Source organism: Melanerpes formicivorus, unplaced genomic scaffold (genome assembly GCF_026170545.1).
Source record: "Melanerpes formicivorus ecotype bairdi unplaced genomic scaffold, bMelFor1.0.p_v2 SCAF_131, whole genome shotgun sequence".
In the NCBI taxonomy this organism is placed as follows: Eukaryota; Metazoa; Chordata; class Aves; order Piciformes; family Picidae; genus Melanerpes; species Melanerpes formicivorus.
The window spans coordinates 1066812-1210413 of NW_027142483.1; the positions used below are offsets into that span (position 1 = coordinate 1066812).

The 143602-nt window shown below is 43.4% G+C and overlaps 3 protein-coding genes across 5 annotated transcripts; 2 read left to right on the forward strand and 1 right to left on the reverse strand.

The window, feature by feature from the left end:
- The first annotated feature begins 8512 nt into the window (after positions 1-8512).
- Positions 8513-95714, forward strand: LAMA4 (laminin subunit alpha 4). Its single transcript, XM_068168093.1, has 38 exons — positions 8513-9155; positions 27590-27691; positions 37802-37926; positions 42170-42250; positions 48273-48487; positions 49929-50024; positions 51276-51427; positions 51562-51672; positions 53199-53310; positions 55710-55877; positions 56601-56794; positions 58696-58812; positions 58995-59143; positions 61914-62055; positions 63107-63203; positions 63990-64106; positions 65150-65335; positions 67329-67468; positions 68711-68884; positions 70103-70245; positions 70790-70952; positions 72369-72502; positions 73535-73706; positions 75873-76004; positions 77087-77229; positions 79828-79963; positions 81048-81185; positions 81977-82110; positions 83348-83512; positions 84199-84352; positions 84922-85115; positions 86372-86561; positions 87385-87540; positions 88365-88524; positions 90264-90394; positions 92167-92260; positions 93200-93319; positions 95244-95714. Exons 1-38 carry the CDS (start codon positions 8955-8957, stop codon positions 95387-95389), a joined length of 5484 nt encoding a protein of 1827 aa, XP_068024194.1. The 5' UTR covers positions 8513-8954; the 3' UTR covers positions 95390-95714.
- A 4434-nt stretch (positions 95715-100148) lies between these two features.
- On the forward strand, positions 100149-113755 carry TUBE1 (tubulin epsilon 1). 3 transcript variants are annotated; one of them, XM_068168089.1, is made up of 12 exons: positions 100149-100201; positions 100376-100449; positions 101976-102028; positions 103372-103429; positions 104620-104735; positions 106038-106159; positions 108099-108286; positions 109601-109776; positions 110482-110622; positions 111346-111486; positions 112359-112533; positions 112965-113755. In XM_068168089.1, the coding sequence occupies exons 5-12, from the start codon at positions 104635-104637 to the stop codon at positions 113121-113123; spliced, it is 1203 nt and encodes a 400-aa protein (XP_068024190.1). In that variant the 5' UTR covers positions 100149-100201; positions 100376-100449; positions 101976-102028; positions 103372-103429; positions 104620-104634; the 3' UTR covers positions 113124-113755. The 3 variants fall into 3 exon arrangements, with proteins under 3 accessions (XP_068024190.1, XP_068024188.1, XP_068024189.1); XM_068168087.1 differs by having other exon boundaries at positions 100174-100289; XM_068168088.1 differs by lacking the exons at positions 100149-100201; positions 100376-100449; positions 103372-103429 and having other exon boundaries at positions 101974-102028.
- A 342-nt stretch (positions 113756-114097) lies between these two features.
- CCN6 (cellular communication network factor 6) lies at positions 114098-121394 on the reverse strand. The gene is made up of 5 exons (XM_068168090.1): positions 121059-121394; positions 117414-117690; positions 116730-116972; positions 115638-115831; positions 114098-115003 (listed from the first exon to the last, which is right to left on the reverse strand). The coding sequence occupies exons 1-5, from the start codon at positions 121119-121121 to the stop codon at positions 114722-114724; spliced, it is 1059 nt and encodes a 352-aa protein (XP_068024191.1). The 5' UTR covers positions 121122-121394; the 3' UTR covers positions 114098-114721.
- Positions 121395-143602: the final 22208 nt, after the last annotated feature.

The window sequence follows — 143602 nt, forward strand, 5'->3', positions numbered from 1 at the left end:
GAAGCTCTCTGTGGCACAGGGTCTCTCTCCAAGCAGCTGATGTCCCAAAGCTGCTGTTCTCTTTCATTAGATCTGGACAGAGCTGGGTAGCACTTAGGCAATTCATTACCCATTAAGATTCACTATGGAGCCAGTTAGCAGCTGAAATGGTGGAGCTGTTGCTGTCAGCATTTCCGGGCAGTGGGACAGGGGCCAGCTGCTCAGGCAGCCCTGTTGCTCACAGACAAGCTGGGTTAGCTGGTATTGTGCCTCCTGTCAAAGGGAATTGCTTTGTTGTTCTACTGAACTCATCAGCTAGCCGGGGTGAGAATCACAGAAAAAAGAGAAAAAGAAAGAGAAAAAGAAAGTGAAAAAGAAAGTGAAAAAGAAGAAAAAGGAAAATAAGAAGAAAAAGAAAAGGGGGAAAAAAAAAAAAAAAGAAGAAGAAGAAGAAAAAGAAAAAAAAAGAAGAAAATGGAAAAAAAAAAAGAAGAAGAAAATGAGAAAAAAATAGAAGAAAAGAAAAAGAGAAAAGAAAAAGAGAAAAAGAAAAAGAAAAAGAAAAAGAAAAAGAAAAAGAAAAAGAAAAAGAAAAAGAAAAAGAAAAAGAAAAAGAAAAAGAAAAAGAAAAAGAAAAAGAAAAAGAAAAAGAAAAAGAAAAAGAAAAAAAAAAGAAGAAGAAAGAAAAAGAAGATGAAAAAGAAAAAGAGAAAAAGAAAAAGAAAAAGAAGAAGAAAAAGAAAGAAAAAGAGAAAAAGAAAAAGAAAGAAAAAGAAGAAGAAAAAGAAGAAGAAAAAAAGAAAAAGAAAAAGAAAGAAAAAGAAGAAGAAAAAGAAGAAGAAAAAAAGAAAAAGAAAAAGAAAGAAAAAGAAAAAGAGAAAAAGAAGAAGAAAAAGAAAAAGAGAAAAAGAAAAAGAGAAAAAGAGAAGAAGAAAAAGAAGAAAAAGAAAAAGAGAAAAAGAAAAAGAAAGAAGGAAAAAGAAAAAGATAGAAGAAGAAAAAGAAAAAGAGAAAAAGAAAAAGAGAAAAAGAGAAAAAGAAAAAGAAAGAAAGAAAAAGAAGAAGAAAAAGAAAAAGAGAAAAAGAGAAAAAGAAAAAGAAAGAAAAAGAAAAAGAAGAAGAAAAAGAAAAGGAGAAAAAGAGAAAAAGAAAAAGACGGAAAAAGGAAAAAGAAGAAGAAAAAGATAAGGAAAAAAATAAGATGAAAAATTAAAATATTAAACAAATAAAACTCAATCTAAAACCCAGTGTTGACTGTATGTGAAAGTGACTTTCAAACACCTTTGCACTTAAGACAGGGCAAGAAAATCCTGAAAATGTGAGAGTTTTTGGGTTGGGGGGGTGGGGTAGGGGTTTTTTTGGCCCTTTTACAGGTCTTAGTTTCATACAAATACTTTCAGCTTATTATGCAAATTACCACTCCCTTTGATTGATGTGAAATCAACAGCACAGTTATGTTCATTTGTGGTCAAGACTCAAATGTCAAAGACAAATGGGAAGTAGAATAGACATAACAATTATATATTTTTTTTTAAATCTAATTAACTGTCTTAGCTCAGTGCCCTTCTCATTTAGAGAGCTTCTATTATTCTGATGTCTTTGATTAAGCTCACTGGGAAAAAGCCACTGAGCTCCAGCTGTCCATCAGAATCGATGAGCTCAGCTAGCTGCATCATACCAGGCAGCGCCCTTCATCAGGTAGTCAAGACTTTCATGAGCATTCATTTAGTGCCTGCAGACTTGACATTAACAAATTAAGCTGTCAGGAATACAGGTGGCATAGTGCAATCAAAATTTATTCCTCCTACTTGCTTACTGGACCATTTAGAAGTAATTTCAACATCTAAAACCAATAGACTAAGACAGAGCTCCCTCCAGTTAAACAAACATAAATCAGTACCAGGGAAACCAAGGATTTGAGACATTCCCCATCAGATTATGCAGCAGTAGCTGTGGTACAAAAATCTTGACTTAAAAATGTTCTGAATCTGCCTTGCTAAACTCTTTGTGTTGCAGGGCAACATTTCTCCTTCCCCTCACAATAGGGAAGTTTTTTGTTGCATTGAGGCTTCCTCTGCAAGGCAGCTAGGGCTGTCTTCAAGCACTGCTGGCACAGAGCAATTTTAAAAGAGGTACAGTGCTTAGAAAGGGAGTGACTGAGCAGACAGAGCTAGTGTGGGGATACCCTCCTGTGGAACATGTAGGCTTGGAAAAAAATGTTCTTGTAAGTGCTAACATCTATCTCTCTGCTCAGTCTAGCGCAGGAGGACATGTCAGGGTAAGTCCAGAGGCTATAAAACTCACCTAACTTGCTGCACCCAGTGCTTTGCTGCCCTGGTTTGATTGCCACTGTTCTCAGTATTACTTCAGTTAGCTTTGCTGGTTACATTTTTGCTGTCAGCTGTAGGTGACATACTCCTTTCTGGACACCAGCAAGCCTTTGAAGAGCATGAGGGGATCTGAGACAATTTCTTCTTTGTGCTGACTGCACAGGATCTCTCTGAGTAGCATTTTGGCCTGGAATTGGAGTGTCTGTTTCTGAGAGACTTCACATCCAAGGCTAAGCTCAGCACTGCTGGATCTGGGAGAGGTGTCAGCTAATTTTTTCAGGGTTTGGGCTTTTGGGTGGGGTTTATTTTTTCACTTTTGGAAAGCTGTTTTATGGGGACTTCTGAAAGGGATGTAAAGTTCAGCCTGGATTTTTGTGCAGCCCGTTTTCTTCAGCCAACATTCCGCTATTATGATCAAACAACTACTAATGAGGAAGGGTGGGGAGGCTTCCCTGGAGGGAGAATGAAAATAAAATAAAAGAAAGAAAAGAAAGAAAGAAAGAAAGAAAAGAGATATGAAACATGAATTAGACAAACAAGTTAGGAGAGAAAGGGAAACATCTGAAAACCCCAGACAAAGAGCAAAGTGGTCAGTGCAGGTCAAAGCATAACTCAATGGGAAATGCTGCACTGTGTAGGAATGCAGCAATTCAATGTGCCAGTTTATCAAGATGTGAGTATCAAAAACAGGTTGAGGAGGAGTGATTAAAAATAAAGCAATGAAGGTTTGGGGGTTTGGTTTTGGTGTTTTGTTTTGGTTGTGCTTGGTGGTTGGGTTTTTCTTTGAGGGGGGGAGTTGTGGGGGCTTTGGGAGGTTTTTTGCTTTAATTTGTTTCATTGCTGTTGTTGTTCGAGGAAAATCTTCCTGACTTGACCAGGAAGAGCAGCTACCCCCTTGTAATCAGTGTTTCAGTGTAGGACTCAAGCTAAAATCAAGGACTAAGAGGACAGCCTCTTTGAGGATCCTCCAGTACAGGAATGCTCTGAGGCAGTAAGGACACAAGCGAAATCATGAAGGATTAAGAAGTATCTTTCTGGAGGTTTGGAGATCTGTAAGAGGAATGAAGGGGAAAAGCAATACGAGGAAATTTGAGTTTGGGACAGGCCTCCACTTTAAGAGAAGGGTTTATCTGAACTGGATTCTTTTCACCTATTATCTGGACTGGATTCTTGCTTGCCTATCATTAGTCTGAATGTGGTTAACATGTGCAAAATTCTCTCTCTGCCTGTGTAATCTTTTTCAGAAGTAAATAAGTATACAATTAGCAGCAGAAAAGAATGTACTATCCATATCCTATATTTCCTGCATTACCCTGCAGTGACCAGTGATGATTTCTGATTTCATGAACACTAAGTGCAACCAGATGATCTCCCTTCTAACCCCTACCATTCACTCATTACAGCAAGATTTCAGTTTCCCATCTGCCTATAACTAAAGTCAGAATATGTGTCTGCCTAATAATTAATCTCTACCCTACAAGTCTGACTTTGAAGCCCAGTTTGATTGATTTCAAAGGAAGTTGCTGACACTTTGTTAGTCAGAGCCATCCACTCTCTTCTGTCTGACACATTGCTATTACCACTAAGATCCATCAATAACCCCAAGAAGCACATGCTTGCTATGCTACAATGCTATGACTTCCTGAATCAATGGATCTACTGATATTAAGCACTGTCATCATCTGTGAGCAAAATACAGTTGGTTTTTTCCTTCCTAATTAAATTCCCTCCAGACCCACACAAACCTGCAAATACAAGTGCTGAAATCAGGGACATTTCTATTGTACAAATAACTCCTTTGTCTTTCTTTTTAATTTCTCACTGAACATTTCATTTTGTTGTGGCAGAAGGTATCACTTTCCTGCCCATAACAGACTGAATTGATTTGTTCTGGCTTATTCTGTCTTTAAAAATAAGCAGGCATGCCCACAACTTATATGGGAGACCATCTGGCCATATTAGGTGCTGGATGTGCAGGCCAAGGTATCAGAGCCAAACACTGGGTCACAAGAGGCTGAATGATTGGAATACTGTGGCAGTCCTCTTGCCACACAGCCAAGATGGCATGAGAATTGTACCAGGAAATTTAAAGATTCAGATGCTATTCACAGAAGACATACAGTTCCCAAGTACAGTTCTCTCAGCAAGAAAGAGAGTTAATAACTGTGCTACTAAAGAATAATGGCAGTTTCACCAGCCCTACAAGGTTTTGGCATGCCTAATGGATTTTGAAGAGTTTCACAGGGATTAAAAACATTGGGCAGTAACAAGCACAAAGGTAGAAGAGAAATACCACGAGGTTAATGCAAAGCAGTTTGTAATCATCCAGGTCCCAGTTTTGCCAGTAACTAGTGACATGAAAGCTGAGATTCCCTTGCTTTAAACTGTTGTCATGTGGCAAAGCCAGTAGATGATCTGTGTAACTGCTACAGCAAAGAGGCTTGTCCTCCCTTGACCAGATTTTCAAATTGAAGGTTTTGAAGATATGCTGCCCTTGAACTTTCAGCATCAATTCTGTCTTCTACCTGCAAACTGAAACTTCTCCTAGCATGACACAATCCAAAACACATGAAGTAAGTTGAGAAAAGTGCCATTTTGCTTGCCTAGCTAAGATTTTATTAGCATCTCCCTCTGGTATGCCCTGTGACATAAATTACTGCCTGTTGCCCTTAATTGACATAGGTTTCTAGTGTGGCTTGTAGATTGCTAATTCATCTGATGATGCATAGACACACTGCCAACATCTTCTAACCTTTACAAAAGTACTTCAAACATTGTCCAAAACATTTTGGATCACAAATATCAGTCATCTGTCAACGTTTCCATTGGACCATCATGCAACATTATCAAATGTTTAACTGGTAAGACTTGGCACTAGAGCACGACAGATTGCTAGTAGATCTCCCACTGGGACCTGACAAACCACCAGAAGCCCATACACAACAGCTTGAGACTGGTTAATTTGGAGCTTGTCATTTGTAATAAGCCTTCCACTGGATTCTTCCTTTTGTCTTTCACTAATCCTACTGTCTGCCACAGCGAATCGAAACCAAATGTTAAAGATGGGACAAAGAACTTGTGAAAAGTACAGATGATACTGTTAAAGCAGAAGGAGAAACTCCTGCTTCTGTAGCCTGCCATACTGAAGAAGTCCAGTTCCAAAACTGAGACTGCTCATGTAACACATCCACATCATCTCTGTCAAGGACAAAGAAACTGGAAGTCCATCGCAGCATAAATTTACCTTCAGAAGGCCTGTGGTTTTAGGAGCAACCTGTGCACAAATCTGCAGGTTTTTAAGAGGAATACAATACCTTAAAAGATTTACAATTAAATTATTTGTGAACAGCTGTTGTCTAGCAAGTTATTCAACTCTATAGCAAAATAGAGGGAATTAAAACATATATATATATATATATATATATTCTGCTCAAATATTTTTATTACCATTTTTCTGGTATGAGACTAACATATGTTTGTGGAGAGATTTAGATCTTGTAAGTCATAATGAACAGGTCACTGGAGGTGTTTAGGAAGAGACTGGATGGGGTGCTCAGTGCCATGGTATAGTTGATTAGATGGTGTTGGGTGATAGGTTGGACTCGATGATCTCAAAGGTCTCTTCCAACCTGGTCTGGTCTGGTCTATGCTATGCTATGCAATGCTATGCTATGCTATGCTATGCTATGCCATGCTACACTATGCTATTCATAAGAATAAATTATTTATTATTTAATAATTCTATCATTTGAATTTATCTGCATTTCCTTCCCTATAACATGAGATTTTTCCCAGATTTTTGGTGCCTGGGGCCAGTCTGAGAGTTTCTAAAGGATCTAATTTTCCAAAGACATTAAGCAGACGTCTTCCTCCTTTTAAGACTTTGATCTTGAGAATAATTTTGCTCTTGGCTCTCTCCAAATGCAGTCAATTAGCATTGTGAACTTTTTCACAAGGATGTGAATATCTTCAGGTTGGACTCGATGATCTTTGAGGTCTCTTCCAACCTTAGTGATACTGTGATCTTTGTTCTGATTTTACATGAAGAGCGTGGATAGGTAACGATGTTTTTTTACTTGCTAACTTTTGCCCACTTCAAGAATGTCTTTTTTCTCTTTTCTGTAAATGTGTTCCAGGGGTTTTGCATTATTGATGACCTATTAGGTGGGACGACTTCATCATACACCAAGATTCCATCTTAACGTAAGGACAAGCTTTTTCACTTTGGGGGTGGCAGAGCACTGGATCAGGCTGCCCAGACTGGTTGTGGAGTCTTCTCCGGAGAGATTCAAAACCCACCGGATCACAGTCCTTCCATTCTGAACTTTTATGTATTAAAATTGTCTCCAAATCTTCTGGACACAACCTTTTTTCCTTTTTTTTATTCATTGTTGCAATGCAGGTCAGAAAACAAATGAATGCAGGCGCAATCTATGGTAGAAAAACAGTGCTACACCGTGGTTTAATTTCACTCTAATTAGAAATGTTGCTCTCCAGAGCCTAAACCACCACAGCTAATGACTTCCTAGGAAAACTTTAGATCACAGAGCTAAGAAAAACCTCAAGAATCTCTTTAACACAGTCCTCCACCTTACACTAGTAGCTTTCTCAACTTTTCCTTTGATGACTTCTTCAAGGATTTCCTGTATCTTCCTCTCACACCTACTGTCTTTAAAACTACATCTCATTTTCTGCATTTACCTTGCAATGCAGTATTGTCTTCCTGTGCTAGTATGTAGCCTCAGTTTTCAATTCCCACATGTTTCTCTCATGAGCCTCAAACTTACCCATATAGCAGGAGACCTAAGGGGAATCTCACGGGGTTGCTGCTTAAGGCCTCACTGGCTTTCTGCTCCCTGAGTCTCCAGGCTGTTCCCAGCATTGCCATGAGCAGAAAGGAATAGAAAAGTGCTGGCAGCCCTCAGTAGTAATATCTCACTCTCAGGCTCTTAAGAGACAGAATGCTTGCCACCATATCAGGTACAGGTAACTGAGAGATGTTTCTATTGCTCTCAGGACAGAATTAACTTGTAATCACCATTGCCATCTTTTATTTCCTCCTACAGACTTTGATCTTGAACCTCATAGGCTCAGGTCACAGAGCCTTTTTTCCTCTGCTGGTTAATATTTTGTCTCACAAGCTTGAATGCCCTTGCCTTCTCAGTCACACCATTTCTAATCAGGCAGTTTCTTGGTGGCTAACCTCTTTATAGTCTCTGTATGACATCCGTACAGCATTTACAGCCCCATAGCTGTGTCACAGGTGTGTAAGAGTTAAGAGAATTCTCTACTGATTGTTTCCTTGTTTCATAATATCGTTGATCTCTTGGGAAAGGGGGAGGGGGGAAGGAGAGGGAGAAAGAAGGAAACCATTCCCAGAATAAAGCCTGATAAGCCAATTTCCTTTAAGGATGAAGCCTGAGAGGCCAATGGTCTGTCAAACCAACGCTCTGCTACAAAGTCCAGCACACAGGACAGCTGAGAGACAGGGTGTGACCCCTTAGCTGGAATGGGGCACATTAAGTATAATTATGCTTGACTTTGTCCCAAAATCTAGCGAGGGTTACTGCGTTGTCTTTCTGAGACTGTAGTCATAAAACTAAGTCAGCTGCGGGCAATATATTCAGCTTGCCGCCGTACACACACTGCAAGCCTTGTTACCAGGGCCTCACAAAGCATCTCTTGAAAAAGGAATACAAGATGCTCTTTGTAAATAAAAGTTCATGAGCCTGAGGAATGAAGTCATTTTTCCAAAATCTCAGTGAATGATGCTCTTTTTCACGAGCCAACGAGAAGCTGAGAGGTGGGCTTGAGGGAAAGGGTCTGAATGAAGCATGTTAGAGACACCACTTAGCCCTATTAGCCCATGGCACAGCCAGGCTGTTTCCCTCCTCCTCCTGCCCACAGCTTCCCTTCCCCCATTCCAAAAGAAAAGGTTGGTCTAGTGTTTTGTGGTGGGTTTTTTTTTTAATGAATTTGGCACCTTCCTACCTTGCTCTGAATAAACTGAAAATGTTAAAAACTAAAGAGTTAGGAGAGTCAAAGCTTCACGCGGAGCAGTCTGATGGAGTTGTGGAGGGGTGGCGTGGGGAGGGAGGAAAGGGTGACCTCACTTTCTGAACGGCAAAGTTTGAGTGGGAGGTTCTCGACACGAGGTAAAAAAAGGGAATGATGTGAACAAGTGAAGGAAGCCAGAGCCCTGAGCAGAGCGGCAGTCTGTATCCTGACAGGGGGAGATAAGGTGGCTGGGGAGCCAGCGGTGCTTTCCTGGAATACAATCTCTGTTTGACACTCGCTGCTTAAGCACTGCCCATCTGTATGTTATTGAGCTGGAGCCTCTGGGGAAAAAGAGGAGCCACAGGCACAGAGAGTGAACGAGGGAGGCAGCAAAAGCGCTTTTCTTCCCTTCTTTTCCTTTTTTTTTTTCCCTTCCTTTTTTTTTCCCCCCCTTTTTTTTTTTTCCCCTTCTATTTTTTTTTAAATCAGGATCTGGTTAGACTGCCTTGAAGTGCCACATCTGGAAACGGAATGCTGAAAGAAAGTTAAAATAACTGAGGCACCACTAAGCCAAGGGGGGCTGATTGCAGAAGAGGGTAAACAATTACTGAGACGCTAGAAGACCACTGCTGGATGTAAGGGGAGGAAATGGCTTTGATCTCCGCCTGGCCCCTGGTTTCTCCTCTATTATTCTTTTTGAGATGCTTCTCCTCCAGCACAGCCTCCAGTGAGGGAAGCGTTTTTCAGTTTGACATTGAAGGTAGCTCAGCGGTCAGCGAGCAAGAAGCCACTGTTATCAGAGGGCAGCAGCAGGCAGTAGCTACTGGAAGTTGGGTGCCTTTTGCTGAGGTACAGTAACTCACTTCTCTCTCTAGTGTCTACACTTTCCTGCTTTCATCTGTCTGTGTTGAAGCTCCCATCTGGCTAACGTTAGCTTAATCATTTGATCCTTAGAGCGATACCGGAGGATTTTATTTTGTTATGTCAGGGGGTGTGAGACATTGCATTTTGGGACTGGAGAGATACAGCTCAAACTTCCAAATGTACACATGCCCTGCCTGCTGTGAGCAGACAGCTGCTGTACTTTGCAGGGAGGCTGGCTTAGCGCGGCGCTGACTTTCTTGCCAACGTAACCAAACAGGCCTGTCCAAACAGAGCTATTTTACAAGGGTTAATTGTCAAAACACTTTTTCTGCTTGCCTTGTCGTGGTTCCTGCAATTGTAACTCATTTAAACTTCCAGAAAGTCTGTCTTTTGGTGGCAAATGCTGTACTGTGGAGGGTTTGTGCTTCTGTCTCTGAATGCCCCAAACCTGAAGCTCCCTTTTTGGCAATGAGGGTGGGGGATAACAAATCAAATGTGTGTAGGAAAGTGCAAAGAAAACACCTGCAGAGAATTTTAAGGCTTCCAAAAAGTAGGTGTTTGGGACTGGTGACAAAAGAAATCAGAGAGATCTGAGAAGCAATTTGATGATGGAGAATTTTCCTGTGATTTGGGATTGGTTGAGCCTCCTCATTTTAGCAGGGCTGTGTCAGGAATGGACTAGTCAAAAATATAGCTTGAGAAAATAAATTACTGAAGCATAGGCTGGGAGGGGAGGACACTAATGCCTCATGCGTGGGAGATGCAAAGTAGGAGGCAAATTGAGTTACATAAGGTCATGGGAAGGGAAAGAGCAGTTCTAATATAACATCCAAAAATGAAGTGAGATTAGCATGGCTGTGTCACTATGACAATATCAAGATTGTAATCTCTGATACCACCAGGCTCATTTTCTCCCTACACTCCAACTGCCAGAACTAACAGCTATGGAAATAAGTGCACAAGCCTTTCAGACAGCTGGGGATACCATGAGGCTGGGCAGAGCTTGTCCACCCATTGCAGCAGCTCTAAGCAGCTGGGCAGCCTCAGGAAACGCCTGCTCGCCCTGCCAGGCGCTCGGTGTGAAACATGACCTGTGTGAGAAAACTGAAGGCTAAACCCTGCTCTGCTCAGCACAGGGGCTCCCTGGAGCAGTCCCCAGGCTTGGATGAGTTCAGTGACGTGGGATGTACAGATCTTCTCCTCTGGCCTGGGATCAGCCCTGGGAAGCTGCATTGCCACCTGTTGCTTACAACATGGAAAGTCCCTTAATGAAATGCCTGATTTAAGAACTGGATGGGTTTTGTAGCTGCTATTTACAGGATAATGGGCATAAGTGATTGTTAGCCTTTCTCACCATGATTGGGTGCAATGGTTTTCCCAGTGACACAGTTCCCATTGCTTCAGTTTATTAGATTCTACCTTGGGAAAGTGCTGTGAGCTGTATTGGACACTGCAGCGGAATGACACTTTAGTCTCTTACGCCCATTTCAACCCTCACAAGAGTTTCATTTGTGCAGTCTGATGTAATAGACTCACCAACTGGTGTTTGCTCTAGCAGCTTACTTCAGCCCCTACAATGGCAGCATTTAGACTCTGGATTCCATGTTGCAAATGAATGATGCTGCCTGCTTTTTTATGTCAAGGGTCTTGGCTCCAGGGAGCCAAGATTTAAGGCCTCTTTGCTAGCTGCACATTCACCTTACTATTGCATATCAGAGCCTATCTCCATGGCAATTTCCAAGGAAGCCCAGTAGGATGATCTTCTGGGATTGTAACTGTGAGAACCTTCTCAGCCATTGATCCACCTGTGTAGTTGTAACAGGAGCTGGGGAACCAGCTTTAAACCCAAAGGCTGATGTAGGAGTAATGGTGTGGTAGTCCCTCACCTGAAGAGGGAACATTTCCTTCAGTCCTCTGAAGCACTCTGCCTTTCCTCCCTAGAGACAGGGTTAATCTGAGAAAACTTGAATTAACATTATTGGAAGCCCAGATTTTTAACTCAAAGCTCACAGTGAAGAACAGAGTCAACTCCCTTACACAGCATGGTTTGATTCTGTTCCATCATCTAAATACTGACTCAGGTGTACAGCTCTCAAGAGCAGATAGAGGCTGTTGGTCACGTTGAACAATGCCAAATTATACAAATGGAACAGACCTGCAAGACAGAGCTGTGGAGTCATGAGATGGAGCATCACCATGGGCTGTGGTACCAGTCAACTGCACCATGGATAGGCACAGAGTTAAAACTGAAAACCAGAAACTACTTCTGAGAACATTTAAATCCCACTGTCAAACATATGTCTGTGAAAGAAGAGGCAGGTCATACATTACTGAGCTGATCTGAAGCCTGCTACTGTCAACATTTGCACTTGCAAATTCCACTGACATAGTGGTTTCGATTATATAGGTGTGGATTATGTTCCCCGATAGGAAGAAAGCTCCTTACAGAGTCTAAGGTGAAAACAGACAATGGTAAAATTATTCCCTGTGATTCACATTGTGCAGTCACTCACTTTAACATAAAATGAATATAAAGTGACATCCAGAAAAATGCTCATTGCATTCTTATGTAAATGACTACATGAGGTCAAGAAAATTGCAGAGAGAGCCCAGTACAGGAGATGAGTGTGAGAAGGATAACTGGAAGGAAAGGCAGACATTCTGTGAAGACACTTGCCAAGCAAGAATGGATCATTTCAAATGCTCTTATTGAAAAGAAAAAGTGAAGCATATAGTAGGAGAGGAAAGAAACTAAAGCAGGAAGACAAAAGGAGAGGGGAAAAAATGGAACAAGAAGGAGATAAGCAAGAGCCTTAAAAGAAAAAATTAAGTAGTTGGGCTAAGGCAGGAAGCCAATTCCCAGAGTGAAGGAAGGCATGATATTGTTGGACAGATGGAAGACAAAAACTGTTTCCAACATCAGTGGTTTTGGCTCAGGCAAAAGGCAGAGAGGCAAAAGAAGCCCTTTAAAGGAAGCAGTTATCATAGTCAAGTCAAAATTAGCCATTTACTCTGAGAGAAAATAAGAGGCAGAAGGTATCTGATGGAGCTTGCATGTGAAAATGACATGTTTGGCAATCATGTTTTCCACTTGACTTGTACCAGCAGCTGCTGCTCGAAATTTTCAAATGCAAGAAAGAGTATCTGAGCTGCTTCCTTTCTGGTTCTCTAAAGCAATAAGCAATAATTAGTGTGGGACCTGTGGCAAATTCCCCTTCCTAAAATAGTTCACATTAGAGATGTAAAAAGACAGCTATCAGAAGTCCCAGCCACTTGCTAACAAAGCCTCAAACTATCACCCAGTTGCCTTCACCCTTTCTTTCCCCCATAAAGATTGGAACAGAAATCCTTGCAGACTGTTTAGAGAAACCACAATTTGATCCTTACTTGTGGCATTAATCTGTTCAAAACAAACCAGGGCTAAAAGAAACAGCAGAAGACTTAATCCTTAGGTGTGAGCCAAAAAGGGTTTTAGCTTGACAGGAACCTTTATATTCTTTTAAGCTAATGGGACCTGCACCTATCTTTAGAAAAGCAGATCTCTGAAGGAATTCATTTCAGACCCTTGAGGTTATGTTAGGTTAACTCCCATCATGGGCAATTTGGATTTCTAGCTGCTGGTTTTTTTCTGGTACAACAAGGTTATGTTCTGAGAAACATCTATTAGTGGAGAGGAAGTTTTACTGCAGATGTTTGTGATTCCAGCTTAAGTTTCTCATCAAAGTTTTAATGAAAATCAGCTGCTTGGAGTAGAGCTGCCAGACCCCAAACCTTTTAAATCATAGGAAGCTGAAGCAAATGGAAGCACAGGACAGAGCAGATGGATAGTGGGAAATGTTCTCCATTTCAAGGAGGTATATAAAGCACCTACCAGGACAATGCAGTTTAAACTCTGCTGTAGTGAGTTCCCACAAAGTTTTGGGCAAGTAGCAGCAAAATGCCCCAAAGCTTATTCAAAGCTGTGAAAACCAATAATAGGCATTTCATGCCCACTCTTATTCATGACATGGGAAGCAAGGAAGGAATTAAAACTCCAGTTTTTCCAGGGGGCATTTAAAGCAATAACAGAGTTGGTTGGTTTCTGAAGAAGACCTTGGCCTGATTAAACTGGTGTTCAAGAGAGGCGTAAAACATATAACCAGCTACTGATAATTTACAATTTGCTTGTGGACTTGGAATTCAAACACCAAAAGACAGACACTCTTGGGTTTTATATCTTAATTGGTCCTCTTGAATGCCTGGATCTGATCCCAGCTCATTTTCAGACATGACCACGAGCTGGAGATGTTTGGGTTACGCATCCTAATGCGGGATTCAGCAACCGCTGAACAGTGCAGTACACAAAGCTGTTAGAGCCCCGCAGTTTTTGAGATCTAAGTCTTTGTTGCTACATGATCTCAAAGAGATTTTCCTAGCTATCAGTCAGGATACATTGAATTTGGCAGTGCCAACAAAGGTTGACCAAAATGAGGTAAACATGACCTGACTTTATCAGTCCTGTTCAGTAGTATTGTACAATTGTTTAGATTGCTATTTTCTTAAATACTTCAGAAACAGTAGAAGTCCTTTGTGATTATTTGGTTTTCTCTAAAGACAAACCATCATGAAGCAGTATTAAAGCCTCAGCTGTACTAAAATACCTAATATGAGCCAAAGAATAATAGAGGCTTGTGAAAAAAATACTTTAGAAAATATTATTCCAAGTTTGCTAGACTGTAAGATCAACCAAAATGTTATTTCTTAAGCCATGCCATATGGAAGCCAGGGAGCATGGGAAGAATTGGCACACTTGAATGCTAATTTGAAACATAATTTAATAATTACTGAATGCAAATATTGTACCTGTAGGAACCACTTCCAATAGGCTCTCTAAAAATAGTCATTTGAGCTAAAACTGTAGGGCTCTGAATCATTGTTTCACTCTGGCTTCTCAAAGAAAGAAAGAAAGAAAGAAGGAAAGAAGGAAAGAAAGAATAAAAATGAATTCATTCAGCCTTTCAGAATTGGCATCAGGTGGAAGAAAAGGATGCATGGAACTAGAACCTTAAGTGGACCATTTCTGGGCTGTGTGGTACCCTGTTTCTACTGTACAATGCATCCTGTCACTGTCATTCAAAAGGAGCTTTGAGTGGCAAGAGATCAGCAGACTTCTTTCCTGCCAAAACTAATGCAAGGCCAGCATGTCCTAGGCTTTCTCACTGTGGTTTTCCACCTCTGAGGCTGGATGGTAGCCCACAGAGAGCCACAGAGAATCAGTCATTCATGACTTTCCTATGCTCTGTTCCCCACTCCTGGCTCCAGGAACCTTTCCTTGAAAGCACTTTGTTGATGCAAGCATTTGTCCAGAGAAAATCTGCTCCAGTACAAAATAACAAACCAAAGCAACCAAAACTAAGAGAGCTGGTAGGGCAAAACACAGCACAACCCTCCCAGCTACTAAAAACCTACATGCTCCAGCAAAGCTAGAACAGGGTTGAAAAGGTCTCCATAGTACCAATACCTGGCATAGATCCATTCAGAGTAGAGGTGAGCAGCTGTTGAGGTGTCTAGACACAGCGTGAGATTGGAAGGGATCTGTGTGCCCTACTCAGCTTTTTACAGGTTTGTGGTTTTCTATGTCTCCCTACTTCCCACAGGCACAGCCATACTGGCTTTAAGGGCTGTTTCTTCATCCCTTTCAAACTTTTGTCTCTATCTGGAAATCTGTCAGGGAGTGCTGTAGTTTGTCTGCCTCCCTTATCTGAGGAGAAAGTATGACTCAGAATGACCATTTCATGTGAGTGTTTTGTTGGGACTGGGTGGAGGGTGGTTAATGAGGAAACAGAGCAGAATTATTTATCCCTTCTCCTGTATGTTCTTCTCCTTGAATAAACTTGGCATTTTGTCTTAAAGAGGAAAATCCAACAGCCACCTTTCCAACTGCAGACTTTCTAACAGTCAGCATCTCTCAGAGTAAGTTTTTCACTTAATGGCTGTTGTAGCAAGTACATTAGAGCAGAGGCTGGGATGAATCATAGAATTATAGAATTGTTAGAGTTGGAAGGGACCCCAAGGATCATCCAGTCCCAAAGTCCCTGCCATGGGCAGGGACACCTCACACTACAGCAGGTTGCTCACAGCCACATCCAGCCTGGCTGCAAAAACCTCCAGGGGTGAGGCTTCCACTACCTCCCTGGGCAACCTGTTCCAGGGTCTCACCACCCTCATGGGGAAGAACTTCCTCCTAACATCCAATCTGAATCTACCCATTTCTAGTTTTCTTCCATTCCCCCTAGTCCTGTCATTACCTGACACCCTAAAAAGTCCCTCCCCAGCTTTCCTGTAGCCCCCTTTAGCTACTGGAAGGCCACAATTAGGTCTCCCTGGAGCCTTCTCTTCTGCAGACTGCATATCCCCAACTCCCTCAGTCTGATGAATCTCTTAGCCCTAGCCAGCTTGCACACAACTGAAATATTTTAGCCCTTCCTCCTTTTGGAGAAGAATGCCTTTTAAGCAGAGGCTTTGTCTTTCCCACTGCACATGGAAAAAATGACTGGGCACTTCTATAAAGAATGCCTCACTGAGAAATGTTTGTATTGGATCCAGCCCCATCTCTGCTGCTGAATGGCATTTTGTTTTCCACTTGGACTGGGGAAGGGGCAAGCGTCTGGAAACATTTTCAGCAGAGGATTTTCTTTTTTTCTTTAAGGGAATACAGTTACTTAGGCAAGGTACTAGATAATCATCTGCATAAAGCCATCTGGCTTTCAGCTGTGCCTTGTTTTCCAGGAGTCACTCTCTGTCACTACTACAGTGGAGGCGTACACAAGCCCACTCAAGGAACAAGAACATGGAGTGGCAATGGGCTGGGGGAGGATTCCTTGTCATTTTTCCTGTTGCCTGTGCTCTGCTTTGCTTATTGATTTGAGGATCATCCATGTGCAGTTAGCCATAGTCACTCTCTCTGGCTCTACTATGCAACAGGGAGAAATAGAGGTAACTTTTGCTCTGTGTCCCCCACCAGCAGAGTTTTACCTGGAATTAGAGCAACTAGTTATCAGTCTTACTAGTTTTAGTTTTAACACTTTCTAAGCTCTTTGCCTAAACCAGGAGTATGGTTTCCATTGGCATCATAATCTATTCTTTCTTGTCACTGAAAATATACTTCTGGAAGCTGATGATAACTCCTCAGGTGATACACAAATAATCCCAATTTTCAGGGATAGGTCAGCAAGTGGAGTTTTCAAATTAGGCTCTTATTAAAGGTCTTGTCCTGTCTCCCTTGAGGTAATCATGACATTTTCAGTAAATCCAGAGAAGAGTTTACCCCCTCTGTATTTATCAATGATGGAGATCTTATACCTGCTTAACACAGCAACAGCTAGAAAACTAGACTAAATTCAGTCATCAGATACAGTCCTTAGCAGCTGCAGACTGAACAGACACAGCATGTATGGCTCTAGACCAGCCAAATCCTGTGCTCTCAGGTGGGAGCACCACTGGTGTTGCAGATAAAATGGGACAATATTCAGATCCATACAGAACGAGTGACAGAAAGGACAGCAGGAGAAAATACATCTTAATTTGTTTCATCAATTATTGAATAGTTCATTTACTTTAAATGTGTGTATATATATATATATATATATATATATATATATATATATATATATATCCAAGAGCAGTGCCACTCATTATTTTATGTTTCAAAATTCAAATAACTGAGCTTCAGAAAAGCATAACCCTGCAGCTTTAACAAGCATTTCATATCACATTCATGGAGAAAACTCCATTACAATATTAACTTGCACAGACCTATGGCAAATGCACCCACTGGGGCTTTAATTGTTATTAAACCTACCTCTTTAAATTGCATTTCAAACATAAAAATAGGTAATAATATTGGGGGGGGGGGGGGGGGGTGCACTGAATGGCTGTTTCAGCAAGAAAAAATTTGCTTTTACATTTACAAGGTAAATAATAAGTTAGTCTGTAATGTATAGAACTGCTTGAGTTTGTAATCTCATTAAATGCAACCAGAACTGAGATACCTGTCAAGATAAGTGGATAAAAAGAGATTATCAGTGTTGGGCCCCAAACTCTTCACCAACTTCTGGTTAATCCCTCATTTGCAGTATCAGTGGAGCACTGGAAGCAATAAATATTTCACAGTCACCGGCGTCAGAAATTCAGGGGAACAATGCAGGAATTGAATGTACTACACCAGGGTGCTTATTATAAAACTATCATGAATATTGATTCAGAGACTAAGCTCCAAAACGTGCTCCTCTCAGAAATGTTTACCATTTGAAATTGCAAACGGCTGATTTGCATCAGGTTTATGCCCTTGAAATGGTAAGGACTGTAGAGAGGTTTTTTTTGCATGCAGACAGTCCTTTAACAGCTGTAGGTTGCTATTAAATGAAGTAATTAACTGTCTAGCTGTGATGTCACACACTGAATTAATTTCTCCAGCAATAATAGTTAGAATGTGACCTTTCTAGTTCAGAAGGATTTGATACTGGAGAGGAGAGGTAACGAAGGCACGTAGAAATTATAAATAGAGCTTGGAGGTCTAAGGGGGAGCTGGTGGGCTGGTTGTGGGCTGGGAGCTGGTTTGGTTGTAATTCCCTACAATTGTGAGGCTTCAAAGCTCAGATAAAATTTAGCAAAAATAAACAGAGAAGAAATAAAACTGCAGAGCAAATAACTGCTTTTGTTTGCATGTTGTGGAGTGCTTCACGGTGCTGAGCAAGAGTTCTGCCCAGCTCTTTATTGTGACTTTGATGGTAGAGCATTTCTGGCCAACAGGTCAGTTATTAACTTCTGAAAGCCTTGTTCTCCAGAGAAAGACAAAGATGGGGGAATGGAAAAAAATAATAGAAAGGATAGATTCAGGTTGGATGTTAGGAGGAAGTTCTTCCCCATGAGGGTGGTGAGACACTGGAACAGGTTGCCCAGGGAGGTGGTAGAAGCCTCATCCCTGGAGGTGTTTGCAGCCAGGCTGGATGTGGCTGTGAGCAACCTGATCTAGTATGAGGTGTCCCTGCTCATGGCAAGGCAGCTGGAACTGGATGATCCTTGAGGTCCCTTCCAACCCTGACAATTCTATGGTTCTATGCTTCTCAAATATCACTTCATTGGGGATTTATAGGTTCAAGCACAAAGGCAGTCTTGAACTGACTGCTACTTATGGTCTGGGAATTTAAAATTCATTTATTTCTTCAAATGATCCTTTAAGCTTGAGTGAAGTATGACAGCTCTTAGAAAAGCCATCACCAGGGCATTTTGTTTTTTAAATTATAGTTTAACTAACTCACAGTAACCTCTTCCATAGCCAAGACCTGGTCTAGGAAGCTGCACGTAGCAAACTAAGACATGGCAGGTTAAAAGGGGAAGTCATCAGCAGAACTAATGTTATTTGTACCTCCAGAGCACCAGCTCTTTGTTTGTGTTTTCAAGAAGAGGAAAGTGTTTTAAACACTGTATCTAACAAAAACAAATGCCCTGAAAGATAGAGTAGAGTAGAGTAGAGTAGAGTAGAGTAGAATAGAATAGAATAGAATAGAATAGAATAGAATAGAATAGAATAGAATAGAATAGAATAGACCAGACCAGACCAGACCAGGTTGGAAGAGACCTTCAAGATCATTGCGTCCAACCTACCATCCAACACCACCCAACCAACTAAACCATACAAAAAGATATTTCAACAAACCCAACTTCCATAATAAATAGATTATTTTTTCCATATTCATATTTTCTTTTTTTATTAATTGGGGGGGAGAAATCTTAAATCTCTTAAAAGCTCTCCTACAAAGCCAGTTTCAACTTTTCCAGTGAGATTTAACAAATGTAACTCTCTCTCTCTTTCTCCTGACTGTCTTTTTATATATCTAGTATGCTTTGGCAGTAAGTCACCACAGGTCACTCATAAAAGATGCCCTCAACTACCAGAGTGTGGTCTGTCCCTTAAAAAGGATGGAGCAAAAAAAAAAAGAAGCAAAAGGGAAAGCTAGCACAATGCCAAGCAGTGCTGTGTCAATATGTCAATGGATTTCAAGCATGGATGTTTAGCTGGAAGCTAAAATGTTCTTTCAGCACTAGATTAAAAATGTTGTAATTCTTAGGCCCAGCAACAGCTTTATTTTCACTGCAGGCTACCCGAAACAAACTAATCATGACCACCAGAAATGTTTGCCCATGTGGGGAAATCATTATACCTGGCAGGTGTCTTACATAGCATGAAGCTGTCGACTTGTGTCACTGCTGTGGATTACATTGGGTACATCTGGGACACTGTAATCTGGGATTACATTGGATAAACCGCTGCAGAGAGAACCAGGTAGCCAGCTCTACATGGCACTGTTTGAGGGGGGTGGATTGGATCTGATAACCTCTAACTCAAACACTCTGTGATTCTGAGTAACTATAGTTATTATTCCACTTCATAGACAGAGAAGTTGAATGAAGAGTTAATGTTCTTTAGGTCACACAGAAGATGATCAGAAAAATGTGTTTTCTTCAGTCCTAATAACTTTAAGAGTTAATGTTCATTAGGCCACACAAGAGATGAGCAGAAAAATATGTTTTCCTGAGTCCTAATAACCTATAGGAGTTAATTTCATTAGGCCACACAAGAGATGAGCAGAAAAATGTGTTTTTTTGAGTCCAAATAACCTTATGAACATAGTCAGGGATAGAAGAGCTCATGCACAGAAAGAGGGTGATGAGTTTCTCATCTGTTCAGTGAGAAGGAATGCTTTTCCACTTGTTAATTTCAAACAACATAATGTAACTCTTGCTGTGAAAATGTTAGTAGATTAGAGGTGAAGGGTATGTCATGAAGTGGATGAGTGACCAGAACCAGGTGCAGTGAAAGGCAATGAGAAGTAGGAGGAGAAATGGGAAGCATGACAGATAGGGCACAAGCATGAGCAGGGAAAAAAAGAAAGGGGGTGGGAATCAAAAAAGACAATGGCAATGAAGGGGCAGGTGGAGATCCAAAACCCATCAGCATAATGTTCAGATGCTCCACTAATAGAAATAGCACAAGAGAAGCACAGAAGCCTCCCCCAAGAAGGGCCAAAGAATGATCACCTCATCTGGTTGGCATTTACTGTAAGACTGTTTAAATGACATTCAAGCCTCGTTGCCAACAGGAGACACATAATATAGACAAGACTAAAAGGTAACCTATAAATAAAAACTAGAGTTAATGTGTGCTGTAAATATAACCCTGAGGAGCCACGGATTTAATCAATGCCTCACTATGTATAAACAGACCTATTGGAACATGCTGACTGTAGCAAAGCCTCACTGCTACCAGGGTTCACTGTGCTTTTGAGGAAATTGTAACTGCACAAATCTCAACCCATACCATTATCCTTTCTTTCAAATGCATCAGCTTTTTGGGAACGTGGAAGCTAGAAGAATAAACAAGTGATTGTATGAAAGTGGCAGGAATATGAGTGACAGGACAATACCAGAGCTGTCATTAAGCACTGGTATAGCCATGCATTCAGAAAGGATAGGATAGGATAGGATAGGATAGGATAGGATAGGATAGGATAGGATAGGATAGGATAGGATAGGATAGGATAGGATAGGATAGGATAGGATAGGATAGGATAGGATAGGATAGGATAGGATAGAATTAACCAGGTTGGAAGAGACCTTTGAAATCAAGTCCAACCTATCATCCAACACTATCTACTCAACTAAACCATGGCACCAAGCACCCCAACCAGTCTCTTCCTACACACCTCCAGTGATGGTGACTCCACCACCTCCCTGGGCAGCACATTCCAATGGCCAATAACTCTTGCTATGAAGAACTTCTTCCTAACATCCAGCCTAAACCTCCCCTGGTGCTGCTTGAGACTGTGTCCTCTTGTTCTGGTGCTGGTTGCCTGGGAGAAGAGACCAACCCCCTCCTCGCTACAACCTCCCTTCAGGTAGTTGTAGAGAGCAAGAAGGTCTCCCCTGAGCCTCCTCTTCTCCAGGCTAAGCAACCCCAGCTCCCTCCAATGCCTGCAGATTCTCCTATCTGCTGACCCTATACAGCAAGTGCATTCCATGGTTTTTTCTAATGAGTGTGGGAGTCTATCAACCAGCACTGCTGAGTCAGCACCAGCATCCTGCAGAGCAGATGGAGCTCTATCCTTTCCCTCCACTTAACCCTTGTTCATGCCCATGTGCACATACACTTTGTAGACCCCCTGCAATAAACACTACATGTACTGAACAAACCTTCAGCCAAAATTTTACCTTGAGCAGTTCAGCCCTTTTTCTGTGGTGCATAAAATGCGTGGTGCCTGTGTAAGAGGGCAAAGAGCCCAGGACTCCCCAGTGTGCTGTGCACCAGCAGCACAAGCTGGCACCAAGCTGCAGCTGCAGACAGGTAGATCCACTGGATTTTATGTTTTGGCAACAAAAGGAGAGAGGTTTCTTCTGCAGGTCACCAAAGGCAGGAAGGTCAGGGCAGTGTTATGACAGCTCTTTTTGTTTGCATAAAGTGTCCCAGTAGATTGAAGAGCTACATCTTTGTGTCTCTGCTTGTGAGTAACACATCTTTGACCTGAGGAACTTGAAATGTCTGTCGCTTTGCTCCCAGGGAGCAAGACATTGTCAAATGTCCATCAGTCTACAACTGGCAGTCTAGATCTTAAAAGTCTAGGTTCAAATGTCCTGAGCTGAAAAGCAGAGGCAGCAGTTGTGTTGGTGTCCTCAGTACCTTCTTGCTGAATGAAGCACCAGAAGTAGACTTGCACCGTGAGTGTGTGGCCAGGGGGTGAGCATTTCTGAAGGGCATAGGTATTCTGGGTAGGTTTGAAGACTCTACTGCAGATGAGAAACACCAGGAATCTCTTTGGGAGAGAGTCCTACCTATTCTGAGGAGATGAGAAACGTTGGAACAGCATCAAATGTACAGTAGGGCTGTTTTCTCAGACTTGCTTCTCTGATGTTCTTGTTCCTAATAAATAATTACATAAATGAAAGCACTGGAAGATATTCAAGTAGGAAAATATCTTTATTTTTAGGCAGGGCAGTAGGCTATTTATCTCAAGCTGGCCTAAGCAAACAATCTTCAAAAGGGCCTCAGAACTGTGGCTGCCATTAAAAAAAATAAACAAACACAAGCAAGCATGTTTGGATAGGGTTCAGAAATGTCCCCAAGGAGCAGGGAGCTGTTGTTTCCATGGCAATGCCATGCATTTCCAGCATACTGGTCTCTCCTTTAGATCCATGGATTTTAGAATGGGTGGAAGATGTTTAGAGTATTTATTCACCTCTGTATAGCAAAAGGTGGAGAGTTTCAGGAGCTCTAAAGTTCTGTTTGGCTAAACCACTTCCCTCAGAGAAACATCAAACCTTGATGGGAAACTATCAAGAAGGAAGGAATCCATTGATCCACTTAACTTGTCTGATTGTTTTCAACAACACTTGAAAGAATTGGGTTTTATTTACTCCTGTGTCCCACTCTGACAGGCATCTATGGCTGATATAATGGCTGTTAGGTAGCAAATCAATACTTTTCTGTTTTCTCTTTCACTGAGGGCTGAAAGAGCATGAGCAGGAACAGCTACTACGACTTGGGTAGCATGCCATCAATTTTGCTAGTCATTTGTCTAGCCCTCTGGTATATGAAGAATTAATATGGGGGCCTGCCAAAAGCTAAAAAGCATGCATCACCAATCACCCTTTTAACACAAAATCCAGGTGTTTCTGACACAGGATAGAAATTATGTGTATTTTTGCAGATAGATTTGGGTTATTAGGTTAAATAATTTTCATTTCATCACAAGCTCATGAGTTTGTAAGACTCAGCTGTGCCCAAGCTGGGCTTACTTCTACTATGCTGGAGAGACCTTTGAAGTGATAATCTGCTATCACCATAATGTTTGAACAGCCATGCAGCCCACTGAAGATTCTTCTCAGACCTGGAAGCAAGCACACCTTTTGCCTCTACCCCTAGCACCACAAGGCAATGCACTGCTGGTCAGCTACAGTCAAGGCTCAGCTGCCAGTAAACTCAGCAGTGAGTTGGTAGCTGTTATGTTGTGACTGCTCCTTCAAGTGCTGTTCCATCAGATTCAGTTCCCCAAGTGCACCAGCTGCCTCTTCCTTCACAATGGTCCTGAAAGCCAGCACAATCTTTTTCTTCTGAGTTTATTTTGCAACAAACATAATTATATACCTAGTCCAAGACTGGTAGGCATGGGCATAATGAAAGACTGAAATGTCTTAAAGTAAACCATTTAACTGTGAAGTGACATCCCCTTTTGTACTCCAGCACTCAAGAGAAAGCTCTGGAAACAACAAACACTGGTGTGGATCCAAGGGAACCTTCTATTGTGGAAGAAAGAGACCCTCTGTGTGTTTATATATGCAGAAAAATCATCATTTCCAGTACCAACTGAAGAAACATGCCATGTTTTCTTAACATTAGATGAGAGAGTCAATGGCTACATCTGAATTACTGAATAAAGCAGCATGGGGACCTCCTAGTTAAGTAGCATAACCCAGTCCATGTCCACATGCTGAAGTTCTCTCGCTGTTTGCCCTGAAAAGACTAGTCCCATACAGACAGCCTTGTGGGAACACATCCTAAAAGATGCCATGCTCTGGGCAGTGCCTGGACACTGTCAGGAAAATCACAATCCTTTAAAGAGCAAAATCAAGAGCAGAAAATGAAGCATCAGTCAGTGTGGGGATGATCACAAGCCCGTGCCTGAAACCAAGTCTTCAGCTGGCTGATGCAGATGTAACCACAGAGAACACTCTGCACATTACCAGCACAGCAATCTTCTGGGAAAAGCAAGTCACAAGAGGCAGGGACACTGCAAACAGACCCAGCCCTGCACAGCTGCACCACCGCTGCTAGCTGGCAGAAGGGAAGGGAGACCTGATTCTGCCCTCAGTTATGTAGGCACAGACCAGAAGCAGATACAACGAAGCCAGTGGACCGGCTTAAATATAATGTAGGAGTAAACTGTGTATGGGGATAAGAGTCTCCACCTTCAGTCCCATCTTGCACCCATGCCAGCAGAAGGGTCTGAAGAACCAGAGTATGCCTGGAGGCTCCACAGCATTTCCAGCACTGCAGCTGGTTCTTGTTTTTAAGAAATGGAATAATTAAATCCAGATGCAAGGGGGGTGGAATAAATGCAGCATGGGTGTAAAAGATTTTCAAGAGCTCAGTAAGATCCCCATTAGATTGGATTTTTCAGCTTGAACTGGAACAAACATTGTCCCTTGAGCAAAAAAAAGAATCTAATAATTGTGAAGACATAATCATTACTGCAGACCTAGAATTTTGGCCTACAAATTGTCTTCACCATTGAGAAACAGCCAGTGGAAGGAAATGTTCCTCACTCAATTGCCTGCAGAAATTTTTCAGGGAGGGTATTTCCATATTTTTTTTCCCCAGACCTGATTGTGCCTTCTGTGCAATGATTTCATGCTCCCAGAACATTTGGCCATTTGAATCCCTCCCCTCAATTAGCTGAACACTGGCACTTCTTTTTTTATACATATGATGTTGGCTCGTGCCCTGGAACAACTACCAATCACTCCATTATCACTAGAAGGGCAAGGGGCAACAAAAATACATCAGAATTCTTGAGAATGCCTGTGAAAACTTCTGAGCCCAAAGAAAACAAGCTGGATCTCATTTCCCCCTCTTTCCTCATAGCACTGATTGTCAATACCTAATTTGGGGTTTAAATCAGTGCAACCCACGGTTTAAAACTCTATGAAACCTCCCAAGGTTTTGTGATGAATTGAATAATGGGGGAGGGGAATGTTGTCAAAAAAATATCCAGGTGACTTACAATACTTCATCTGGCCCCTCAGTTTAAGAGGGACATTGAGACTCTTGAACATGTCCTGAGAAGGGCAACAAGGCTGGGGAGAGGCCTTGAGCACAGCCTTGTGAGGAGAGGCTGAGGGAGCTGGGGTTGTTTAGCCTGGAGAAGAGGAGGCTCAGGGGAGACCTTATTGCTGTCTACAACTACCTGGAGGGAGGCTGTAGCCAGAAGGGGGTTGGTCTCTTCTTCCAGGCAACCAGCAGCAAAACAAGAGGACACAGTCTCAAGCTGTGCCAGGGGTTTAGGCTGGAGGTGAGGAGAAAGTTCTTCACTGAGTCATTAGCCATTGGAATGTGCTGCCCAGGGAGGTGGTGGAGTCACCATCCCTGGAGGTGTTCAAGAGGGAATTGGATGTGGCACTTGGTGCCATGGTTTAGTAGTCATGAGGTGTTGTGTGACAGGTTGGACTCGATGACCTTTGAGGTCTTTTCCAACCTTGGTGATTCTCTGATTCTATCTAATTTCCAAGAGGTGTTCTGATAGATAGAATAGCAGACACCTAAAACAGAGGCAGATGTCTTGAGGAACTGAGGTGTGGGGCTACTCAGAACAGAGGGCAAACTTACTCCCAGTAGATTTCAACAAAGTCTGTACAACCCTGCTTGTACAGCTGGAGCCAGTGATGTTCCACTGAACTGCACTTAATCTGTTACTGGACTAAATGAAACCTCACTCATGGCTGCAGCGCAGGCAGACCCTTAGTTGAAGGATGAGGGAAATGATCTCTATGGGTGACTAAAGGGTTTGCACCAACACCTTTACACACACTCATACACTTCCATTGTCCATGTTCACCATCCTAAGTAAAATATTGTTCTACTTAGACCTGAAAACCAAGAAAGCTTTTGGGCAGACACTAATAGACCAGCTAGGACCACCCACCAGTTGAGGGGCATCAGAGAATATAACATGCCTTAGATCTGTATGGGTGGAGGGAAACACTGCCAAGACAGACACTGGGATAAGAATCTGTTTCCAATTTAGAAACTAACTGTCTGCCTTCCACAGTGTGTGGTGTAATCACTCAGCTGAAATCCTGAGTCTGGTGGGAGCCAGTCCTACAGCTTAGTTGAGACTAAACAACTGAAAGAAACAAGCAGTACAATAGATGTCCCAAAGTGGTTATGGTATGAAGGCTCGTCATCCTAGGAGCTATTATCTAAGAAAGTGTTTCCAAAGCAAACCAAATAAAATATCATGTGTAGGAATGGTGAAGCCAGCTGAGTTTTCCATTTATGTCCATGTCAGCTCCTCAGAGCTCTCTGGGATAAGATTGGATTCGTGATTCATTTGTAAAGCTCACTTTTAGAGCCTGTTGTTAGTTGTCTCATAAGATACAGTGTTCTCTAAACAAGTAGCTTATCTGGCTGCACAGAAGTACCTACCTACCCTTGAGAATGGAAGCTAGCATGAAGTTGAATCTTGGGATTGCTGGCTCTTGCTACCCAGTGTGCCATGACTGTAACCACGCCACTGTGTAGACATAGAAGTTCAAGAGCTATGTGGCCATAACTCTGTGTAAGAGTTAATTAGCCACATCCAAGAGCACAGCTCTTTAACAAGAGCACTCACAGAGTGTTTTTTTGTAGCTAGTGGAGGGATCACTGTGTAGTTCTGCACTAGGCCTACTGCTGATGTCACAGTTTACAGCAGACATGGTTAACTCAGTGCAGAAATCTTTCATTTCATCCTTATTTTCCAGGCTTAGAAGAGCACCTCCATGGCTTTGTTTCTGTTTCTGATTCCTTATGCTTTTGCTCTAACTGGTATTTAAGAGAAGATTATTTTCATATTTACAATCTTTTTCAATATTTACAATCTTCTGTTTCATTTCTGTGAGCTTTGGCAAGTTATTGGAGTACTAAATCATATACACAAGTCACACAGTTCAGAAACAATGAGAATTTTACCTTCCACACAATCTCCCCCCATTTATTGATCATGTCACATGAAGAATGGTTGAAGAACTGTTGTATCTGCCAGGTACTGATTACTTCCTGCAATGACAGTGGTTCACAGACAGACAGACAGACAGCCCTGCTTTGGCAGCCTCTCACAGCCAGCCAGCTTTCAACAGCACTGATCTTTGTAGACAGCTTTGTCTGCTCTAGGCTCTTCATCCAAAGCTCATGAAAGCTTTAATGTAAAATAAGCTTTCTGAAGTTTTTCTTTTCTTTTAAGTAAAGGCTATTCCTCTCCTGTAAATACACCTTCTTTACTGAATAAAAATCCTAATTTCTAGCTAATTTATCTCCTGGTACAAAATGCAGTGAGGCTCTGTCAGCTCCTCACCTGCAGGCAGGCACTGACTGCTGGCCAGGGGCAGGACACAGGCAGGAATGCCGACAGCTTAAATACAGGAATGTAACAAAGCCAGCACCATGGCAGGGAGTGAAAGAACAGACTGGAGTTCAGCTCTGTGTGTGGTCTGCTGTGATGGGCTTGAGCAGTGTGCTGTGAGAAGACCTAGTGGTTGTAATTCTTGCTTCCCCCCACCTCTCAGCCAAACCTAACTCTCTGAATGCCTGTGCATAGGCAATACTTGAGTTTTTATTTTTTTCATTGCAGGGATGCCAAGAAGGATTTTACCTTACCAGCTCTGGAATATGCTCTCCTTGCAACTGTAATGGTAATGCTGACAGATGCCTTGACGGATCTGGAATCTGTGTGGTAAGGAATTTCTGCCTTCTCTGCTGGTCCCTCACGGAATAATAGTACTCCTTTTCCTTTTTCTTTCCCTTTCTCTTTTCCTTTTTTCCCTTTCCCTTTCCTTTTCCCTTTTCCTTCTTTTCCTTTTCCTTTCCTTTTTCCTTTCCCTCTCCCTTTCCCTCTCCCTTTCCCTCTCCCTTTCCCTTTCCCTTTCCCTTTCCCTTTCCCTTTCCCTTTCCCTTTCCCTTTCCCTTTCCCTTTTCCTTCTTTTCTTTTCCTTTCCTTTTCCCTTTCCCTTTCCCTTTCCCTTTCCCTTTCCCTTTCCCTTTCCCTTTCCTTTCCTTTTTCTTTTCCCTTTCCCTTTCCCTTTCCCTTTCCCTTTCCCTTTCCCTTTCCCTTTCCCTCTTCCTCTCCCTTTCCCTTTCCCTTTCCCTCTCCCTCTCCCTCTCCCTCTCCCTTTCCCTTTCCCTTTCCCTTTCCCTTTCCCTTTCCCTTTCCCTTTCCCTTTCCCTTTCCCTTTCCCTTCTTTTCTTTTCCTTTCCTTTTTCATTTCCTTTTCCCTTTCCCTTTCCCTTTCCCTTTCCCTCTTCCTCTCCCTTTCCCTTTCCCTCTCCCTTTCCCTTTCCCTTTCCCTTTCCCTTTCCCTTTCCCTTTCCCTTTCCCTTTCCCTTTCCCTCATTTTCTTTTAATGATAGCATAAACCCTTTCACCTTCTTTTACTCTTGCATGAGGCTTCACATAAGAGAAATATTTCCCAGGCAAGCCCAAGAAGCCATGGTCTGACTCTTCTATTAACCCTAATTCTCAGTTTCAATACACAGCAAAAAGAGTGTCTGTACCACAGGAGATATTTTTGATGAAGAGCAATCACAAGTAGGGCCCAAATCAGCATGTTAACAAGATTATCCTGGCCAAATTTCATTCTCACTTACTTAAATTATCTCTGCAGATTCAAAACACTTCCTGTGTCTAGTATTTGTAATAGTATGCTGGGGAAAATTTTTAGTTTATCAGAAATATGGAGTCTTGTAAACCTCTGGGGAAAAAAAGAGGTCTAAATTCAAATGCATTTCATTCTCTTCATTTTCTTTCTGAACACAGTGCTGTATAGCATATAAACAATTTATAACGCTGAGTGACCCCTGTGAGTGCACATACATTGTAATTCTGCTGCATGGCAGCCTCCTGATGGGAAGGAACAACATGAGGAGGTTGAAATAATACACAAGGGAAGAGGGTGTTGAACTCCCAGGTATTCAGCATCCCAATTTCCCATATGCTCAATCGCACTCGGTGTCAGCTCATACAGAAAGCTGTGATTTAGCACTTGTAGCTGATCACTTGTAGCTCCAGTGCAAAAGTCATTCCAGTAAAACTAACCCAAATTGCTAGTGGGCAATCAGAGCAGTAATATACACAAAAACACAAAAGCAAAGGATGGAAGTTACTAGTGTAATGTATCTAAACCACACAGCAGGAGCTGGGCACTAGTGCACTCTTTACAGGCTTGTAAAGCAGGAACACACAGCCCAGAGCTCCTTGCTCTACCATGTGTTACTTTTGGCAAGTCATAAACCTTTGCCCTCAGTTTGTCTTTTCATAAAATGGCCTGATAATTTTCACATACTTTGCATTGTTTCATCCTCTATCAAGTTTTTAGTTACACAAATACACAGAGCCAGGCCCCACAGCATATTTCCTCCCATTTTTATTCCTGTGGGAGAAAGGCAGTGCAGCTGTTTAGCCCAGGAACAATTATTATGGCCTGGCCACTCTAGTGTCTAGAGGATTGGGTGGTTTCTGCAGAACTCATATTAGCTTAGTGTTTTAATACTAAATTTTGTAAGGTGGTTGCACACTGGCAGACATTTCCAGCTATTCTCTTCCACAGGCACAAGGATTTTGCTCATGGGATGATTGTCCTTTTAGTGTTGAGTGAAAGTGATGCCTGGGTGAAACTTGCAATGGAGGATTTGAGAACAAGAGAAAAAAAGCTTGACAAAGATCTGCTTCTGATGACTCCAGTGACCAGAAGGCTTCTGGGGAAGTGTTTATGAGGGAGGGAAGTCGTTATAGCTTTAGTTTACAAACACTACAGAAGACTTGTTTCCTCTGTTCTACAAAAACAAAGCTGATGTCAAGGGTTGAGGGCAAAAAAAACCCCAACAAAACCAAACCAAAGTTACAGTATCAGCAGCAGACAATCTGAAAGTATATGTGCATTCCTGACTGGTGCTTCTCCAGGATACTAAACTCTTGGAACCAGCCAGGTAGTGAAGAATAAAACTAAAAGCAACCCCCTAGTTTACTGCTTGGGCTCAAATAAGCCATTAGATGCCTTATCTGATTTAAGAAGCCATTAGCTCAGGCCATTCACTTCTGAATAGAGAGAAGTCTTAAGTGAAACAAGAGTGAAAGGGGGGGAGAAAAGAAACACTTAAAAACCCCTAAAAACAGAAAGAAATGAGGATTTAAAGGTTTAATACCATGAAACAGAACCAGAGATGCCTATGGAGACTACAGCAACAGGACTTACCTGAGGATTTGGGAATTCCCAGGGAAGATCAGAAAAACTATGATATTGGGAAAACACAACATGTGACTGAGCCTGGGAGAAGAAAAGCTTAGAGAGAGAGAGAACTTGAATTACAGCAGGAAGAAGCACATCAGATGAAAGAATGCAAATAATTCGGGAATAGGAGACTGGATAGTAGATAATGTGATTTGCATTAGAATTAGTGCACAAAGAATCCTTCCCTAAGGACCATTCTGGAGAAACACTGGGATAGATCTGCCCAAAGCCTGCTGGGGCTGAGGCTGGGGCTAAAAAGCAGTGAATTTCTGCACAGATAGGAGCAGATGGTATGAAGAGCTCACTGTTTTCTCGGTCCTCCAATTTTTAGGTAAATCACTGCAACAATTCTTGCAGTGGAAACTACCATACCTGATAGCAAGACATAAGGCTTTCTGCATTCAGTTAGCTTCTCTCAGTACAAATCTGCTATCTCCCTCCTTTTGAGGAGCAAGAGTGCTCTAAAGTTTTAGCATTTATGATTTCCCCACTGGCACCACGTTACCCTAACCACGAATCATAGATGTTATGGAATGTCCTTAGCCAAAGATCTTAGCAGAAGCTTAGAAGAACTAATGTCCACCAAAAGTAAAACTTTCCTTGCCTGCATGATTGTTCAGACAATGGAAGGATTCAAATGTGAAATACAAGTACCATTTTTTAAAGCTAACTCTGCTAACAGCGATGGAAGACAACACAAAAGTGACAACAAGAGGCTCAGGTGGTAGATAATTATTTTGTTAAAAGCAATAACTCTGCTATAGGAACTGAATAAAGGAAGAAGGGATTATGAAAATGAAAAAGTATTCTTCAAAAGGGATGAAATATAAGGGTCAGACACCACACAGTGCTCTAAGACCATCGTATTATGCAAATTCCCCAAATCAATTTGGTGAATGTAGTTCCCACAGCATACAAATCAATGACATTTCCATTGGCTTCTGCTCTGAAATAGAAATCAAGTAAGATTTAACCCCTATTAATGATGCCTGAGGTTGAAGTACCCATCTATAATTTCTGCTGACATAAATATCTATCTTAGGATTCTGTTTCAGAACTTCTCACAGCTTATTCATAGAGTGTAAATCAAATCCACGAGTCTTTAAAAGCTTATTGAATGTCACAATCAATGAAACAACAATCTCATGAGGTAACCAGGCAGCACAAATTACCACAGTCAGAACCTTTCTGGCATAGATGTCCACATAAAACTGGTGCAGAAGTCGATCACCAGGTCCTGTGATTAGAACTGGAGACACTCAGTCTCAAGCTTCGCCAGGGGAAGTTTAGGCTCGAGGTGAGGAGAAAGTTCTGCACCGAGAGAGTCATTGGTGATTGGAATGGGCTGCCTGGGGAGGTGGTGGAGTCACCATCCCTGGAGGTGTTCAAGAGGGGATTGGACATGGCACTTGGTGCCATGGTCTAGTCATGAGGTCTGTGGTGACAGATCGGACTCGATGATCCTCGAGGTCTCTTCCAACTTTAGCAATACTGTGATACTGTGATACTGTGATTTTATCAGGACAGAAAATCAGCCCAAGGGTTCAAAGAAGAGCAGCCAGCACAATTTATGACACAATACAATAGAGATCCCAAATAATGCTTCAGTTCAAAGCAAAGGAAGACACACCAAATCTTTGTACTGATCTTAGATTTTGGACTTTTCATGTAACTTCCTCACTTCTAGCTGAGAGAAAAGGAAGTCACTCGTAGGACCCTCTAGTTCCTGCAAGCTTGATGTTAACTGGGTGAAATTGTAACACTTGCAAGTGGCAGTTTGCACACAGGGATGCAGACACTTCTCCTGCATGAAGTCCATTGGGTGTTGCTGCTAATAAGGTGTGAAGACAGAATGTTTTGCTTTCACTTTTGTTGCTGTCTACCTAAACATTTCTAAGTGCTTTTCTTATCATCTCAGTCCTGCTTATTTGATCAGTATGCACATAAGGCATCCAAACATCAGGTATAAATAAATTAAAGGTATGAATACGGCCTTCTTGGAAGAAAAAAGGACAAAAGATCATAGCAGTGTAGAGGATAAATTCTCTGGTATCCTTTCCAGCCTTTTATGGAGTTTTTTACAATAGGGCATATTGTCATGTAATGATTTGTGTCTAAGCGTTTGGGTTTACAGCTGAGTGGAAAGGTTGGAAGGGATTTGGCAGTTCTGCCTGAGAGGATAATATGTTCCACATGACTGCCAAGGCAGGTCTGGAGAATCGCCAGTGGATCTACAACCATCCATCAAGCACATGCAAAAAGCCAGCAGGGAGCCAGCAAAACTCTCCAGCTTATTAGGTACTTCTGGCTTCACAGAGAGCCTTGCAGTCTATAGCTCACTCTTTCTTTCTATAAAGATGGCCTACATCTATCTACAGTGTCCTTGGTGATCGATGCTTGGAAAGCTCACCAAAATTACACCAATCTGGTTGTGTCCTTCTCTTCTCCAGAGTGTTTTAGTATGCAGTAGCTGCCAAAAGCTTCAGTGTTAATAGACTCATTTTCTCAGATATAGCTATTTCCCAGCCCCTCAGCTATGTTTAAACTTAGTATTCTGTTGTCCTAACTGGTTTACAATTGGGAACTTGCAACAGTCACCCACAACAATTTCCATTCCCTGCACAGCATCTGGGAAGCCAGGCCAAGACTGTGAGGAAGAGCTGTCATTGCTGTCACACCTCCTTGGCAGCGTTTCCCACAGTTAGCTAAGACAAATGAGGGACTGAGAAGGTAGAGGACCAGGTGATTTTGGCAAGACAGTAGCTGCCACTTATCTTATTACAGGGCAAGTTCTACAAACAAAACCTTTGACACAGAGGGAGTGTGTTGACCCAAACTGGATCAGAGTTTTGTTGCTCTCTTCATTATTTTAAGCTTACAGCTGTCTTCACTCCCGTAAAAGTTGCACAATGTTTCCTTTTAGTGCCTTATCTCCTTCTCCCATAAGAAATTCTGAAAGCTAACACTTCACCTCAACCACAGTGGCTGGAGAGAGAAGACTTGAAATCATAAACCTCAAAGATGAGAAAGATAACGCATGTAACATCTCCTGGATTTCAAGTCGCTGTGCTGAAGTACTCTTTTTTTCCCCCTATTATTATTTTGGGTCAGCAGTAAATTCTGGCATGCTGGCATGGGCAATGCTGTGCAGTTCTCTAACCTCAGACATGAGGGCATCTCCAAAGTTGGGAAAGTCTACATCTCCATCCAGACAGTACATCTCAGATCAACCTCTGCTGGCCCAGCAATAAACACAGACTGTACAGCAAGGTAAACCACTTTACCTGTATAATTTCTTTACTTATCCTTGTGTATTCTTCCTGCATTAACACTTTTTGGTGTTAATGGTCTTATAATTAAGACCATCTCTCAGAAGACCAAGAAATTAGGAATTTTAAAACAATTAACCCCAAACTCAACAGTTCCTGCTGTATTCTAACAATGACCTACAAGGAGAGGCTGAGGGAGCTGGGATTGTTTAGCCTGGAGAAGAGGAGGCTCAGGGGACACCTTATTGCTGTCTACAGCTACCTGAAGGGTGGTTGTAGCCAGGAGGGAATTGGTCTCTTCTCCCAGGCAACCAGCACCAGAACAAGAGGACACAGTCTCAAGCTGCACCAGGGGGAGTTTAGGCTCAAGGTGAGGAGAAAATTCTTCACTGAGAGAGTTGTTAGCCATTGGAATGTGCTGCCCAGGAAGGTGGTGGAGTCACCATCCCTGGAGGTGTTCAAGAGGGGATTGGATGTGGCACTTCGTGCCATGGTTTAGTCATGAGGTCTGTGGTGACAGGTTGGACTCGATGATCTTTGAGGTCTCTTCCAACCTTGGTGATTCTGTGATTCTGTGACTGCTTTCAGCTGCAAAGGAATATTCAAAAGTCCTTCCTAGGGGTTGAGGACATTTCATACTCACAGATAATCTGCAAGATCCTTGGGTTCCAAGGATTTTTGTTGTATTAACTGCTCCCAAGGTAGGGCTGAGTATTAATTTTTGGTCGCCCCTGGAGAGTCTCCATACCATTATGTGCCTAGCACAGGTGCTCTGCACCATTCTGTGGCAGGTCCTATCTTTCTTTCACTTTAGGGAGGAGGTCCAGCCTGTGTAAACTGCACCAAATGTTAGCCATCTGATGAAACAATCTCCTTGGAACTGCCTAGATGGTATGTGTAATGAAGCTGGTGCTTCTGAAGACCACTGGAGCTCCTCTCTTAAGTCCCTCTTCCAAAAATAAGGTGGGGCAAATTCCCAGCTATACTCATGCACAGAAAAGCATATTTGTCTTGTGCTGGGAACCTTGTCCTAGCACCACTGCCTGAAGAGAATCAATAAGCTTTTCACTGTTATTTGTGCAGAAGTGTATTTGCTGAGCAGAACTGCATCACACAAAGTGCTTTGTGGTCTCAGAACAGCAGTTCCAGCTCTATTTTCCAAGCAAATGAGTTCAGGAGCACAGTGCTGACAATCATTCCTAATAACCCCTCTACAGCATCTTTTCATGTATTATCTTGTGTGTATAGGTAAGTTACAATAAAGGGCAGGTAGAAATGCTCACCCTGATTGATGGTCCTCAGTGAAAGCAGTGTAGCAGGACCAGCTGAGGCATTTTCTAACACAGGAAAATGCACTCCAGCCACTCTGTCATCTGACAAGGCACTGCTGGTGTACTGATGGCTGAATTCTGTGAGTACACTTGAGTGAACCACTGAGACAGAAAATGCCATGAGCAATCCCATATGCAGTCTGCTTTATAACATCAACCAGAAATGATGCCTTTCATTCTAAAGCATGTATGAATACCAGGGTCAAGAATATCCTTTGCAACTCAGAGCAAAACACTTCCTTAGAATCCAATTTCACAAAAAATCCCTGTGAAAGGAATTCTGCTTTTTCCTCTCATCTTTGTTTCTCTGTCAAAAGTGATCCATTTAGAAGGAAAATGTTTTCCTCAAACTACCAAGCCAGTCCCTGCCATGGGCTGCAGAGATGGTCTCCTTCCCTGCAGTCTTCAGGATTTTCTCCCAAAGCTTATTGCATCCAGCAGTTTTGTTGGAGATGCAAGCTAGTGGAACATAAAATAGAAGGGCACTTTTTTAATCACTAAAAATGTTATTCTAAATACCCACAGGAGTTCATAGAATCAATGAGGTTGGAAAAGACCTCAGAGATCATCAAGTCCAACCTATCACCCAACACCTCATGACAACTAAACCATGGCACCAAGTGCCACAATCCTTTTTTGAACACCTTCAGGGATGGTGACTCCACCACCTCCCTGGGCAGCACATTCCAATGGCAGATTACTCTATGAAGAACTTTCTCCTCACCTCAAGCCTAAACCTCCCCTGGCACAGCTTGAGACTCTGTCCTCTTGTTCTGGTGCTGGTTGCCCAGAAGAAGAGACCAACCTCCACCTGTCTTCAACCTCCCTTCAGGTAGTTGTAGACAGCAATGAGGTCTCCCCTGAGCCTCCTCTTCTCCAGGCTAAACCACCCCAGCTCCCTCAGCCTCTCCTCACAGGGCTTGTGCTCAAGATCTCCCCAGCCTCATTGCCATTCTCTGGACATCACAGTATCACAGTATAACTTAGGTTCAAGTGTGTCAACATGTTCTAACATGTTAAATAAGATAAAGCTCCTTATACATAATAACTAGCCAAAGAAATGTTACTGAAGTGCCTCAAGCACTCCACTGACAGGATCTTTGGGGTAAAAGTGCATTTTAGCACTTCAGAGCTGAAGCCCTTCAGTCCAAAAGAGGAAAACCACTGCAGATTTATGGAGCAATATTTTCTGGGCCACTCTTCATCATAATAGTATCTGAGCCCTGGAAACCAATAGCAGATTTATTCTGATGTCAGCCATGTATTGTTTGGAGAGCTGAGGACAAAACAGGTGAAGTGAGCTGCCCAGAGAACCAGCAAAGAAAGTGATAAAGGCTACAGCTGAAAGCAGCCCCACTGGTGCTTCAGATACAGGATTGCTCTTTCTCTTCAAGCACTGAGTGCCAAGGCTCTCCTCTTTCTTGTGGTACATTAACATCATTTTTTCATTGAATAATGACAAATGCAAACAATTTTTTAAACTGCCTTAGCCTTCCAATGCCTTCTGGCTCAAACATGTGCCTCGTGGTCAGTGCACCCTTGCCAGAGTGTGAGACCTGGATGTCTCCCCAGCAGCTGCCTGACAGTCTGCCTTGATTTGCTCTCAGCTTCTCTGTTCTAACCAACTTTCTTTCTCCTTCCTTCTCTCTCTCCTAGTTAAGCTTTCTGTATTCTCCCATTTTAGAGCCTTTTACTCAGAATCATCTGCTGGGTTTCTGTATACTAAATGCTCTCCTTTTTGTAGCAAATATCACTGTGAAGAAACCTGCAACTATTGATGCCTAGTCTATGTAAAGATCCACTGGGGGGGAAATCACTTTTTTCCTTTCCTTATCATGTTCTACTTGCTGTCCCTGGTGAAATAAATAATTGCTGTGCAATGGATTCTCTGTGGCTATAAAAGGTGCAGCAAGGCAAGCAAAGTCTACTAGAATCAAAAGGGATCTGAGCTGAAGTAGTGAGTCCTAACGGGGGAGCTTTAATGGGATTCAACTAAGGAAGATGATTGGCTGAAAAAAACATCAGATGTGCTTTCAAAAGAGTGAGTGCCCTTTGCTAAAATGACACTTTTCAATGCAAGATTGATGATGTCTGCACACAGACTTAGGAAATGAAAACAAACCCAAAACATCAATGTTGCCAGGACTGAATTTTGCCACTAAATCAGTTGCAAGACTTAATACTTGACTATAAAACTCACTTAGCAATGCTTGTGCAAGTGAAATTATTATTAAATGTCTTCCCTAATCACATTCCTCTCTCCTCATACTCTTTTCTTCAGAGAACATACCATGTTTGGAGTAGAAAGTAAGTTGCAAATCTGTAGTGACTGACCCAGATGAAACATTAGCCTGGAGCCACTGAAGAACTTCAACCATGGAGAGGCCAATGTGCCCCTTGACCCATGCTGGGGAACTCCTTGCCACTTGCAGGCTCTCCTGAAACCCCACACCCAGATTCTACCAGGGAACTGCCTGCTGCTGACAGCGCAGCAGCTCCTGTGATGGGATTAAATGACTGCTGGAGAACAAACTTTATTTAGAATAAACCTTTATTTAGAATAAACCAAACCAGGTTGGAAGAGACCTTCAAGATCATCGCGTCCAACCTATCAACCAATCCAATCCAACCCACCCAAACAGGTGACCCAAACTGGGTCACCATAGTCATTTCCTTGCACCTGCACCAATCCTGAATGCAGCACAAGAGATCTCCTGCAGGGCCTGACCAAAGGTCTCTGTATCCCATATGGGGTCTCCAGCAGATGCTGTTTGGAGAGGGCACCTGGCCTGGCCTCTTTCTGAAGTCTCTGCTTCATACTCCACCAGGATTCACAGTTGTTGTATTAGGGCACATACCTCCTCAGCCCTTTTAACACCCATGTTGTCCATGAATTTCTCTAAAATGCCCCTTTCTCTCTCTGCAAATATTATCACCCCTCTCTCTCTTTCCCCTGAAGGACTGCCAGAGAAACACAACAGGACAGCACTGCGAGCGCTGCCCAGATGGCTTCATTGGTGACGTGGTCGGAGGAGTGCCCACGTTCTGCCAGCCCTGCCCCTGCCCCCTGCCAGCACTTGCCAAGTAAGTAAGGAGTTTTTGCTTCTCTTTGGCCCTTTCCAAGGTGGGATCAGCATCCCCTCCTGCACGCAGCAGACAAAGGCTGCTGCTCTTGCCACCCTGGGGAAAATAAAAGGACTACCAGCTGCTCACATTTATAAGCACAGGAAACAGCGTTCATTTAAAAGGTGTGAAATACCCTGAAGTGCTCATATCAACTCTTACCAAGAGGAATGAGAAAAGAGTTGATCAAATTCAAATTTGCCCTTTTTTTTTTTTTAAATAGGGGAGGTTATTCAGCTGTCTGGTTGCTTTTAAGAATGCTTTAGAGGCCAGTTCCTGAGGAAGGTGGCATCAGTGATGTATGTGGCTGAGACACAGACAGACAGAAAGAACAATCCATGGCCTCTGGAGGGTAAAACCAATCACACACACACACAAAAGCACAGCCTGGCAGGCTTCTGAGACAGCAGCAGTTGGATCTGGTTAGTATAGTCACAGTTAAAAGCAAAGGGCTAGAGGGTCCTGTGACAGGTACAGTGTCCCTTCAGCTGATGCCCAGCTACTTTTGGACAAGAAACTCTGAACTCTGATAGGAAACTAAGACACAGCCAAACAGCTCCAGCTGTTATCCTCTTTGTGTCTTCAGAAGAAATAAGTAACTGCAAACTAGCTATTAGAAATTGCTCATGGCACATCAGCAATGCAGCTGAAATAAATTAATGAACTTCCTCTTGCTTGAGGTCTGAGCTGTGAGAGAAAAGCATCTAAGCAAATCCCACTACACACAGAGGAGATGCTAGTAAATATTTGCCAATGGGTTGGAGCTGGTTTTTAGCAAGCTGTGTACTCCCCTTGTGTGGTTTCCCACTCTGCTTTCAGCAGAGCTTCTCAGCAAAGGGGAAATTCCTCACTGTATTTGTTTGCTGTTGCTATAGGATTACCCACAGAGCCTTCAGGTGGGGTGAGCTGTGTTGTGCTCAGCTGCTCAGTGAAACAGGCTCAAAATGGCCATGGAGGAAAATCACACCAGCCAAGTTCCAGCAGTTCATCTCTTGGCTCGCAGAGTGAACTGCAGACATGTGAGGAGGGCTGGGGGCTGTACAGCAGCTATTGTTGAAAAACTGCAGCTTTGCCTGCGTTAGAGAAAATCCTCCAGAGACAGGGAAAGAACCTGGCTTTGCTCACATGTAGAAAGGCTTAGAAGTGAGCAAGTTCTCAGACAAAGCAGACCACTTCCTCCAGTTTCAGTAGTGGCTGCAGGGCCAGAAATAGTAGAAACACAACAGTCGGAAGCGGTGCTTTTTCCTTAGGAAACCTATTGGGCACGAAGCAGCCACTTTGGTGTAAGGAATCATAGAAGCATTTCATCTGGAAAAGACCTTTAAGAGCATCAAGGCCAACCATTAAAGGAGCTGCTCTCTCAGCAGCAACCTGGGCTGCAAATATTTGAGGCATTATCACATGGTGAGACACACAGCCTGCTCAACATGGTCACTCAAGTATGGTCTAGCCTGTTCTCCCTGCAGTCTGATCTGCTAGAGCATGGCTGGGGCTTCATTCACCCAGTCCCCTGCCCACTCCTGCAGCCCAGCAGGCATGCAGTAGTGCACCCAGACAGGAGAGAGCTGGCCAGCCCACAATCCCAGCAGGACTCAGTGTGGTGGGACCCACAGGGACCTGAGCTCCAGGCTGTCTCTGCCAGTGCTATGGGAGATGGATGCAAAGGCCAAGGAGCAACCTGCACTTCAACACACTCTTTAGCCCTTCTGCTAGGGACATAACACTTCTAACCCAGACCACAAGAGGTAAGGAAGTCTTAAACACAAAAGGACACCATAGTGTGATTGGAAAAAGAGAACAAGAGCTGAGATGAGCCCAAATGCAGCTGCTTCAACATTAGCAGTGGTATAGGAATTGGACTTGATGATCCCCACTGAGTCCCTTCCACCTCAGGATATTCTATGCTCTGTGATACGTCACCCCTTTAAAACTACCTCAGTAAAAATCCACTTCAGTTGTTCAGGGGCTCCCCTTAGAGAAGTCTGGAAAGCAATAGTTAAAAGAACATCTGATCCCAATTTGCCTCATACCCCTTATTTAAATAACATGCAGAGATTGCTTGTTCAGCTTCTCCTATGAGAAAGATCTGACCACAGCCACAGCCTTCAGCTGGGCCTGGAACAGGCAAATAATAATGATTGAGCAACATCCAGCCTTGCATAACTAAACCCAATGAACAACCACTCCTCCTTTTATATATATTCAGTATTCAGTATTCCTAAGGTTGGAAGGGACCTCAAAGATCATCGAGTCCAACCTGTCACCACAGACCTCACCACTAGAGTAGGGAAGACACTACTGCCCACTGCAGGCTTGAACTTACAACCTTCCCATTAAGGGTCTTATGTGCTACCAACTGAGCCACCTTTGTAACCAATATATATATCCTCCATTAATCCCACTCCATTTATATTAAGGCAATACTGGGCTTCAACCAGAAAACAGAGAAGCATTAAAAGCCTTTGATAAAGCACATTCCAAGGATGTTGTTTTACTCTGGAAATAGCCAGTGAATTCAAAAAACTTAGACAAAGTAACCAAATCTGCAAGCTGTCAGACTCAGCAGGCACACTTTTTTTCCCCCCCTTAGGATTCCTCTGTATACCTCTAGATTTTTCTGTCTTCATCTCTGTTATCTTGGGAGCCTTTGGAATAACTTTTGGGCATTCCACATGAAGTATCACGTCACCTCTTTGGAATTAAACCCAAGGAGGATGGAGATTGCTGCACAGTCCAGCAGACACTTTCTTTTCAGACCTGGGGGAATTACATAAACTCTTTTTCCCTAAAAATTCCCCCCCAAAAAAATTAAAACATGAAACATCAGGAAGGCTTCAGTCTTTTTTCATAGCTTTCATCCACAGTGTGGGGGTTTTTTTGTTCAACTATGTGAAGGAATTAGCCTCTGTAAAAGGAGAGGAAGGCTGCCAAACTTTTATTATTTTCTCAACATGTTCTCATAAAAGTTTTACAGAAGTTAATTTGTGAATTCTGTCAGAAGAATCTCATTTTATGTTCTCTCTGGTTGTATGAAGTGGTTTGAGACAGCAGAGGTCCAGACACAGATTTATTCGACCCTGGTTGTCCAGCCAGCTGAGAAATGCTGGTAGGAACTGAAATAAAGCAGGAATTCTCATCACCTTTCTGTGCTGCTGCCTCCTGGGACAAGCAACATGTGGATCATGCTCTTTCCCATCTCCCAAGTCTTTTGTCCTTCTATGTGAAAGGGATGCAACCTGGCCAGAGCCGCCAAGCACTGCAGGGACTCAAGACCTGCGGTTTGCAATCCTGAGCCTGCAGCTGGCAGCTGCTGGCACTCACTACTCTGATCACATTCCAGCGCTGGCAGGAATTTACTCACACGTTGCAAACTAACTGGGAATGTTCTTAGGACTGTATGTCTTTATCCTGGGAATGTACTTAAGCTGTGTCCATCCATGTGTGTGAAGTGCACACAGTTAGCACTTTCCACATCTGGCTGCTGCTGCTCCATGGGCTCGTAAAACATTCTTTAAGCCCTCAAAACATAAGAAATCAAAGGAATTCGTGATTCAGAATCACAGCAGTGAAAATCACAGCCCAAGCCATTGCTGCAGTCAGTATTGCTGCTGAGCTGGTTGATTTCAGAAGTCCCAGGCTCTTTCCAGCTTACTCAGAGAGATGGTGGAACAGCCTCAATTGCCACATGGCATCGCTGTGGTCAGTTTTCACCACTCAGTGTTTCCAGACTGGATTTGAGTAAAATTGTAGGATTTACATAGGGAATAGCTGCACCCATTCCAGAATCTCAGTCCCTGAAGTGGCCACTGATGATGCCTTTCAAAAGCAATATTTTACCCTTTAGAATAAGAGACAGGAAGCAAGTAAATTTTCATGCCATACATATTTACCCTAAATCCCTTACCTGAAATGAGTGTTCCAAAACCTGGGGATCTGTCTGATCTACACTGCAAGGCAAGAATTCATTCACATCTGTATTTATATACCCCCATAGTGCTGTATCAGTGCTTTCTACACTAATTAAAAAGACATAACAAGGGATACAATGTGAATAACATATAGAACTTAAGAAGATCTGTTCAGCAATGTGTGACCAAGAGCCAGAGCTCACACTGACAGCAAATGTCCATAATGTAGGAAAGAAACACTCCCAAGTGTTTGCCATTTTCTTCTATTCTAACTATTTATTGTAATGAAATTCCAGCTTTGCAGTCTCCTGCTACAGAAAAGGTGGAAGTGTGCGCTGTGTCTGTAAGGAAAACTATGCAGGACCCAACTGTGAAAGGTAAGAAACTAACAGGGTGACTCTCTGCTCAACAGTACTGAAGTTCAGAAGGCACAGAGGGAATCTTGCCATACAGGAATCTTGCTCTTGTGTTTTCATCAGGTGGGATAATTTCTGTTAAAGGATCTCATTCAGTTCCTTCTCAAAACAAGCCCTGTGAGGAGAGACTGAGGGAGCTGGGCTTGCTTAGCCTGGAGAAGAGGAAGCTCAGGGGAAACCTTATTGGTCTACACAACTACCTGAAGGGAAGTTGTAGACAGGTGGAGGTTGGTCTCTTCTTCTGGGCAACCAGCACCAGAACAAGAGGACACAGTCTCAAGCTGTGCCAGGTGAAGTTTAGGCTGGAGGTGAGGAGAAAGTTCTTCCCAGAAAGAGTAATTGGCCATTGGAATGTGCTCTCCAGGGAGGTGGTGGAGTCACTGTCCCTGGAGGTGTTCAAAAAAGGATTGGATGTGGCACTTGGAGCCATGGTTTAGTAGTCATGAGGTCTTAGGTATTAGGTAATGGGTTGGACTTGATGATCTCTAAGGTCTTTTCCAACCTGGCTGATTCTATGAGTCTATGAAAAACCATAAGAACTTGCTATGGAGACAAGCCAGAGCAAGACATCTGTCATTTACATTGGATGTATTTTGATGGACTTCTTGCACTTTGTGTGCCTTCTTGCACTTTGTGTGCCTTCTTGCAGTGGTCTGCCTAAACTGAACACAATTTACAAATCAAAATGCAAAACACCATGCAGAGACAGCAGCTAAGTGGCAAATAACCACCACACAGACCCTTCATGCAATCCACTGCTCCAAAAGCTATAGCAAGCTTCCACCAAAGTGATTTTTCAAACAGGAATGAGGAAAAGCATTCTTGAGTCAAATTCTTAATGAGCACCTTTTTAGTGAAGTGTTAAATGCCTTTTATAGGCATAATCCCAGAAAGCCAAGCAAACAACCACAAGCCAGTGGTGATTTTCCATTTTCCCTTACACCCATAAACAGTTTCTAGTAAATACCCTCTAAATAACAAAGTACACAAATAATGGAGCCATTGAGCAGGAATAAAACTCCCTCTCCTGTCTTGTAAAAGGCCATCTTGCTCAGTATGAATACACATGGATGATGATTCAATGAATGGCAGAGGCCTGATTATAATTCTCCATGAGCAGCCAATAAATTAAAAGAGCTCTAACACAAAGGCTGAGGGGTACAGTGTGGCTCAGGCACTGGCTTACTGAACACCTCACTTTGTTTTTAAGTTAAAGCCCCTGAAGTATTTAAGACTTCAGTCAACTGTTATTAATGGGTAAGTCTTGAATTCAAATGATGCTTAACTATCAGAGAAAAACTATCAGAGAAATCAATATGAAAAAGGTAGGATAAAGACCAAAATAAAACCAACAGTGAAGGCTTTTGCCGCCACAGATGATGCAAAACATCAGCTTACTACCTCCTCATCACCAAGATGGTGACAGCAATAGTGAGAGCCCTTTAGACAGATGGCACAGGACTCCAGGACTCTGGCTGTATTCTTTTGTTCTCCCAAAATGTCAGATTTATACACAAAGGATAAAGCAGACAATTAAAAGGTCAGTGAGGTTTTCTAATGGTTATTAAAATGTCAGCCTAGACTACAAGCAATTCAAACCCTATGAAATGAGTAGGAGATGCATAGCAACGGCAGCAGACAGCATCAGCTTTGTTTCCTAGTAGTTACTACCCAGCCTGACACAGTGCATCTGTCTCAAGGAAGGCAAAGCTGTGTAGATGGGTTAGGAAAAGCTACAGAAAGACATCAGCCTGTGCTGGTTACTGGGTTAGTCCCTGAGTAACTGCTGGCCTAAAAGGCAAGCAGTGACAAATGGCACCTTCCTTCTAGGAGGCTCCTGGTCCTGTGCCTGTTTGTGTCAGAAAGAGTAAAAAGTGTTTCCAAAACTAATGAGAAACACATTGCTTGTCCCACTGCTGCCACTGCTCCCTGCTCCCACAGGCAGCTATTGTGCCATCACCATGCTAGCAGAAGGACCAGGGGATCCTGAGAGAGAAGGAGCATTGCCCTGTCCATCCCTGCAGCAAAAATAGCAATTCATGCCCCCAGGGAGAGGAAGGCTACATCCCGCTCACTGCACTCCACCCCCACCCCCAAGCTGGTTGCAAGGATTGGTGACAGGCACCACAGGGGCAGGAGCTGCAGGACATCCCTCCACAGGCAGTGTGTGGGATCTCAGAGAGCACACCAGGGGCAATCCGCTCCATTTCCTCTGGCATTCGTGGAGGAGGAGGAGGACTTCTTGTGCTGCTCCAGTGGCTTGGCACAAACCTATCCAGCTTAGGTTTGCCAGCAACTGCTGTTGTGAAATCACAGAGAGGCCTCTGCCAGGAGCTGAGAAAAACAGCTTCCCAATTCAAAATTTAGGAGTGAATCATTTTGCTCCTGGACTTCAGCCATAGGGCATTAAGGTGGTGGCAGATGAAATCCAGGTATTGTTAATGCCCAAATGTTAAAAGAGATAACTAAAGAAATGATACTTTTGTGTCCAAAGGGAAAAGGCATTGCCAGGGAAGAAGTTAATTCCTAACCTACCAATAATTATAGGAAGAAAAGGAGGCTGCAAAGTGAAACAAAGATGATTTAAAAGTTTTATTATGGGAGAGGAAATAGTCTTGGTTAGCAACAAAGATTCTTTTCTTGATACCATAGAGGAAATGACATTTGCCATCAGCCTTTACTGTTTCAGGCCATGAAGTCCAGAGATAGAGCAGTGTATCCATCCAGTAGCCTCTGCTCCCCTCAAGTGCCACCAACTATTCAATACAGATTAAGTGCAGTTCAGCCCTGTGAGTGGCAAAGGGGAAAGTGAAAGTGACAGATTTATTTTGAGCTCTAGAAGTTTCTGTCTGTTTCAGATGGTGACTCCAGATGAGGAGATATGGCTAATAATGTGAGTCAGATGGCCAGTAAAAGCAGCAGCAGCTTACAAAATGTATCTGTGTGGATGTGAGGATCTGGCCACTGCATCTCTGGCCAGTGAACTGATTGGCATATTTCAGAAAATAAGAAAAAAAGATTACCTTGTCCTGAGGAGAGGGCAGACATTGTGAGTCTGATGGGAACAGTGCATAGATGGTAGATGCTGCCTGAAAGCTAGGGCTAGATAGCGGTGAGCAAAACACCAGTCTGATCCCAGCACTGCATAGTGGCTCTGTCATAGAATCATAGAATCAGTAAGGTTGGAAAAGACCCCAGAGATCATCAAGTCCAATCTGTCACCCAAGACCTCATGACTAACTAAACCATGGCTTCAAGTGACATATCCAATCCCTTTTTGAACACCTCCAGGGACAGGGATTCCACCACCTCCCTGGGCAGCACATTCCAGTGGCCAATTACTCTTTCTGGGAAGAACTTTCTCATCACCTCCAGCCTAAACTTCCCCTGGCACAGCTTGAGACTGTGTCCTCTTGTTCTATTGCTGGTTGCCTGAGAGAAGAGACCAACCCCCTCCTGGCTACATCCTCCCTTCAGGTAGTTGTAGACAGCAAGAAGGTCTCCCCTGAGCCTCCTCTTCTCCAGGATAAGCAATCCCAGCTCCCTCAGCCTCTCCTCATAGGGCTGTGCTTGAGACCACTCCCCAGCCTTGTTGCCCTTCTCTGGACACATTCAAGAGTTTCAATGTCCTCCTTAAATTCAGGGGCCCAGAACTGGACACAGTACTCAAGGTGTGGTCTAAACAGTGCTGAGTACAGGGGCACAATGACTTCCCTGCTCCTGCTGGCCACACTGTTCCTGATGCAGACCAGGATGCCATTGGCCTTCTTGGCCACCTGGGCACTGTGTCTTGGTGGCCACGTTAGAGAGATGATCATTTGAAAAATACCTACCTACAGAGAATCAAAAAGCAACTCTGCAGGGTTTTGAGAACACAGAGGAAATCAAATGGTTCTACAGAAGAAAATAAAGTTAAAACACAAGAGAGTTTTTATTTGTTCAAACTTTATAAACCTACTGAAATTCTGAAATCTGGGGAAATGATACAATGGCTGAAATACTGAAGATTATAGCAAGAGCTTTGGCATGACTAAAAAGCAGCATTGTCCATCACTGCCTGCTCTTACTCCCATGGGGATGGGGAGTGACTCCACCAGAGCCAGTGAAATCACCCTTTGTGTCGCAGTCACGGTTCTTGGAGGGCTGCACAGAACTCCAGGTCACACTTTTATTCTCTACATCTGGGTCACCCCAACGATAAGATCTGCACCAAATATTCTGGCAGTGCTGCAAAGAGACAAACAGAGTCTTTGTCACTGACAAAAGCAGTATTTGAGGCATCCAAGTGGTTTATATTAAGATGCTGAAAATTTTATGTGTTTTTGACTTTGAGGGTGCAGAACTGGAACATGAACAAAGCAGTGCTGAGGAAATTACACTATTAAAGCAAAAAAAAAAAAGTCAGGAAATGTAGGAACAGATCAAAACTGGAAGCTTTTATCAGATCTCCCACATTTTCATCATTCAGACACAGCAGAACTTCTATTGACTATGATTTTAGAACACAACAGACCACAGCTCAGGTCCCTGACCAGAACCTGGGAAACTGCAGCTAAACTTCCTGAGAAGTCACCTTCCTCGTGCACAAACAGCAGAACAAACAGCACCTTAAAACAGGGCCTTGTGGAATGGAGAAAAAACAGCAGGTTTATAAAACAGGATGAAACACAATTCCTCCTTGCAACAGTGCAACTATTTCTCTAGTTAGCACCAGATAGTTTTTCACTTCCCTGCAGTAATTCTTCATTCCCAGTTTGGGAATACGAGTCTGTGATCTCCACACCTCAGGTTGCTGGGTTATAGACCCTCCTATCATCTCACAGTGACACCATGAATGGCATGGGTTGCCCCTGTCCTGCTAGCTGACTCCTCCACTGCTGCTCCAGCTGCCAGCTCCTCCAGCAAAGCCCTTGCTCGCTCAAGGATTTGCTCCTGCAAGCTGCTCCATGCCCACACCAGTGCCAGCACTTCACCTCGCTGGTTGCTCTGCAGATGCTCCTCTGGCTTGTAGGATTAAGCACACTCACTACTACCAGCAGAAACTCCTTTATCTGACACCCTCTCTTTCCAAATAACGACACCAAGTCTATCACCTGTGTTCTTAGGTCAGGGCCACTGGTCACCCAGGCCTGTTATGCATCACCTGTTGCTCTAGACTTTCAAAAACCACCACAGTGTCAGCTTCCATTTTAAGATGTAGAAAGTTTTCCACTGAAATGCTTTTCAAACATGCTGAGACTTGAAAGGTGATTTGGACCCATTTCAGGTCTTCCTTGTGGTGCTTGTTACCTTCCTCCCTCTCTCCTTCTGCAAACCAACAGAGGAATCCTCCCCTCCTGTGCTGGTCACTGCTCTCAGCCTTTTGCCCTCAGCCAGCAGGTTAACATCAAACACGTCTGAAAAACAGAGCCTGGTTTAGTGCCTGTTCTGTTTTGCAGAAACCAGGAACCATCCCAGTGCCTCACCACAGAAGTATTTATGTAAACCTTATCTGCTCAGTACTTTGCTACATGCATTTTGGTGGAAATAAGGTCTGAACTTCCTCTGGGTTTCAGCATCATGACATGCAGCCTCTTACCCAGTTTCCTATATAACACAATATAGTTGGTGAGATCCAAAGCCAAAAGAGATCAAAATAAACACTAGAGCTGCCTCTCTGCCAAGGTCATCCTGTCACAGGTTTTAAAACAATAGGGAACAAATCATTTTACTGCTAAAGACACCCATGAAAAATAATAATCAATGCAGACTGGTGTGATTGAGATCCCAGCAGTGCTCAAGAAGGGAGAAATTTATAACTGTACAGACTGGGATTAGAGCACAAAACATGCCTCTGCAGGAATACAGCTCCCCATTTACCTTCTGTTCAATAGCAGTGCAGGCTGTCATCGATTCCTGGTGACATAAACAAGATCAGAGAATAAACGGTGCCGCAGATGGGAATGTCATCGCTCCTCATCGCTGGCCTTGCTCTTCCTTTCAGGTGTGCCCCTGGTTACTATGGGAACCCTCTGCTAATTGGAAGCACTTGCAAAAAATGTGACTGCAGCGGCAACTCCGACCCAAACCTGATTTTTGAAGACTGTGACGAGGTGACCGGCCAGTGCCGCAACTGCCTGCACCACACCGCGGGCTTCAGGTGCGAGCGATGCGCTCCAGGCTTCTACGGGGACGCCAGGCTCGCCAAAAACTGCACAGGTAGCGTCTGGAGTCTGGCAGAGCCGAGCCAGCCTGGTGCTGTGGATCACCTCCCAAAGATCAGTGATGCCTGAAGCTGCCATTGGACACCTGTGGTCCATAGAGGAAGGGAGTGCTCCTGGCCACATGCCTGGCAGGATAATTTGGATTCCTGTTCAGTGGGATCATCCCAGGCACCAGCACTCTCTCCTTTTCCCGTGAGGAAGTCTCAGACCCCAGAATGCAGCATATGAAATGGAATGGAATGGAATGGAATGGAATGGAATGGAATGGAATGGAATGGAATGGAATAGAATAGAATAGAATAGAATAGAATAGAATAGAATAGAATAGAATAGAATAGAATAGAATAGAATAGAAGTGGAGTGGAGTGGAGTGGAGTGGAGTGGAGTGGAGTGGAGTGGAGTGGAGTGGAGTGGAGTGGAGTGGAGTAGAGTAGACCAGACCAGACCAGCGTGGAATGTAAATACAAGTGTAATTCCTGGAGCACAATGAATGGGTTGCAATAAAAGAGAGCAGTAAATGATTCTGTTATATGAGATTCTGCTGAAACCATGAATCACAAGAGCAAAACAAATTGCAGATAAGCCACTGCTGCTCTCATGTGCAGCCTGAGTTTTTGTTATTCTTTCCAAGTGTTCCAAGACAATTTTAATCTTTAAAATAATATATTTGAGAAGGCCAATTAAACCATGAAAGGAACACTTTAGATTAAAAATTGCACTTTTTGAAAACCACTTGTGCTTACTCAAGTCTCCAGAAATGTGAATTCTCATTTAGTCTTCATTGTTAAGTGGTAGGAGATATTTACTTTTTGATATACCCAAGCTGTGGATGGAATTGGAGTCCACCATCAATCCCTGACAGCTGGAAAGCTTATTTAGTGGCAGCCTGAGACAGCATTGATAAATTCCAGAGGGCTATGGAGAGATTCATAACTAGTGATTAACTTCAGCTGTACCCCTTGTCTTAGCCCATCTCCTCAACACCACCCTCACCAGATGGTGATGGCTCAGAGCTGGAAGGGTCAGTGTAGAGCCTCCCTAGATAAGAAGTCAGAGTTGCCCAGCTGATCCATCTCTAGCTGGGCCACGACAGTCTAGAGAGGGTGATGCTCAGGGATGGGCCAGCTGGGCAGCTCTGGCCTCCCTGCCTCTGCTTGTGATCAGCTGGGGAGGTTTAACAAGTGAGTTTGGCAGAGGCTTTCAGGTTCTGTTTCCCACTTCATACTTTACCTGGTCCAATTTGAACTACAGTGCAAAACCCAACCTTGTCTACATACTGAAGGAAAAAATTCACTCAAAGAAGTCCCTGAATTTGGTTTGACTACCCATGCACAATTCTATTTACAATCACTTCAGTAGTCTTAGGAGGGGGAAAGTGAGTTGTACATTTTGAAGATTCTTCTTTCAAAAATCCTTTCTTTTTTTTTCCCCCTCAGAATGTAACTGTGGAGGCAGAATGTGTGACAGCCAGACTGGAGAGTGCCTTGCAGACAGTCCTGAAGCTTCTACTGGCACAGACTGCCCCACCATCAGTAAGAAGATTATCATGAGCATACCAGAAATTAACATCACTCTTGTATTTAGATGTATATAAAGTTGAGGGCGCAGTCCTCCAGTGGGCTCAGGGCTTTGGCCTTGGTCCCACAGTTCACTTAAACATGTGAACATCCACAGTGCCCAGCTGGTTGAGCATATAAATGCATTCTCACTTGCCTGACTGAGTCCATCCCACTCTGTGATACAGACTGAACATTCAGGTACAAACCACACAGCAGCAGAGAAGTGTCACCAAAGCCACTTCTGCAGACTCTGAGGCACAGTGCTTAAAAAGTTACATTCTGGCCCTAAAAACTGCCACCTCAATTGCCATATTGCATATAATTTCCAGCTGTCTAGGTGTACACCTAATATAAATTGTTGCTGTTGATAACTTGACATGCATCCATCAGTCAGTTGCTTTTCCATCTCCCCTGTTCTAATGGCAGGAAGCCTGAGGAGTTTCCAGAAGTACTCTATTGTAACTACTGGTAACCACTGATGTGTTGTTTTAATGCTAGAATAATTATGCAGCACACATGGGTTCCCAAACCAGCTTCCAAGGAGATGAGTCATGTGCCTGGAAGTGCAACCAGAAGGAAAATATTTGGGAGCTGCTGCCATCAAAAATACAGACCACACAATACCAAGCAGAATTTTCTGCTGGAATCTTTGTTTGACATTCACCTAAGTCTCTGGCATGTAGTGGTGGTACCGGTGTTGTTATAACAAGGTGGTATTGCAAGCATTCAGCAGGAACAAGGATATAGTTCTGCCCAAGTGTATTCTAAACATGTTGTAATTGTGTTTTCAAAAGTTGCCTTCCTAATCAAACAGCCAAGAGCAGCCAAGAGCCCTTCTGTGGGACATCCGTACTTCTCATACCACTAAATTTTATCACAGAGTTCTGGGTTCTGACGTAATGAAGTTGTTCTTCAGGCCACAAACATGCAGAGCCTCTAGGGAATAGCCAGGAAATACCTCCCCTCTCCATCTCTCCCTGTTTAGTCCAGAGCTGCTGTGGCAGCCTCTTGGAGCAGTCCCATCTGGTGCTGCTCGGCCGGAAGCATCATGGCTGTACTGTGGAACACTGGGATAGGGCGCATGAAAGTGAGAGAAAAATGGGACCCATTAGGATCCATCAATGACAGAGAGAGGGCAAGAGCACTCTAAAGTGACTGGAAGATATTTGCAGTGAACTGCTAGAAACACTGAAGAAAAATGGCACGCTCTTATTTTGTTATCAGGCTGTGACAAATGCATCTGGGATTTGACGGATGACATCCGATTAGCAGTCCTGGCTATCGATGAGAGCAAAGCCACTTTACTGAGCATTGCCACAGGAGTGGCGGCTCAAAAGCGCCTGAACGACCTGAACACCACCACCACTCACCTCCAGGTACAAACAGCCATGATATTTTGTTATTTATTTCTTTAATGCAGTTTTGATCTATGAATTTTCAGCCCACAGGTTTCAAGCCTTGCCCTCAGTAGATGCACTGATTGATTTTGTTTTTCCCCCCTCCTATACAGACAGCAATGTCCCAGAAAAAGAACCATGCTGCGCTCTGGACCATCCAGGTTGATGATGCTGCAGATGAAATGAATGATCTCCTGAGAGAGGCAGCAACACTTGATGAACAGGTTTGTTTACAGCTCTCTGCTAGAGCTTTGAGATTTTGCTGTTCCAACTGGCAGGGACCTGCAACTATGCAGAATACAGAATAAACTAGGTTGGAAAAGACCTTCGAGATCACTGAGTCCAACCTATCAACCAACACCACATAATCAACTAAACCATAGTGCTAAGTGCCTCATCCAGTCTCTTTTTAAACACTTCCAGTGATTGTGATTCCACCACCTTCCTGGGTAGCACATTCCAATGGCCAATCTCTCTTTCTATGAAGAATTTCTTCCTAACATCCAGCCTAAACCTCCCCTGGCACAGCTTGAGACTGTGTCCTCTTGTTCTGGAGCTGGTTGCCTGGGAGAAGAGACCAACCCCCTCCTGGCTACAACCTCCCTTTAGGCAGTTGTAGACAGCAAGAAGGTCTCCCCTGAGCATCCTCTTCATCCAGTACAGCAGCCTGATCACTTTAGGGCTGGCCAAAAGTTAAAGTATATTATCAAGGGCAATATTCAAATGCCTCTCACACACTGACGGGCATGGGGCAGCAACCATCTCTCTGTGAAGCTTGTTTCGATGTTTGGCCACTCTCTTGGTAAAGAAATGTTTCCCAACATTTAGTCTGAACTTCTGGTTTTACAAAACAAGAGTGGGAGTGCCCTGAAAGACAGTTGGGAGAATCTTCTGTTTCTGTTTTTAATTTCTAAACCTTCTACTTTACTTTAGCTCTGAATTAAAAGCACAAAGAATCTAGCAAGTCTTCATCCCAGAAAAGGAAGGATGTAGGGTTGAAGACTGTTCAATGTGGTCACAGAAAAACCTCTCCCCCCAGGATCTGAGTTCCCACATACCACCCTAAACAGCATTTAATCTGAGATAGACACACTGCCTTTCTATTTCACATCTTGAGTTCTAATTAAGTGAAGTAACCAACATTAAACTAATTTAGCTTGACTTCAGAAGTATTTGCACTGTATCTGTTTCACCTGTATGCTCCCATAAAATTAAATTAGCCTTGATGAAACACTTCAAAATACAGGAATGTAAGGGAACACAATGCAGAGTGCAACGTTCAAAGTAATGTAGTATAAGAGGCTGGCAATGCTCTTTGGAGTGTTTTGAATCCTTATGCAGATCTGGGGATCTCACTTGAGGGAGACACTGGTCTAAAAATGGTTGTACGCTTAACACCTTATTCTTCAGCCTGAGGAAACAGCCTATCCAAAATCAGGCAGCCCTGCTGAATGCCTGGGAGACTCAGCAGATGGGGGTTTTTACAACTGTGCATAATTTATGGCAATCTGATTGCAGCAAATGATGGGTAAATATGGGACAGATTTTAATATCCCACTCTGCAACTCTGAAAATACTGACAAGACAGCCCTTCACTTCAAATACCTCTGTAAATAACACTTCATATGATAAATGGACCTTCACATGCTCATCAGCAGAAAGCAAAATGTGTGTTTACACTGCTCATCCTCACACAGGCATATGGATCTGGAATGAAAGCTAATGTCTATCTCATTTGGTTTATTCATAGGGAACTGAAGCATCCAGCAAAGGCCTACTGGTACAGAAGGAAACCATGAAGACCAACAACCGTGCCACTCAGCTTGTGCAGCAGCTCGTTATTATGAGGGATAACATTCAAGGTAAATAGATTGCTTTCTGGTTTAGCTCAGTGTCAAGCATGTATTAATGAAGCCTGCAGCAAAAAAAAAATGCCACGGTATCTGGGCAGTCTCACAAAGCAACCCACACGTAAGGCTCTGGCAGCCTGCAATGCCATGATACAAACTGCTCTTTTGAAAACTAACCGATACCATGGGCTGGCTTGGGTTGAAAAACCAGCACAAAACCTTCCTTTTCTTTTTTCTTGGTGAAACCAAGGGCTTTGTCGTGATAAAATGTCGGTAGAAACTGCCACATACTGTCTCTGTCACACTCATCTGTCCTTTTGATGTGAGGGGATGCACATCTACAAAGGCCATCCTTGGGCAACATGCTAGAGGAATAAAAGAATCCCTAGAACTGGCATAAAGTTCAAAACATAACTTCCCTTCTTCTCTTCTATTTTACACCTTCCCAGGTGAAGCTTTTTTGATTTAGAGTCTGTAAAACCTCTTGCATCTTCAAGAACTTTTACTACCCTATATATCAAAAGAAAAATTACTACAGTTAACAACTTCCCAAGCACAACTGCACTTGAAATAGGTTTCCTAGTCAGAGATGATCATCTTCAACTGGAATATCGGTGACATATCATTATCATGCTGATACATAAAATTGAGGTTAAATCAATTGCAGTCTCCAGTACCTACAGAAAGCAATAAACCCCCAAGTGACTGTACTCAGAAGCATCCCTGCGCCCTCCCTGTACATCTGCACTATGTAAGCCTCCATACTGACACAGAGCACACTGATTTCCCCCAGCCTTTGGCAAGGCCAGCAGTATACCAAAGCTGTATATGGCAACAGAATAGAAAGGCTGAAGAGCAGTTGAAGCTAAATAGCTCTCTTTTTCAAAAGAAATACCTGATTAATAGATGTGAGTAGCTCTGTCTTGAACAATTATTGCAAGCTCTGCAGCAATTTGTGCAGAGGAGTTACATATCAGCTGCTATCTTTGCTTGTCCTTACCTCCATAGGTGCTTCAACCATTATTTCAACAAACATAGTTAGGTTAACATATCCCATCACACAAAAGAGACAGGCTGAGACCAGGCTGACAGGATGTTACATTTGTTTTACTTTCTTCTGCCTGTGATGTGAAAGCACTTTTGTCTCTGTGGCCATCCATCACATGTTATTTATACAATTACTGAGCAAAAGTGCCAGCATGAGCCCTGTTATATGTCACTAACCATCACTGCCTGACCTTTGTGGATTGTCCTTTGGTATTATTAATTGGTTTGGGGTAGGACAGGGACCATAGAAGGCAGATACATGTCTAGTTTGGAACACAAATAGCACAGTCAGGTTGAGTCACCGTAGAAGGTGCCACACTCACAGCTGTTAATAAATGAGAGTGCCTGTTCACCCAGAAAGCAGTTGGAGACAAGTAAGTGAAAATTGTTTTCACCATGCTCAAAACTATTCTTCTACAGGAGCAACCCCCCTGAGGAAGGCAAGCCACTCTTTACTGAAGGGAGTTTGCATGTGGTCACACATGCGCATGCTTGTGCCACCACGAGAAGGAAAAAGATCCATGAAGCTGCAGGTTGTGATCTGTTACTGCTCACTATGAGCTGTTAAAACACCAATAACAAACTCAGGAGCCAGCAAGAAACTGCACACAAAGACAGGCTGCCAGAGAATTAGTTGTGCCACAATGACTCATCTATTTTTAATAAAAGTCTTACAGCTGCATAGTTCTGGCTTTGCCAGCTGTGGTTATCCACAAAAGCAATGATGAACAGAAGCCAAAGCTACTCACATCATGGGGCATAAAAGAAGAGGTGCTTGGCATTCAAGGCCAACTTCATAATGCCTACACTGGGGAGCAGTAAACTCAATTTCAAGTGCAGGGGTCCAACAGATTTTTTTGAACTGAGACCAAAACCTTGAAATAGTATCTACAAACCAGCCAGGCAGTATCAGGCCAGAAACCTTATGTTACCTCCTTAGAGTCTCCTTGCCATTGTTATTATTTAATAAACATATCCATTTTGGAGCACCACTTCCAAATCTGATCCTGGATGAAAGCCCCAGCCTGCTACACGCCACAAAACTTGGAATAAGATGATGACCCTGATCTATAAGAACTGCCAAGACAAACACTGCACATAACCCATGCCTGCTTAATCTCATCCTCTTCTGATGAGACCCCACACACACATATATGCCAGCAAGTGCCAGTTATTTACAGGTATCATTTAAAGACTGGATTAAACTGGATTAAACTTAATAATTACCTCCCATAGAGTCAGAAGATAATGAAAACTTTCTTTTGCCAACAGCATGATCTGCATTCACAAAAGGAAAAGGGCTCCACAGCATTTACTTCTCTGTAGCCATGCTGGATTGACCATCTGTTACTTTTTTCCCACAGAAATCAGCAGCAAAATGAAATATTATGCAATTCAACAAGAATTGAGCCCTGAAGAAATTGCCCAGAAGCTGAGTGTGGCTGAGGAGATGCTGCAGGAGATCAAACATCGTAAGCCTTTCACTAAGGAGAGGCAGCTTGCAGAGGAGGAGGGAAATGCAGCAGAGGAGTGTGAGTTCCGAGTCTCTTTTCCTTTCACCCACACGGTGATGTGCAGCTGGCATGGGCTGGGCAGCTCTGGATGTACTGCTGAGCTCCTGAGAAGGACCAGCAGGTACTCGGCAAGCACCAACTGATGTGCTGAAGATGCTGCTGCTTCCAAATGCCTGCCCCAAGTCTCTGCTGGTGCCTGCTGCCCCCGTGGCAGAATGGGCAGGGAAATACGAATGTGTGTCTGTGTGTGCCTGTGCACCCCAGCACCTCAGCAAGAGCTGCTCAGAAAAGTTCATGCCAGGGCTGGAAATGCCACTGTGTACATCTTCCTTACCCCCTGCCAGCTCTGTCATGGGGACAGCAAACTCCAGCAGAGAGAGAAAAACTGCTGCTATGGGAAAGAGTGGCAGCATAATTCTCACAGCTTGGTGAACATGAGTCAGAACCCCAGGACAGCAAAGAATCTCTTCTCCTGAATAGTCTGGTTAGCTGTGACAAAGAAAACCAAATTAAGAGCAAGGAAAGCTAAACCTAGTTTCATTTAGGAAAAGTTACTTGAAAGGGGGCATTGGTGGGATAAAAATGAGCTACTAAGAGGAGAGGCATCTTTTCTTTTCAAGAGAAGGGATGTTAAAACCTAGGTGTGTGTTTTACTGTCCCCTGAGTAATGACAACAAAAATCATCACAGTGCCAAAACTCCAAGCTTTGGATTAATTATTGGCCTCTGATTTTTCTCCCAGTGCTACAGCAAGTTGAAGAGTTTCATGAGAGGTACAATGACACCAGATCTCTAGTATCTGATGTGTTGGAGCAGCTCAGTGAACAGGACGTGAGGCTGTCAGACTTGGAGGAGGCATTAGACCAGGCGCTTGACTACGTGAGGCAAACAGAGGATACCAACAAGGGAAACACAGCCAGTCTGCAACAGCAGGAGGTACTGCACAGCGCATTTGTCATAACTGCTGCCTGTGAACACTCCATCCCTGCCAGTAGAATGCAAGCAATTTAGGTTCAGGAATCACCACACCAAAAAAAACACCCTAATTTCTAGGGCCATTATCTTGGCTGAGTTTGACTCTCCAGGTCTAAGAAACTAGCTGTTGAAGTGCAAAGTACTATTACTTATTCATGGAGGGACAATAAATGACAATTTTGGAATGGCATGGCTCAGCAAGCCAAGGAAAAGATGGACACTAATGCCTGAACTTGGAAGATACATTACAACAAAGCCCAAGAAGCTTAAAATTTTATGCAGTATGGCTGCTAAAAGTATTGTGGTGGGATCGTTGCACCTATTATGTACTGATTTGTAATGTGGAAGGACTTCATGATCACAAAAGTCATTAAATCCCATTAAAAGAGTTCTTCAGAAAGACTCTGCACTGAGCTGAGTGTATGCATACCTTCTTGTCCAAACTTTTCTCTCTAGTCCTCTTTAAACAAAATGCATCCCCATTTTTGCAGGAAGAGCAGATGATTGTCATTGCATCTTCTAGCACACATCCATTCTCAAACTGCTGCACGTGACATACCTTCAAATTGGGTTTTCTACTTACTGGGTGAGCAGCCTAGCTGTAAAGCTATGGCAGTTTTCCCTTCTGCTCAGTTCAAATGAATTGTTTCAGTAGTTGAAATAAAGTGATTGCTCCAGAGGAGAGCTCAGAGGAGACTTGTCCCCTGCAGCTTGGAAGTGGAGCATTTTTCCCCCTTAAGTGCTGCTATTAGGTTCAAATCCCATCTGGCTGGTGAGAAAAATGAATTTTCAGGTCTCTTATCACAGAAAAGTACCCAAACCATCAGCCATACAGAAAGGTTATTTTTCCTCCTCCCAGCAGTTTTGTGATGCTTTCTCTGTTTTCTTTAGCTTCCTTTAAGGGATGCAAAACCCTTAAAGGGGTCCCTTAAAGAATGTCCCACCCAAAACTTTTCTCTTTACTTATTTTTTTCCAGTAAGGAAGAAAATGACAGGAAAAAAAAAATTGAGGTTGGTTGAAGTGAATTTTTGTTCATTTCAATGGCTGAAATTGTTTGGATTCTGAGGGATTTAGGGAGCAGCTGCGTGGTTTGAAGAGAGATCTCGCAAATTCAGGCCAACCTTTCCGTCTCATAGCATCAGTGGCTGAGTTTTGAGACCCAGAAATTTGCAGCACGTGAGAAGTCCATGATGATATGGAAGGTCTAATAATTCAGCAGAGAAACCAAGCATGCTGCTCTTGGGGATTTTCTACATGCAGCTTGGCATCCTTATGCACAAAGCTTCTTCTGTGGATTCATTGTTTCCTAATTACAGTGCCAAGCTGTAGCCTGTCTCACACTTAGGAAGCAAAGCCTGATGCATGTAGTTACAATTTTTCAGTGTTTTTAACCGCTTGGATCTTCATTATTCCTCACAATGAAAGCAGATGCTGTACAAAAAGAGATCGTTCACCTCGCTTTTACTACCGATAATGAAAAGAGAGCTCTCTCCTGTAGGTTTAAAACTCACCCACAAGAAATTAGTCTGCAGACCACTACGAAAGTTCCATGTTTAATTTGTTTTTCCTGGCAGCACTCTGAATACCACTCCATTCCAATAACTGCCTATGCTCTAACATCAAGTGAAATCACTACATTTTATGAAACCCAACATTTCTTTCACAGAGACAAGAAAGCACAGAGTCACGTTATGATAAGCAGCTATCAAAGATGCCTAGAGAAAAACTCCAGCTTTGCCTAAAATCTATTGAGCTGAATCTATTGAGCTGAACCTAATAGGTTTAACAAAAATGGGTAGCACTGGATTTCAGAAAGGCACAGGTGGATTTGTGATTTTTATGCTATTTATTTCTGGTTTAGAAACAACATGAGAAAATAACAGAGCAAGTCGAGGAAGTGAACAGCATTCTGCAAAGTGCCACAACTGTTTTGGCAGGACCACAAAAGCTCAACTTCGAGTTAAGTGAGGTAATAAAGGTAAGTGCCTCAGTGACTTGTTTAAAATATATGTCCTGAATTTTGAACTTTTAAGGCATGTGTTTAGTCCATTAAATAAAAAACCTCTCCTTTTAAAACGGTTTCAATGAAATACTGATTGATATTCCCCCACTAGGTAGCATTTCAGTGAACTGATTTTCTTCCTTCCATATTTTGTTCAGAATGTGTCGGGGTTCTACGCAGAAATAGATGGAGCAAAGAAGGAATTGCAAGAGAAACTAGCCAATCTGTCTCTCTTTGATGCTGATTTGGTAGAAAAGGCAATGCAGCATGCACACAACCTAAGAAGACTTGCTGATGAGCTGGACCGGTAAAATTTCACTTCAGTGTTCATACAAATGCTACTGACCGAGCAGCTGAATGAACTAAAAGACAAGCAGGAAACACAGGGTCTGGAGCATAAGCCCTGTGGGGAGTGGCTGAGGGAGCTGGGGTTTAGCCTGGAGAAGAGGAGGCTCAGGGGTGACCTTCTTGCTCTCTACAACTACCTGAAAGGAGATTGTAGCCAGGTGGGGATTGGTCTCTTCTCCCAGGCAACCAGCAGCAGAACAAGAGGACAAAGTCTTAAGCTGCACCAGGGGAGGTTTAAGCTGGATGTTAGGAAGAAATTCTTCGCAGAAAGTGTGATTGGCCATTGGAATGTGCTGCCCAGGCAGGTGGTGGAGTCACCATCACTGGAAGTGTTTAAAAACAGACTGGATGAGGCACTTAGTGCCATGGTTTAGTCTTGGGTGATAGGCTGGACTTGATGATCTGAAAGGTCTTTTCTGACCTGGTTCATTTTGTGATTAAATATGCTGCCTGTAAATAAGCACTGAGCAAATCACTATCATGTATGGAAGGACTTGTCATGGTTCAGAGAGACAGCTGAAACTGAGCTATTCAGAATCTATTATTTTCCCCAGGAGTAAACATCCATCTTGCATGACATTCTCCCTTTTCTGATTTGGCATGTTCCTCTCTTCCCTCAGCAGAGGAACAGGAAAGGTAAATTACTGAAAAGTCAAATAATACAGGCAGATTAAATGAGGTTTGCAGAAACAGCTCATGTCAGTAAGTTCATTCACATTAAAAAGTATTCAGCATTATGGGCCACAAAATGGGCTTTAGGATGATTTTTGTTCCAGAACTGGTTTACAAATGGAACAGCTCTGATAGACTGTGTCCCAGTGAAACTGGCCCACTTGTAACACCACTAAGTGTTCCTGTTTTGCTGGAAGATACTAAATGCATCCATTTTCTCCCAATTTACTATTCTAGACAGATCTGAAATAAGACTTTATTTGCAATTGAGACTACCCAGAGAGGGGGGAAAAAAAAAATCCCTGCTGCAAATGAATTCTTAAATAGAATTTATCACCAATTTCTACCTGGAGTTACATCACAGCCACATGTTTTGGGAAGATAAAACGATTTTTCAAGTATATTAGCTAAATACCAGCCATTTGTTAATATTAATATGCCCTAGACAGGAGATTAAAACAAGGGGGGAGGGGGAGGAAATAACAGATGGTTTTCTTTTATACAATTTTACAAGGCTGACATCTGAAACCCTGTTCTATAATGCCATGCAAGCTCCAGCCAGCCTGAAAAACAAACAGCGTGCTCAATCTGCGATCAGCTAGCTGTGGGCAGCAGAAAGAAAGAGAATAGCCCCACATATGGTTAGCCTTCATCCCTTACCAAAACAATTAAAAAATTACTACCAAGCCCAGCACATTAAGGATTTCACAGAAAGCAAACAGAAATAATTATGAAACACCCAGATGGAAATGTGCTGACTCCTTTATTTATTGAAAAGATTGTCCTGCAGTGAAACTTTAATCCCTGAAAACATTAAGCCTGTCTTCAAATCGTTTTGGTTTTATGGGCTTGCTTTTATAAGCCTGTTAGGCTTTTCTTTGGTAGTAGAGTTTCTTCTTCTGTCTTAAGGGAATAGAGCAGGAAATTCCTGCAACAACACCGAATCTGGAAACTTAATAATCCCTCAGTGTGCAAACACTTTGAAAGGAACACATGTGTCTTTATATATATATATATATATAAAGAGAGAGAGAGGGAGAGAGAGAGAGAGACAGGGAGAGAGATAGAGAGAGGGAGAGAGAGAGAGAGAGAGAGAGAGTCTATAGCTAAAAAATACCCTGAAATCTTATCACCAAAATATTAAAAACTAGTATTTATTCAAAGTATTTATTCAAAAGTATTTATTCTAACAGCTGAAAGTTGAGCCCTGAACCAAATGCTGTTTCTAATCCCCCCTGAATAGTGGTTACTGCCTAACATGCAACTCAAGCTCTCCCATGCCAGCAAAGCTATCTTGTGGGGCTCTTAATCTAACTCTTTGCAAAGTTTTATGACCATGGGAAGTTGTTCCTCCAGTTCTCCCCTTTTTCCCACCTACTTTTGGGATAGCTGTCCTGATCAAGGATGAGAGGTAGGAGTGGGGCTGCCCCTTTTGGCTGCAGCCTCCACCTGGGCTGGATGGAGTAGAAGGTGAAATCACATCTTGAGTTTAGATTTTTCTCTGAATCACCTCTCTCAGATCTTCTCCTTCTCTGTTTATAAAAGGAAAAGCAGACTTAGGAGGCTAAAGTCAGCATCTCTGAATATCTTCCCATGTTTGTGTGGACACAGCATTCTGGGACATGGTTTAATGGCCACGGTGGTCTTAGGTTGATAGTTGGACTTGATGAGCTTGGAGGACTTTTCCAACCAAAACAATTCTATGATTCTGCCACTGGCACACACAAATCTTTCTATTCATAGTCATATGCCTAATGAGGGACACCTGATAGCTGTGTTACTCTGTTAATTTAGCTAGAGTAAAAAAAAATGAAAGCTCACTAGTCACTTGTTGCTGCTTGCTCACAAATACGTTAAGGGCAAATTCACCTTCTATCTACATAGTTTTCACCAGCCTCAGACTGACATAAACAGCCATACACAATGAAGAGTATACTACCCTAGGCCAAGTATATTGATGTGTGTGATTTTGTAGTCACAATTCACAGCATGTTAAGAAAATTAATCAATTTGAAATGACTTTGATTCACTTAGAGGATTTTACTCCCTTTTCACAGGAATTTGTATGGTGTTGACACGAATGGTTTGGTACAAAGGGCAATAAATGCTTCAAATGCCTATGACAACATTGCTGGCTATATTGCAGAGGCTAATAAAGCTGCATTGGTGGCACTGAACACGACAAACCGTGTCAATGATGTGAGTAACTGTCATAATATCACCTCTTACTTTGTAACACTTCAGGGACTTCAAACATTTAAAGAGAAAACAAGATTTAGCTTAAAAGCTTAACTGTCAACATTGAACTTCTCACTGCATACTTGGTTTCATCCACTATTTCCTGAATTAAGTACTAGGTGATTAATTATTCAGCCAGCCTGAAGTTCCCTGGTATTCAAATAGCTGCAACAGGTTCTTCTGTCTCTAAGTTTAGGGTGATGCTGCTCTGCACTGCCACTCCAACTCAGGTATTTCTGTCCAGACAAATCCCTGGCCTTGTAGGAAACTGAGCTGGTATTTAGTGCTCGAGGCTTCCTACTCCACACAAGTACTATGTGAAAGGAAAGATGGTCAAGACATCTAATTGTTGGCGGTCAAGGCATCCTGTTTCTCATAGAATGTCAAGTTAAACTGGGGCAAATAGCCCACTCGCACATTAGTGCAGGGATGAGGATGCTAGTTTTGTCTCTGACCTTGCTGTTCTAAAGTATTTGATATGTATTTTTTGTATATATATGTTTTTCAACCTAGATAGGTGCTACTTAACAGAAATTTGTTAGTGGGATAGCAGGAAGCTTTATTTAGACTACAGAGGGTTAAGCTGCAGGGAGCTGTGAGATTTCAAATCCAGCCATGTCCTTCCAGCCTGCCACTAGGGACTACAACGCAGCTCCCCAAGCAGTGCAAGTGTTCATCACCCATCTGATAATAGAAAAGAACAGCAGCTAACCTGAAGCATGCTGACCATATTGGAGTTAATAAATTAAGAGAACTTCTGTGCTTCCTGCATCTTTGATATCCAGTGCTGTGGTTTGGGAAAGCACATTTTTCTCTGGACTATAATTGCAATCTACAGAAGATTTGGCTGTTCACATTTTTTTCCCCCAGTCCAACTGCCAGTCTTAAATGTCAGCAAGCAAAACTGCAGTTGCATTGTTATGAAGTAATATGTTGCCCAGATTTAAACACAATTAAGAGGAACATTTGATAAGCATTACTCTGACTTTCTCTTTTTGGAACATACTTGCAGGCTGCAGTTGGAATTGATACTCAGATCACTTACCATAAAGGTAAAAGTGAAGAACTTCTCAACCAAGCCATGGGGCTACAACGGACAGCAGCTGCCAGTAAATATACATCCTTTCTACTTTCCCAGTCAGTTCATAAGAATGAATGTTAAAACAGATTTCAAAAGGCATGACTAAGGCAGAACTGTTGCCATTGCACAAGAGAGTGTTGATAGAAGTTACCACACAAAGTACTTGAAAGAGTCACAGGCACGGCTTGAGTAGTTCATGTCTTGTCCTCCTGCCAGATGCTGAATGTTTCTTTCATTCACACAAAGGATCATTTCAGATACAACCACTGCTTTAAATATGTGATCCTGCAGAACAGATGTTCACAGGTAAATGTACTCAACCGAGCAGTTCATCTAAAATCAATTCACATCAGGTTAGGAGTGCAGAAAGCTGGATTTCAGCAGTGAAGTATAATAATAAATGCTAAAGGTTTGGGGCTTTATTTTCACTGAAAAGGAAAGAAAGCTCTAAAATTACAGGAACAGTTATTTTCAGGACCCTTTGAGTTCCCCAAATCTTTTTGTGTGTACTCCTTGCAACAATTCTCAACACCTCTGGTAAAGCACAGAGAGAGAGAACTGCTCAAGATATAGGTCTCCAGATTTTTCTAAGGCACCCTGTGGCAAGCAAATAATGTCTGGGAGCTGCAAGGTTGCTTTTGTCATTTGAATTATGTGAAGTCAGGAGTGCTAGTGTGTCCTAGACTGAAAGAGGACATAGTATGTTGCCTGTGGTGTACTGAATGCTTAATAACATACTTCCACAGGATAAAATATACCTTTTTAAATGCCACTTTGGCGCTACTCAACTATGCCACCTGTTTTCTCCCCACAGGTACTGATTCAACCACTGAAGGCGCCAGCTGGCGTGTTAATGGCACTCTGGCTCGAATGAACGCTCTGCGAACCCAGCTGACGAGAGCCATCACAAGAATGCAATCAGCAGAGACAGGTTGTAAAGGGAACTTCATCCTTATGATGCTTTATCTTCATATATTTCAGAGCCTATTTTATATTTGCATATGGTCTATGAAGTTGCTAGTAAGACTTCAGTGTGATTTAGGAACTAGGTTTCTTTAAGGTCCCATCCAACCCAAACCATTCTGTAAATCTATGAATTTGACTGAAATTACAATCTCTAGACAGCAAATATCCAGCTTTAACACATTCATAATGAAATTACACCTGAAATTATTAACATTTTCCAATCTCATGTTACTCTTCATCTTCCCACAGCTTGGAGAATTTAATGATCTTTGAGGGCCCTTCCAATGCTGACAATTCTGTGATTCTGTGATTATAGCTGTCTTGAAGCTTTGAAAGAGTTCATTTATTCTCATCCCCTATCTATCTGTTCTCTGGAACATGTCCAGAGAAGGGTAACAAAGCTGGGGAGGGGTTTGGAGCACAGCCCTATGAGGAGAGGCTGAGGGAGCTGGGGTTGCATAGCCTGGAAAAGAGTAGGCTCAGGGATGACCTTCTTGCTCTCTACAACTACCTTAAGGGGGGTTGTAGACAGGTGGGGGTTGATCTCTTCTCCCAGGCAACCAGCACCAGAACAAGAGGACACAGTCTCAAGCTGCACCAGGGGAGGTTTAGGATGGATGTTAGGAAGAAGTTCTTCACAGAAAGAGTGATTGCCCATTGGAATGTGCTGCCCAGGGAGGTGGTGGAATCACCATCGCTGGAGGTGTTTAGGAAGAGACTGGTTGGGGTGCTTGGTGACATGGTTTAGTTGATTAGATGGTGTTGGGAGATAAGTTGGACTCAGTGATCTCAAAAGTCTTTTCCAACTTTGTCTGGTCTGGTCTATTCTATTCTATTCTATTCTATTCTATTCTATTCTATTCTATTCTATTCTATTCTATCCTATCCTATCCTATCCTATCCTATCCTATCCTATCCTATCCTATCCTATCCTATCCTACCCTATCCTATTCTATTCTATTCTGTTGCATTCCAAACCATTCCAAACCATTCCATTCTATTTTGTAGTGGAGGCCAGAGAGCGTTTGGAGCAAGCTAAACTGAAGACTGCAGAGGCTGTAAGTGCTACCATGACAGTGACACAGGCTACAACCCCCATAGATGAGAACGTGAGGTTGTGGTCTCAAAACCTGCAAGACTTCCAGCACGATTCAGCAGCATACAACAGTGCTGTGCACTCAGCTGGGGATGCAGGTATGGGGACCTGAATTTTGCCGTTCCTTAGCATTAAAAGTTCAGGAAATCATCACAACATCATGTTCTACAAATGGCTTACATTGCCTGTTCATTGCATTAACACTTGTCCAGGGACTTGATTGTATTCTCAAACTTTTTGGATACTTGTGCATTTCCAAAAATTACTTAAAACACCTAAAGGCTGAAGTCTTATTGGCCCCTAAGTTGTTTTCATTTGGGCACCAAGGTCACACTGAATGGCAGACAGCTTGTGTAAATGCTTGTTGATATTATTAATGGTGGTTTAGTTATTTTTTTAACATTGAGAGGCATTCAAAACCAGGGTCCTTCTGTCCTCAATATTACAAATATGGAGAAGAAATGATCCCTGATTTGATGAGTTTGCAGTCTAAACAAAGGGGGCAAAGAGGATTAGGGAAGAAATACAATAGTTAAGCAAATTAGACCTAGGGAAGCTGAAGATCCAGAACAAGACATTTCCTGCATACATCTGATGATATTTACCATCATCTGCAACCCCTGACTGCACACCCTACAAATCCGGTCTTAACCTTTATAGTGAATCCACATCATTAAAAATTAACTATGAATATTGGATCTTTCTTATCTGCATGTAGCTTGTGGCCAAAATCACATTTCATTATACTCAGCTAGTTGTACCTACATCTAATTATAGATGAGAAATGATGTGATGTGTAAATATCCTTCAAAGGGCAGCATGTCACTGGATTCTGACATGATGAAATTGGATTACAGTTAGAGGTAGTTATTTTTCTTTCTTATCATTTTTCTACCTGCTTATGTGTCTGGGAGTGGATTTTTCTCCATTTGAACACAACCAAGCACCTGCCTTTCCCTTTGGTAATGATCTTACTTGCACAGGTACCAGAAGTCACAGCAGTGAAAGACAGAAGGTTCAGGACCCTGATTCATGACCCAGATTCAGGACCCCTGGCAGATGTAGGCAAGAAAACTGAAGAGAACACCACCCACAAGAGCTAGGGAAGGCAGTAAGCACAGCTTAGGTACACATGCATCATCAGCTAAAGATTTCTACAGTTGTACAGATCAGGCCTGTTAGCACACTCTGAAAGCAGCAGTGTTTCTGTTAGCAGAGTGGGCTGTGAACCACATGCAGCTGTTGCTCCTGCCTGGGGGATAACCTCTGGGAGAGATGCACAGCTGAGAGCTAAGGGAAACAACCCACTCAGCTCCCCTAAAAACAATCTGCATAGCTCAAGAGACACAGCTCCTAGATTCAGTTCCCATATCAGCCACAGACATCGAGTGAGATGCTGAACAAATAATCCTTCTGCTCCAGTTGCCATATCTGTAAAATTTGGGCTAATATTTATTTGCATTGAAGGAAGATGAAAAGGTTAAAATGATCAACATTTGCAAAGATCCTTGAGGAGAGTATTAGAGGTACCACATCATGGCAGCACCTAGGAATCCCACGAAAAAGTAGTCTCCTTTGTGCAAATGTCCTTCCAAAAAGTTGTAATACTAGACTCTGGTGTTGGTGGCTGTTGGTCTCTTCTCCCAAGCAACTAATGACAGAACAAGAGGGAAATGCTTCAAGCTGCATCAGAGGAGGTTTAGGCTGAACATTAGGAGGCATTTTTTCACGTAAAGTGTTGTCAGGGTGCCCATGGAGGTGGTTAAATCACCATCCCCAGATGTGTTTAAAAGCCCTGTAGATGTGGTGTTTGGTGATATGGTTTAGTGGTGGACTTGGCAGAGTAAGGTTAATGGTTGGACTCAACAATCTTGAAGGTCTTCTCCAACCTAAATGATTCTATGAGTCCATGATTCTGACAAATCACCACCCTTTCTGAAATCATTGCCTCTCACATACCACAACTCGGACTATTTATTGAAGCAGAAGGGGACACCTGAGTTACCTGAGGGGTTAAGGAGGAATTTTCCTGGTGCAAAACTCGTGTTACAAAGAGGAACAAAACATCTGTCACTTCTTTTCTAACTGCAGTGAAGAAACTTACAGAAGTCTTTCCTCAACTCCTGGACAAACTGCGCCAAGTAGAACAGAAGGCCCCAGCAAACAATATCTCTTCCAGCATTCAGCGGATCAGAGAGCTAATTGCTCAAACCAGGAGTGTGGCAAGCAAGGTAAAACTTTTGCATGGGACTTTTGGTTGCTAGTTCTAACAACCAAATGCATCTTACCAGGAGCTCCATTTCCTTGGGCCGTGTTAGAATTCTGCCCACACCTTGATATTTATCACCTCTCAACAACTGGATAAACAAAGTACCCTGGAAGCCATTAAAATCTGTAGTGTTGCTATTTCTAAGCAGCTAATATCACCATCCTACTCATGGCAGGCTCCTGCTACTGCAGGAGCAACCTTAATGAAGTAATTGGGCACAGTGTTAAGGATGGCTCCCACAACAAAAGCATTTAAAGCTAAAACTATCAGGTCATTACTCAGCTGCCAACATTAGTTACAAGCAGCAGTAATTACAGCAATTTTATGCAAACTTTTCTGATATGACAGTATTTTTTTTTCTTCCCTTTGAATTAATTTTCTGCAGGATAAGAGAATCTTTGGCTCATCTATCTAATAGAGGAAAACACTTTCATTACCATACATAAATTATGAGGTGGTGTTTTTTTTTCTGTAGCAAGAACACTGAGGTAGAAAATTAAAGCAGTGTATTCTAATTAAATCACAGAAATAAAAGATTCAGGGCATTATTGTCTGCTTACAGCTCTGGAATATGCTGTCCACAAATATTAGTGCAGAAAGAAAAGCAAAAATCAGTTACTGTGTGCAGAGTGCTTGGCTGTTCTTTACATTTCTTTTGTCATTCAGGCCTGTTGTGCTTAAACCTGAAAACATAATTCCAGTTGTGTTGAAGGCATTTTGAACTAAAATGAATAGGGTTTAAAACTTCATCAGCATCTCATATATATCACTGTAACTTTGGTAATGTAACAGAATTGCTTTTGAACAGAAAAACTGGTCATGCTACTCCCAAAGCAAAGAAATAAATTTTGACTAGAAGTTTTATAGCTCTGTAAGAATTTCATTGTGTGCCAGACATAATGATGTAGCCCTGATTCGACTAAGCACACATCTATGTCCCTCTGAAATTTCATTTACTCCGTGAATATGCTTAAGCACAGTTAATTAGGAGCTTTAATTAATGCTAAAATTAATTCCCTTCATCTTCTTTAGTGTCTTCCAGAAGTGGTTGTTATAAATAGACAATTTTGCATGGCAAATACATAAGTGCCAGCTCCACTCTTGAAGCATGCAAGGCTGCTGGCTGAGTATTCTTGCACATTTACCTTAAGTAATGTCCCCAGGCAGCAATAATGTGTCTCATTTAACACACTTCCAACTTCAGGTCCAAGTTTCTATGATGTTTGAAGGCCAATCAGCTGTTGAAGTCAATCCAAAGATCAACGTGAAGGAACTGAGATCTTTCACCTCCATGAGCTTGTACATAAAGCTTCAGAAAGACAACCCGCAGCTGGCAGCATCACCAGACAGATTTATTTTGTACCTTGGAAGCAAAGATGTAAGACAATAGCCCACTTAATCTTTTTATAGCTTTATTTTTTTTAATAATAATAATACTGAAATAGATTTGCAGTTTATTTGACCTCTGGTTTTCCTCTCCCTGTTTCTCCATGTGTCAAAGAGGTGTCTGCTAGACGCCCGTCACTGATACTCTGACAAGAGCAAGCATTCAACCTGGTCTATTCTATTCTATTCTATTCTATTCTATTCTATTCTATTCTATTCTATTCTATTCTATGCCATTCCATTCCATTCCATTCCATTCCATTCCATTCCATTCCATTCCATTCCATTCCATTCCATTCCATTCCATTCCATTCCTGAGACCACTGTCCTTGAAACTTCTCATTTCAAACAATGAAGAATTCTTTCTAAGAAGTAAATTGGGCTGCTTCTGCAGCATGCTGCTGTGGTTGTCACTGCTGCCAGCACACTTGCTATCTCCACTGCCAGTACTGAGGTGCTCTGAAGCAGCTAATGGCACCTGCCTGGCTTTTCTGGGCCACATTTCAATCAGGTTTAAGCTGCTGACAGTGTCAGTTCCAAATCTCTGCAGTCACAGACCCTCAAGATAAGCAGGTTGCCTCGTCTGTAGCTTGCGTTGCTCTTGTACACTCTGCACATAAAGGCTTTGAAACCCCTGGAAAGGGCATATATACTCTCACTACCTGTAAGTGTTGTGAAATAATTGTGCTTTAAATTGTGGTTCCTAAAAGTGAAAAGAAAAATAATCACACCTCATGAGCCAGGTATAATCCTGGCAAGCTGTTACTTGGGCAGTGTAAAGAGACAGGTATTACTTTTTAAGCTTTCCTAAAAAGAATGCCTGCTGAATAGAAATCAAGGGAAACTATCTTGGCAGAATACTTAATTGCAGCATAATATCTAGGCTTTAGAGAAAGATTGCTTCCCATTCCCTGCGTGTCACACTGCAGGCTAAATACTGATGAACAGCTTCCCATTGAACACAACCAATTTATGGCCAGAAAATTTCTCATGACCTTATATTTACCTCAGTCAAAATGGATATAAAGTAAAACTATCAGAGACTTTTTCTGTATGGTTTTATGTGGTGAAAGAAAGCAGTAAGAAAATGAAGCTTTTATTAATAATATTTAAGAGTGTCATTTAGTCTGTCAAACCCCACCTATCACAAATGTTCTGCTTTAAATCTCTGTCTATGTAGCTCTGATATCCTTCTCCATTGGTGTTTTAGGCAAAAAATTACATTGGTCTTGCAATTAAAAATGACAACCTTGTGTACATTTATAATCTGGGGGGTCAAGATGTGGAGATACCCCTGGATGCCAAACCAGTCAGCACATGGCCTTCTTACTTCAGCATCATCAAAATTGAGAGGTAAAGTGATACTGTGCATTCTTCCAAATCAAACAGTTAATAGCAAATTATGAAGCAGGAGAGGTTGTGTCAGAACTGCTAATCAGGAGTCTGCAGGAGTCTGGTTTTACTCCTGCTGAAATCAATGGGAATTTGCTTTGCTTTTGGAGGGCCAGGGTGCCACAGAAGGCAAGATAAATTTTCTCTCCCATGCCTCCAGAGTGCTAGTCTTCTAGTGAGGAAATAAAAACCCTTCCTTGAATTAGAAGCCTGATAGTTCTCAAACTGTGCCAGGGGAAGTTTAGACTCGAGGTAAGGAGAAAGTTCTTCACAGAAAGAGTTGTTAGCCATCGGAATGTGCTGCCCAGGGAGGTGGTGGAGTCACCATCCCTGGAGGTGTTCAAAAAGGGATTGGATGTGGCACTTGAAGCCATGGTTTAGTAGTCATGAGGTGTTGGGTGACAGGTTGGACTTGATGATCTTTGAAGTCTTTTCCAACTTTATTGATTCTATGATTAAGTCTAGCCATCACATAATTCTCTTCTCCTACAATGCCCTTCTACAGGATCGGAAGGCACGGCAAAATGTTTTTAACTCTGCCCAGTCTTAGCAGCACAGCTGAAGAAAAATTCATCAAAAAGGGAGAGGTTCTTGGTCCCAGCTCTCTCCTGAATTTGGAACCTGAAAATGCTGTTTTCTACGTTGGTGGAGTGCCTCCAGACTTTAAGGTTGGTCAGATAAATATTCTACATTCAAACCTAAACAACGAAAACATTGTGCTTTGCTTCCCTTTAAACACAGAAATGGCAAATAGAGAAAATGTCCTTATTTAGTCATTGATCATCTTAGGACTCCCTCTGCTAGCCATGAAGAAAGCTACTGTTTTCTTGAGCATTTTATGTCCCAGAGTAAAATGATCAGATTCCTGTTAGCTGTCATTCAAGTCTTCTGAAAGGTAATACTAAGAAAAAGACTTGCTAGCTCCTAAGACATATGCATAAATTAAAGCATATTAGCCCAGCTTAACAAAGTTTGCAGGCTACCTTTTCTCTTTTTTTTCAATGATAATGAGTTCTTGATGCTTCCAGTTTTGTAATTATTGGAGAAGCATATGGGTCTCCTCTCCCCCAGGAATGGCCACCTCACCATACAGTCTCATTTGCCAAAAGCTTTTTGCCTGTTCTTCCCTGTCACGTACTTTGCAAATCTGAGATGTACCACTTAACCATTAAAAGTCTCATACTCAATGCAATTTAACAGGAGCAGAAAATGAGAAAAGGAAACATGATCATTTACCAAATGTATCTGTGCTGCAGATAAGAATCTCATTTTCTCTTACAGCTACACATATTCTGCATTGCTGTATTACCATTATTATTATTACATCAGAAGCAAAAATGGAAATAATGAGAAGCCAAAGAGAAGTTATTAGCAGTGCCAAGACTCTGAAGTACAAGAGGTGTTATCATTATCACCCTTGTTCCACAGGGCAGAGTATTTTAATATTAAAAGAATGATTCACTAGCTCTGACAGCTTTATTCTTTTGTGGGTTTTCTCCTCACCAATGTGGCTATTTCAATTCCATTTGCAGTGACCTTTGTTACAAGAAGGAGTTTCTGTAGCAGTGCTAACTGTACAAAATAACACCTAATGAGGATTAGCCACTGGTATAGACTTTGAATCCAAGCCTCCTGAGTTTAAAGAGCTCTCTTATTTCTCTTTCTCATCATGGTATGAAGTTATTTTTCTGTCAGTGAAGGATGTATATATGTTAAATATGAACTACCTACTGAGAGATCAAAATACACTAAGCAAGAGCTGTAATTAGTCTAATCTTAACACTTTGCCCCTTTTCCAAATGTTTTCCCTTCCAAAACTCCAAAAGGAGTTTTTGTTTGCAGTTGCATTGCCTGGTCTATTGTTCTCACTGTGATATCATCTGTGAGCTCCATTGTAACTGACAGCACAACAGCCATAATCTGGTAAGGATTGCAAGGACTGTTCCAAGGTAGCATCATCCCATTGGTTTTAAATTATCAAAAGCACAGAGGGGGGGAAAAATTACCCCAGGCCAACTGCTATCGTGTTATCCAAATGAGGAGTGTGATCTTTCTCTTTTCACTTTTCTTTGCCCTCTGCGCAGCTCCCTCCTAGTTTAAACCTGCCTGGCTTTATCGGCTGCCTGGAACTGGCCACCCTGAACGATGATGTGATCAGCCTGTACAACTTCAAGAGCATCTATAACATCGACACCACCACATCGCCACCTTGTGCCAGGTAGGGGACAGTCCCACCGGCACTTTGCTGCTCTGCTGTGTTGCAAGTGCCAGTCCGGGTGGTTCATTTCTGGTTTAGATTACAAAGGAGAAAATGCAATTGAGCTGTCCAGAAGGAACTCTGCCATTTTAAACTCCTTGTTGAACTTGGATGTAGATGGGAGTTGGACTCAGTGATCCTTATGGGTCCCTTCCAATTCAAGATACTTTGATTTAATGTTCTCTCCACTAACTCTCATAACCTTTGAAAGGTAAATTGCTGTGTTAGCTGGGGCATGGTTCAGGATTCCTCCTTACCCCTACTGCTTGCCTAGAACAGGACAGCTCCTGATTCAAAGTCTGTCACTGCAAGTGATACAGACTCAGCCATTTAGCTCCAGTGGGGCAGGTAAACTTGAGCCCAGTCTCACCTCCAGCTAGTAAAGCCAGTATGAAAGTTATCTTTCTGCCATACATTCTTAAACCCACAACAGAAATTCCCCAGATAAGCCATTCACCAGCTGGGAAAGGCAACCTCTAAAGCAGAAGTGACCACCGACCAGAGCAGATCATCCACAGACAGGAGCAGGCGTTTTGCTCATACAACAGGCAGCAACAGTTGAATCTCTCTACACCAAGAACAGGAGAGAAACTTGGAGCTCTCACTGGGAAGAAATGCAGGAGGTGTTGGGACAGGGAAAATTACTGCTTCCCACATCATTCCCACAGGGACTGCAAGCTGCTGTTCTCTCCAGGACAATGCATGTGGGGTCAGTTCTGAGCTCAATTAAAGGCCTTGGAGAATTCAGATGGGTTTCTGCACGAATTGGGCAAGCTTTTAATAGAAAAGCCTACAAATTAGTTTACAGCAAAAAAAATCCCAGAAAGAATCTGAAACTCATCACTGCCAGGAGCTCAGAACAATTATTTGGGGGTTGGGGGGGAAGTATTTTATTTGTAAAGATCTTTAAGTCTCCTCAGATTAAAATGGGGCTGTGCCAAATATTACTTCCCCACTTTTTTTTTTCCCCTCCTTTTTTATTTTTTCTCATAGAAATAAGTTGGCTTTCACTCCAAGCCGGGCTGTGAGCTATTTCTTTGATGGCTCTGGCTATGCCGTGGCAAGAAACATTGAGAGGAGGGGAAAATTCAGCCAGGTGACTCGGTTTGACATAGAAGTTCGAACGCCAACAGACAACGGCTTGATCCTGCTGATGGTTAATGGGGTGAGTACCAAATCCTGCTGGTGCCCTTCGTCTGTGAGCACCATGAGGTCACCAGTAATTAAAGTATCATGGAAAATCCAAATGCTCCTATCCTTACATTTAATTTCTAGGAAGAGGAAATACTTTGTGTTCATCTGGGGCACGTATATGGTAGGAGAGAACTAGAACTTACAAAGGCCCCAGGAAGCCAAGGCCCTGAGCTGGACTGAGTTGCTCTCATCCAGAGATGATTAGGAGCTCAGACCAGTCACACTCTTGTGATGACACTTTGAAAGAGGCTCCAGTTGAGCCTAGTAGCTGCACCTTTATTTAAATGTGAATGCACAATCAAAGTGGCAGAGAATGTCTGTGAAGTAACTCCCATAAAGCAGCCCTTTTGTGGTAGCTGCCATTTTATGACTGTCTCAGGGCGTACTAGAGTGAAATCTGTATTTAAATTACTGAAAATCTGAAGTAGAGCAAATAAAAAAGCTTAATCCAAGTATCACCAGCTTTTCAAAAGTTTGAGGATGACACAAAAGCTGTAAGGTTTTGAGGAAAGTGGTCTCCACGTGCAAACATCCTCTGAAGACAAACATGGGATTTTTTTGTCTTTGGGAATCTCCACATCAAGCTCCCAAGTCCTATGTGGATTACAACTTGGTAAAGCCAGAGAAAACATTTTACTATGTAGAAACACTCCACAAACATACACTTGTCTAGACACCTGCATGTACCACTACATTTCCTCTTTTAGAAGAGAAGAAAGTCCCCTCTCATTAGAAGACCCACTCTAGTGTTTGCCTTCAGGGCAACTTCCAGAGGACACCTGTGTGGAGCAACCTGTTCTGCAGCACAGCATGCTGCCTTCTGTCATATGATGGTTGGCACTAACTGCTGTTAAAGGTTTAACAAGCTCCATTGTAGATCAGTGTGGCAGTTCTATGCTGGGGACAAACTTTTCAACCCACCACAATCAGTCATTTTTTCCCCCAGTCAACAGTGCCCAGAGGTTTGTTGGAGTTGTATGCACTTTGTGTGTTACAGTGGAAACTGCAGTCAAGCTGGATGTTGGCCTTGGAAGACCATGCTCTCACACAGTTTTAGAGAGGCTGTGCAAATTGGTCCAGTATTCAGTTCTGCAGAAACAGCTCATAAATACTCTGAATGTAATCCCTGTTCGATATTCAAGTTTAAGCTGGTCAAAACAAACCCAAGCAGCAGTTTATTCAAAAGCGCTGGATTAAAATCTGCTTTTGTTACTTTCAGTAAAGACTTCTGAAGGTGGACTCCTTTGTGTCAGAGACAGCAGCTCTTGGCCTGCAGCAGTTTTTTGAGAATGATTGTTCCCATGTTTCCTTTAGGGAAACAACAGGATGAACACAAGGAGACAAACATTAGCATTAAAAGCACTAACTCAGATGCACAGTCACTGTACACTCTCCTTTCTGCTTCTTTACGTTGAGTTTTGGAACGAGACTAATTCTATGGTACACATCTTCCTTTCAAGTACACATCTTCCTTTCAAGGACTCCCTAAAGATTTTCTGAAGCACAGCTCCTGTTTATAAAATTTAGGTCACCCAGCCATGGAACAGAAGCCAAACCATGAAGCAGGAATAGTCAGAAAATCCAGAAACCAAATACACACTAAATGCACTCTAGCTATTGCTCGGCCCTCAGTAAACACACCAGGGCTGATCTAAGCTGTGAAAAGATACAATCCTGACCTACTACAGGCATCATGGCAGAAGCTTCTAATGCAGATAGAGCCATTCTAGCACAAATTTAATGTTACCAGTATAACATCTTTCATTTGGGGGGCATACAGTATCACTTTGACAGCAAATAGATGCGTTTGCATTAGGAATACTTTGCTGGTAAAGAATATTGATGCTGCTGCGCTACCAAATGCTATTCCCACAGGGAAACAGTTCACCAAGTCTTCAAATAAGTGCTGTTCATCAAGCAAGGATGTGTGTGTGTTACTAGGAATACACATCTATTCTACATATATTCAAGTGATCCTGAAATTGCTACATCTTTGCAAAGAAAAAGAAATCCTTCCCCTCAGCACTTTTTTCACCATATCAAACACCCTCGCCATGGTGTGTGTGTGTTTGATTGTTTGTTTTTAATTGCTGACACACTCACAGTGCTTTCCTGACTGCTGTTTTGTTTTATACAGAGTATGTTCTTCAGTCTGGAGATGCACAATGGTTTCTTGTACCTCCAGTATGACTTTGGCTTCAGCACCGGCCCTGTGCTGCTAGAGGACTCCACAAAGAAGGCTCAGATTAACGACGCAAAATTTCATGAGGTAGAGATGCTGTTACAGTCACAGCCACTTGACCAACCATCCTAGCAGCTCCAAAGCAGCAATAATTTGCTCCAACACCAATGAAAGGAGCAAAAGGATGAGGGGTCAGGTAGTGATGGAGTAGAGAATCCAGAAGGTGAAAAAGAACGTGCAATCCCATCATTGCTGAGAAGTGGGAAGGGAAGGCTTTTTCTGCCTCCTGGTAAATCAGTGCTTGTGAACAGATTCTGCTTATGACAAGCCAAGAACAGGACAGTTCACATGGGAGAAAAAGTGGCATTAATTCAAAATTCAATTACATCCAGGAAAACTATATCCTTCAAATATCTAAATCTCAGCTAAAAACATGTCATTGTGTTAACTTCACCAGTGTAGCTGTTTTGCATTGCATTACAAGATATAATGTATTCCCCATTTCATTTGAAGGGACAATTAATTTGGTAGCAGCCTTGTATATATGCCTGACATTTCAGGGACGTGGGCAGATCTAAAATAGCTACTTTCATTTGGTTTAAGAGAATTTGCTTTAAGCCAGTGGAACTGTGGCAGTGACAGACATAGCAAATCCCCTTCAGTGGCTTGCTTCTCCTGCAATTTGCTTGATGCAAATTCAAAGTCTGATTCCTGATCCACAGCTACAGTTCTGTTCAGCATGTTTCAGCAGAGTGTAATGAAGCCTTTTATGCTTTGACAACAAAATCAGTTTTTTAAGGAGCATGCCCTGGCTTCTTGGACAAATCAAGAAAGCTCACTCAAGTTAATAGAACTCACCCCTTTGCTGCGGTGTAGGATTTGTCATGGGGTAGTTCAGTGTGGATTTATTCATGAGTGAAATACCAAATATCATGGGGTTTTCAGCCATCAGAAAAAAAAATGCATCATCAAAATGAGCTCCCTACCAGCAATTGTTGGCACCCTCTCCCAACTTACAAACAACTCCTTTGATAAATTGGAAGAACTTTTCAACTAACAAGACACAAAGATGCAATCAGTTCTGTAAAATCACCGTGACAACTTACAAAGGATGGCATTTCAATATTTTCCATGCACATCTTGTTTTCTTGGTTGTTTTTTTCCTCCAGATTTCTATTATATATCACAATTCTAAGAAGATGATCTTGGTAGTAGACAGGCGACACATTAAAAGCGTGGACAACGAAAGAACAGCAATGCCATTCACAGACATCTACATCGGAGGAGCGCCCGCTGAGATCCTGCACTCCAGGTTGGTTTACAGCTGGGATTTACTCCTTATCTTCAAGTAATCAACGTATTTGTGTGTTGTATGACCAGTGCTGAAGGGCTTACAGGAAAACACTTTTCCCAGCCTCCATATCTGATGTAAAACAGCCCCGCAGACACTCTTCTAAGTGTCTCTCAGAGCTCTGAAGTATCAAGGATTAGGTTTGATCCAGCACAGATGAATTCTGCTGAAACTGATCTAGTTTTAGTAAAGGTAACAGAAACTGTTGTCCTCTTCAAAAAAATAAGGCATTTTAAAAGGGCACATAGAATCACAGAATCAGTCAGGGTTGGAAGGGACCACAAGGATCATCTAGTTCCAACGCCCCTGCCATGGGCAGGGACACCTCAATACACGAATGTATTGAATAGCTATTCCTCCTTGCTCTGCAAAAAAAGGTGATCCTTCTAAAATAGCAACACACTAGGTGAAGGATCAAAACCCTCTACCAAGTGTGTTTTCAACTCTATAAATTTTCTACTGCTCATTTCAGTTCTGATCCATCTCAGGTTCCCTGTAGACACAAATCAGCTGGGCCTGTGTAGGCGTGGGAAGAAAAGACAAAGTCTCATTTTCCCACCATCCTATTTGACAGAAGCCAAGTTTTATCTCAGTAGATTCTATAACTCTCATTTCCTGCAGAGGGAATCTGTCAGACCAGGGTCACTCTCTAGGAGAGCAGAGTGGCTGCTTGGAGAAGGGTATGCTCCTCTGACAGGCAACAGTCATTCCTGGAGTCAGACAACAAGGCCAAGCATTTCCAGAAGGAGTCCAGCTGCTGTTTCAAGTGTCACAAGTGCTAACAGAAACACCATCTCCATTAAAATACACTCTGTGCAAAGACAGTAAATGTTCAACAATGGTTTCTAGGAATTAATGGTAAATCTCCTGAAACTTTCTTTTGTTGTCAGGAGAGCCTGTTGAATTTGATTAATAATGTCTGAGACATAAAATAGCTACAGATTAAGCTTTTAAGATAGGGACAATCTTCATGTAAAGGAAAAATTATGCCTTTCAATTCCACGTAATTATATGAGCATGCAAACAATACAGTGGGCAAGAGAGAAACGGAGTATATCATTTATCTGGCCTTTCAAATAGCTCTTCACAAGGCTCTGCCATAGGGGGCTATTAAGAAAAGTAGTGGTGTGGAGAGGGGAAAGGCATTAGAAAGCAGCTGGGAACAGGAAAAAGGACATAGTAGTAACTCTTTCATTTTCACATGGTGACAAGCCTACACCACAAGCCCAAAGGATGTCTCTTAGGGCTGGTATTAGAAACATTAATGATCTAGAAACAAAGCATAAAAGGACAGTGAAAATTACTTTGGTTAATCAAGCCTAGAGAACACTGACAAAGCCCTGAAGGACCTAGATATCTAGGCAATTGAGCAGCTCAATGGCAGAGAAGACTTGTTCACAAATGTAGGGTACAAGATGAGTCACACCAGCTATGCCTACAGTTTTCTGAGTGAACTGTGGCTACTCTGCAAACCACCTGGATGGCACTGCCAAAGCAGGAAAACCAGGATCTCAATTAACAAGTTGTACCAGAAAGAAATAAATCCATAAGCATTGTAAAAATATGATAAACTACAATATTGAAGAAAATGTATGTTGGAAGAACAAAGCCTGTTTGTAAGTAGCCAGGGCAAAACTCTGGCTTTCATATTCACTCCTTCAGTGTATTCATTCCCTAGTTACCTCCGAGACTGGTACCCAGTAGATCCCATGTCATTTCCTTGCCCTGTCGCAGACTCTCTCTGATTTAAAGCAAACAACTTCTTCTTCATGCACCTTGAGCATTGTGGGGATAAATTCAATTATATTTGTCCTGTGCCATAAAGCTGTGATATCTTGGTGAGGGGTGTAGCTGGAAAACTTAGACCAGAGAGTAGGAGCAGCTGGGATAGCTCAAATCTGTCATAAAAAGGATCCTGGAAGCCCACCTCTGTAAACACCCTCACGAGTAAGCAGAATTTGCTGTTACTATCGTTTGTCAATAAATACAGACCCCTTTATCCATTTGCTTCCAAAGGCAGGAATGGAGCTTGCTCATGAAAGGTAGGCAGGAAAGGTGAACCAGAACTTTTCTAAAACCATTTTAAAAATGAGATACAAATCCATTGATTTTCACTGTGAGTGGGTAGGAATAGAATAGAATAGAATAGAATAGAATAGAATAGAATAGAATAGAATAGAATAGAATAGAATAGAATAGAATAGAATAGAATAGAATAGAATTAACCAGGTTGAAAAAGACCTTTGAGAAATACCTTTTTTAAACAGCAGCTTTCATTTTTGCAGCTATTTCCAGCATTTTAAGGTCATGGCTCTATATGGATCTCCTCTCTGAATTCATATATTTCTCCTCATAACATTTAGTATAACTGGTGCATCTTCACTTCTCAAAGCACATAATGTGGTTAATTAGCTGATTTACATAAAGAAGCAAGAATTGGGCACTAGTGAGGCAAATGTTTGAGGCTCTTCCAAGTTTTTTAACTCACCTTGGTGATAAAAGTCTGTTCAAATGGCAAGGGCTACCTAATAACAGCTTGTTGGCATTGCTCTCCAACAGCATTAGCTCACATCTGGCAGGAAGTATTGGCTTTAAAGGCTGCATGAAAGGTTTCCAGTTCCAGAAGAAGGATTTCAACTTGTTAGAAGAACCAGGAACCCTGGGAATCAGCTATGGGTGCCCAGAGGACTCACTGGTAAGCATATCTGAGTTTTACTCCAAACAATGGAAAGACTGACTTCAACCAAGGGAATTACAATGCAGTCACTGACTGAAGGGGGTTGTGTGTGTGTTTGTGTTAAGTCTGCTGACATACTACCCAATTTTCACCCTGAATTACAGCACAAGGTGCTTCACTTGATATTCTTCTCATATGTGAGATTGCATTGTGAAGCTGGATCTGAAATAAATGGTGTGCTGTATTCTGAAAGGAAATATTCCAATATCATTTGGTTTTTCTTAAAGAAACAAGGAGAATTGTCCTCTCATGCATCCTAATGTTGATGTCTGAATTGAAAAAGAGATCAAGATATTCACCCTTCAAATGAGTTCTCCCTCTGTATCAGGCCAGCTCATCCTCTGTGCCACACAAACCAACTGCAGCAGCATGAACACTAAGAAAACTGCCATTTCATTTCTGATCCCTTCCATCATTCATCACTTGTCCATTACAATGCAAGGCCAGTAACTCCAAACATTGTTTGTGGTCTTTAACCTATGGCCACGTCTATCCAAAGCCATGCTGCAAAACTGTGAAGAGGAAGGAGCCCACCACTTGTATAACTCATCACCCAATCTCACCCTTTGTCAACAAGGAAGCTAGCTGCAATGTGTCCTGCCTTGGACTCACTTTTACTCCTGAAACTCAAAGAATTGCAAACCACCACATGCAACAACCCCCTGCCCTGCCCTAATGCAGGACACAGACTAATATATCCTGTGTTGGGATGGTGACCCTGGGCCACAAAGCTCAGGCAGGGACTTAAGCCCCCTCTGCTTCTGGTCTTCATCATCACTACCATCTGGAGACTTAGGCTGAGGCCAGGAATCTCAGGAAACTGAGAACAGTTGGCTTACGCTGTCTAAAATGGCCATGATTTGTTAAGATGTTCAGAGCATGGGAGAGAAAGCCTATATAAATTATGTTAGGACATGCATAAAACATTGAAGGTTTTACAGAACTGAACTGGGTAGGGGCAGGGAAGGAATAGCCTTCTTCTTTTTATGATGTGGATGTTTGCTAAAGTTTTCCTGTCATTTTTGCTTTATTTAACACACAGATGTCCCGCAAAGCGTATTTCAATGGAGAGAGCTTCATTGCATCAAGCCAAAAAGTGTCCCTCTTTAGTGAATTTGAAGGAGGCTTTAATTTCCAGACATTGCAGCCCAATGGGCTGCTCTTTTACTATTCTGAAGGAGTGAGTATCTGTTTCTTTACAGTTTGTTTTATTTTAGCCTTACATTGTTTCCCAGGAGGATCACAGGAGAATAATGCAATTTCTCACTTCATGGTTTCATAATAGAGGAAGCAATCTGCACTTTAGAAGCATTCATTGATGACCTCATTTCCAAAGTTTGTATTTGATCCACAGATGAAAACCAGCAATGCTCAGAGATTATTTTGATGTTGAGAAGAGGATTTGATCATATGCCTAAAATTAACATGCATCCATTTGCACTCAATAAAGTCCTCAGGGCAGAAAAGCACAGTGGATGTTGCTGTCCTCGGCAGCACTGCAATCCCTCTTTGTACCTCTGGGTGCTACTAAAGTACAACTAATATCAAAGGCCTTACACACAGACAATCCCCTAGAAGCAAAGACAGTTAGAATTAGTGGGATGCTATTTTGAGCATGGAGTTGATACAAATCACTCAGAAAGCTGCCTGTGTTCCCAAATGGTTCTTAGACCTCCATGTGTGATGGGGATAAGCTACACCTGCTTAGGAAGGTGGAACCATAGAATGGTCTGGGTTGGAAAGGATGTCCAAAGGTCATCCAGTCCAACCCCCTCTGCAGTAAGCAGGGGCATCCTCCACTAGATGAGGTTGCCCAGAGCCCTGTAGAGCCTCACCTTGAATATCTCCAGGGATGGGCCTCAACTACCTCCCTGGGCAACCTGTTCCAGTGTTCCACTACCCCCATGGTAAAGAACCTGTTCCTAACATCCAATATGGAATTACAGTTTGATGTTTGTGTCTGTATTTCAGTCAGATGTATTATCCATCTCTATGGACAGAGGTGCTGTGGTTTTAAATGCAAGTGGAACCAAAATTCAATCACCAGACCGAAACTACAATGATGGAAGAACTCACTTCATCATCACTTCTGTCAACCCAGAAAGGTAAAGCTCTCCAGCATTTTTTATTCCCTGCCTTCAGAATAGGAATATTTCTTGTAATAAAAGCACATTCTCATATTCACTGTCAAAGTCATGTTCAGGTGGAGGTTTTGAAGTGATATTTCTAACAGATAAACTCAGTGTACAAAAACACAAAGCAAAAAGTCTGAGCACAAGATGCTGGGAATTCTTAGTAAAACTAAAATAATAGGTGTTTTGTAAAGCTTGGTCCCTTGCTGTCCACAGGTATGAAAACAGATTAATATCATGTAAGGCTACCATGAGATTTATTTTGCATCAGATTGATTGTTCTGATTTGTTCAAGCAGTCCCAAATTGACCGTGAAGTAATTGAGGCATCCTCACAAAAAGCATTAATTTGGGAACAGTGGAACGTGTTCTAAACACTCTTAGCACTGACAGACACAAATGTGAGGCTAACTACAGCTGCAGGAAGAAGTCTCTATGTGTTTCTTTCAAACTGAAAGCATGGATTTATTGGCATGTTCTACTGTCCTTTGCCATGTTTCAAATTTCCTTAGAAGGTCAAATAATCAAAGCATCTCTCCTTAAGAATCTCGCCTGTGTAGACACAACCAAGTCATTCTCAGTTTCACAACAGAAATGGAGGTTTGTAGCCATGACTTCTGGCATCCAAGAAGCATAGTTTGAAAAGCTGAAGGTATGAAGCCTTGGGGACTGGGGTGTCTCTTTAAGTGTGCTGAATTCTGAACTGGCCAAACAAAATCAATCTCTGTTGCTTCAGTTACACACAGTTTCTTGTTAAAGCAATAGAACCCTTCCTGATGTCTGCTGCAATTAGTGAGTCAGAAAATGGTCTTAGGTAAAAGCTCAAACATCAGTGTACTCTGATGAAAGAGAAGGAGAAGGGATAAGGGCATAAAGAAGAATCAGTATGTGCTTAGACCTTATTTTACTTCTAGCTATTTATTAGCAATCCTTTACATCTTCACTGTGCAGATTATATTTTCTTGGACTTCACAATTAACTGCAGGATATTATGACATCCATGGTCCTCTGGACTCAACTTTGCCAATAGGTTATTGCACTGCTGCTTGTTGCACAGCTAGAAGCCAGAAGGTCTTCTCATGTCTCTGAGCATTGCCATTCTGTGATGTAGACACTGACTGGAGCATTCTGGGTCCATGTCCTATGCTCTCTAACCACTGGTATTGATGTTTCTGAAACTAGCCTACAAAATGGATGCTTTGCCTTTGCAGGTATGAGCTGACTGTTGATGACAAGAAACAAAGCAAGAAGAATCCAGCAAAGGACAGAGCAGGGAAAAGCTCAGATAGCATCAAGAAGTTTTATTTTGGTGGCTCTCCCCTCAGAACACAGCAAGCCAACTTCACTGGCTGCATAAGCAACGCTTACTTCACTAGGTGTGTAGCATCCTCCCAAACACATTACCAGGCAGTTGCTGCCTGACAGCTTGCCTGACAGCTCAAGAGAACTGATTTATTGTTACAATAAAAAATCCCTGTCTCATTTTGTGAGGATACACAGTATGTGTAAGTTTCTTACCTCATTTGCCATGGAATCTGTTGGCACAAACCTACTAGATGAAGATATTGTCAAAGTGGGAATCACTTAATGCAAATCAGCTTTCAGTCCTGCACCTGCTAATGCTCCTGGTGCAATGTCTGATTTGCATAGCTGTAATTTACATTCACATTATGGGGCTTTCAGCTCTGCCTTTGAAACAAAATGATACCAAGCCATCTCAGAGAAGCTGGGGAAGTCAGAAGTTTGGTCATGTGAAGGTGGTCAGAATTTGTTGATCCTGATCACTGTATTAAATGTTCTTGTATAGAAGATTTTAAAGTGAATTTGATGCTGCAGATTGATTCTGTTTATGCAAACACAGATACGTCAGGCAGAAGTATAGGCTGCCTGCATTACACATTGACTGATAATCTGTATTGCTATCTGTGATCCAAGAATGAAAAAATGCCCATCCAAACATCATCCAAACTATAAATAGAAAATTCTATTGCTTTCATGAAAACAGTTACAACACTTGGGGGGGAAAAAAAGCTGTTCTGTTCATCCTCTCTTTGAAACACAGATTGGATCGAGAAGTTGAAGTGGAAGATTTCCAGCAGTACCCTGAGAAAGTTCAGGCTTCTTTGTATGGATGTCCTGTTGAAACTCCTCCAGTTGCTCTTCTCCATAAGAAAGGGAAAAACTCTTCAAAAGCCAAAGGAAATCGGAATAAAAAGGTTTGCTACAAATTGCCCTAGTACTGCCCTAGAGTTTTCTAAAGGTGATGCACACTGTGCCTTGACTGGGAATTCTCCACATCATGGATACAGAATGCATCACATGAAGACTATTTCAGATACACAAAGGAAGGGATAATGTTACTTTACATATCCCATCACTGCAAACGAATGCCCTGACACAATCTAACAGGCCTACACTTGCCTCAATCTTTTGTGCTAGAACTGTAAAACAAAATTTATGACCTCTTCAAAAGGCTGCTGCAGAAATGAGCCTCAATCCCTTCTGTATCCAGAAGGCAATAAACTTGCTTTTATTCTCGGCCAACTTCTGTGTGGCTCCTTCTGCTGGGTACAATTAGCAGCTGAGGGAACTGGGGTTGTTTATTCGGGAGAAAGGAGGCTCAGGGGAGACCTTTTCCTCTCTACAACTCCCTGAAAGGAGGTCACAGGCAAAAAACAACAGGATGAGAGAAAACAGCCTCAGGTTGTTCCAGGGGAGGTTTAGATTACTTCATTATGTCCAATCTTAGTTAAAATTTCTGGTTAATGGCTCTCTTTCTCTGAAGGTTGGAAGAGATAAAGACAAGATTTCACAGCCTTCAAGTGGCCTCAAAAAACTCTACCAAGAAGTGAATATGCAAAGGGACTCTCAATGCCACCTGCCCATGAATCCCAAGGCAACTGAGCACGCGTATCAGTTCGGAGGAACAGCGAACAGCCGGCAAGAATTTGATCACATACCAAAGGATTTCAGTCAAAGGTAAAGGGACCTTAGAAACAAAGATTAAATATACTAGGAAGAAGAAAGATTAAAAGGTCAACATTTTGGCTGTTACTGTGGCTTTTTCCTTTATATCTTATGCCACGTTTTGTATAGAGCTTGTTAGGATATATTAAAAGGTGTTTCAGTTGAGTAGGAGTAATAATAGAATGTGTTTCCAGTTACATCCCTCTTGTGGAGTCTTCATCTGGATTGTGTATCAACAAAGTTGCATGAAGACTTTGAAGATGTTAGTTCCATACACAAGAAGCAACAGCATTTGAGCAGAGATGGAAAAGAACACAGCAGTTCAGCATGAAATGAAGCAGTTACATTCTGAATGGACTTTGCCAGCTGTGTAATGGTTAGGAATCTACACAGTGCCATAGGACAAAAGGCATTACATTCATTTTAATTCAACAGTGTTTCACTTAGAGCAGTCCTGGTGGTGCCCATATGAAGGAAAACCCAAGCTCTAAAATGTCTCTACAAGACATATTTGGTTTACAACTGTTATTACAGCTTCATCATTGTAATTTGCATTGTAAACAAGCAAAACAAAACAAAACCCCCACAATTATTGTGATGGTCTAAAACAACCAATATTGGCAAGGAAACAGCAATTGGTTTAAGATAAAGGATTCCATGTGTTGGGACTGTAGACATGCATGCATTGGGGAATGTATAGATCCTTCAGGCAGTAAGAATGGAAGCTGGGTTAGTCGCATGACTTACCAGCAGTAATCAGTTCTGGCACTGTCCTACACCACTACAGCTTTGCCATTTTTAAGACCTAAAGTACTAAGACCAATTATCAAGAAATCCTCCCTGTTGGCAGTGTCAAACCAAGCTGGCATAACGTGTCACTGTTGTCTTGGACATCACACAGAAGGGAGCAGCTTAGAAGTGAGTCTGGAGCAACACTAAAGATTTGTGAAATGTCATGCCATCACTGTTGAAAAGTCCCTTAATGATGCTGTTCAACAGGAATGGAAATGCAGTGCCTGTAGTGTCAGTTGTTGGTGGCCTGTATTGATTTTATTCACTCCAGGGAGTTTAACTTTTCATAACAAATTCACTGCAATGCAGCTTCTTCCCCAACTTTGGCCTCTATTCCAAAACCCAGTAAGGAATGTTTCCATAAAGGAAATGTATATTCCTTTGGACAAGAGGAAAAATTCAGTCTTCCTCTGCCTGCAACTTGGTTAAGTCAATTAAATCTGCTCTGATGTTATCATTGTGTCTTTCTGTGGCAGAGCTCAGTTCTCTATCAACCTGAAAACTCAATCATCTCACGGAATGATTTTCTACGTCTCGGATCAAAAAGAGACCAACTTCATGGCCCTTTTTGTGGCTCATGGCCGACTCATTTTTATGTTTAATGCTGGTCAGCAGAAGATAAGGATCAAGAGCCAAGAGAAATACAACGATGGCCTTTGGCACAACGTAAGTAGAGTCCTTATGATGGCACATGGCTGTCAAGGCTGCTGTCAAGACATTGATAATAGGCCAGCTCAGGGAGCTTTCATTGATGTGTTCATAACCACACCTTCTGCCAATGTTTTTAAATCTTCCATGCAGCATTTTATCAAGTTATTAACTAGGGACAGGAAAGTAGGTCATTTACAACAATCCAGCAATTCCCAACACTAACAGCTGAACAGAAGTGACAGAAACAAGCAGAACAGTGAGGCATTAAGAGTTCAGTCAGATAGGAAAAGAAGGACCAGGATAATTTTGTTCAGTAAACTCCTTTGAAGTGCCTAAGCAAGGAGCACAGATGTCTTAGGCTCCCTCTGTAGTCTGTGAAAATAAAAAGACAATTTTAGGGGTCAGGATGAATTTCCCTCCTCTTTCTTCACTGACTACAGAGGGGAAATGTGGTCACTAAATTCCTAACACAGGCACTTGAGTGTTTAAAACAGGCTGGATAAATCCAGACCGTGAAACTGGTGAAGACTGTGAAAATGCTAATAGTGATGTCACAGTGATGACAATACATGACAGGCAGGTGTCAGCACACACCTCTGAATACCACCTCTGTCTTGTACACTACAAATGTAAGAAGCTCAGCAGTTCTACTCTCTGTCCTTTACATGAATGTGAAAAGAGAGGGCTGTCCAGCCCAGAATTCTGGCAGTTAATAGAACAGGCTCAGAGGGTATCACTCACACACCTTGCTTATCAAACTTCTATCTTATTCCACTGCACAGGACTGTTCTCTCCACAGATATAAGTAATACTCTGCATTTTTACCCTCCCTTTCTAGGTGATATTTATTCGAGGCAAAAATATTGGCCGCTTGATAATTGATGGTCTCCGAGTACTGGAAGAACCTTTCAGTGGTAATGCTAACGCCTGGCAGGTCACTGAACCACTCTATATTGGAGGTGTAGCTCCTGGAAAAGCTGTTAAAAATATCCAGGTAAAGCAGATACCCATAATATCACCCCCATTCCTTTATGCACAGCTAATGCAAAAGCTGGCTGTAGGGATGAGTCCAGCTCAAAGCATATTATGAGCTGAATCCTCAGCATGTTGAGGAGCACACAGCTCAGATCAAGTGGATAGCACAGCTCCCACAGGGCTGGACTGGCAGTAGGTGGGCCAGACTGCCATGGACTTGCAGCAGCAGCTAGAAAGTCAGTGGTCCTTGAGGAACAGAGAAATCTTAGTGACATCCAAGCTTAGATGAGACAGGCAGAGTTCAGTGAGAACAGTTTCATGCTAAGGTCTGAGGTGCAGATCAGTTTGGGAGAGATTTTGGAGTTGTCTTAGTATCTGTTTTAAGAGGGTACCTAGAAGTCAGAAGCTCTCTATCTTTGCAATGAATTCTGTGGAAAGGAGTCTTAAAGCAAAAATTAACATAACCAAGTCTCCTTCAAGGTCACCTTTAGTATTATGTGCCTAACAAGTGTTACATGCTCAGGAAAAGTAGATCCCCCTCTTGCCTTGAGGATATGAGGTACATGCAACACTGCCTTGCTCTTGTTGTGCTTTGTTTCTCACAGTTCAGTAAGGACTGTTTGAGAAACTACACAAGGTGGAATTACCTTGAAGTCATCAGAGAAACATGAGAGGCTACAGGATGCATCTGCCCTCTTTCTTTTCTCTGGGAACATTTTTATTTTTAAATTCAAAACAGACAATCACAGCCTTACAGCTCATAAAGTACAAATAAGGGCAGCAGAGTTTATTTCCTTCCACAGGCAGTTTATCTACTAATTATGCTTTTTCTTTCCCCCTCAGATTAATTCTGTCTACAGTTTTAGTGGCTGTCTCAGCAATTTACAGCTCAATGGAAGATCAATTACTTCAGCTTCACAGACATTTAGTGTAACACCTTGCTTTGAAGGCCCATCAGAAGCAGGAACATACTTTTCATCAGAAGGAGGATATGTCGTCCTTGGTAATGCACTACTAAACAGATGTATCCCATAATAAGCCTGTAGTGTGCACTGTGGCATGTTTTCAGCCATTTTCCCCATAGGGTGTGGTGATTTCTGAGGCTGAGCTGTGAGGATTATTAGATACAGATCATTACTTTGGGGAGCAGGTTACAAGGTCACCATGAAACTTAACAAGTTGTTACCTAAATACATCTGGATGTGAGCATTTCAATCAGAATAATTTCACAAAGAAACAGATTATAATATCAAAGAATGGCTTAGGTTGGAGGCAACCTCAGAGATCATCTACTCCAACCTCCATGCCACAGGCAGGGACACCTCTTAACTACACTTAGCTGCTCAAGGTCTCATCCAACCTAGTCTTGAACACCCCCTGGGAGGAGGCACCCACCACCTCCTTGGGCAACCTGTTCCAGAGTCTTACCACCCCTGTACTGCAGAAATTCTTCCTGAGATCCAGTCTAACCCTACTCTCCCTCAGCTTAAAACCATTCTGCCTTGTCCTATTGTTAGACATCCTTATAAAAAGTCCCTCTGCGTCCTTCCTGTAGGATCCCTTCAGGTATTGGAAGGCAGCTCCAACATACCCCCAGAGACTTCTCTAAGCTAAACAACCCCAGCTCACTCAGCCTGTGCTCATAGCAGAGCTGCTCTAGTCCTTGGAGCAGTCCTTTGTGGCCCTCCTGTGGACTTGCTACAATAGCTCTGTGTCCTTCTTATATTGGTGACACCAGAACTGGACGCAGTCTCAAGGCGGGGTCTCAGCAGAGCAAAGGGGCAGAATCAGCTCCCTTGCCCTGCTGGCCACACTCCTTCATGCAGCCCAGGACACAATTTGCTTTCTGGGCTGCATGAGAGCCAGCTCATGTTGAGCTACTCATCAATCAATACACCCAAGTCTCTCTCTTCAGAGCTTCTCTCAACCCACTGTGCACCCAGCCTGGACCTGTGCCTGGGATTGGCCTGTCCTGCATCTGGTAAAACTAACCATAGCCATACAGAAGTCCATGTGGCTAAGACCAAGCACACCAGCAAAACAGTCACCCCCTTCACTTTTTAATTAATAAAAAACCATGCCATTCAAAAATCCTAAGGAAAGACTTTCTTCATGTTTTGTTAATAACCAGCATGACAGAACACATCTACGCCGTCATTTAGTCCTTCTGCATTCCAGGAAGTGTTTCATGAGCGGGTTTTGGTCACATAGGCTCTGATCTGAATAGGAAAGGAAACTGCACAATCCTATTTATTGGCAACACCTAGAAGAGCGAGATAGTGTTTCTAATTTGCTCCCTGACCTCCTACCAGACTGGAAAAGGGAGTTTCTCCTACTGAATCATCAAAACTCAAGTGAACTCCCACTCACTGAGTGTCTAGGAAGCTGCACAATCAAAAAAGGCCCCAAAATACAGATCATGTACTTTCTGCTGTCCATTTCATTGCTGAGAAATATTTTTAAGCAAAACAGATCTTTTTTAAAATAATAAGAATAATAAAGAAACCTTTATTAGTACTCCAAGCAAACTTAATCACTACAGAAGTTGATATGGGTCACTGAGGGCACACCATGCTACCCCTTCAAGTATGTACACTAGCACAAGTTTTGATACTTTCAAAGACAGGATAAATAAGTTCCACTCTGGGCTTTGAATTTCTGTTTTGACTTTGATTACACGTCCATATTAATCACTAACTCAGCACATGCACCAAAGAAAGCATCATTCTTTTTGCTTTACAGATGAATCCTTCAGTTTAGGCTTGAAATTTGAAGTTGTTTTTGAAATACGTCCCCGAAGCAGCTCAGGAATTCTACTGCATGGTCACAGTGTGAATGGAGAGTACCTGAATATGCACATGAAAAATGGACAGGTATAATGAAAAATTATATATCATCTTCTTTGCTGCTTTTGACTGGTTCTTCTCCTCCCTACTTGGGCTCTGCTGTACGCAGCTTGTGTTTTACGCCATTCATTGACTCTCCTTTCTCTTCCTCAATAGCTTAACCTCTTAGAGCAGGCAACCCAGGTATTTATTTTAAAATACAAAAAAAAACTAACACCTCAGCCAAAGTCACATCACTTCACTGATGCCAACCATAAATAGTTAATGAGCAGTTGAAAAGAAGCAAGAGCACTGACTCTTTGGTGCTGCTCTTTCATCCACACATTAAAAATGCATAACGGTTACAAGTAAGGGAACTGTTGGTGAATTTTTATTTCTTCTTTGTTAGAAGTCTTGAGCTGCACTCAGTCTCTTCTTTTCTGTGTGTGGTGGGGAAAGTGAGAGAAAGGGCAAATTCTGATTTGTCTGGTGATCTGGCTTCTGAGCTGGATTTTGTAACCGTGTCAGTTGAGGGAGGTTTAAAATGAATCAGTTGTTGCTGTTGCGAGCTTTTCACAGTATCACAGTATCACCAAGGTTGGAAGAGACCTCGAGGATCATCGAGTCCAACCTATCAACACAAACCTCATGACTAGGCCATGGCACCAAGCACCACATCCAATCTCCTCTTGAACACCTCCAGGGATGGTGACTCCACCACCTCCCTGGGCAGCATATTCCAATGACGAACGACTCGCTCAGTGAAGAAGTTTCTCCTCACCTCAAGTCTAAACCTCCCCTGGCGCAGCTTGAGACTGTGTCCTCTTGTTCTGGTGCTGGTTGCCTGGGAGAAGAGACCAATCCCTTCCTGGCTGTTCATCACTAAGATCTGGATGCCTTCATGCTATGCATTGCACACATACAGCAATAAGTTGCAGACTAAATGGACAAAACAAACAAAGGTTTAGAGCAGAGGAAATTTATACTTCTTTTTTCAGACTCAGGGCACAGTCAAGAATCTCAGCAGTGTGGATTTCTTTAACCACTGCACTGAACTACCCAGTATCTAACCATCAACCTAAGTGAATGGGTATTTAAGTGCCCCTATATATTTTTGTCCAAGGATGGATAAAAGAGTACACAAAGATCACTTCATTTTTGCTTGCTGGTGCTCCTGGGGAAAAAGAAGTTTAAAATATCTTAGTCACAACTATATTGAAATAGAGCTCCTCTAAAATGAAATATGTGTGGTTTCCTTGCAACCTTTTCAATCAGCATTAGCAAGGACCAGAATTAGGTTCACATTCTAGCTCTGCCAGAGATTTTCTGGTAAGCTTGCATGTGTAACTTAAAAGCCATTCTTAAGCCCCCCCCATCTATTCCTGTCTTACATCTTATCTCTCAGTTTATACTTGGGGTTTTCATGAATGTTTTCCCCATTCAGTGGCTAGCAAGATACCAAAACATCACCTCATGGCCTCTAAAACACTAATTTACCAGGCAGGAAATTACAGAGTAGCAGTACTGGAAGATTTGACTGAAATTAGCTGTTATTTTTTGATTTTTCACTTTTTTTTTTTGTACTCTCTTTTGAGTTCAAATTGGAAATGTTGAAGACCTCTTGAATCTAAGAAAAATAATAATCCACCCCTAAACCTGTGAATTAGAAAGGTGCTTTAAAGAATGTCATGAAATCATGGTTTTCTTTCACGTGTGTACTAGACATGTTTTGAGTGAGGAACAAGGCATTATTAAAAGAGAAGGGAAAAAGAGAACAGGAAGGGGTTTACAGTCCTGCCTACATTTTTTCCCCCCCTCAGGTTACTGTGAAACTGAATAATGGCATCAGGGATTTTTCAACTTCAGTGACATTGAAACAGAGTCTCTGTGATGGCAGGTGGCACCGGATTGCAGGTCAGTGAAAAAGGATCATCCTCTAACTAAGGTGACAAAGCCCAGTTCTCCCTTGGCAGACATCCATCTCTACAGGCCAGTGCACTGGGAATAAGGCCATATTTTCTGTTCTTCTTTTCCACCTCTCAAGACATAAGTTTGTGTGCAAGACAGACACAGTCATATTCATCCCTCAGATATCGGAACCGTAGTTTCCTGTGAGGACAAACAAAAGTTCCTATAAAGAACAAGCAAAGATGGAAGCTCCTTGTCCAAAGAACACAAGGCAGGATATCTGAAATGCTGGCAAAGTTGTATACCAGATAATATTTGTCTTTTCTCACTTAAAGGTTAAATAAGTAGGTAGAATGTAGTAGGAACAAATCTGTGTCCTTAAAGGTCAAATAACAGGGCAGCCTCACACAGAGAGGTGTCTACAGTCAGGATGTTGCCTCTGTGTCAGGCAGCTATCCTTCCCTAAGTTTGAAAGTCAAAAAGTATTTCTAAACCTTTGAACTCCCTTACTTTCCTGTTTAGATGCTGAGCTGGGATGTGTCCCAGTGCCACATCCAGAAGAGTTATGAGTGTGCACCCTTTGCCCATGCATTCTGGTTTCCTTCTGATGGAAATCCATGCAAACAAGCAAGGAGGAAACCTCACTGCATTCTAGTACATCCTCAATTTAGAATGATTTGTTAAAGAGTTTATCTAAGCTACACACCATTGTATGCTCATGCCCTGCAGCCCAGGCACAGCTGCCAGCAATCAAAGCCCTTGCCCCCACACCCTACCTTCCACTCTGTGCCAGAATCTGCCCAAATCATGTCACTAAAGCCTCCCACCTGATCTAGCAAACACCAGATCAAACTACTCCAATCAAACAGGTAACTCCTCTCTGTGACAGAAAACTCAGGTGTTGCTGCTTACAATCTTCTTGATCCCTGTTCCTTCTCCTTTCAGTTATTAGAGATGCTAACGTGGTGCAGCTGGACGTAGACTCAGAGGTCAACCACGTTGTAGGGCCACTAAATCCAAAGGCAACTGACCACAGGGAGCCAGTGTTTATTGGAGGTGTGCCAGGTAAGTTTTTGGCAACTCTGTGGTACACTGTTCTCAGATTTCAACATGTTTTCCAGAGGAACCATAAAGACTCAGTTTTCATTTCAAAAACAGAACAAAACATACCTCATGTGAGCAACCTGGTAAAATGTAAAGGCTCAAGAGCTGGTCAGAAATGTTCTGCCTCAAGTTCTCAAAGAAGAAAAAAGTGCTGCATCACTGAAATTAAAATAGTCACAGTTGCTGGAGGGTCAAGTATGGATTCAGTAAAGAAGTCAGCTAGCAAAACAAAAAATCACCTTTTTTCACCCCATTTTACTTTCCAATTCTAAGAATTTATTTATTTAAGGGATTCACTCACTGTAGCTGGTGTCTCAAGGCTTGCTGGTGGCAAGCTTCTTTCCTCTTCTTCAAGCAACTGCATCTTTGACACACAGCAAAACATGCAGATTCCTGCACTGACTGGTGATTTCTACTGCACAGATGTCTGTTAATGTGAATTTGTGACTCACAGACCATCTGCATGGCGTGGGCCACGATTACTACATTCACTTCCCTTACTCAAACAGAAAGAGCTACTCTTGGGGTTCATATACAAACTGTAATCAACACTACATGATTCAATTTTTAAGTCATCTCCTGTACATTCCTCACTGAAAACGTGCAGCATTATTTCTGTGCCTTGCATGTCAATCATGGACAGCTCTACCTACAACATTTATTGTATTGCTCAGCTTGGATTAGTGGCTTGAATGTGTGATACTCTCCTCCACTACTAAGAGGTAAAATGAGCCTAAAGGGAATAATGAAATCTATGGGCACATGCCTGTTCACTCTTTAAACCCAAACTTAAATTTTATTAGGACAGACCTCTTCCCAGAGAGGTAATGGAAAGTGGTAATTGTGAATGCTGTTCTGCTTCATAACAGAGCCTTTAACTTCTCCATTAATTATAGAATACTAAAGCAATGCCATACATTGGCTTTAGAATGCCTATTATCACCCTGGCACAGAAAAATCTTACAAGGAACTTCACAACAACAAACAAGATAGGATAGGATAGGATAGGATAGGATAGGATAGGATAGGATAGGATAGGATAGGATAGGATAGGATAGGATAGGATAGGATAGGATAGGATAGGATAGGATAGACCAGGCTGGAAGAGACCCATCACTGAACACTATCTAATCAACTAACCCATGGCACATAGCACCCCATCCAGTCTCTTCCTAAACACCTCCAGTGATGGTGACTCCAACACTTCCCTGGGCAGCACATTCCAATGGCCAATCTCTCTTTCTGTGAAGAACTTCTTCGTAACATCCAGTCTAAACTTCCCCTGGCACAGCTTGAGAGTGTGGCCTCTTGCTCTGGTGCTGGTTGCCTGGGAGAAGAGACCAACCCCCACCTGTCTACAACCTCCCTTCAGGTAGCTGTAGAGAGCAATAAGTTCTCCCCTGAGCCTCCTCCTCTCCAGGCTAAGCAACCCCAGCTCCCTCAGCCTCTTCTCATAGGGCTTGTAAATAAACTACGTGCAGACTAACAAATCATACACACAGATAACAACACATGTAATGTTGAAAGAAACTACAAGCACACACCCTGGGATTCATCCATTCATATTCAGGTCAAAAACACAAGACTGGGCCTCAGTTGACTCTGTAGAGTTCTACATAACATAAATATATAACATAAATAAATGTAGAGATCCCTTCCAACCCCTACCATTCTATGATTTTACTTTTCTGTAACTCCCCATACTTATTCTAATGGCCTCTGAGACACTGGTATTAGGCCAGACATTTTAAAATAAGACTCAGCAGCGCTGCAGTTAGCAGCAAATTGAAAAGGTTCTGCCACTGAAACTGATTTCTTTGGTCACAATGAGCTCTTAATTATTATTTTTTTCTTCTGTTATTATTTCTTTATTTACTTTTCCCAGAGTCTCTGCTAACCTCCAGCCTGACTACACGCAACTCCTTCGTTGGCTGCATCCGTAACTTCATGATTGATGAAAAACCAGTGAGTTTTAGTAAAGCAGCTCTGGTTAGTGGGGCTGTGAGCATCAACACCTGTCCAGCAGCCTGACAGTGCACAGCACGGATCATGGAAAGCTCCTTGGGCCTCAGAACGAAAAACAGAACAGAAGAAACCATGTTCACTGAGAGAAGAAGAAGAAGGATGAAAATAGCAAGGAACCATTTACAGAAAGCAATATGCTTAAGGGTCACTCCTAACATTTATGTGCAAACAAAACCCACTGAAGAATAAAGGGCTGTTGCTTCTGCACTTCTCTTATTATACCACAAGAGTGAGCTTTACCATTCCTTATGGCTTATGTGTGGCCAGACTCTTACATGAAAACGTGGGCTTATAAAAGACATTAAAATTATATTAAATATGTTGCTTTCAAGATAGGTCTTCTACATCATTTCATTCCATACCTTAGGTCACCCTTTGTTTTGCAGGAAATGATCTGCTAGTGCACATTAAAACCAAAATAAAGCTAGATAATAGCCTCACATCACCAATAACTGTGTGCAAAGGTTTTAATTCTTTTTTCACTATTTCACTCAGATCATTTATACACCAATTAAAATGGGGGGCAGAGAGCATAACAAAGATGTAAGCTCACAAACACTGAAAAGCTTAAATTTTGATTCCCTTTCTAGACTTCATGACTGTGTCCTAGCAGAACATGAAAACAGGATGTGTATCTTTTAAGCTTCTATAACTCATCATTTAGCTAAATGAGGTAATTTTAAAGCCATATTGGCATTATGTGGGAAGGGAGAGGCAAAATTTAAAATGTCAAGGGTTTTTTTTCTCTGCATTTTTCAATGCACTTGCATATAAACCCAGCACTAAATCCACAGTCTCATTGTGCTCTCCATTTGCGCTAACAGAACACAGGTGAACAACTAAGTGTGGAAAGCAGAATCACAGTCAGAGTTTCAGACAAATCCCTTACCATGTAAAATCATCACATCCTTGTGAGACTGCTGCAGGATTTCAGTTTACACTGCAGATGTAAGCAGATAGAATACCCCACTGCAGTCTCTCTGAATCAACCACCACAGGTCCCCAACCCACTTGTCTTCACATGCCATCTTTGTTGCTGATACCAAAACCAGTATGCCTGATCAACTCTTTCCTATTCCCAGCTAATACCCAGACTCAGAACAGAAAATATTTAGGGCTTTGGGGTTGAGATTTTTTTGTTGCTGTTGTTGGGGTTGAGGAAGAATGGCCTCAGATCTGTGAGCTGGGTTCCCAGTGGGTACCAGATGCATGGTGTCAGGGCTGTGCAGCTGCGAGCAGGGATGAGAAGGGAAGTTTCTCTCTCCTTCCAGTGGCAGCAAATTGTTGGATTGGCTCGATCAATCTCATGGCACCACAACCTGAACTAAGCTTCTCCAGGACCTGATCTCCAGAACTCTGTTGCTGGAGAGAACAGAACAACAGATTCTCTGCTTAGGTTTGTTCATTACAAGGATTACTGAAACTCTTTTCAAGGTTGTCTGCAGCTGCTAAGCAAAGACAGGCAATAATAGCATATGCCTGAGTCCCCTACAACAGCTCAGTGAATGCTGGTGTTAATGGACCATTGTATGCTAACTGTTACACACATACTCAGAACTATTTTCCATCCTGCATCTACTTCAAACTAAAGCATATTTTCTCATATCCACATCCAAGCTCTTTCTTAGCCATAGCTGCTGGAATGAGATTTGCTCAGGGGGTTTGCATTTAAGAATGACTTTTCTGATTTATCAGTCCTTTGCATACTTTATATACAGCAAACTAAAAACACAGTAACATGTGGACAAAAACCACAGTAAAATTCACAATCTGCTACCATTCAATTTTCTCTCTACTGTATCACCAGCTAATCAAACACAGCAGCACTTCTGCAGAATATCTTCCTCAGTTTTCCTTTCTAGGCCTCAGAGAAGCAGGATTTCTCTCTGCAGAACAGGGTTTTCCAAAGAAAAATATTATAAACCAGAGCATAGTAGTAGACCCTCGAGAGAGCAGAGAATAATGCAAATTTCCCTGCCCCCAACATCTACACAGACCTTGAAATTACTATTCCATATGCACCAAAGGAAGTCTGTATGTGATGCATTACATTACACACACCTCCACATTCATTTCAAAGCTCCAGGTGCTTAAAGAGAAGGCAACTGCCTAAGCAAAAATCTTCCCAGAATTCAATTTGCCTTCTGCAGCTATCTTAAAAATTATAGCTCCAAAGTACAAAACCCTTCATCTGCAAAGATCTGAGAAAAACCTCCAAGTTCTGAGCTATATTGTCAGAATGTCCATTTGCATTTGCAATATGAATATATCTCAGTTCTGCAGAAAGCCTACCAAAAAAAGTCAGCACTGGCCCTAAGGAGATGATAACTTTTCTGTGCCACTTCCAAAGTTTCAGTAAGTGTTGTTATAACCATTATCTAAATCAGGGCTACAGCTACGCTGTTGCTGTATCATGGAATATGCTGAAATTTGACTGCATGGCTATATAAGAAAGAATCCAATTTAACGTTGAAATCCTCCACAAACTGCTTCAAAACAGAGAATTTAATTAGGATCTCTGGCTCCCCTACCTCTTATTACTGAATATCTATCTCATAGCTAGTCCTTCTTATCAACTAATTGTGGCCTTCCAGTATCTGAAGGGGGCCTACAGGAAGGCTGGGGAGGGACTGCTCAGGATCTCAGGTAGTGATAGGACTAGGGGGAATGGAATGAAGCTGGAGGTGGGGAGATTCAGGCTGGATGTGAGGAGGAGGTTCTTCCCCATGAGAGTGGTGAAACCCTGGAATGGGTTGTCCAGGGAGGTGCTTGAGACCCCGTCCCTGGAGGTGTTTAAGAGCAGGCTGGATGAGGCTCTGGGCAGCCTGATCTAGTGTGGGGTGTCCCTGCCCATGGCAGGGGGGCTGGAACTAGCTGATCCTTGTGGTCCCTTCCAACCCTGAATGATACTATGATACTAACTCTTCCTTCCAAGAGAATGGAGAACAGCCTGAAAAGGAAAGATGAAGATCTGACAGTAAATCCTGAAGTAAACCAAAACAAACCCACAAATCCAGATATATAAATGCAAGCAAACAAGCAAACAATTCCCACAACAAAATTACATATGTGAACTGAGCCCTGATATAAAGCAAGGAATAACATTAGTACAAAATCCAGTGCATTCTCCCCACAGCAGCATGTGGCCTAAATAGTTAAATGAGTGCCATTAAATAGATGCTGAAAGCACAGCACATATATTTAACTTGTGATGCACATTTGGCTCTTGCTATGCTAGGGATTTATGGGTTATTCCCAGATTCACAGTGCTCTATGTCAATTCATTTCTTCTCAGTAACACAGTAAATTGTTCCTGCAATTCAATTATTCATGTTCCAAAGGCGTGGAACACTATTCCTGTATGGCATCAACAACAAAGCTTTACTGATAAAATAAGGGTAAGAAACACACATTAGCATATGACTGTTGATTAAACGATTAACACATACAAAAAGTCTCTGAGGGGACCAAACTAGATTCATGCATTTATACTATGGTAGATGAAGTAGGGCTTTATCTACAGCAAAACAGAAAGTCAGTGTGTGATTATTTCTTTCACATAGTTGAGCTGCCTGTTTCATGAAATTTCACATGCACATGCATCAAGCCAAACTGGTTATTACCCATCCACTTCCTGCCCTTGGACCTCCTTTGGAAGCTAAAAAAAAACATATTCCCATGTGAGTATGAATCTCAATTGCATCTCTGAAACAATATATTTGGGGAAAGCATATTTTTGTTGGACAGTTTTAGCTATAAAACCTAATGAACTGGGTTGCATGGAAGCACTTTTGTTCCCCCACAGGAAGCAGAAATGCCATCTGTGTCACAAGAGAGCTTTCTGCAAGAGGCTGCTTTGTGTGTCACACATTCTTTACATCTTTTTGCAGCGTAGCTATGCTGTGGAGCTGTTTTACCATGCTGAGACAACAGCATCTCTACATTTCTTGCCGCTCATCCTTAATCCCAAAGTTGCCATCTTCAACACAATGGCAAAAGCACTGCAGACGATTATTTGCACAAGAAATAGGAAACTGAGCTTAAAGAAAAGCGTAATTTGCAAGCCTGATGGGAGGGTAAGTCATCACAGCGTTTCCACGATGCCTTTTTTGTTTGCACATGATTTTTAATTTGTATTTTCCCTATTGTCTGACACATTTCACACCAGCATCCCGAATAAAACATAAAAGGTAACGAGCTGTATTATATGGAAATATTTCTGCTCTCCCATAGAAAGGCTTCATATTAGGTCTTGGCAAGGTCTCCTCCATTTGGGCTTTAGCACAGATCTTGTAGGCCCTGACAGCTTCACTGTCAAGGCTACACCAAGTTTCTGAACACTTTGTAAGCTCATCCCAGGAGGTGTTTAAAAGGCATAGAGATGTGGTGCAGAGCTTTAGCACTAGACTTTGTTCAGGCAGGTAATGGTTGGACTTGATCTCAAAGGTCTTTTTCAACCTTTTCCAAACGATTCCATGAGTCCAGTGTTCCCATACTGTCACTTGGCTTCCCTCAGTGCAAACTTATTCATACATCAAGCCTTGAATTTGACAGAGGCAGCCGTGGCCACCGGAATCTACAGCCAAAGGCGGCTCCCTCCGACTGGTGGCCATTAGGACCCGGTAGCGTTATGCGCGCCTACACTGCCTGCCGAGGCACAGCCTCACACACACCCCCTACACCAGCGTAATAGAATGTTCCATCGCGGCGGCCCACGGACAGGACGTTCCACTGCAGGAGGAAAGTGGGGGGAAGGAAGGCGGTGCCATTGGAAAGGAGCCGCCCGCAGCAACGCCCGCTGGCCCTCCGCTGCTGCCGGTAAGGGGACGCGGCTTCCGGGCGCCGAGTTCGAAGAGGCCTCAGCCTCCGATTGCCTCAGCCATGACCCAGTCGGTAGTGGTGCAGGGTAAGGGGCCGTGGCGCACAGAGTACTCCCCGTCGCTCCCTTCCTCTCCCTCATGGTGCCTCACCGTGTTTTTCCCCTCTTTGCAGTGGGGCAGTGCGGGAACCAGGTGGGCTGCCGCTTCTGGGACCTGGCGCTGCGGGAGCACGCTGCTGTCAACAAGGTAACGGCGCCGCTTCCCCCCCGCCCGGCGGCCCTCGTGGCTGTGTTCTGTGTGCTTTACCGTGACTGCAAAGCGCTGTATTTGTTTCATCATAGGGCGGCTTCACAGTTAGCAAAGCTACCCCCACGTCTCCAGTTCAGGTCAGCCTTCCCCAGCCTTTCCGCCTTGCAAAGCCCGGATGCCTCCCTGCAGGCAAGCGTTTGCCAGGCTGGAGGCAGTGGACGGAGACGGTTGTTCAGTGCAGGTTCGTTGCCGCTGGCAGTAAAGCAAAAAAGCAGCCCAGCAAAGCCTGCCTTTCTTTTCCTGTTAACACAGATTCACAGATTGCATCGGGTTGGAAGGGACCCTCAAAGGTCATCTTGTCTAACCCCTCTGCAGTCAGGAACACCTCCAACTAGATCAGGCTGCCCAGGACCACAGCGTCTGATCTTAAATGTCTCAAGGGATGGGGCCTCAAACACATGCCTGGGCAACACATGCCAGTATTTTATCACTGTAATTGTAAAGAACTTCCTCCTTGTGTACAACCTAAGTCTCCAGTTTAAAACCATTGCCCCTCATCCTGTTTCTGCAAGTTCTTCTACACAACCTTCTCCAGCCGCCTTCGTGTACTCTTCTGCTGGCCAAAATAGTGATGTAAAGCATGCAAGATTGAGCTTAATGCAATGCACCATAGAATTGTTAGGGTTGGAAGGGACCTCAAGGATCATGCAGTTCCAACCATCCTGCCATGGACAGGGACACCTCACACTAGATCAGGTTGCTCAGAGCCACATCCAGCCTGGGCTTAAAAACCTCCAGGGATGGGGCTTCTAAAATGCACTCTTCTTGCCATGACTACAAGAATACTATTTCCTGGGAAACAGCTAACAGTTACTTGTTGAGCAGCCCTCTTCAATGTCTTCCGTTGAAGCAGCTGTAAAAAAGCAATGAAGTTCATGTGCATATGAAGAGTCTTTTGGGTTTAGTGTGGTGGGGAACAGTGACTTCCGTATTCTGCTTCGACAGGTCTTCAGGAATATGGTAAGCACTCGGTAAAATAATAACACCACATCATTTTATGGTGGGGTAATTTGCCTTCCACCCCTCAGCAGAGTTTAAGGATAGCTGATAGAGTGTGATGTACCTTCCTTTCCACAGAACTTTGTGGGCATTGATTTGGGCATGGAGCCCATGATGAACTGTGTGTTCTATCAGTCATGGACTGAGCCAGTTAACCAGCAGCTATCCAATCTAATAATTGCCCTGGGATCTTCAGTAAAATCCAAAATCTTTAGAAATTAAGAAAGAGTAGTTATTTAACCCTGTGCTGAAAAAGGAATTTCCTAGTTATATTCTCCTGTCAGCTTTTAGTACCAAGCTGATGCTGAATGCTGTTGGATTCGGCATAGACATCTACTCTCTTTTGAGTGGGGAGGTTTGACAAATGGCCTTCAGATGTTCTTTCCAACTGAAATTATTCTTTGGGAAAACACTGAAAATTTCTGACATTGCACATCATCTTATCTTGTGTTGTTTTCTTTTAGAAAGGGATTTATGATGAAGCATTAAGCAGTTTCTTCAGGAATGTAGATACAAGGTAAGCCTTCTTATCAAGCAGCTCATGGGATTAGCACAGTAGATCAGCAACTCTAGTATCTTCTCTTAACCATGAGCTTAATACACTAGATCAATTCTAGTACCTTAACACAAGTCCTTTGTTTCAGGTCATAATTTGTGCTAGAAAAAGATTTGGATCTTTATATTGTCCTTGAAACACTACCTTCAACCTTTCCATTTTAACTATACTCACTTCAGTAATTAAAAACATTGAAAGAGGCATTGGATTTGGTTTTCTTCCTTCTCTCCTAAAAATGCAGAAATGTACATCTTAAGCCTAGGGGACTCCAAGAAATGCAGGGATCTATTTTTTTCAGCATTTTAATCAAAGTATGGGCTGGCAGGAAGGATCACAAGGACAGTAGTAAGATGAAGAAGTGTTGATTTGGGTGGGTTTTTTTCCCCTTTGAGCTTTGTTAGTCCCTGAAGAGAAACAGAACTTCTCTGCCATGGAATGGAATGGAATGGAATGGAATGGAATGGAATGGAATGGAATGGAATGGAATGGAATGGAATGGAATAGAATAGAATAGAATAGACCAGGTTGGAAGAGACCTTTGAGATCATTGAGTCCAACCTAACATCCAACACCATCTAATCAACTAAACCATGGCACCAAGCACCCCATCCAGTCTCTTCCTAAACATCTCCAGTGACAGAATAGAACAGGATACAATAGAATAGAATAGAATAGAATAGAATAGAATAGAATAGAATAGAATAGAATAGAATAGACCAGACCAGGTTGGAAGAGACCCTCAAGATCATTGCATCCAGCCTATCAACCAATCCAACTCACCTAAACAACGGCACCAAGCACCCCATCAAGTCCCCTCCTGAACACCTCCAATGATGGTGACTCCACCACCTTCCCAGGCAGCCCATTCCAATGGGCAATCACTCTCTCTGTGTAGAACTTCTTCCTAACCTCCAGTCTAAACCTCCCCTGGCACAGCCTGAGACTGTGTCCTCTTGTTCTGGTGCTGGCTGCCTGGGAGAAGAGACCAACTTCTGCCTGTCTACAACCTCCCTTCAGGTAGTTGTAGAGAGCAATAAGGTCTCCCCTGAGCCTCCTCTTCTCCAGGCTAAGCAACCCCAGCTCCCCCAGCCTCTTCTCATAGGGCTTGTATTCCAAACCCCTCCCCAGCTTTGTTGCCCTTCTCTGGTGCTATGGTGGACTTGTATAGGAAGTTGTGCTGGCTGGAAGAATCACACGAGTGCTGGAGGTTGCTGAGAAATGAGGTCCCTTCCAACCCAAACCATTTTATGATTCTGTGATTTTTCTCTTACAATTCTAAGCTTAGGGTTTTTTTTCTGTCCCAGAAGCGGCGGCGATGGGCCTGATATTTACAGAGGAAAAATCTGCTCTTTAAAAGCACGGGTACGGCAATCTGTAAAGGTCACTCTGTTTACATTGCATATTTATGTCCCAACTGTGTAGAAAGTTTTCATAAGGTCCTTAAAATTGCATGTGGTTTTAAATACTGCTTTGCATAGTGGGATTTCTAATAGCAGCTTGTATGCTTCAGTGGAGTAATGCAGTTCGCTGCCAGTCTCGCTGAGCAATTGCACTTGCAATTGTTATAAAATGATTGTTGCTATTACCAACCAAGGCTTTATTTGAATTTTCTAAGGAGTGTGTTTCTTTGAGGCACTTGAAGAGATTAAGAAGCAGGAGATTTTTAAATAGAAAAATGCTTTAATTTCTGTATTCCGAAGTACTGGGGCAAAATATTATATTGGATGTGATGATCTTGAAGGTCTCTTCCAACCTGGTTTAGTCTAGTCTAGTCTATTATTGCATTATCTGGAGTGCTGTCCTATTGAACAGCTTCTAGCAAATCAACCAAGATGGAATGGAATGGAATGGAATGGAATGGAATGGAATGGAATGGAATGGAATGGAATGGAATGGAATGGAATGGAATGGAATGGAATGGAATGGAATGGAATGGAATAGGACAGGACAGGACAGGACAGGACAGACAAAAGAGTTGGGGCTGTTCAGTCTGGAGAAGAGAAGGCTTTGAGGTGACCTAATTGTGGCCTTCCAGTATCTGAAGGGGGCCTACAGGAAGGCTGGGGAGGGACTGCTCAGGATCTCAGGTAGTGATAGGATTAGGGGGAATGGAATGAAGCTGGAGGTGGGGAGATTCAGGCTGGAGGTGAGGAGGAAGTTCTTCCCCATGAGAGTGGTGAAGCCCTGGAATGGGTTGTCCAGGGAGGTGGTTGGGGCCCCATCCCTGGAGGTGTTTAAGCCCAGGCTGGATGAGGCTCTGGCCAGGCTGATCTAGTGTGGGGTGTCCCTGCCCATGGCAGGGGGGTTGGAACTAGCTGATCCTTGTGGTCCCTTCCAACCCTGACTGATACTATGATAGAATAGAATTAACCAGCTTGGAAAAGACCTTTGAATCTAGCTGGTTTCTTAGTTAACAACTAAAAAGCTTCTCTGGAACCCAGCAGACAAAACCATACCTTTTGTATTGTAATTTAGTCTCTATTTCCATGGTTATTTCAGTGGGTGGTTTTCTTACTGACTGAATTTTAACCTTTTTTTTTCCTTTCCCAAAGGCTCTGTTGATTGACATGGAGGAGGGCGTGGTAAATGAAATTCTCCAAGGACCATTGAGGGATGTGTTTGATAGCAAGCAGCTTATCACAGATGTTTCTGGCTCAGGGAACAACTGGTGAGAACCTCTTTAGAAAACATTTCTTTGCAGCTAATTAGATGGCATTTGCAAAGGGAAATGGTTAACTGTAGCTTTTTGGTTCCTGCTGCACCTGGGGAGCTGCAGCATAGTACCAGTAAACTTTGGAGTCACTGTTGCCTGGAGGAGAGCTTTGAAAAGCCTTTTAGAGAAGGATAATTCTGCTGATACATCATTTTGTCTATTTTTCTTTTTCTTCCTCTTTTTTGATTTTCTTTTTGAAAAGAACATGCTCTTTATTTTTATTTCTTTGGTATCAGCTGCTTCCATTGCTCAGTCAAAGCCATAATCTAGTTTGAGACTGTGTAACTGTTGTGGAAATGAGATATATGAACAAATGCACTTCTGATTTCGAAGCACCACAGAGTCTGGCTTTGTACATCAAAACTACATCACCAAAAAGAGAAATTCAGAAAAAAGATTAACATAATGAATTCATTTTCACCCAGACCTTAATGTGCCTCTGATAATATTCAGTGCACTGCAGACTGGAAAGCAAGTCATCAGCAAATATATTGAAAGAGAGTGTAATACATGGACTAAAGCATCCTGTAACTTTACCATCTAGCAGGCAAGTGTGTTGAGAATTCATTGTTTGGGATGCTTTTTGTCACTGGTAGCAGCTGACTCACATGGTAGTCCAAGGAAGCTTAGTACACATACTACATAGGGGAAGGACTTCTCAGGATCTCAGGTAGTGATAGGACTAGGGGGAATGGAATGAAGCTGGAGGTGGGGAGATTCAGGCTAGATGTGAGGAGGAGGGTCTTCACCATGAGAGTGGTGAAGCCCTGGAATGGGTTGTCCAGGGAGGTGGTTGAGGCCCCGTCCCTGGGGGTGTTTAAGAGCAGGCTGGATGAGGCTCTGGCCAGCCTGACCTAGTGTGGGGTGTCCCTGCCCATGGCAGAGGGGTTGGAACTAGATGATCCTTGTGGTCCCTTCCAACCCTGAATGATACTATGATTCTATGATATCCTTATTGCTAAGGAGTGTGCAGCTTCTATTTCATAATTACAATTTGATTATCCAGCATGGGGGTTATCTATTGGTACAAAATAATAGTGCACATTGCAAAGCTGAGAACTTAGTGCTGCTTCCACCCTCAAAACCATATCCTGATTCCCATATTCACATGTTATAGTCACAGCTTAGCAACTGTCATAAATCAGGTGTTGTACCCAGCTCTGGACTCTCAACTCTAAAATGTCAAATAGGAGGAATTAAAATACTGAATGATGATCATTGCATTTGTGTTTTCTAAAGTACTTCTCATATCCTCAGGGCTGTAGGTCATAAGCTGTATGGCTGTCAGTACAGGGAAAGCATTGTAGACAAGCTGAGGAAAGCAGCAGAACATTGTGACTGTCTGCAGTGTTTTTTCATCATTCATTCTATGGGAGGTGGTAAGTCATTTTTCAATAGCTAATATGATTGCAGCAGCCACAGGTGGGAAAAAAAATGGATCTTGAAAAGATCAGTGTAATAATCTACATAGTTCAGAATGCAGAGTAAAACAATTAACACAGTCCAATTAAGTGGGCCTGTAGTTATTTGTTCTGTTAGAGCACTGGGGAGCCCTAATCACAGCCTAAGGTAAGTGCTACCAAGAACAAAAATACAGCTACAGTTGTAAATAAGAGACAGAGAGTGAATCAAGAGACCAAACTCAAGGAAGCACTGAGGGATTGTGGATCAGAAGAAAGGACAGTGGCCTCAGAACACTAACAACATTATCCTAATCAAGTGTTTTCCTAATCATGGGAAAAGTATTTTCTGAGAGGCTTTGAAGGAGACTTCTACTGTTGCTTAACTAAGAAAATTTTGTTTTTCTCTTTTCTTTCCACATAATTCTCTTGAGTCCAGTCTGGCTGCTTAGTTATTGAATCAGAAGGAAAAATCCCTTGCAGTGACAATTGTCATTACCATGTTGGAACTAAGCTTTCCTCTCCCAGGAATGGGGGGCGGGGAGCATGCATTGTAACTGGTTCTGATGTGGAAAAAGAGACAGAAAATAGCTCTAAATATGAAGCAAGAATTGTGTCAAGGACCTTTTTTTTTTGTGGTTATTTCCTTAATTTGAGAGACCCTCCAGATATTGTTTCTGTTATTGCAGAAAATTGCTGTCTTGTTCATAGCTAAAATTGCTATTGAGAATGTTTGGTCTCCGAGAGAGAAAAACCACAGTTCAGTTCTTGGATTTGAACACAGTGCAAAGGGATTGTTCTGGTTTGGCTGGAGAATGAGAAAACTATAAAGAAACCCCAAAAGGAAAGTCAATAATTGTTTGGAGGAGTTCAATGTTTTATAATTTTGCAATAAAACTTTAAAAATAAGAAATAAAAATAAAGGAATCATAGAATAGAATCACAGAATCAACAAGGATGGAAAAGACCTCAAAGATCAAGTCCAACCTGTCACCCAAGACCTCATGACTACTAGACCATGGCACCAAGTGCCACGTCCAATCCCCTCTTGAACACCTCCAGGGATGGTGACTCCACCACCTCCCTGGGCAGCACATTCCAATGGCTAACAACTCTCTCTGTGAAGACTCCAGCCTATACTTCCCCTGGTGCAGCTTGAGACTGTGTCCTCTTGTTCTGGTGCTGGTTGCCTGGGAGAAGAGACCAACCCCCCTCCCCAGGCTACAACCTCCTTTCAGGTAGTTGTAGAGAGCAATAAGGTCTCCCCTGAGCCTCCTCTTCCCCAAGCTAAACAATCCCAGCTCCCTCAGCCTCTCCTCGTAGGGCTTGTGCTTGAGACCTCTCCCCAGCCTCATTGCCCTTCTCTGGACATGTTCAAGTATCTCAATGTCCTTCTTGAATTGTGGGGCCCAGAACTGGACACAGCACTCAAGGTGTGGCCTAACCAATGCAGTGTACAGGGGCAGAATGACTTCCCTGCTCCTGCTAGCCACACTATTCTTGATGCATGCCAGGATGCCATTGGCCTTCTTGGCCACCTGGGCACCCTGCTGGCTCATGTTCAGCCAGCTGTCAATCAGTACCCCCAGGTCCCTTTCTGTTTAGCAGCTCTCCAGCCACTCTGCCCCCAGCCTGTTGGTGATGTGATAGGATTTGTTTTGGTTTGCAGAAATGTTTGAGACTGTTTACTTCATCCTGTCGGGTATACTATGGGAAATACTTTTCTCACTTAATTATTTTACTGCCTGGTAAAAAAAAACTTCCTGCTTTAGTTTACATCTCAGCAACCTCCACTGTCAGCCAAATGCTTCTGAAAATCTTAAGGAGTGTACAGAATTGACAAGTGGTTATGTTTCCAGCATGTAAACCTCATATAACATGGAGAATTTTCTGTCATTCTGTCTTCATGCATAATTAGGGACAGGATCTGGGCTTGGAACTTTTGTACTGAGTTTGCTGGAGGAGGAATTCCCAGAAGTGTATAGATTTGTTACTTCAGTCTATCCCTCTGGTGAAGATGATGTTATTACTTCTCCATACAACAGTGTTCTGGCAATGAAGGAGCTTAATGAGCATGCAGACTGTGTGCTACCAATAGAGAATGAAGTAAGAAATAATACTCTCTTTCTGTTCATTTCATTTTTATTAGACTGCACAGAGGAAGTGTTTCTTCCTTCTGTGTATTGATTAGAGTACCAAGTCTTAAAGCATAATTTCAGTTTTTAAAGTAGTGATTGAACTCCTAAGTCACTTTCAGGCTTTTGAAGTTAATGTAGGTATCAGTAAAAATTGCACTGCACTGTTCACTGTAATTCCAGAGTGAGTCTTTTCATGTCTGTTTCAAAGTAAACAGGGAGAAGCTTCTATTTACTGAGGCTGAGAGGCTTGGGTGCTTTTAGCAATCAGTTTGTGCATAGTATTAGTAGAATCCTAAAGGGAGATGACTAACCACTCCAAATTCCTACAAACTTGACTTTGCTGATTAGTGGTGTGGGTAACATAGGGATAGTCCCTTGATGAGTCTCTTGCCATTTGCTTATGAAAAAAGAGAGTGAGATATATTTGGAGAAGATATTTTTGCTTTCACAGAAATTCTGAGCATTTAAAATGTAGTCTTAGAAGATGAGAGTTATGAATAGCTCAGTAAAATTCAAACTTCTGAGTCAAGCTGTGTGCATAGAATCATCATAGAATGGCTTAGGATGGAAGGACCTCAGAGATCATCTCCTCCAACCTCCCCAGCATGGGCAGGGACACCTCTCAGCTGGACTTGGCTGCTCAAAGCCTTGTCCAACCTGGCCCTAAACATTCCCAAGGAGGAGGCATCCACAACCTCCCTGGGCAACCCATTCCAGAGTCCCACCATTCCACCTCCCTCAGCCTATCCTCATTGCAGAGGTGCTGCAGCCCTTCCATCTGTGGCCCTCCTCCTCCTCTGGACTCACTCCAGCAGTTCTGTGTCTTTATGATGGTGACACATGAACTGGACACAGTATTCAAGGTGGGATCTCACCAGAGCAGAGTAAAGGTGCAGAATCCCCTCTCTTGCCCTGCTGGCCACACTGCTCTTGATGCAGCCCAGGACACAATTTGCCTTTTGGGCTGCATGAGCAGACTGCTGCCTCATGATGAGCTTGTCATGAATCAGTACCACCAAGGCTCTACTCTCAACCCACTCTGCACCCAGCCTGTATTTGCGCCTGCACAATTGTGATAAGTCAGGTGAAGACCTTTAGAAACACTTCAGCCAGTTGGAGCTGGTCAGAAGTTGGACTTAAAGCTTTAATCTTTGAACTAACAGTAGCAGGTCTTAGCTTTTTCTTTAACGTTAATTGAAATGAGCAGTTGGGGTACTGAATCTGAAAACTCTATGCTCAGGACTTCTTCTTTGTTGATTGTTGTTTTTCTCCCCCCCCAAAGTCTCTATTTGATATAGTTAATAAAATTCATCAGATGGTCAATTCTGGGAAGCTAGGGTCAACTGTGAAGCAGAAGAGTTTGGTAACATCGAGTGCAGGCGGAGCAAAAGCTGCGCAGGAGAAGCCGTTTGACGCAATGAACAATATCGTAGCCAACTTGCTGCTGAACCTGACAAGGTAAGGTTGCAGGTTATTTCTCTGTGAAAGTAGGTAGTGTGTGCTGCAAATATGTAGGCCTGCATCAGCTCAAAAAGTGTATCAATTGTTTTCATTTGATGTGTGTCTACAGTAAAGCATTTGGAAGTATTCATATTGCAGTGGTGTTGCTCAAGCCATGGTAGTCTTAGCACTGCAGTAAGAAAAGGTTTATAGGCAGAAGGATACTGTCTTCCTTTAATGCTTGGTGGAGTCCAGGGAGCTTTGCCTTTTTAGGCCAGCTGGATTGTTTTATAAATGCTGTTAGATCACTGTCTATGGCTGCAAGAAACTCCTGGTGAAATACACATTTGAAGTATGGGCCTGCTTTTCTTTTGAACAGCCTGGCAGGAATGCTAAGTCATGCGTGGTTTATTGTAGCCTGTTTATTAAAGCTGGTGTTCAGCAGCTATGTCCACATACTGAAAAGCAGTGCTAAAGGCTGCAGTCAGGAAACAAGGTCTCACTCTGGTGGTTTATTGTTCCATAATGAGAAGTGCAAGTAAATAAGATCTAGCACTGTTAGTGCCAAATGTGGAAGTGTGGTTAATTATACATGAAGAGTTTCTTGAGCACTGCATTGTTTTCCTGCTTTATTGTACAGAGCAGTTGAAAAACAGATGTAACCATTTTTTTCCACAATAAAAAGTAATTTACTCAGTTTATAACAGTTTGTTAATTTTTCAGCTCTGCAAGGTTTGAAGGTTCCCTTAACATGGATCTGAATGAAATCAGCATGAATTTGGTTCCTTTTCCTCGGCTTCATTACTTGGTCTCAAGCTTGACTCCTCTGTATACACTGGCTGATGTTAATGTACCTTCTAGAAGGTAAGAAACAATACTGTGGAAGCTTTACATTTGAGGCTTAATTTCTGATTCTTCCATTACTTTGATTTTAAATTTCCATTCCATAGCATAACTCAGGCTAGAAGTTACAAGGTTTAAGTCTACCACCTCCCTGCCATGGCCAGGGACATCTCTCAACTGGGCTTGGCTTAAGACCTTGTCCAACCTGGCCTTGAACACCCCCAGGGAGGAGACATCCACAGCCTCCTTGGGCAGCCTATTCAAGAATCCCACCGCCCTCATACTGCAGAACTTCTTCCTAAGATCCAGCCTAAATCTATTCTCCCTCAGCTTCGAATCATTCCCTCTTGTCCTCTGTCTAGACACGCTAATAAGAAGTCCCTCTCCATCCTTGCTGTAGAGTCCCTTCAGCTATCGGAAGGCAGCTCTAAGGTCCCCCTGGAGTCTTCTCCAGGCTGAACAGCCCTAGCTCCCTTAGCCTATCCTCAGAGCAGAGGTGTTCCAGCCCTCTCAACAGTGGCTTATAATATGATGGAGAAGGGAGGAGAAAAGTGGATCTGGTGTGCTTTTAGAAGACTTCCAATGCCAGCATCTGCACATATAAAGGTTTTTCCTGGCATTCCTGGTCCCATGTTAAATGGAGTTTTATCTCCAGAGTTGCAGTAGCCTGAAGGTGGGCATTCTGAAGAACTTCTGTAACCTGCTTCAGTAAGAGTAGATAACTCTCTTTTCTTTTTGCTTTAGATTGGATCAGATGTTTTCAGATGCTTTTAGTAGAGACCACCAACTAATTCAAGCAGATCCAAAGCACAGCCTCTACCTTGCCTGTGCTCTTCTCGTCCGAGGAAACGTGCAGGTTTCAGACCTTCGCAGAAATATTGAGAGGTTTGTGATGCCACCAGCTAGTCATGGGATTTGGTGTTGCAACTGCTGTCAGGTGTCCAGAGCGCTCCCACTTTTAGTTTGAAGAATTTCAAGACCAAATCAGTTTATTCAGAAATATCTCTGGTGATTATTTATTATGGGGGGGGGGGAAGGAAATGTAATTGATTTATGTAATGAGTTAGAGTAAGTTAGAGTATTCTTGGGTTTCAAAGTAAAAGGACCTGTCTTGGTGTCCCTGTGCTGCTCCTTTCGTTCTCAAAAATGCAAAAGAAAGCCAAACCTGACCTTCCAGAACTCACCTGCCAGTAAAGGATGTTGGAGGAATAAATTCTGTAGTAGAAGTTTGGGGTATTTTACTGAACAGAAGCTGCCTCTGTCATGGTTACTTTCATGTAGATAGGGACTCCTTCTCTGCCTTGTTACCCCTGTTTCTTTCTCTTACACTATTGATCTGCATACTTGTGTCAGGAAAGGCAGGCAAGCTTTGTGTACAGGTTGGAATTTACAGGCAGCCAGGGGTGCATGGGGAAATTTTCTGAGAATCTAAAGCATTTCACTTCTTTCTGACCTGCAGCTAGGCTGATTGTCCCCACACAGTATTACTCTGCCTCTCTCCTAAATCCCAGGGTGTTTGCAGTGCCTTTATAGAAATAGGTGCTTGTAACTCTGGTTTTTTCCAAACCTGGATACATTAAAACAAAGCTAGTGCTTACAATTTACAGTTTAGTCTGAAGTCTAAAATGTCTTATTCCAATTATAGTTATAACTGGCTTGCTTGGTTCTGAAAGCTCAAAAGTTAACATTTCAGACTGCTTGTTAGCAAAGCTTTGTGTTCTTTACATTCCATAGGTAACTAAAGTTTTGTATCACAGGTTGAAGCCTTCCCTGCAATTTGTCTCCTGGAATCAAGAGGGCTGGAAAACTAGTTTGTGTTCAGTACCTCCAGTGGGCCACTCCCATTCCCTTCTGGCTTTGGCAAACAACACCTGTGTGAAACCAACTTTCATGGAACTCAAAGACAGATTTCTGAAGCTCTACAGGAAGAAGGTACAACTCTTGCCACTGCCACATCCGTGGCCACTAAGCATTCACTTCCTGCATTATTGGGAAGCAAATCTCAGTATCACAAAGAGACTGCCACACAAACCAAATACATAGTTTGGTCAGCTGTGCCCAAGAAGACAGAGTATGAGAGGATAGATGTGTAAGAAATCAGTAATACTGACTGTGGTTCCACAAGGAATTGCTACTAAATCTACAGGTTGGACTCGATGATCTTTGAGGTCTCTTCCAACCTTAGTGATACTGAATACTAAAGTTGTCAGGTGTTTAAATGAGGGATGTCATGATGCAGGTCTTTAAATCTTCCTCCAGGACTTGCTCTCTCCTCTGCAGTGCAGGCTGCATGGCACTTATTGAGCCAAAGGAATTAAGTGCCAAGGAAGAGGATAACCCTGTATTTTTTTCTGTTTTCATAGGCTCATCTTCACCATTATCTGCATATAGAGGGGATGGAGCAGAGCTGTTTCTCTGAAGCTGTAGCATCTTTATCTGACCTCATAGAAGAGTACAATGAACTGGATGCCACAAAAGGTGGGCCTAGAACTGATCCATCAAGACTGAAGATAGCTGTGTAAAGAAGGGAGCATCCAAGCACTTCATTTAAGAAGAGTGAATTACAACATATTGCAGTCCCAAAGGAAGACTGGGATAGAAGCTTCCTCAGCTCTGAGAGGTGTCATATTAACTGACAGGCCCAGCCTGTAAGAAAGATTTCAAGGTACCTTAGGGTGGCTATCAGTAAGAGCAATCTATCTAACTGTAAAGTAAATTGACATACTATGGTGCTATCAAGAGAAGAAAGGGAGGTTTTAGCAGCCAAAAGTGTCATTTCTTCCTTAGCCTTTGAGCTGGCATTAAACTAAAGGCAGGCCTTGCTGCAAAGAAGGGTCACTGTTGCTAGATTTGTTTGTTAACAGGCAACTCTGAAGACAAGAAAAACCCACAGTTTTCAGAGGTGAAAGCAAGGCTCTAATGAAACTGGTTTCTTAAATTCTCCTGAAGAGCCATTTCAGAGTACTCTAAGCTGTGCTTATAGACTTAATATCTTTGCCTCCCTGTTGTACTTGGCTGTACTGGAGCATTCTGAGTTGATATCAATATTGGCAATATCAGAGAATTCAACAGAATTTTGTTTCAAGTATTGTACTTGGAGTGTTAATTAACATTTTAATGATTCATGTCCATGAATGCTGAGTTGCACTGGGTAATACCTCTGAGCAAAACATGCACTTAAAATGAAGTTACAATGGCTGTTTGGAAAACAAGGCTCACATGCTTAAAAGAATGCAAGCAGGAGAGGTGGTTTAGTATTTATAATTACCAAGGGAAGCAGAGTTTTATATTACAGTAAGAACTTTTACAATATAGAATGTACAGCCCTTTCCAAATCCTTGCCTGTCTTAGGACAGCAGGAGCAGTGAACTGTTACAAACCAGAATGGATCAATGCAATGATTTCTTAAAGCTTTAAATCCTTCTAGCAGAGCTGGAGTTGGGTATACAAGTAAGCACAATTTTCAGTGTAGAGGTCCAGAAGTATTCAATAAAGCATTTGGTGAGGTTTTTGTTTTTAAGAAGGCAGTCTCAAAACAATCATCTCCTTGAAATGTTACATCTCCTATCTGCAGATGCCCACCTATCTCTCCCTTTGTAAGTGCAATCTTTATATTCACACTAGAGAAGGATTATCTGCTGCAAAGAGCAATCAGCTCAAAGTTGACTTCTGTTTGAAACAGCATCGGTGCAGACACATAGCAGAAAATGTTAGTTTGGTGAATCTCTAATTCTTGTTAACCAAGAATTAGAGATTAAATATTGCAGGCTCTTCTTTTCTAGTATCTTTTTCTAGCATCTGTGGATTTCCATGTCTTTGTGGGCTACAACTTGTTACAGTGGGGTACAAAGCTGTCTTGCTGTTCCTTGTTGGATCACCAAAAGTTCTTGTTTTGACAACAGTCGTGTTACAGACTCTCAAGAACAGATTGCCACGTGTTAAGCCAATTCCAGGTGAGAAGATACACTCCTGCTTCCATTTCCCAGGTGCTCTTTAAAAATGGAATGCTCACATATGTAGTTTTACCATAAACATTGCTGTGGCAGGGGGTTGTGGTAGCTCTTCAGGGTGTGGGTGTGCTCCTGCACCCTCAGTGTGTCACAGCCAGTGGTGTCACTTGTCATAAAACTTTGAGCTCAGAAAATATATCTCCTGGAGCACTGCAAATTCTTTGACATACACAGGATGTTATCCACATCAGCTTCCACTTGAAGGAGCCCTCATTGGGACACTCAAACTGTACAGTGATCATTTTGGACTTGTTAGGTGTGCAGCACCTCTTGTCTGAGCACACCCCACAGAAAGTTAGTTTGTAGCTTCGAGTAGTTGAGCATCCAGAAAAAAACAGTTTCTCTGCTGTAGGGAGCTGGAATGTTGGTTGACATGTTTTTCCTTTTGGAATCTTTAATATAAAAACAAAGAAAGGCAGAGGTTTTACACAGCAGAAAGAAAACATGTAAGAAAATACTGCACCATTTACATAGAAATACCCTGAAAACTAGGCCTGAAAATCATCATCTTCTTTGTCAGTCAACAACTAGAAAGTACTTTGAGTGACAGCACCAGCACAGCAGTTGTGTTCCAGGACATCACAGTGTTTTGTTTGAAATTACACATCCCATAGACTCAGAGAATTGTTTAGGCAGGAAAAGACCTCAGATCATCAAGTCCACCTATCAACCCAACACCACCATGGCCACTAAACCATGTCCTCAGGTGCCGTGACCACGCATTTCTTGAACACCCCCAGGGATGGTGACTCCACCACCTCCCTGGGCAGCCTGTTCCAACACCTGACCATTCTTGCAAGAAAGAAATTGTTCCTCATGTCCAACCTAAACCTTCCCTGGCACAATTTCAGGCTATTTCCTCTCATTCTATCACCTGACACTAGCTGAAGGTAAAAAACCACAGAAGAATTAGTTTAATATCCTTTAAAAAACCAGAAATCATTTGGTATTAGTGGGTGCAAATTTGCCATTGCTTCCAATATTTTGATCTTCTATTAGGAACTCTTTTTTTTTACTGGAAAATACCTTTATTGCCTTCAGTACATTGGTCAGGCAGGGCTGGATGAAGCACAATCTCTTTTCCTTTTTCATCTCACATTTTCTGTTTTCGTTGGTCACTCTGCTGGATATGCCAATGCCACAGGTCCTGGAGCAGGGTGTCCAGGGAGTTGCCTGTACTAGGCACTTCTGCTTCAAAACTAGGGGCAAGCTCCTGTAAGCTAAGACAGCAAGATATTATTTGTGCAGCAGGACAGCCCCCAAAGGATTAACTGAACATAAAAAAGATAAGCATTTGATTTCTGCTCATAAAGGTGCTTTTATTGATAAGTCTAACTTTGCTCATGGGTCACTTTTAAACTTGACTGACTCTGGGTGCTCAGATCCTAGCAAGCACTAGGAAACTGCATGACTCTCTGGTTCAGTGTACTGGAAAGGTTACATGGAGAGAGATAGTTAAGGATTTACTATGAAATGCCCAGAATGAAAGAGATAGTAAAAAATCATTTAAGGCCAAGCATAGCTTGAGAAGGGATGCTGAAAATATCAACTGACCCTGGCAGAACTGCATGGATAAGCTTGTGTGTGCCTTTGGACAGACTGAAGAGAGGAGAAACGGGGAGAGCATCATCCTTGCAGTGACCTGGAATTTTGTGCCACTAAGACAATTTTTACCATTTTATGCTTTCTATTGAAGCAAGAGGCCTGCAGCATGTTGATGTTTGTATGTATGTGAAAACCAAGACTCTCTACCACCACAAAGCAGGAGAAAGTGAGACAGCTCCCAGGCTGCCAAATGGCTGTCCCCCAGCAGCCCTAATTGGTCTGATCTGATGAGCAGTAAACCTCTGCAGAAAGAGGGGTTGAAGGTAGCTTTGGCCAGTTCCCTGGTGGCAGAAGCCAAAAGGATTTTTGCCTTTCATATTCATCAGGTTTAGAGAAAAGATTCTGTGACCTATGACTAAGAGGGGTAATTGGGGCAGAGCAGTCACCCTGGCAATGGCCTTCAGCAAGAACAGAAACTGCCAGCGCGCTGCCGGCCTGGCTGCCGGAGCCAGGGACACTGGCTGCAGCAAGGCTGATGCACACACAAAACGTTACCAGCATAGCCAGGCACACCTGGCATCAGTCTGTAGTTTGTTGATTGAAGCTGCTTCTGCTGTCCTGGGCCACAGCTGGATTGTCCAGGCTTCTTTCTGCCCGTGACCCTGGTGCAGGGACTCGCTGCTAATCTTGGTGTGAACACAGGTGTGCATCCAATGGCACCACTGATACACAGGCACTTATAGAGTGGGTTAGGTTGGAAGGTCTGCCCATTAAGATAATAAACTCCACTGAGCTCACAGCCTACAGCTACCAGATCTGCAAATGGCAAACAACAGTTACTAACACGGGAGGAGCACAAGGTTCCTGCTCACAGAGCGCTGAAGAGCAATCGACCTGTACTGCACCCACTGCTCCAGCCCAGGCACAGCTCTGGGTTTTATTTATGCCCAATGAAAAGTGGACATAAATAGTAATAATAATTTAAAGTCTGGACTTCAAATGAGCTATCAACAGGTCTGTGAATAGCAAGCTGGTGCACAGTGAACTGGTTTCACCAGCGCACACACAGGTAAGCTTAAAGACAGTCCCAGCCCTGCCCTCAGAACCTCTGGCTGAGCATTGGAAGGACTAAATCAGGATCAACTGCCTAGCACAGAGCTGTGCAGCATCAGCAAGCAGAGCTTTCCTCTCAAACCATTCACCTAGGTGGTCCCACCCTCCTGGATGTCAAGAAGGGAAGGTGAAAGTGGAACTTACATGCACACACTCCTGTTTCATACCTAGGCTCGTCTTCTGAGTAGTTGCAGTAGAGCCCTTTGTGGGGATCACAGATGTCAGCTTCATTGCAGGTCTCTCCTGCCTGCTTGGCACAGACCTTGCAGCAGCCACAACCATCCTTCACCAAGCTGATCCCAGGGGTGCAGGTTGGCACCGGTGGGCACCTGCATGGCCAGTGACAAACCTCCTTGCGCTGGTGGACTTCACTGGTCCCTGAAGGTTTTTCTCCAGGCTTCTTTAGTGGGCTGTGGGAGAACTTACACACAGTGGGATATTTTGAGAGCTGAAAGCTTTGTGTGGAGCTGGGATAGCATAAAATGATGTTGGGATGCAAAGAACTGTGAAGTTGCAGGAAGGTACATAACATTTCTCATCTCACAGGATCCAAAAAGGAGAGGCTCTGAGGTTTAGGTAGGAGACAGGGGACTGATTTCACCAGTCACTCTCAAGCCCTGAGGTGTCATCCCAGCAATGAGCCTGGCTTACTGCTTGTATGAAACACATGCATGGGTCTCCTTTGCCTTCAATAGGACAAAACCTGTAGACACAAAGCTAAAATCCTAGTAAGGGAGGTTAGTAATTGCACTGAGGTCATCTCCTAAGAGTGTGTCTTTGCCTAAGTGTGCACTGAATCCAGGGCTTACAGGGCAGGTGTATCTTTAAGAGAGACTTCTGTCAGCAGTAGGAAGTCAAGATCCAGCCAGAATTTCCTGGTTTCCACATTCAGAACTCATGTCTTTTTTTATTATCATTTTCTGGGTCTTTTTGTTGTTGTTAATAAGAAAAGGAAATGCAAAGAAACTCCTGATGGGTTTATTTTTGTATGGCATGGAGGAAAGATTGTCAGCAGAGAGCGTGGAAGGATCTAGGTGAGATAGCTGTGTTCTGTCTGCTTTTCTGAAGAACTGCATATAAAAGAGAACAGTTTAGATCTTAGCTTTAAATCTTTGCCTGTTGCTGATTTCAGCAGCAGTGCAGATCGTGATAGGGCTGTTGGTCGCGGATGACTGGACCCATCGTTAAGTGGGGACACACACAGCACTTGGCCACTAGCACAATGTAAGGCTTGGGAGCTGATCTCATCAAGCAGCTCTGGCTGCCCGCAGACCAAGAGAGACAGACGAGATCCAGCCCCTCAGCAGGTGCCAGCATCACCATCTAGCCAGGCAGGAGCAAATGAAAATGTCACCTGCAATTTTTTCTGGGCACATAAGGCTTCACCTCGCAGTTTCCCTCTGAACTTAAGGGCTCTGCTGATGTAGAAACCACCTCCAGCAGAGACACTGAGGAGAAGTGGGGAAGAGGCCATTTGGCTGCGTTTCCTTTCAGTTCAGCTTTCGAACAGGAAGTATCTGCAGAATTCAGCATTTCATGTATCATATCCCACGAATGCTCACACAGCTTAATTGAGCTGGCCTAATTGCATGCATCAGTAAATGACCTTTTAAAAGGCTTTTTTCTACCACTAATTTCCATTTTTCATGGTCATTTACAACTCCACTTGCGATATCTTAATCCACAGCGACTAATGAAGCTCCAAAGCAGCAGCTTTCAAGTTCTTTTTGGCTGAATGATTTTTAAGATACATATTAATTCACAGAGGCAATTCATGTAATGAATGGCTATTAAATGATGTCACGTGGTATTCCATGCAGCACGCTAAAGGCAGTCTCATCAATGTGTATTTTGTTGATCATTTGCTCACGGAAGATTTCTTCTAATCCTTTTCTTTTTACCTAAATCCAGCAACATTACAAAAACAACTAACTTCAGCAGGCTTTTTTGGTTTTGACAGCTAAGCCTTTCCTATAAACCATAATGGTCATTTATTTCATGTGCAATTGGGGTGGCTTGTGCCAGAAGCAGGACACACAGGTGTTCTTAGGTATTTACAGAGTCACCAAGGTTGGAAGAGACCTCAAAGATCATCAAGTCCAACCTGTCACCGCAGACCTCGTGACTAAACCATGGCACCAAGTGCCACATCCAATCCCCTCTTGAACACCTCCAGGGGTGGTGACTCCACCACTTCCCTGGGCAGCACATTCCAATGGCTGACAACTCTCTCAGTGAAGAACTTTCTCCTCACCTCAAGCTTAAACTTCCCCTGGCACAGCATGAGATTTAGCAGCATTCAAGACTGTATGGTTGCTTCAGAAATCACTTTCCTGCTGCTTTTTTCTCTCTCTTTTTTCCCCCCCCTTTTTCTTTTCAAGCAGAGAATTATTAGGAGTTTGGCCATGTGCCAGTGATATAAGGTTATGTGATACAAGGTTATGTGATACAAGGTTATGTGATATAAGGTTATGTGGCTTAAATCAGAGTGCACTTCAAACTGGATATGTCTGACAGGAAATAATCTGTGTGCTTTGAGCAGTACAATTTATATTACAGATGAAAATCTACAGAATTCTACCTCAGCAAGTGGTTTTTCTCTTCTTTTTAGGTTTTTATCTTTCTTTCTTTCTTAAGGGAAAGATGCCAGCTGAGAAGTGTGAGACTACAAAGTATCCCAGCGAGGAAAACACCATTAGGCAGACATCTGACAGTTGTATGCATAGAATATTTCTATTGTGTAGTATTATAGAGCAGAATATATCTATCGTGTATCTCAATCCATATATCTAGTTGTAGGATTACTGAGAAGCTCAGCCTACCTGAAAAGACTTCCAAGAGCTAATTAGTTACAACAACAACAACAACAAAATCTGAATTTTGCTTGTAAAGTTTGCAGGCCAAATATTTTTCTGCAGATTTCTTCCCCAAGTTTCTACACCGAAGCCATCCAACGCCCCACAAGCCCACCGCATACTTGTCCTGATCCTATGGGCAGATCAGAAAATGAGAGCATTGTGTAGCAGCCCTTCATGTGGTAGTGTTTGTTTTCTTATGTTTTAAAGACTGAGTAAGGGCTGCGTGGGCATAGCTAAGCAAACAGCAGAAGCAGGCAGTGTCCTATCACTAATGTTCGGTTATCTCGGCTTGGCTTGCAGCGTGCAGAAAGTTAGCAGGGGGAGACAGCCCTTTGGAAATCCTCCTCTGGGTCATGAAGAAAGGAGCACAGTGTGTACACATCCAGCAGATTTTCCAAAGGCAAGTAAGTAAATCATGACATTGGCCTTTCACACCAACACCCTCAGCAAAAGCTATCACCTACAATGTTCTCATGAGAGCTAAAGCACAACACAGCCCTTTCTCCCTTGTAAAACTAGCCTGGAGCCAGACCACTGGGTACCTATAGCACATAAACACAGGGAACATGAGCAAGGACAAGATGTTTACTCTCTTACTACATCAGATAACCATTTGTGCATATATTTAATCTTTCTCTTTTTTTTCACAGTCACTGACAATTTAAGCTTCCCTAACACTTATTTTCCCCCCTGATGCATCACATTAGAAAGGGGAAAAAAAACCCCACACCCCAAAAGAAATTACCCATCTCAAGGCTGATGAAGCAAATAAGCTGCAAATTGAATGTACTGAGGAGTGGGGAATGGCTCCACATTCTCTAGGAGGCATTTGCTCCTCTGCAATTTGTTTTGTTAGTAAGCAAACACAAACTCTAACCTGGGACAGGGTGAAGAAGGGAGAAATCTTTTTCTTCTTTTGTAATGAACTTACCTGCTGCGTACAGGGGAAGATGAAGAGGGTGGGGAGCAGGAGCCACCGCATGTTCCTGCACATTCAGAAGTGGAGCTGGGAGATAGGGAACAGGCTGAGCTGTGTCAGAGGAAGCACTGAACACAAAGCTCTCCTCTGTCTCCCCTGCCAACCCTACTTTCCTCAGCACATGCACGAACACATACACGCATTCACACTTGGAATTCTCCACTTCACACAGAACCAGCTTCACGCTGAAATTTCCACCTTCTCTTCTCCGCCCGCCGCTAGAATACAAATGTTCACAGCCTGCTTGATCCCATCCAGCTGCTTCAGCAGATTCCGCCTGATTTAATTGAGCTCGGCTGGGACGACATCTGATTCTTGAAATCTTGCTGCTGGAAATAGCAGAGCTATTTTTAACTTGTCTTTAAGTCCAGGTGACAGGGGTTCCTGAAATCTGGAGGGCAGAGCCCCAGAGATGTGTGGTTTTCAAGGGGGAGCAAGCAGAGCATCTCTGCATTTTGCCAGGTACTGTGCTTAGCAGAATTGCAGCATCAAAATCAGCACTGTCACTACGTGGTCTCTAGAGAGGGAAAGATGCTGCAGCGTAGTATGATGGTAGTAGACACTCTGCTTTGCTCCTTCCCATGCAATGCTAATGGGGAAACCCAAGCTGGCCTTTGACCTGTAGTCTGCACCTTGTGTTACTGCCATGCCATGCCTCAAAAACAGAAGACCATTCAAATATCCACATTTCCCCCTCCTTAATAGAACACTGAGACTCTTGAATGTGTCCAGAGAAGGGCAACAAGGTTGGAGAGAGGTCTCAAGCACAAGCCCTATGAGGAGAGACTGAGGGAGCTGGGATTGCTTATCCTGGAGAAGAGGAGGCTCAAGGGAGACCTAATCGCTCTCTACAGCTACCTGAAGGGAGGTTGTAGCCAGGAGGGGATTGGTCTCTTCTCCCAGGCAACCAGCACCAGAACAAGAGGACACAGTCTCAAGCTGCACCAGGGGGAGTTCAGGCTGGAGGTGAGGAGAAACTTCTTCACAGAGAGAGTTGTTAGCCCTTGGAATGTGCTGCCCAGGGAGGTGGTGGAGTCACCGTCCACGGGGGTGTTCAAAAAGGGATTGGACGTGGCACTTGAAACGCTGTGGTTTAGTAGTCATGAGGTGCTGGGTGACAGGTTGGACTTGATGACTTTTGAGGTCTTTTCCAACCTTATTGATTCTATGATTCTAATAATTCCAAGGTGATGTATCTGATTCTCTTCAGGATAAAAGCTCTACCCCTGCAACAGTGTTACTGGTGGTGTCCTGGTGAATGCTCCTCTGTTGAGTTTGTCCTTGCTTGGTCATCTCCTGTGAAGTCCAAGTGGAGGCTGTCACTCAGCAGCTGTGTGTGGACAGGTGGTGAAAGGAAATGGAATCAAATCCAGTGCAAGCAATCCTGTGGTGTTCCCTGACTCTGAGCACCACATGCCCTCTGCAGCTACAAATGAATCCTCAACTGCCCTTCAAACTCTTGAGCATAAAGCTGTAAATCACTGAAAAACTACTTCTGTAGCACGACCATTTTGTCACATAATTCAACATAAAGTCCAAACAGTACCTAGATACCAAGTGGATGCTGCAGATTGGTTCATTTCAGTGGTGCTACTCTGAGCACACAAGAGTGCAGAGCAGGTCTGGCTCAAGCCTCATGTTTCTCATTAAATGCTTATGAAGGTAGCATCCAGAATTCTCCAAACCCTCCCCTGTATGCTTTCAAAACACAGCTTGTTTCACAGGATCAGAGGATAGCTGAGGTTGGAAGAGACCCAAGATGTGCCTAGTCAAACCAGTGTTCAAGCAGGGTCAGCACCGAGATCAGACCAGGCTACTCAGGGCTCTGTCTATTTGAGTTTGGAAAGCCTCCAAGGGTGGAGACTGACAAACCTCTCCTGGCTGCCTTTCAGAGTGACAGTAATGAGCAGTGCAGGCTGGCTGAGGAGATCCTCGGTACAGTTTTTTCCTGCAGACTCAAAGACAGCCCTTTTGCTTTCCAGCCTGGAAGATGTGAGGAAGGTCAAAGGACTAGAATATCCTCTCTCCTCCTCCTAGGGCTGCAAGGGAGTACACAGCATTTGTTTGAAATGTATTGTTCCTCTTCTCCTCACAGAATTAAAGCTTGTGGCAGGGCTTGGAATGCTCTCCATGAGCTGGTGACTGGTCTGGGGTGGATAATGGCCTTGGAAAACAGAAGAGAGAGATGCTCCTGCAGGGCAGCCATTTGTTTTATATGATGAATTTTATTGGAATTACCTGGAGAGTACAACATCTTCAGGATCAGAGAGTGAGACTTTGAAAGTGGGGTTTGTGTGTAATTAAGCTGATTGATTGTGAGGGATGGGAGGAAGATTAGTCCCTGAGGAAGACATTCTATGGTATAACACATTAAAATGTGATTTTACATGGCTGGATGGTTGCTCACATGTGCAAAGCAACCAGCATGTTTCTCCAGCTCCAGAACAGCCTGCTGCTAGGAGCAGCACTCCTATTAGTAAGACCCAGCTCCCCAAAGCAATAATGTGCTTTCAGTGTCTCTCTCCAACAAATGCATTACCTGAGACTGTCTGGAGCTTGCAGTACCTGCAGTACTGAACCTTGAGTGTGTTTAATAAGACCTCAAAGCCAGCAACTCTAACTCTTTGCATGCATAATAAACCAGTGGTCTGGGATGGGATTAGAGGCTGTGTCTCTGCCAGTATTGGCTCTGATTTAGACAAATGGGGGCTGTGTGCCCTTTCCCTCTCCTGCAGATCTTTAGTGATTCCCCACAACTTAAAAATTAATGTTCTTAATGCCATGTCCAGACTCAGCAATAGTTTGTCTGTATGCAGCCTTCTTGCCAAATCTCCCTTGCAGATTTGATTACATGAAGCATCATTTATTTCCTGAACCAAACCTGCTCTGCTCTTTGGTGCCGTTCTAATACCATCCTGAGCACAAATGTGATTTGGTTTTATATTCAGTGATTTCTAAGTGCTGTACACAGTGGTGATGAAAATTCATCTTCCTGTCTGTGAAATGTGCCATGTAAATCCATTGTCTTAAGAAGATGGAAACACATGGGGTCTAAAGCCATAAATTGGTATAAGCATGCATTCTGACAGGATCCCCTGTCTTAGACAAAATGCCAGAAATATTCATTATTGATACTTGTTATGAGCTAGGATTTTCAATGCTCCCTGCTGGGATTGGTGAAGTTATTAGAATAAACCTTTATTAGAATAAACCAAACCAGGTTGGAAGAGACCTTCAAGATCATCGTGTCCAACCCAGTTGTTATGACAAAATCCAGCCGAGCCGTGGCTGAGTTTGGTTGTTGCTAATAACCAGGTGTCAGTGCCAGAGACACACCAGAACTGGGGGCTCATCTTTTGTCAGGAAGGTTTGAAAATGGTGTCCTGCTTGGTCAGTCTTTGTGCTTGGCTGTTACAATAGAGACTCCTCTATTTCAGTTAGTCAAACCTGCTATCTGTGCCTCTATGCTCAAAAGAATTAACAGATGAGTAAAAGAAAGAGGCACATTATCTGGCAAGGCACTGCCCTTGGCTCACCCTGTCTCCCATGCTGCTTGCTCATTTGAGCTGTGCAAAGAAGCTGCTTTCTTCAAAACCACCACATTCCAAAACCACCAGTTGAGTTCACCAAGAGGTGTGCTTGCTATTGACAGCAGCTTGGCCACACTGAGGCACTGACATCTCCCCGCTGGATGTGGCAGAATTTGCTCCTGGCAGCATGGCATGTCCCATGTCCTAGGCTTAGCCATGCTCAAACACGGTGCAAAGTTCTTTCCCAGTTGGGACACTGAGGCTGGGCAGTCTGATAGTCTTTGCAACAAGCTCTTGTGAGGTGCCTCCCTTCTCAGCTGGTCAGCTTCTCAGCTTTGGTACATTTGGACCACTTTTGCTTCTCTTCAAATTGTATTTCAGATGAGCTGCACTCAAAAAGGCTCTGGTACCCCTCCTCCTGAAGCATCACCAATAACAGCACATTCCTCAATGCAGTTGAGAAACAAACTTCTCCCAAGAGACCAAGAACATTGCCAATGGAACAGGAATTTGTCATGTCCTTCATACCCACTTCAGCAAGGCTGAGTGCAACACTGAGATTGCTGTCAGAGGAGTAGAAAAGCTTCATGCGAGGGCAGCTATGACAGGTTACCTGCAGCATGCTGTTCCTCTTTCAGCTGTTGTCTACTTCCAAACTGATTTATAAAGCTTCTCAGAGCCATAACATGCTGCCTGATTTATGGAGATACTTACACACTGATTTAAGATGTCTAGGTCCCATCTTCAAAACTGCCTTATGCAGGTACTTGTTTGTATCCTACTTTCTTCTAACAGACCTTAAACACAGAGAAGGTGCCATAAAGTGCCTGTCTCCATAAGAACACACCTCTGAAACGTTCCATCTTTCCATGACCACCAGCTATGTGAAACAAAAACCCTCAGAATTGTTTATGTTGAATATTTGTCAGCAAAGAGAGGCTGAGCTTTCATTTTTCTCATTAGCTTGTATGTGGGGAAGAGGATAAGCCTGCGCTCTGCCCAGCTCTGTGGGGCAGACTGTGCAATCAATCCAGAGAGGCACTAACTATAAAATACAGGCCAGGAAGAGTGAAGGCAGAGAAAGGAATAAAAATGAAGACAAACTGGGGAGCCACCAAGCAAGACAAAGCAGTGTAACTTCACTGAGCCAGCCTATTACACGCTGGAGCTGGCCAGTTCTGCACACAGTGCAGCAGCTCTGCTTTCCCTTTTGAATTTGATGCCAAATTCACTGTGACAGAATAAACTCAGATCAGTCCCAATCATATTTGCAGAGCAGCTTTTCTCCTCACAGCCCAGCTCTGTGGGCACCCTGACGCCAGCAGCTCCATCCTCTCCCCACCTTCCTGCCCCTAGGGCTGGGCAGCAAGGCAGGAGCCGGCTGCTCCTTAGGGAGCAGCACCGTCAGGATAAATATTTAAGCACGGTGGCTAATCCTGCAGTCAGGACACACACTGGTGTCCACTGAGGCTCATACAGTTCTCAAAGGCTTTCCATTGTTAGTTATAGGAGAAATTAGTGAAGCAGCTTCCCAAACTGCTGGGCTATGTACACATGTAGTTTGTGTGCCAGCTAAGAAACATTCCTGATGGAAATTAAAATAAGGTTCCAGCCAACATCCTACCCAAATTTTCCTTGAGGGGAGGGCATGGGAAAGACACAGGAAAAGAGTTGTCCTTTCTTTCCCCCCCCAAACCAACACTTGGGGAGGGTTTTATTTGGCTTTCTATTTACTTAATTTACATGATGTACCTTATTAGCCTCTTAAAAACCCAGCTCACCTACACATCACTGCATTCCCACTGCTAGCTCTAGATTTATTTTGGCACAGAGTCATCCAAAAGAGATAAATGCAGCTCCTCAGTCTATATGAAGAGTACTTGGTGCTCTCTATAGACACTCATGAACTATAGGGCACTAGCTGGATCTGGTGCCCATTGTGCTGGCCAAGTGTAATTTTTCATGCCTACAGCAGAATTCCCAGGAAATCATCAGGGAAAAGAGAACAATCACCTTCATTGCACAACTGTGTCCATATACTTTATCCCAATGTATCCAAGTAACATATACCACCACCAACAGGCAAAGAGATGGCAGGCAGGGGCCAGCTGGTGGGTTGCCCAAAGCTCATTTACCGTGTGGATGGAAGGAGGAGACAGGAAAAAAGCAGAAAGGGGTTAAGGCAGAAATCTCCTGGTGAATGGTTGTGCCTGGCTCAGTCATCTCCGATCCAGAGAAGCCCACAGGAGGCCTCAAACATAAACAAGTGAATAATGTGTCTGAGGCCCAAGGCTCCCAGTCCCCTTTTCCAGAAAGGATTATTTCATTTTCATTTTCTATAAATGAGTCATAAACTACTGATGGCTACAAAAGGCTTCCTATTGCTTCTGTGAAAATCTGGTCTTGGAGATGTTAGCTTTCCCTCCCCTCCACCCACCCCATTATAATTCTGTCTCCTCGTGCCCTGGGAGCTGTGCTGCTGACTGCTGAGGGATGGTGCAGTGGCAGAAAGCAAAATTTAAATGAGAAAGGGGAGAGGAACAGAAGGTTTAGTGGTGCTGGAGCCAGACCCTTCACAGGGACAGTTCCATCTCAAGCAAGAAAAATTCTTGTTAGACACAAATGTTTATCAGAGAATGAACTGTAAAAAAATAAATGGTAGGAAGGGTGAAGTTTTGGGAGTGAAATTCCACTGGATGTCCTCTGGTGGGGACAGCTACGTGTCAGCTAGGAACAATTTTTGTCTCTGGAGAAAAACAGGTACTTCCCTGGTGCAGTTTGTTTCTTCTAATGGACACTTCATCCTCAGGAGGAGATGAATCACATCCTTGAATTACCTCTGTATCTTTTTCTCTCTGGTGACCATGCAGAGAGCTTGGGATAATAGCAGATCAGAGAAGTATGCCTTTGATGTCTAGACATGTCTCTGGCAGAACCACTTGAACAAAACACAGAGAATGATGCCCAAAGCTCAAGTGACCTGATCCAATGTAAAACTTGGTTCTTAGAGATCCTCAGATGATTTCTCAGTCCTTTCTGTCTCTGCTTAAGACCAGGCTGGACAAGGCTCTGGCCAGCCTGATCTAGTGTGGGGTGTCCCTGCCCATGGCAGGGGGATTGGAACTAGATGATCCTTGTGGTCCCTTCCAACCCTGACTGATACTATGATACTGTGCTGTCTCTGTTTCTGGAGCTGGCAACACAGCAGAGACATGGGTATGGTGGAGCCTGACAGAGGGTTAGCACAGGCAGCCATGGTCAGCCCATGATCTGGATGACCTTGAGAAGTGCTTTTGGTTCCTTGCTTCAGGTAATGGGAGGGGATGTCCCTTTAATAGTGCTCAGTATCAAGTCACAGGGGAAACCAACCACAGCTGTGCCCACCACAACACCCACCACCAGCTCCTCCTTTCCACATGAAAAAGGCTTCAATAATTGAAAATAAAATTAAATTAAATGTAATTTTAAAAAACTAAATAAAAGAGAGAGAGAGAAAGACTTACCAGAGAGCCCTGAGCACAGAGAATAAGCTCACTGCCATCATTCTCATTCAAGCTTCTGATGGCTTGGGCTATGCTCACATTGCTCATTCACTCCAAGCAGAAGAAATGAGCACTCTGGCTTCTGTTCTCATGTACTTAAGCTACATTCAACACAGAAGAAGCCCCAAGTGCTTTGTGTGAGACCCAGGCAAGGTGAGTTAAAATGGCAAGTGGGTCTTTTTTCTTATGAAAATATGAAAGTCAGGGTTTAGAAACTGCTTATTCAAGATGCTCCTACAGCTGCAGACAATGGCAGAAGACCTTCCCCGAAGTACACTGCTGGCAGCAGGATTTTCAGAACCATTAGTAGTATTCACAGTGGGGAGCTTGCAACGGTTTAGTCTAGTTTCACACCACAACTCTTACTGCTGTGTGAAAACACAGGCAAATGTTCTCTCTGAAAGGCAGCAGGCAGCTGGAAGAAGCCACTGCAGGTAATGCTGCAGGGTTTCTCTACTGTAACAGAAACAACAGAGAAAAGCTCAGATCTGGTCTGCACTGAAGAGGTTTTCCCAACCCCCAGAAGTTTTTCCCTGCAACACACTCCCTCAAAACCTCTTAGGGAGCTTGGTTCTGCCCCAACTGCAGCTGAAGCCTGACAAACATAGTGGAGAACCCCAAGCAAAAACGCTTCCCTGAGTCATGTATCTGATTCAAGGCAAGGTCACAGTGTGCTGGGAGACAGCCTGGGGCAAACATGCATGGATGAGCGACGTTGTCTGATGCCCAGCCCAAGTTATGACAGTGGTGAGAAGGTGACATTAAATGAACCACAGAACATGCGCTCCGGACTTTCACCACGGGCAAATGCACTCTCACAGCCATAGCCCAGAGCGTGCAACTGTGCTGGTATGGAAGGGGAAAGCTCAGCTGTCAATTAAAATCTCAGCAAACTCTCACTTAGCATCCACGTTGCTGACACACATGTATGGGGCAGTCTGAACTTTGCCTGGCCGTGGAAGAAGCTGGAAGGGAGGACAAAAAGACACACCAGCTCAGGCAGGGTGCTCACACCATCCACATTAAGCACTGGATCATAACACCTCCGCTACATGCACAAACCACAGGGTTCCCAGGTATCTTCAAAGCATGGGTCCAACCTGAACTTTTCCTTGGTGATGCTGGGCCTCCATCTGCTCAAACTCTCCCAGACACAATTCAAGGTCAGTGTGGGCTTGGCACCTTTACCAGGAGTCAGAGTGGAGACCTGGATCCAGTTTCGGGGGTAAGTGAATTTGGTGGTACAGAGAGGAGCCATGCTGCACCTGCTAGCCTCAGGGTCAGGTTTGTTTTGTTATAGTAGAGAGACAGTCTTTGGGTCTAAAATGTACCTGATCCCATGTACCTTCTGCTAGGAGGATCTAAAGCAGTGTCTCCTGGTATGCACTAAATTGGGAAATCACTATGATTAAAAATCTCTTTATTGAATCAGCTTCATGGTGGTCTGGCAGTTACCAACTGTTGTCTCTAAGTGCACATGACTGACACATGAGTGTCAGTCCTTTGCAGGTCTCCTGGAAACACCAAGAACACCTTTAAAATCTCTAGCTCTGGGTCCTGCAAACAGAGTTGCCATGGCAGCGCAGAAATCTGGCCTGGCAGGAGATCTTTGCTTGCCACTCCAAAGGTGACAAACCACTCAGGGCATCTAATGGATACTTCTTTAAATCAAGCTGGGCTTCAAGAAAGCCTGCCTTGCCCCCTCTCTTAAAGCATCAGCCTGAGATCTAAAAAATCACTAATCATGTAAGAAAAGGGATAAGCCCATGGTGTCAGAGGCCCACTGGAATCAGAACCCCATGTAAGCCTGCTGTGAAATCAGAGCAAGCCCCCAGCAATGAGGACACCACCGTGTCACTGTCAGTGGTTGGAGCAGCTCTAGGCACAGCACTGCTGCAGCTCTCCCCTTGCCTTCTGCAGATGGCTGTGGCTCTGGCGATTACTGCTATTGAAACTGCTTGGCTTTGTTCTCCTTCATTACTTCCCTTCTGACTGGAGAAATTACCGCACTTGGAGAGTAAACAGCCTTTGTTGCAGCTCTCCTGAATATCAGTGCTGCTGTTAAATGCTTAGAAAACCCCCACACAACACAGGAAAATAACCAATCCTGAACAGCAGTTGGTAGTATTTTCACCATGCTCCTCATGTTTGACTACAATTACAAAGACACCTGAGAGGGTCTGACCCCTAGGACCTGTGGTCTCAGCTCTTCAAAGAGCAGCTATACACAGGAGCTGTGCGCTAATGTTTATGCCTAAGTACTTGCAGGGCTGGAGCCTGACCTGACGAGCACAGAAAATTGGAGAAAACAAAAGCAGCAGAGGAGTTCAATCTTCTTTGGGCAAAATTGAAGCTGAGGCACTCAGCAGCATTGAAAGTCATTTATGACCAGTGACTTCTGTGTTTATGGAACAGAAACGCAGGAGCTGTTCTTAAATGCTCAGACAAATTGAGACCTGATGATCCAGAGGGATGCAAACCTCCCTAGCTCCAATGCTAGACATGTCCAGGTGTGCAACAGGGGACACAGGGAAGGAACAAGAGCGTTCCCTCTGATTTATGCCTTGAAACTTGACCTATAATTGAAAACCTCTCAGGCTCCTACATCCTTATATTCAACCTCACCTAGACCTTTGAGGCAGATACTTCCAGAGCTGGGCACAGAAGCCTCCTGTTGATCTACAGCATTTTTGTCTGCAGAGTATCCAGTCTGGGTTTGAAGAGCCCTCTGCTCCTGCATAAACAAGTCCAATACATATCCCCAGATTGCCTGAATTTGAGCTCAACCACTTGACTATCTTGCTGCTCCTCAGTGTAGACATTTTGACTCCTCTCTGAATGCATCCCAGGCTGTTACTGATAGGCCACAAGGACCTCTCTTATCCATCTTCCCTTGCACAGGCTACAAGACTTGTTGCATCTTCTTCTATACTTGCCTTCTCATCTTCTCATGCTGAGTGTTACTCCATCAGCATTTTCATCTTCTTTTTGTGCTTCAGCTCACAGCTAATCTCTGAGGGACAAAGCTCCTGCCAGTGCAAGTACCAGGTAACAAACCTGTGCTAGTCAAGTGGCTCCCGTTGTCCCAGTCTCCCCCAGCCACTCAGTCCCAAAAGTGACTCCTTGTTCCCAGCAGGGACCATGCATGTCGGCTGCACAATCAAGTAGGAGGCCACTTAAACTGCAGCTATTTTTTCCCCCAAGTGCTGTGTTTTCACTCTGTAAAACTCTCTTTTTTCCTTAAAAGGGGGAGGAAAGGAACAGAAACATGTCCTAGGTCATATTCTCCTTGTTCTTGTTTATTTTTGCCCCTCCTTTTACTCAGGACACATCAGTAGTTTTGAAGCCCTCAGAAAGTGGTTTTGCTAACAGCCCATGTGCTTGGATCAGAGAAACTCACTGCCAGTGATTCATACAAGCACCACTTAAAGGGTCAAAGCAACACAGCACTCATTGGAAAAACAAACACAACAAACAGCTCCTCCAGGTTTTCTACTGTATTAGCAACTTCCTCCAGCCACAACTTGCTGTTTCTCAGCAGCCCAAAGCCTAAATGCCCTGTGGGATGACTCAGTTGATTCCATCCCCACTTTTACCCTAGAGAGCCTCAGTACAGACTGACCATGGCAAGGCAGCACTTACAAAGGAGCCAGTTACCATTTCCCAGATCAGGATTAATCATAATTACTGTTTTCAGGTAACCCAGAGGGGAGCAGGGGGAGAGCTTGGGTTGAATTTAGTATTGAGGGAAGAGTATTTGTGTCCTGCCAAGATCTTATACATTACAGAAATTGTTCTTTCTGCAGAGAAGATGAGATATCTGGTGGGGGTCAGGAGAGAGTCATCCCCATATCCAGCAGCATGTCCAGTAGGTCCAATGTTTCTCACCACCGAGTGTACTAATACCACTTTGGAAATGCCAAACAGAGCTCTGTTGAGAGGACTAAATTCTGATAATCAGGGGGGGGAAAAAGCACAAGAAATGTGAAAGTGGTTTTATTGTGGTATTCTTGGACAGCTACAGCTCTGAGAGGCAACCACTAAAGATTTCCCTTTATAGCAACAATGGCTCCTAATGGGGACTGAGTATTTGGGTCATGATAAGGGAGAGCTCTCGCAAAGAGACTTTTCCAGACATGGTTGCTCTGCACGGTGCCACACATTGAGCATCAGCAGGTAGGAAAGGAAAAGGCAGCCCTGGTACACCTGGGTAAATGCTGCCCTTCCCATCCTGAAGCATCATGATTCAGAGTCAGAGCTCCCAGAGGCACATTTTTGACACTGAGCATGAGGCATGGTCATGCATCACCCAGGCAGCATCAGCATGGCTTGGCTGGGCAGGTTTGCAGTAATATTTGCAGGCAGACCACTCCTTGCCTTGCCGTGAGCAAGGACAGGACAGCTGACACAACCACTGCACTCCTTGCTCCCCGTGGAGGAGAAAAGCTTTCAAGTGTTTTGTTCCTAGGGAAAAGCTTTTTCCCTACTGCCTGAGCAACTGGTGGTTCACACCATCAAGCATGGAGAGTGAAGATGTGTTTTGTACAAGGGTAGTGGGTAGGAATGTGCCAGCCCAGAGGCTGCTGCTGCCAGGGTCACCCCTTCTCTGCCTGCCTCCAGCCAGCCTTTAGCTGTGCTGCACATACCTCATTTTAGCCAAAGGCATAGAGCTGTAGCACCAGAGGAGAATCAAGGCAGGTCTGGCATGGGCAGGAAGCAGTGGGCTGGGTATATGGAGTGTGTCAGTGACACAAGCTAAGGCTTCAGGCAGCTGCCAGTGGGAAGCAAGCAGCCAGGGCAATTTGTAGAAGAGGAGTGTATGCTGCTCTTGATTTAGCAGCTTGCTTGGCACTGTCAGAGGGAAGCAGGCAATCATTATATTTGCCCCAGAAACATTTTCAGAAGGTATAAGCTCCAAATTTGCTGGGAGATAAGAATATTAATAATGAATGGATGCATCTCAGAGAGGAAATAGGTTAGTAAGACACACTGTTCCTCTGGCCTGTGGCAATCTGGGGAAAGAGATAGACAGAAATGTGCTAATTTGGCTGAGAATAGAAACACAGAGAGTGTAATGCAGGTCAACATGCCACTGGAGCTACTGTGGCCATGCTGTGGTTTCAAAGGAAAAAAAGTTTTGAGTCCTGGGAGATGTTTTATGGTATCTGTATAGCACCTGTCCATGCTTTCTGCCTTTTCTCCCTCAACCCTTGCTCTTATACCATAGAATCATAGATTTTTTTTCAGTTGGAAGAGATCTCTAAAGTCATCAAGTCCAACTATCAACCTAACACCACCATGGCCATTAAACCATGTCCCCAAGCATCATGTGCACACATTTATTGAACACCTCCTGGGACAGTGACTCCACCACCTCCCTGGGCAGCCTGTTCCAGTGCCTGCCACTCAGATTCTAGAAATCCTGAAGAGCCCCATAAACACAACCTCTTTCATCTAACAGATGCTCAAACTTTGCAGTGCAGATAAAGACCACCCATAGGCTTTATCAGATGTCTACAGCCGGTGCTGTTACCCTCTCCTGAGCCAGGCAAAGCAATAGGGGCTCTCCTCCATGCATGCCCCCAGGGCAGTGCCCAGCATGATTCCCTGGAACACCTAAAAGCCCAGGATTCTCTCAGACCCGAGATGGCTCCAACATTCACTCCTGGCTATCCCTGCAGGTGTTTTAGGGAGGACTCGAAGTCTGGACAGAAAGAGGTGTGTGCACATCAGAAGCCCCACTGAACAGCAAAATGCTGCAGGAAAGCACACAATAAGTAAGACAAATTTTCTAATTTGCAAAACTGTCCAAAACTGAACCCCCACCATCACTGGGCCAAGGGCTGACCTGTGTTCAGAATGAAGGTACAGTAGCCAGGCTGGATGCCCCAAGCTATCTGGCGTAGCAGGACACTAGCTCTCTGATGGAAAAGGGCAGCAAAACTCTACAATTTGTCTGGAAACCTACAAGTTTGGGCTCCAGGGCCATGTCTCCTTGGAGCATCACCTGAGTGGCCACAACGTTTCCAGAGAAGGGCAACAAGGCTGGGGAGAGGCCTCGAGCACAGCCCTGTGAGGAGAGGCTGAGGGAGTTGGGGTTGTTTAGCCTGGAGAAGAGGAGGCTCAGGGGTGACCTCATTGCCCTCTACAACTACCTGAAAGGTGGTTGTAGCCAGGAAGGGGTTGGTCTCTTCTCCCAGGCAACCAGCACCAGAACAAGAGGACACAGTCTCAGGCTGTACCAGGGGGAGTTCAGGCTAGAGGTGAGGAGAAAGTTCTTCACCGAGCGAGTCGTTCATCATTGGAATGTGCTGCCCAGGGAGGTGGTGGAGTCACCATCCCTGGAGGTGCCCAAGAGGAGATTGGACGTGGCACTTGGTGCCATGGTCTAGTCATGAGGTCTGTGGTGACAGGTTGGACTCGATGATCCTCGAGGTCTTTTCCAACCTTAGTGATACTGTGAGACTGTAATTTGTCCCCAGCAGAAGGAGCGATCCTACACTGACATGCAGGGGACAAAGCACAGCAACCTCCCAAGCAGGAATCCATGCTGCCAGGTTAACGTGCTCAACAGCCATGCCACAAACCTCAAATCCCATGAAGATGTTTTGAAAAGCACATGAGTTTCAAAAATGAATATTTTCTTAGCTTTTTTCTTCACTCAGTCTTCAGACTTCTGGTCCCTGAGGTCAGCTCTGCAGCCAAATGGCTACAAACTTTTCCCCAAATGAAAGCCAAACTTGTGAAGGAATTGTTTAGTCACACAAATGGAGACTTTAAGGGAGAAAAGAAAAGAACACCAGAGATCACAAGACTCCTGATAATATTCTGGGCTTGGCATCACACATGATTTGTCATATTGCCTGCAGAGAAAGATGGTTTCAAAATCCTCAGAAATGCTCTCTGGTGTTATGGGAACTCCCAAGGAACTGAGTGCTGGATTTCCTGTGTAACTTTTTGTTTTCTTTCTTGTTTGTTTTGTTTTGCTTTCCTTTGCTTTGCTTTGCTTTGCTTTGCTTTGCTTTGCTTTGCCTTGCTTTGCTTTGTTTTGTTTTGCTTTCCTTTGCTTTGCTTTATTTTGTTTTGCTTTGCTTTGCTTTGTTTTGTCTACAACTACCTGGAGGGTGGTTGTGGCCAGGAGGGGATTGGTCTCTTCTCCCAGGCAACCAGCACCAGAACAAGAGGACACAGTCTCAACCTGCACTCAGGGGAAGTTTAAGCTTGAGGTGAGGAGAAAGTTCTTCACAGAGAGAGTTGGTAGCCCTTGGAATGTGCTGCCCAGGGAGGTGGTGGAGTCACCATCCCTGGAGGTGTTTAAGAGGGGATTGGATGTGGCACTTGGTGCCATGGTTTAGTCATGAGGTCTTGGGTGACAGGTTGGATTTGATGATCTTTGATGTCTCTTCCAACCTTGGTGATTCTGTGATTCTATGAAAGGGAAGCAGCATAGAAAATGATTACTTTGGAACTTGTCTGTTTGTGCTGCCAGTGAGATAGCAGAGACAAGTAGCTAGAAGTCAGAATGAACTACCCTCTTTTCCAAAGCCTGAGCATGTACAAACACATGGCACCAGGCATTAAAAGTGACCCATCACAGACATTTCTAAGGCTGTGGAGTTTGTGTGTCTGCCATCATGAGGCCTTCCACACTGAAGGAGGCAAAGCGTACAACACTTCCAAGGTCTTTCTGTGCCCCAACCTCTCCGTCTGCAGCTGGTGCCATTTCCCTGGAACTTCATTAAGCCTTGATGCCACCAAGTCTCTCTTCTCTTGCTTCCCCCTAGTTTCATGATTAAGCTTCTTGCAGCACTTGGTAAGCTCCAGACAAACATGCTTGTCAGAAACATGACTGTGAACGCTGCAGTTCCTCTTCCACCCCCCAGGATGTGTGTAAGGAAGGACACTGCTGCTGTGCCTTGCCTTAGCAATCGAATGCAATTCTGATTTTATCATGATACTCTAGTCTGCCAATCTCTTTCACTAAAAGAAATGAGAAGCTTCACAATACCTGTCCCCTCCCAACAGCTCATGCCACTTCCTCGAGGTTAAGCAGCTCACACTGCACTGCTGTCTTGGCTGCTTGCATGGAATTCTGTTTTCCTGTGTGTCTGTGTGTTCCTCATCTCACAGCATAGGGACATACTCTGGTGGCATACTCTTGTGCCAGCCTTTGGAAATTGTCTGTTTTCTGTGAGATTAAGTTCTTCTCTCCTAATTAAAAGAATTGCTCAAATTTGGCAAAACTAATTGAATATACTATTAGCTAATTTATTTTTAGATAGACCTAAGGGAAAATCCAATTTTAGACAGCGAAGTTCTACAGCACGTCTCCATACTTCCCCTCGACAAACTATCTGTGATCAGCCAAACCCTGCCAACTTTTCCTACCTCCAGTACACCACTACCACTGCAAGCTGACTGGGTAGCTGCATACAGCCAGCCCATAAACCAAGCTGACCCTGAGGACCTGAAGTCTGGGTGGTGGTGACTCTGGGAGGGTGACCACAGCTCCCTCCACTAGCTTGCATTTCACAGAACTCCAGGCAGTGCTCCCTTACTGCAGCTGCAGTGTCTGCCTCCACTGGTGCCCACATGTGAATGTAAATGAATCCCATGGTGGTTTAATTGAATATTTCCTCAGGAGAAATGCCTTTGAGGGTAAATATTTCCTTGGAGACTGGAGGATGTTGCATTCCTCCTGCCCATTTCTTGGTAGCTGTGCACCTTAATGGCTTTTAGACACCCTGGTATTTCCCAGCTGAAGCTCTCCTGATGGTGCACTGACAGTTTCCTCAGTCAGAGCTTTTATCTTCATAGAAAGTGAGCAGTATTGCAGCACCAAAACAAAAACACCAACCACAAACCCACAAACAAACCAAGCAGAGAGAATCCTGATTGTAGACACAAAACTGTCTGTAGTTGTGGTAATCACATGCACCACTTCTTTATGCATAGCTCTCTCCTGGCAGCTCTTCATCAGATATGATGTCTGCCTGGGTGTGATGCTGTCTCTTCACTGCTGCAGAGGGATGCATCTCTCACCATCTGAGTTCTCATTTTCCCTGCATGCCCAGAAGATCTCTCATGGCCTGGAGAACAGCCAGACATCTGTGCTGTGTGCAGGGCAGCAAGTGTCCTCTCTTCTCTCCCATAAGAATGATAAGGCTCTCTCTCAATGTGCTCAGAAAGTACAAACCTCTTGCTCTTGCTATCAGATGTTCTCCCTCATGGAAAATTCAAGCTGCAGGAAGTAGTTATGGCTCTCAATCATTGCAGACAGGGCCTGGCCACACTGAGATTTGCAAACCCCTGTTAAAAATAGGGTTTCACTCCCCAGTTTAGTTTTCTTTCAGTACTGCACCACACCCACACTATTCCTCCTTAAACTGAAATGCTTCCCATCACTGCTTCTTTTCAACACCCCTCGCAAGGCTTCTCATTTACTGCACATCTGCATTTTGCAAGTCACAGCCAGCAAGCAAAAGGGCTGAGCTTTACATGTTTTGCTTAGCACCAGACAGGAAAAAAATCAACACATTAAAAGGAGGACCCAGCAGATGAAGAGCCACCCAAAATGGGTGGAAATCTCCAAAAGAGCTATGGGAACACTTTAAGTGGCACTGCCCAGCCTAGAAGGAGAGAGGAGCTTGAGCCATACAGGGGGCATTGGCACAAAGGCAAATTCATCCCAAGCAGGAGCATTGCTCAAGTGTAAAACAAGGAGAGGCTTCTCCTGAGCTAGACTGCCACAGGTAGGTCTTGGTGTGACCACAGCATTCATCTGGGGACATCCTTCTGTCAGACCTAACAAGAAAGGCATTGGAGGGAATTCAAAGAGAGAAACAGAAAGAAAAGAGGGAGGGGGGAAAAAAAGTTTTGAAACTCTGACAAGTGAAGAAGGTGAAACTGAACAGGTCCAAGAGGTTTGGGAACAGGTCCAGTGAAATCAGTGAGGTGTACAAGACTATTTCTACAGTTGCACAGAACATTGTCCTATCCATTTATTGAGGACAAATTAAAAAGCAGAGAACAAGAGAAAAACAAGAAAAGGAACCAAAAAAAAGGATAAAATGACATGGATTTTTAAGAAGAAGTGCAGAATTGCCATAATTGGTGGAAATAGATGAGACTTGGTGTGTGCTCCAGGCAAGTCTGTGATCCCAGCTGAAGCTGGCGTGGGCAGACCACAGCTGTGCTGCTTACATACAGTGCTGCAGCCCCACCAGCTCCTGCAGCTGCAGGGTGCCCAGGCCATGGCTGATGCTAGCTGGGCACTCATAGAATCAACAAGGTTGGAAAAGACCTCAAGGATCATCAAGTCCAACCTCTCGCCCAACACCTCATGACTAACTAAACCATGGCACCAAGTGCCACATCTAATCCCCTCTTGAACACCTCCAGGGATGGTGACTCCACCACCTCCCTGGGCAGCACATTCCAATGGCCAACAACTCTCTCTGTGAAGAACTTTCTCCTCACCTCTAGCCTGAACTCCCCCTGGTGCAGCTTGAGACTGTGTCCTCTTGTTCTGGTGCTGGTTGCCTGGGAGAAGAGACCAGCCCCCTCCTGGCTGCAACCTCCCTTCAGGTAGTTGTAGACAGCAGTAAGGTCTCCCCTGATCCTCCTCTTCTCCAGGCTAAACAACCCCAGCTCCCTCAGCCTCTCCTCATAGGGCTATGCTTGAGGCCTCTCCCCATCCTCATTGCCCTTCTCTGACATTCAAGTGTCTCAATGTCCTTCTTAAACTGAGGGGCCCAGAACTGGACACAGTCCTCAAGGTGTGGCCTAACCAGTGCTCAAAACCCCCTTCCAATCACCACAACCTTGCCTCACTTCCCCTCTGCCAACTCTTCCCTTCAGTGTAATTAATTTCAGGAGGATTTTCAACTCAGCTATCCTCAGCAGCATTTGCTTACTTGTACCTACAGGCACTTTGAAGAGTTGGCTGTCTTGCTTACAGAGGCTTTCCTTGGTTTCTAGCACAGCTAGTGAATTAAACTGAAAACAACCTGAATTTCTTCTGAGTGGAAAGCCAGAGCAACACATCAGCCAGCACACAGATGTACAGAGTGACCTCCCCACTGTGTCACACCTTCAGGGTGCTCCCCTACCCTGCACCAGAGCTGAATGCTGTCTCTTGCAGAAATGGAGGCTTGCTGTTTTGAAATGCTGAGCAGAACTTTGCAATCCTTTTCCTAACTTCAGGGCTTTATTTTTTTCCCCAAAATGGTGTAATATGGATTTTCTGAATGTTGGGTGTTTGGGGTTTTTTTTTTAGGGGGAAGGTTAGGCTACTCTGTAGCTACCTCCCACAGCTCCCTTTGGCAAGGGCTGGGGAGTGGAAAGCCCCTTGGAGCGGTGCAATGCTCTGCAGCTACCCGAAGCTGCTAGGCTTGCTCTGAAGCTCCCCAGAGCTGCTGGGCTTGCGTGGCACAAGCAGATGGCTTCATTCATTGGGAAGCCACAGGTCTGTAGGGAAACATCTTATGGGCTCAGCAAGCAAGGACACAGGAGGACTTAGATTGAGCGTGGCTTCAGCTGCCAAATTTTCTGTCTGTATCTGTACAGTGAGGGTCATGCTGCTCATGTCTTTCACCAGGCCCTTTGCTAGTCATTCTATTTAGAGAGGAGCTTCTGTACTAGAAAGCACATGAACATGTGCGCAGGGGTAGGTGAGCACACTTGGAGCAAGGTGTGATGGATGCCCATCAGATGTTAAATGTCTGGCTGTAGCACTGCAAAAAAGATCCTTCCTCTGTACAGCAATAATGAGAGGACTGCACATAGACTGTGGTGGCAGGAGCTGCCCCAGAACCCCAACAGCTTCACTCCAACATCTGCACAAGAATGGATTTTTCTGTCCCTCTTTGAAAGATTTTGTTCGGTCTGAAAAGAAGAAAACAAGGGAAAAACCACAGGGCACAGTAAACTGCTCAAAAGGGCAATGATCTGAAGTTGTAGGAATCATCCCAGCACTGGCTGAGGAAGCTGGGAATTCAAAATGTTCAGCAATAAAAAGGCAGCTCACCTTCAAAGGTGACATTCAAAGCAACTCCAGTGGCACGGTAGAGCAGTGTGTAATTAGGTACGTGGTTCGTATCAAAGGTCCTCCTAATAAAGAGCTGCTGAGTGTGCTATGCAAAAGGATTTAAAATAGACATTTCTAGTTAAACAAGGTCCCATTTCTAAGAGATCTTCCTTTTTGACTTGCTCCTGCAGCCAGGGAGGTCGTATCATAAGGCTAAATTTATGACGACATAACCGTTTCCATGGTAGCAAACTATTGTCACAAACACTGAGCTTTATGATTTCACAGCTGGATTAAGGGGGGGGAAAGAGAGAGAATCAGGCTGGAGAGGGAGGAAGTTTTTTATTCCAATGAGAGTTAGGGGAATTCAGAAGATTGCAGGCAAAGAAAATTGCTTTCTGCATAAATGTTCTCTTTTAAGTTTACCCCAGTGTGAAAGTCCCTTTTAAGGGATATGATTTGGGTAACGATCCCTCTCCTGTTTAAATGCTCATAAGGCTAATGAGCAAGCTTGTCTATTTTTGGAACACTTCAGCAGTAAGGCTGGATGTTTTGCAGCAGGAAGCCAGCACTAATGTGTTTTCTTCACTTTCCTGCAAGCTCCTGACCCCTTCCTCCATGAATTTCTGTAATTTCACCACCTAGACAGCAATTTGTAGGCGAGGCTAACTGATTTATAGCAGTGCATAGACCCTACCAGCCACCAGGCACCTTCTGATTACTTGGATTATGGATTCTTTGTATCAATTATAGTGAAAGGTCTGAGGCTGTTCAGTCTGCAGAAGAGAAGGCTCTGAGGTGACCTAATTGTGGCCTTCCAGGATCTGAAGGGAGCCTACAGGAAGGCTGGGGAAGGACTTCTCAGGATGTCAGGTAGTGAAAGGACTAGGGGGAATGGAATGAAGCTGGAGGTGGGGAGATTCAGGCTAGATGTGAGGAGAAGGTTCTTCACCATGAGAGTGGTGAGACCCTGGAATGGGTTGTCCAGGGAGGTGGTCGAGGCCCCGTCCCTGGAGATGTTTAAGAGCAGGTTGGATGAGGCTCTGGCCAGGCTGATGTAGTGTGGGGTGTCCCTGCCCATGGCAGGGGGGTTGGAACTAGATGATCCTTGTGGTCCCTTCCAACCCTGAATGATACTACTATGACTACTGAATGAAATTGACTACTAACCTATCAAGATGGAATACAACTCTGTTGTATACAAATACAACTCTGTTTCTAGGAAGAGCTGTTTCCTTGATGTGGTCATTTATGTCCTTAGGCTTAATAAGTAAGCCCCACCCCTGGAGGATTTTAAGGCCAGGCTGGATATGGCTCTGAGCAAACTGATCAAGTGTGAGGGGTCTCTGCCCACAGCAGGGGGATTGGAAGTGGATGATCCTTGAGGTCCCTTCCAACCCTAACAATTCTCTGACTCTATGATTCTATGATAATTATCAACAGCCCTTGAATAGGAAAACATCATCAGAGAAATTTGGTTGTAGGAGGTCAGAGGTGCCCTGTGCTGCTGTAGCAGCAGAAGATGTGGTACACCATCACACCTTGAATGATGGGAATCACTCTCTCGGGGGCAAATTCTGGGCCAGCTTGGTGGGCATGAAAGCTCCATGACCACATGCCAGTTTCTGTGGCCCCAGCCCTGTATCCCAGCCCTTCTGCAGCTGAGAGGGAAGCTTGGAGAGATCCTTGGTGCCCATCACTTGTCACTGAAGAGCTCTTCTTTGAGTCATCCAGTTCTGCTTTCAGGGGAGATCAGGCTGGGCTTACTGTAAGTCTTCTGGATGATCCAGGGAGAGAGGTAAAGCTCCAGTTCTTTTGAAGACCCCAGTGATCCATGGAGGGAAGTGTCTCTGCTCTCCCTATGTCACCCTACCCCTGTGAGTGGCTGGAGAGCTCCCAAACAGAGAGGGACCTGGGTGTGCTGATCGACAGCCACCTGAATATGAGCCAACAGTGTGCCCAGGTGGCCAGGAGGGCCAATGGCATCCTGGCCTGCATTAGGAATAGTGTGGCCAGCAGGAGCAGGGAGGTCATAGTGCCCCTGTACTCTGCTTTGGTTAGGCCACACCTTGAGTACTGTGTCCAGTTCTGGGCCCCTCAGTTTAAGAAGGACATTGAGACACTTGAACGTGTCCAGAGAAGGGCAACAAGGCTGGGGAGAGGCCTTGAACACAAGCCCTATGAGGAGAGGCTGAGGGAGCTGGGATTGTTTAGCCTGGAGAAGAGGAGGCTCAGGGGTGACCTCATTGCCCTCTACAACTACCTGAAGGGTGGTTGTAGCCAGGAAGGGGTTGGCCACTTCTCCCAGGCAACCAGCACCAGAACAAGGGGACACAGTCTCAAGCTGTGCCAGAGGAGGTTTAGACTCAAGGTGAGGAGGAAGTTCTTCACCGAGCGAGTCGTTCGTCATTGGAATGTGCTGCCCAGGGAGGTGGTTGAGTCATCGACCCTGGAGGTGTTCAAGGGGAGATTGGACGTGGCACTTGGTGCCGTGGTCTAGTCATGGGGTCTGTGTTGATAGGTTGGACTCGATGATCCTCGAGGTCCTTTCCAACCTAAGTGATACTGTGATACTGTGATACTGCAACCAACCTGTGTGAGAGGCCTCCCTTCAGGCAGCTTCAGCAGGGTAAGGCAATCTTCATCCTCACTGCCTGGGAAGGTGACATCAAGAAGTGTCTCATCATGAAACACAACAGTATCCTTACAGGGGTACAAGTGGTGAAATGTCCTCTGTTGGCCTCCATCAAAGCCAGAGCTCAGAGCTAGGGAAGGATCATTACTGTGTCTCCTGGTGATTCCCTTGGAATTTCTACAGCAGAAACAAATTACACATAACTCATCTTACAAGCAATTAGCACATTTCATTTCAAGAAGTCCCAGCTGACTTTACCTGCTAGGCACTAGATTAGTATGTCCTGCACTAAAATGGGCCTGGTTTCAGCTTTCTAACAAAGATTTATTCCTGTGCAGGTAATCCACCTTGCCCAAATATAAACCAACGCTGCAGGCAGTGCCACAGGCTGCAAGATTTCTCCCTGAGCTGCACCAAAATGAGAATGCTTTAGAGCACAAGAGGTGTGCAGCCACAGATCCACCACGCTGCTGTTGCTCTCCTATCGACTATCAATGTCTCAAGGGAGCATTTTTTAGTTTCTTTGAAAGGAATCCAAAACAATCAGAAAGGTCACTTTGTCAGGCTGCTTCCTTCCCATGAGGTGGAGAGCAGCCTCGGTGTGTGAGCTGCAAATGCCAGCCTGGATGCTGCGAGCTGTACACTAGAGGTCACTGCTCTAATAAAGGAAAGCAGCTAGCTAGCAGGTGAGGCAGGGTTTGCTCTCCACCTTATGGTGAAGTGACTCACAATGGAAAGCTGCAGCTAACTAAATTAGACTG

Bases quoted from the DNA above. Each gene is read 5' to 3' on its own strand.
- CCN6 (XM_068168090.1), bottom strand. From the start codon at position 121,121: ATGTGCAGGAACATGCGGTGGCTCCTGCTCCCCACCCTCTTCATCTTC. The intron at 117,691-121,058 runs GTAAGTTCATTA...ACTGTGTGTAAG, and splicing joins TCTTCCCCTGTACGCAGCAG to TTCTCCCACAGCCCACTAAA. The intron at 115,004-115,637 runs GTATTTTCCAGT...TTTATATTAAAG, and splicing joins ATGTACTGAAGGCAATAAAG to ATTCCAAAAGGAAAAACATG.
- TUBE1 (XM_068168087.1), top strand. From the start codon at position 100,265: ATGACCCAGTCGGTAGTGGTGCAGG. The intron at 106,160-108,098 runs GTAAGTCATTTT...ATGCATAATTAG, and splicing joins CATTCATTCTATGGGAGGTG to GGACAGGATCTGGGCTTGGA. The intron at 109,777-110,481 runs GTAAGGTTGCAG...TTAATTTTTCAG, and splicing joins TTGCTGCTGAACCTGACAAG to CTCTGCAAGGTTTGAAGGTT.
- LAMA4 (XM_068168093.1), top strand. From the start codon at position 8,955: ATGGCTTTGATCTCCGCCTGGCCCCTGGTTTCTCCTCTATTATTCTTT. The intron at 56,795-58,695 runs GTACTGCACAGC...TTTCTGGTTTAG, and splicing joins CCAGTCTGCAACAGCAGGAG to AAACAACATGAGAAAATAAC. The intron at 77,230-79,827 runs GTTGGTTTACAG...GCTCTCCAACAG, and splicing joins GCTGAGATCCTGCACTCCAG to CATTAGCTCACATCTGGCAG.